Here is a 144,179-nt window from a genome sequence, read left to right as displayed (position 1 = left end):
CATCATGTGGTTAAACGTCACGGTATTCCTGAGGTAATCATATCGGATCGTGATCCACGTTTTCAATCTCGATTTTGGCAAAAATTACAAGAAGCCTTTGGTACTCAGTTGCATATGAGTAATGCATTCCATCCAATGACTGGTCAATCAGAGAGAACTATCCGTATTCAAGAAGATATGCTAAGAGATTATGCAATAGAATTTCAAGGAAGTTGGGAGAACCACTTGGATTTAGTGGAATTCTCATATAATAATAGTTATCAAACAAGGATTGGAATGGCTCCTTTTGAAGCCCTTTGTGGACGAAGATGCATGACTCTTTTAAGTTGGGATGACATGAGTGATCGACTAATATTAGGTCCAGAAATGATCGAAGAATCAAAAAATAAGATTCGAATTATCAGGGAGAAGATGAAGATAGCTCAAGATCGCCAAAAAAGTTATGCCGATAAAGCTCGACGTGAAGGTCAATTTCAAAGTGGAGATTTCGTCCTGGTAAAAGTATGTCCAATGAAAGGTATGCGAAGATTTGGAATTAAAGGAAAATTGAGTCCGCGTTATGTTGGACCTTATGAAATCCTCGATCGAGTTGGAGATGGGGCTTATCGGTTAGCACTTCCTAATTGCATGGAACGAATTCATAATGCGTTCCATATATCACAGCTTCGTAGGTATATCGCAGATCCTTCTCATATTTTATCTCTCGATGAGTTAGAGCCAAATGAGGATCTTTCGTATGAGGAAATGCCTCTTTGGATCATGGATACAAAGGTTCGAACTATGAGGAACCGAGATATTCGTATGGTGAAGGTAATGTGGTCCCGGCATGGAGCGGAAGAGGCCACGTAGGAAGTAGAACAAGAGATGTTCAAAGCATACCCACATTTTTTTAATTAAGTAGTGTTGTTATGCGTTTGAGTTTAGATTTCGGGGAAGAAATCTTTTAAGGGGGAGTGAATTGTAATGCCTTGATTTTGGAGTGTATAAAATACTAATATTATAGCAAATAAAGATTTTAATAATGTTTTGGGATCAAGAAATTAATATTCTAGAATGAATTTTATTCCTATTTTATATATTGATTATGATTGAAAATACTGTTAAACGGATAAATATCGATAAAGATAAATATAAAAAATAATATATAATTTAATAATATAATATAATAAATAAATAAAGAAGATAAAGATGTTTATAATAATAATATAATAGAATATAATATAATAATAATAATAATATAATATATATGTATATATATTTTATATATATATCTATATAATCAAACAAACTTACCCTTAGTTCGAACCGAAGGACGCGAAGGAGAAAGAAGGAAGAAGAAGAAAAAGAAAGAAAGAATAAGATTTAGTCATTCGATTTTGATTTCGACTTGGGTATTGTATTCATTGTTATTCGTAAAATTTAATTATGGATTTTAATATGAATTTAGATATTGAAGATATTAAATTAGAAATTCTTAAAAAATTCATAACCGGCTATTTGGCTATTTAATCTACTTAGTTCTTTAGCTAATAGCCTATTCGTAGTCCTAGCATTATATTCTGAAAATTTTGTATCAATCCGAGTTGAATTGAAAACGGCAGTGTATTGCACCTGCCTGTTTATTCATATCTTTAAGTATTTTTGTTTAATAATCGGACGATATAAATAGTAGGAGGTATAAGAGTTTTATAGCTAGAATATCGTATTCTACAAAATATAAAAGTTTGAAACCCAACGAGCTAATTATAGAAATTATCTTTTGAATAAGCAGGTAGCTTCTATCAATAAGCATATAGCTCAGCTAATTTGAGTAAATAATGGGGCAGGTATACGTTGGAAGAGATTCAGGTGAGATTGCAAAAGTTAAGAAGTGTTGATAAGAGGTAAACAGTAGGGAATTAAATCTAATTTTAAGAAATTAGGTATGCATGTTGCATGCGATTCTGATCAATATGTTAACGTGATATTATGTTAATCATTTTGTCAGTGCATGTATATATTTATATATATATGTGTGCGTATGCATGTGGGAGACTTCACGGTTTATGATATTTGATATACGTATTTGATCGCGTGGGTGAATTTATGAAGAGGAGAATAGGTGAGCTGTCTCACCAGCCCTTTTCAATAAATTCACTTATTTGACATGTTGCACACATATTGCACGGTTTTTGGGATATGTCTTATGGATCTATCATTTAGTCGCCGTGTGCGGTAGTGTTAGGCGAGGGCATCATCTGGAGTTAGGATATTCGACCCCGATGTACCGTAACACTTTGGCGATAGTGGACGATAGTAGTCGGACAACTGGGTGACTTAGTCGCACGGTCATTCAGGGATTAGACTCATTGTAGTTGAGACGTATTTGGTCTAATCATTCGTGTTAGGTGTTGTTCCACTCATTTTACTTATCACTAGTGAGGTCTACCGGTAGTTTAGGATCATATGCCAAACTCCAAACGCGATCCCGTTAGGGCGCGCGAGGAGGAGTAGAGTTTTCGGGTTTCCATTGGGTGATTTCAGGTTGCACGGATTCTACTACATTACACGGGATAGGGCTAGTCAGTAGGGGTCCTATCTTCGCTATCACAAAGACTATGGGGCGTCTTGTGGTTAATGATGACGACATTCGACTATCCATGTATTGATTGTGGGAGTCGTATGGTGGGTATATGGGAGTGACCGGATGATCGTTATATTATTATGGGTTTATCAGGTTCTTTCCTTGAGCCGAGGATTTTCCGACTACTTATTGATGATGGTAGTGAGCTTGTTATTGCGGGGCCGAGGGTATTCCGACTGCTCACTTAGACAGATGCAGTGAGCCTATTATTATGGAGCCGAGGTTATTCCGGCTGCTCACTTCGGCGGATGTATATATATATGTGCATGTGCATTGTTGTCGAGTTTGATATCTTTGTTGCATCATTTCACTATTGGCATAGCATGACACGTATTTTAGGATTGACGGGAATTAAACTTTATTTTAGAAAGGTATGAAATGACATATTTCACGTTAGTTCTTAAAATGTATTTAATTCTAGACTGCTTTTAAGAAAATATTTGTTTCAGGTATGCATGGCACATCCGAGACTGGGGACGTCTCGGGATATAGAAAGACGGGCTGAGTGAGTGAACTTACGTCTATTGTATTATATGTAAATTTTTAACCGAAAAAACCTCTTGTTAAGGGGTGTGTTTTGTAAATATTTATAAATCAGATTCTGTTATATAATAATGTACTTTTATGGTTAATTTTAGCCTTAACACTGTATTGTGGGGTCCGAAGTAGGAGATGACGACCTCATGATGCAGTGTGGCGGTAGCATTTCCAGTATGAGGCAACTGGGGGTGTTACAGCGCGTGCCACCTGTTTGGACCAGATAATTACATGCATATATGATAAATAATTATTTGAAATTCAAATAATATATTTATGACCGGAATTCAATTTGATGTTTATGACCAAAATTAAATTGGTGTTTATGACCGAAATTAAAGTTGGTGTTTATGACTGGCGATTACCGGCCATTAAACATCGACGGTTTCGATTCGAAATTAAACACTCCTAAGGTTGGAGTGCCTATATAAGGCCACTTTCACTATTCCAACAAATCACACTAAGAGGAGTTCTTCCTCTCTAATCCTCTCCACCCCACACTTTTCCGGCGAGTTTTCCGGCAAACTCCAGAATCTATACTTGCCTAACTTCCCGACATAGCTTAAGTCCCCTTATTTTAGTTCGCCGGAGCTCCGAAATATTGGGGTGCCACCTAATTCTGAGACAAACATCGTTTTATCTTTAGGAACGTTACGCCACAAACCGGAGGTACTACTAGGGTGTATTCGTTTTTACGGAAAGAGGTTCTACCTCGACTCGACGTGATTATAGAATTTATTTCGACAAAGTTATTGTGATTATCAAATTTATTTGATAAATTAATTATCGAATTTATTTCGATAAAATTATTGTGATTATCAAATTTATTTGATAAATTGATTATCGAATTTATTTCGATAAAACTATTGAAATTATCAAATTTATTTTAATAAATTGATTATCAAATTTATTTCGATAAAAAATTGTAGAATTTATTTCGATAAAAAATTGTTGTGATTATCAAAATTATTTTGATAAATTGATTTCGATATTTTGATTATCGAATTTATTTCGATAAATTATTATTGATTATTGAATTTATTTCAATAAGATTGTCGTGATTATCGAATTTATTTCGATTGATTATTCAATTAATTTTGATCAATTATTTTGATATCGAATTTTATATTTCGATAATTATTTGATATTCTCGCGGTATAAATTTTTTCCAACAAAGATGACCTAAAATGTGGTGATACATAAGACTAGAACATACAACGTTCAGAATAGAATCGTGATCATGACTCAGAATTTAGCCATTTTCAAAACAAGAGCATGATATGTTCACATGGGCCTTGAACAGGAGCATGACCATAACGGTGTTTAGAAATAGCCGTGAACATAAGCATGATTACAACCATATTTTGAATATGGTTATGGGCACGGCCGTAGTCCGAACATGATTGTGAAGTGGGGCATGAATACGGTCACGTTTAGAACAGAGTCATGAACACAACGGTATCAAATCCAACACGATCGCGTTGTTTGTCTGTTAAATTTACTCAACTTTCTAAGTATTGTATAATACCATAGTATTCAAGCCAATACAACTGTGTTCAATCCGTATCAACTATGATAGAATTAGAATTAATTAGTTTTAGTTTGAAGGAGACAAATAATAACAAAAAAAATTAATTAGACTAAAATAAATTTTTGACTTTCCTTTAATAAATTTTCCACCAACCAAGGACTAATTAAATTTAAAAACTTGCACATTGACACCTTGTAGCTAGCATTAAAACCACCGTCCTATTTGTGTCACAAACATATTAGCCACAGCTTTTTCATTTAGTAAAGAGCACAACCAAAAAAATTAAATAAATAAATAAATTGTAGAACTAGTTAATTACAGAACCAGACGAATATATGCTAGAACATACTCTCTTCGTCCCACTTTTTTTTGCCAACTATTTTTATTTTTCATTTGTGTCATTTTTTTCATCATTATTTCTATTTTCGTTTGTTCCATCTGATTTGTCTTTTCTTTTTTAGCAAATATAAGTATACACTTTAATCACATTTTAAATTTCATAATTTATAATTTTTTAATCTTAATTATATTATTTATTTATCTTAATTTCAATCTTAATTTATAATTAACTTTATAATATAATAATTATTTAGAATAATATATTTCTTAATTATTTACTAATTATTCTTTACTTAAATTTCTATTTGGACGCATAAAGTGGGACGTAGAGAATACTTGAAAACAAAATCTTTCAGCCAATTTTTGGAATGGAAGATATTGATAAACCTCCAAGTGCCTTAAATGATAAATTATACTACTATCTATGTTCCAAAATTTTTTTATTTTTCCGTAATTATTATTTTTTTTAAAATGGTGACTTCCCAAAACTTTTGTAAATTTTTTATTCATTTGCACAAATTTTCATCGTTTACTCTAGTAAATAAAATTTATAAAAGTATTTCAAATAAAAAGTTAGAATAAAATTGTTATATGATAATTATTAAGATTATATTATTTAAAATACAACACCAAAATCGAAAGATGCATGCATAGCAAATTTAAAGGGAGGAATAGTAAATATATACTACATCATTTATTATGAAGATTTTATTCTTATTTATCTCTAAGAACTATTTACTTTTAGGGTCTGTTTACCTACATCATTGATTAGTTATTCGTTAGGGTAACTATTTGTAGTTAGGTAGGCCTAATAATACAAAAGTTTAGCCCTCATTGAGTAGATACAGTAAGCTACAACTATTTCGCAGCAAAGTAAAAAAATTTGTTTGGTAACTTGGAAATACTTTTGTGGCGAAATCTCTAACTATTGTATTTTTTATTGTGGAATTTGATTACACAAATAAAATTGTCGAAAGATCGAATTATATATCGTCTAATTTCGAATAACAAAGATAATACAAACTACAATGCATTGAATATATATGCATATATAGATATAGTAGTGATTATTACATGAATTTATTCTTGGCACCTCACTATAGTCAATCTAAAGGTAGATGAAGCAGTGATGGAAATAGAAGCAAACAATATATGAAGCTACATAATAATTTCTTTGTTGAAAATCCAACTAAACTTCATCTTTGAGCTTTCCTTTTTAGACCGATTGGCGTCTCGCCATATCAACTTTCGCAACTTAGGCACTAGACGGCACACAAAATCTTGCTCGCATCTCCCATCACTTTCTAATCCCTGAATCTTCTCAAGGTTCCATCGCGTTACCAAGAACTCTAAAATGTCCACATAATCTGTAGGTGTATAAACACCGATTCGAGCTGCCACCATTGAGAAATGATTATAAAGGTTTGGGTCTTGCCCATCGTACATTAAATGAGCCGGCATTGTGATTCCCTTCCTCATCATGTTACCGATTGCTACCATGGTTGCATTTGGGTCAATCTCCAATAGCTTATCTACCAATTTTATGTATGCACTTTCATGGCGCTTTTCATCGGCTGCGATTGTACCACATATGTTTGCAAGAATTGGATCTCCATGCTCCTTGGCAAGCCTCGCCGTGTTTCCATGAGATATAAATGTAGCGCGCTCTTGAAATGAAACGTACACATATCCTAAGTAAGGGTTATTTTCGACACCAATATTCTGCGAGTAGATCATTTAAAACACAATGAGAATTATATGAGATAAAAACATCAATTAGATTTTTTTGAACTTGAATTTTATCTTTGATTAATTAACATATAATTTTAAATTTCATTGTAATTTTCAAAAAATAATTATCATACAATAATAATAGAAATGACAAGTAATTTCTTGTTGATCCATAATATCTTATCGAGACATTAAAACTTGTGACATCTATAAACTTAGGAAGTTATTTTTATATTATTAGTTACATTACTAACTTCTTATATTTTTTTTATTGTTATTACATTTATTTTCATATTATCAAAGTTTACCATGCGCTTTAGTTTGAATGTTTGACTAAGTCAAATCACTATGTTGTTGATTTGACTCACGTAGCAATTATCATAAGAATAACTTACTTTCATTGAGTAGAGGAATCAATTATAATTTATTAAGGTATAATTATACTTGATAGATTTTAAGTTCGATATAATATTTGGTTACACAACATTTTGGAGTATTTGGTACTATTTTAATTTTTTTTTAAATTATATCAAATACTAAATTTTTATTAATAAAATAAACATTATGTTTACATCACCTCAAATTTTTATTTGAAATGATTATACTAATATTATCAAGCATAATAATTCAAAACAAACATATATACTCCTACTAACAACACAACAAATGTCATAACATTGTTAAAACTTGATAACCAAATCAAAATATGAGATCAAACATACCATTCCAGCACCAATCAAATACTGCACAGTTTTCTCAATGCTCAGCATATCGACCCGGCCTGAAAGATAGAGATAACTCCGAAGCAAATCGCCGTGCCTATTCTCCTCGGCAGTCCATCCGCGAGTCCAAGTAGCCCACGGGCTTTGGCTAGCGCCGGTGTCATCCTTAATCCCATCACACAAATTTATCATACTTTGATATGTAGGTATGGCTTCCTCAGTAACCATATCTCCAACCAGCACAACAAAGTAATCATTGGGTAGTCCATTGGAAGACTTCCGCAGGGACAAAACTTTGTCCATAAATTCATCATCGGGCAATGATGGATCAGGAAGGAAATCAGAAGGTTGCCAACATTTCTCGACTGGTTTAAGGAGAGGGAGCAAATTTCTAGTTGCCCATGGTTCTAGTGACTTGAACACTTCTACTTTCTCGGGTGCCATTGAGTGGGTAATTTGATAGGATGGCGGCACCTTAGCCGCGATGGCAGCTGAGATAATTCGTCCCTTTGGGGAAGTGGCGGATGCAGCCGGTGGCAACCGTGCGAACAGTGGGGTGGTGGTGAAGGAGCTTAGTGTTAGAGTTTCCATTCCTAAGGAGAAGGTAATTAATATGATGTAAGAAGCTTAAATCTTCCTTGCTACAAATTAATCACTTTGCACCATCACTTTATATTAGGTATTCATGCAACTTGAACATTATTATTCAATCAATATGTATTAGGGTTTAGATTTAGGGTATGGGAATAGGGATTTAATTTCTTCTTTTTTTTCCTCTAACTTTTTGACCAGAATATATAAAATAGGAATTGCTTTACAAGTTTGATGTGTACCTTACCACGATGTTATATAACATAATAATTATGAATGTCTAGAAGAAGAATATATATATATATATATATATGTTTAAAGTATTTTAAATTTCTGTAATTAAATATGTGAGGAATTGTTAGGGTGGGAGCTAAGGTTAATTAGCAAGAAGGGAAAGTAGTGGACTTTAATTTAGGCTCGTAGAAATTAATTATATTGAGATATTTTTTGCTGTCCTCATTTTATTTACATGTTCCTTTTGTTGCTCATTTTAGATTCAAGTTAAAATGGTTTGGTGTGGAAACTGCATTTCTATAGAGTGACCTACATGGGAATCTTTATATAAAACAGCATTACGGTTTCATCAATTAAACATTATGATACATTCATGTCTGAAAATAAATAACTCATATAAATAAGTGTTTAAGTAGACGTTAAATGTTGAGTTTGTTTGAATGATTTTGGTGGATTTTTATTATTCATCCAATTTTCCTCTCATACTCTAAAAATGAAGAAAATTAAATGCTTATTTTTTATATTATATTATTCTTAATATATTTTATCAAACAACTATTTTAATTAGAAAAATTAATAATCAAATCAAATTCCAAAATCTAAACTTCGTCAGATGAAAAAAATATATATTATACAAAATAGGGATACTTTTACCTTGGTTTTAAATCAAAATCCTATCAGAAAAATTAAAAAAAGTAAAAAATCTATAATATTCTCTCTCTCTCTCTTTTTTTTTTTTTTTTTTTTTATGTATTATGATGTTAATCTGTACGTGTAAGTATGTTTGTAAGCATATTCTTATTGTGTTAATGCTTTGAGTAGGCATAGTACTACTAGAAAGATCACTAATTGTGGCAAAACAAGTTATCACAATTGAATATATTGTTACAACAAAATACATTGATTAATTAGGATAGGTAATATATATATATTTATATTGTGTGGATTTCTGCAATAAAATCAAGATTCTACAAGATTTTGATGGACTTCAATTTGAATATTCGAATGTATTTAATCAAAATTTTTAAAAATCATTTAAAGTCTTAGGTATTTAATTCAAATTTTTTAAATTTTTTTAAAATCTTACCGTATTCAACAATATGTAGATTTAATTGAATTTTAATGAAAAATTATGAAAAAAATGAATAGTATAAAATCTCTATCATAAGATATTTAAATAAATTCTTAAAAATATTATTATTATTATTATGATTATTATTATTATTGAGGTATAATTGATAAATATTATAATAATATTAATATTATTATGATATTTTAATAAAAAATAATTATTTTAAATTAAAATATACTAGTGAATTATTATTAAATTTTTCAAAATGTATTTTTTATTATAAATATAATATTTAAAGAAATACTACTATTTTATAATAATAAATAATAAATATGTATTATCCCCTCCTCCATTATTAATTTTAAATACACTATATTCTCATTCTGTCATTCTGGTAAGAACAAATTAGATATTTATATTTTCTTAGTTGCACCGTTAATTTATATTTATTTATTTTTTAATTTTTCAATTTCAATTATTTTTTGTAAAAATTGAAATTCTTGATCTTGATTTTATATACGTTTATTTTTATGTGAAAATATAATAATAATAACAATAACAATAATAATAATTATTATTATAATAATAATAATAATAATTGATATATTGAATGATAATATAATACAAAATACTGATATACAAAAATAATGTTATGTTACAATACTTCTACATTGTTAATAATTATAAAAAATATACATTGTTAATAATTATAAAAAATATATTTATTAGAGAATATTACTTGGATGAATTTCCAATCCAAGATGATTATCAAGATTTCGTACATCTCGATATGTAAGATAAAAATCCAGAATTTCTTTTGTTAAAGTAAACTATAACAAAGAACAGCTCATGAATAAAAATGATGAAAAGATGATGAAAATGAAAATGATGATAATAAAAATGAAAACAACAACAATAATAATATTATTAATCATAATATGTTTTTTCAACTAATATATTTTTTATATTTTTATTTAATAATTTGAATAGTATTTTTTTGTTATCTATAAGTTTATAAAATTATTTAATTAATAAAAAAGTTATTCTACAGGCCTATAAAAAATCATGTAAATTTATCTATAATTTAATTATGAAAATTCATTTAAATCAATTAATAAAATTCACCAAAGTCTGCATGGATAGTGTGAATTTTCTAAATCCATCGAAGTTCATAGTTTTTTTTAAATCCAATATAATCTCAACAACTAACTATATATGATTATATTGTCGCAAATTTTTACAACAAATAATTATACCACATAAGTAAAATCTTTGGTTGCAACAATAAGTTTTTCTTTATAATTGTTTGCAGGCGAAGATTTATTTTAATGAAATAATCAAAGAATTATCATCTAATTTTCCAACAATTTTATTAGTTTTGTTGCAAACTCGTGTGACAAGTAGTTGGATTTAAATAATAAAAGAATTATCATGATTAGCCGTAAATATTTGTGACCATTAAATAAAATTAATCTTCAAATGAATTATTGCAAAAATTTGTGATAATATAACATTCAAACATTTTTTAAAAGAAATAGGTGGAATTATTGCAGAACTGTAACAGTTAACATTATTATTTTTTTAATAGCTGTAGCAAATAGGTGGAATTGTTGCAGAACTATGCGACAATTTTTTAAAACTAAATAATAAAATGATTGTCGCAAAAATGATTAACAACAAAATTAAACCTTGACAAAAAGTTCTGGTAGAAATTCATAGCAATTATACAATTATTTTTTAAAAAAATTGCAAAATAATTATAAATGAATGATCGTACTATTTATTTATTTGTCACAGTAATCCGCTACAAAGTAAAAGAAAAATTTCTTTAAAATTTATAGTAAGTTGTTTTGCCACAATTAAAAATACAACTGCAATATAAAAATGTTGGATAATCGGTTATTTGCAATCGATTATTTTGTGAGTGAAAATACGACGGGCCCGTGTACCAAATTAATATAATTAATTTGGAAAAAATAAATTAATATTATTTATTTATTTTTTGTGTATGAGATTTGGTTAATATTATGGCTAGTTTGCCTATCTCGAGACAAACCAAATTGTGCAACCCCAAATTAAACCCGGATATATGACATAAGTCGCATATTATCCGTTGGATAGATTTATTATAATTTCAAACGGAAGGTTTGAAATTAGAATAAATTACAATCGTTTCAAACGGAAGGATTGAAATTAGAATAAATTACGATCGTAAAAAACGGAAGGTTTGTAATTAAAATCAATTACGACTGCTTCAAACGGAAGATTTGAATTTATAATTAATTACATCGATAATTAAGGTCGTAACTATGATCATAATTAATTCCCTGCCATTTTGGCCGAGTGGAGACGCCTATATAAAGGGCCTCCCCCTTCATTCTAATAACCAACAAGAAATAATCCTCTCGTCCTTCTCTCCTCTCTTCTAGCTTTCCGGCAGCCTCCCTAGCTCAGTTCCTCTCTCGGTTTTGTTCGCCGGAGATCCAACGATTAGAGGTGTCACTCTCATTGGAGACGGAAACCGTTTTATCTTTGGGTTAGAACGCCATCCACCGGAGGCACTACCGAAGCGTATCTAATTTTTGGAAAGATGATCCATCCTTAACTCGGTTTCACACGTGCTTTATACATTGTTAGCGTTACAAAAATCGTTACAACAAGATTTCTCACGTGCTTTATAAGTGCGTTGACCGCCCACTTTTTGTTACGGAAAATGTCGATACAGAGACTTTTTGTAACTCGAGTACATGCACCGGTCAAAATCCAGTACAAAATCGTTACAAATAGCTTTTTATAACGAAAAATGCTCATTTGTAACGGTTTTCTAACCTCTACAAATGAGCATTTTTTTGGTAGTGAAGCTAAGGAACATACATTGCAGCAATAAGAAACACAGAATAAAAGCTAGACAACTGAGTTAACTTAGCAACATACTAACTATGCTATTTGTCTAACATAACTAAGGATTAAAGTAAGACAACTAACAGCAGCAACTAATATACTACACAACTTCTACACCATTAATCTGATAATTATCCTAATCAACTATATTACAATTATACTAATTGCACAATTCTACTTCTACAAGTTAACCAACAATAAATAAATCAGCAAAGGTGATCGAAAAGGGAATCCAAAAGACTTCCCTGATTCATGTATTACAGCCAGATATTTTTTTTTTTTCAAAATTTTTGGTGGTGCCGATGACTTCCCTCCTCACACTTGAATTATTGTTCGCCTCGAACAACTTTGATTAGGCTCCGGAGAGGGACTGCAATCAAACCAAATAACGATTCAAAAATAGCACGGTTCATTTAGATGTAATCAATTAAAACATAATGCTATAGAACTCCCTTTTCGACTTCTTCGCTGCTCGGAAATCTTCAAAAGAGACCGCCTCACACTTATTTCAAAATGAGTGTCGAATCACCATCGAATAAATCTGAAACTTTCAGATTATGGAACCAGCAGCAGCATGTTCGGAGGGTTTTATTGAATACTCATCTAAACAGCAAGACTTCCTTCCTTCGATAAAAAACACGATCAATCAAGCAACCAGCCGAGCCTGATTCATGTCTTGTGCAACCAGATTTTTTTCAAAAAATTTTTTGGTGGTGCCGATGACTTTCCTCCTCACACTTGAATTGTTGTTCGCCCTCGAACAACCTTGAGTAAGCTCCGGAGGTGCTTTCTCCTCAGCGTCGATTCACCATGGAATGAATCTGAAAGTTTCAGATTTTGCAACCACCAACAACAGCTGTTGTATGCAGATTTTTATCGAATGCCCTCAATTATCAATCCTCAAATCGAATCAATTCAACACAGCCTGCAATCAGCCCTTGGAGGCTGTTGTGTCTTGTCTAAATTATCGATTAATCCTAAAATCAACATAAGAATTAAACTCACAACTCATCTTACCCAAATCTCCTAGAAAGTCTGCAATTCACCAATAATATACCTACTATGTATACAAATTTGGCAACTCATCCCAATTTAAACTAAATCAAAATTCGAACATAATTTTAATCCTAATCACAACTACAATAAATATCCGCAGGAGGAAATCCAATTAAGGAATTAAAGTCACAATCGAATCCCAAAACGGACCTGCAAATTTTCAGAGTATTAGCATTATGTTCGAAATTAAGAAATTCGATGAAAATAGGCAAAAGAAGGTGAAATTGAGTAATACAACCTTTCTTCCTTCCGATGTTTACCGGTGGATTTATAGGTGGATTCCTAGGCAGCTAGAATTGGAACAAGTGGTGTGGTTGGCTTCATCCTCGTTGGTGGGAGAAAAAGGTTACGGTAAAGAAATTGGGGGAATTTACGGTAAAATAATTAGGGCTGGACGAAATTGAAAGAAAATCGGCTGTGAAATTCAGATTTTTCTCGGAATTAGGTGATGAAGATGACGGAAGGAAGGAAGAAATTGAAGGCGTAAGTAGGGCTTACTGAAATGGCGAAAATTTTAGGGAAGAAAGTACTGAGTGAACTATAGAAAAAGGAGAGAAATAATATAGAAAAAAAAATCTTCTTACCTGGAATTACCGACTATTGATTCGAAATCTGAAATCTCTCTAGCCCAAGACTATGATTTAGGAATTTTCTTAGTAGGCGCCGTCGAACAAAATGAACTTTTGCCCAAAATAAAGAAGAATAAATTCATCGCTTCGCTTGCAGGAGGGACTGGTCTGCGTCGCTTCGCTGCACTTGCCTGAAATTGGCTTCGCTTTCAAACCCGCTCACATCTCCCCCCGCTTGTTTTCGCCGCTTCGCTTGCACACAGAGACATTAATGCCGCTTCGCTTTGATTCTATTTCAAACTTCAGATAAACTGATCCTCTGAATGGCATTTGGTGAAGAAGAAAACAAAATTAATTAAAATATATATATAATAATAATTGCTAAAAATATATATATGACGCCGCAGGACCCTTTTTTTTTAAAAAAAATAATAATAAATAAATATATATATATATAAAATAAAATAAAATAAAATAATAAATATAATTTTGCCCTAAATTGGGTGAAGAAGACGCCGCTGAGGAGGAGCGCTCAGGAACGACTTCCATTCTATCACTTAAGATTGTCCATCGCTTCGCTTGCCGACTGACTGGTTACAAACAGCGGTGCTAGTTCCCGCTTGAACAATCGCCGCTCATGGCCGCTGCTTAAAAAGGCCGCTGAGACAGGGCTTGATCGGTGCCATCGCTCGCCGAAGTTTTCGCTCACTTGTGTCCAGCTAAAGTCGCCGCTTCGTATGTAGGCATCGCTCGTTGCTGGTTGCTGCATCTGCTTCGGACTCCATAAGTTCACTTGCAGTACTGGCGCTTGGCTTGGGCAGACCGCCGGTTCGGGTGCAGGATTGGCCGCCGCTCAGTTAGGGCTGACCGGCCGATTCGGGTTCAGTGGCGCTTCATTTTGATCAAGGATCAGCGGGCAATGGGTTCATCTCTTGTAAGTGATTCATCCATTAGTTCACAAGGATAGATGTCCGCTTCTTCTACTTCAAAATTCACTATGAACCGATGAGCGGATCATCTTTAATTTCCTGAATAAACAACAAAAATTATTATTAATATTATTATTTATTTATTTATGCAGTTATTATTATTATTACTAATATTATTTATTTATTATTATATATATAGAAAAGAAATAACACAGGCCAGCAGCAAAGGCCTAGGTCCTGCTGCAGATTTTTTTTAAAAAAAAATAAAAATTCTGAATTTTCTTCGGGAAGATAAATGCCGCGGAGGTTTGATCCTCGAAGGATATTGTACTCTCGAAACCTACAAAGCATACCTCCGATGGATTAGAGGTTCAAAATAAAATAAAATTCAATATTAAAATTAAATTAGCATTAAACTCAATATTTTCCAATAAAAACAAAGATACTAGGTTTATTCCCCGGCAACGGCGCCAAAATTTTATCGAAGATTTTTGGAGACTTTTTTTTTAAATATCTTTCAAGATAAAAAAAAAAGATATATGTATAAAATAAAAATAGTGTCGTGCGTGTTCGTGTAGTAACTCCAAAATTCTTCGTCAAAAATAAAAAAATCTCTTTAACCGGTGAGTGTCCGGTTCGAACTAAGGGAATATGCGAATATCCTATATTAAATTACAAAAAGTGCAATGAATTAATGCAATCGAACAAACTGAAAAGGTAAATTGCAGAAATTAAATCTAACTAAAAAACGATAAAATATACGTATCTCGAAAAGAATGAAGCAAGGCATTTGTGTCTGACTTTTGCGTTCCTTAATGGCTAGATTTCCATGGATGAAATGAGCGAATGATGATGGCGTGATAGCGAAAAATATATGTATAATTGCGGGGCGACTCGGAGGAATGAACGTGATCGCATTTGCTCGTTTAAGCTGATTCTCCACTTCGTTGGTACTTGACCTTAGGGGATTTACAACGACGCTTCAGCGACACCCGGCGAAGAACATTATAAGCAAGAAACTCTACTGTCACTAGAGATTTCTGTGACCCAATAGACCACCGCCTATGCCCCATGAATTATTCTTCCAACCGTTCCGCTAGTGGCTCTACCCCTCTGATACCTCTCTTTAATTGGAATCGAATTCAGAACAGCAACTAAGCAGGTCAACAAGGCTCCCGCGTACTTAGCAACGTTGAACTACCCGGAATCTGCTTTTGGCACGAAACAGGCTGAAATAGTCGATTCTTCTATCGCCCTTCCGCAACCTTGTCGAAATCCAACTTGAACAATTCAAATCGAACATGGAATTTTTTGGGTGAAGGTGGGGTGGAGAAATGTGATAGGATTTTACTAGCTAAAATAATATGCAGGAATTTAAAGAAGAAGGGGAGGAGAAAATTAGTTTGCTCGCGACACAAAACCGAAAATCTCCTATTATTAAACTAGATAAAAATATGAGAGAAAAGAAATGGAGAAAATGGAGTGTATCGAATTTTTATTATTGTGTATATGTGGTGTATATATGTATATCTATGTATGGTACAATAAGAGGGGATATTTATAGGGGAAAAAGCTTTTAGAAGCTTCGTGGTTACAACCGCCCATAGATAATTACTTCTAAAAATAACTACTAACTACTTCTAAAAATAACCATAAATAACTAACTCTAAAAATAGCTACTAACTACCTCTAAATATAACCATAAATAACTACCTCTAAAAATAACAACAAATATTACTACTAATAACTTACTAAAAAGTACCTGTTTTTTAGAAGGTTCTATAATAAAAATTACACAAAAATAGCCAAAAATTGGCTAAAAAGTAGTGCATGATTAAATATGGGAGCTAAGAGAGCAGAAATAAATGCAGAGCTGAGGGAGTCCGGGCATTAAATGCAGCCGCTGACCCAGCGGCAATAAATGCAGCGAGAATTAATGCAGCCGCTGCTCATAGAGTCCGCGCCAGCCGCCGCTCAAATTCCGCACCAGCCGCCTCTTCGCTCACTTCCACGCATGGCCTTCTGCTCCGCTCACATTTCCGTATCAGCCACCGCTTGCCTTCCGTGCCAGCCGCATCGCTTCGCTCACTTCAATGCCAAAGTTTTCGTGCAGCCGTCGCTTGTTTCCGTGCAGCCGTCATCGCTTCGCTCACTTCAACGCCAAAGTTTCCGTGCAGCCGTCGCTTGCCTTCTGCGCTCGCCCACTCCTATGCAGCCGCCGCTCACTTTCTGTGCCAACCGTCGCTTGCCTTCCGCGCTCGCGCACTCCTATGTAGCCGCCGCTCACTTTCCGTGCCAGCCGTCGCTTGCCTTCCGCGCTCATAAATATAGCCGCCGCTTGCCTTCCGTGCCAGCCGTCGCTTGTCTTCCGCGCTTTAACTTTCTGGCGTTGTCCGTTGACTTTTGTTGACTTTCACGCAGGTGACTGTTTTTTCGCTTCTGAAGCCATTTTCACTTTTTAAGGCCAGTTTTGGACTCTTATATCAGTTTTCAAGCATTATTTCACCTATATAAATAATAAACCTCTTATAAATATTTTTTAAATAAATAATACTTATTAAATAAAATTAATTTAGTTAAAATTAAATACTTAAATAGCAAATAAATAATGCCAAAAAAATATAATTCAATAAACACATCAATTAATTTAATTTATACACCAAAATAATTATAAATTACACTTAAAAACTAATAAAATTAATACAAACAAGATGAAATGAATATAATTATTAGAATAAATTAACATAAATAATACCAAAATTCGATATCAATAATAAATAATTAAATAAATATAAGCTATAAATTATGACAAAATCATGAGGATTTGGCAACAAAGGCAAATACAACTTTCCACTTTGGCAAAACAAACCAACTTAGGACTTTGTTTAGATATATGAACAACTTTTTCCTCCAACCACATAAAAGCGCCACAAAGCTGACAAACAACATTTCTTTCACTTAAAATTGATGTTGTTGTAGCATGGGTTGACAATATTCGAGTTATAACTGAAAGAATATTAATACTAAAGTTTAACTAAAATTTTATAATAGTTTGACACATAATTAAAAATTAAAAATAAATATCAACCTTATTAAAAATATCAAATGCCAAATGGAATACGGATACGCGATTTTAGACGTGAATATGGGGTTAGATAAATAATTTTAAATGTATATTTGACTATATGTTTAATATTATTTAAAAATAATCAATGTTAAAATGTAAATTATAAACTAATATAATTTTACTGGGGGATTCACGCAAATTTATATATTAATGATAAGTGTTATAGATACTTATTTTTAAATAAAAATATTAATTCATTGTAAATAATAAATAAATTTAATATATTATTACCTTACTCTGTAATATTATACATGATTGCCGAATTTACATTTTTCTGTCGGTGTCGGTGATATTTAGTAGAAGGTGATACAATCACTGTACAAATATTAATTATTTAGTATAATCGGTGCATGATATATATTGTAAAAAATTAATAAAATATGCTATAATAAATGTAAAATATGAGTTATATGTAGTTAAAATGTTTATATTTTTTTCGAATACCTCTATCTTCATGACTATTCATGTGCGCATTATCTGGCTTATCATTACCGATGCCATGAAAATTCATGTCTGTAAATATATCAAATGTACGACAAAATTGCACAATATTTATTGTTATATAAATTATTTATTTTACATATATTAATTGGATATGAATCGACCGAATGACTGCATATTTAAAAGGTTGAATATAAATTAATATAATAATTAAATACCCAAATTAAAATTACTCTTAATAAACTTAATAATTTATCTATTCATGAATGAAAAATTTAATTCAATGTATTTTAATACAAACAGTAAATGAACTTAATATAGTATTAACTTGATTTCTATTTATTATCATGTCATTTACATTTTCTTCTTGACGATACTCTTCAACAGACGACGGGATTACTTCATCTTAAAAAAATAATTATAATTACTAAAATAAAAATTATATATAAATTAAATGTTATATACGTATGAGCTACGTATATATATGTGTGGATGCTATGTGGATGTTTTGTTGATGAACATGATTTCTATTGTTGGCTAAATTTTCTCCACTGTTTGTATGACGGTTGGTGTATATATATCTCTTCGACTGTGAATAATAGTGTGGTGAAATATTCATTCGACATCCCTGCTCATTTCTCACATCTATCAACCTTGCATTTATTACACCTATAAATACATACATCATTCCATACATCTATCAATATATATATACAAGATTTATACACACAACATGTCCACATATACATACATAAATATACATATTAATACTTACCAACTTATATATTATATTTATTATATAATACGTTATCAGCACGAAGGCTCTTGCCTATTTTATTTTTGGTATATTTTATTTTTATACTATCTATATTATCTATTTTCTATACTATGAAAAATCTTGCAAAATTTTCTTTTAAACCTCTATCTGTCACTGGCAATAATTTTCTGACTTGGTCCCTGGATATAGAAATGCATCTGGTTTTTATGGGCCTTGTTCATACAATTTCCAGTGAAAATACGGCTACAAGCCAAGATCGGGCAAAGACTATTATTTTCATTTGTCACCATCTGGACATTCCTTTATAGTCCGAATATTTAAGGGTGAAAGATCCACTAGATTTGTGGAATGAATTAAGGAAGTGATTTAGGCATTTGAAATATATTACTCTCCCCAAAGTCCGACATGATTGGCTTAACTTGCGATTGCAGGATTTTAAAACTGTTACAGAGTACAATTCTGCTATCTATCAAATTACATCTTAGTTGAAACTCTGCGGAGAAAACGTTACTGAGAATGATAAATTGGAAAAACTCTCTCTATCTTCCACGCTTCTAATGTTGTGCTGCAACGGCAGTATCGTGAGAAAAAGTTTCAAAAGTACTCACAGCTCATTGCATGTCTTTTATTAGCTGAGCAAAGTAATGAGTTACTAATGAAAAATAATCAGACTCGGCCCACTGGTTCCAATCCGTTCCCTAAAGCGAACGTGACACTTTCTGAACGAGGCGGAGGACGTGGTAGAGGCCGTGGACGAGGTCGTGGTCATGTGAGTCAACGTGGTTGATATACCCCTTACAATCACCGCGGTTTTGACATTAACAGAAAACAGAGTAAACCCCAATATTGAGATATAGCCGAAAAGGCTAAACAGAGAAATAGGCAAATTGGCATTTGTAATCTGTGTGGCATTGAAGACCATTGGGTCAATACCTACAGAACAACCAAATACCTTGCCAATCTTTATCAAGCCTCACTGCAAAAAAAGGGAAAGGAGCTTGAGACTAATCACGTTGATAATGATGACGACCCCGATGATGATCTTTTGGATTACGACACAACGCATCTTGATATATTGGATTTTTTCGTAGATCTAACAAACTCCCACTCACAGACATATTATGTCATTTTACATTATGCTATTTTACATTTTGTAATATTTAAATTATCACCTATTACCTTTTTGTAATGTATTGTATAATATTTATATTTGCCTTTATTAATACTGCGTTATTTATATTTGAAAGTTAAATGGATGCCAATCAAAATGATGCAAATATGTGTTTCATTGGCAGTGCAACGACACATACTATATTGAAACACGAAAAATATTTCTCTCATTTGAAAAGGAAAAGAATGAATGTCAACATAATAAGTGGCAGTGCAAAATTAATTGAAGGCTCTGGAGAAGCCATTATATTTCTTCACGCGGGGATGAAAATTGTGATACAGTATGCGGCCACTAAAGCTCGAAGAAATTTACTGAGCTTTCATGACATTCGGAAAAATAGTTATCACATTGAAACTATAAGTGATACCGATGGTGAATTTTTATTGATCACCAATATCGTTAATAAAAAGAAATGCATCATTGAGAGATTATCCTCACTCTTTACTAGTTTATATTATACCAGATTAAGTGTTGTTGAAACACACCTCACGGTAGATCAAAAGATTACCGATTTTCAAATATGGCATGATCGCCTTGGGCATCTTGGCAGTATAATGATGATGAGGCGAATAATTGAGAATTCACATGACCATTCATTAAAAGGTCAAAAAGTGTTAAACTCAAATGAGTTAACCTGTGTTGCCTGCACTCAGGGAAAATTGATAACCAGACCATCATCGGCTAAAGTAGGTATTGAATCACTTACATTTTTGGAAAGAATACACGGGGATATATGTGGACCAATAGACCCACCGTGTGGGCCATTTAAATATTTTATGGTGCTTATTGATGCATCAATAAGATGGTCACATGTCTGTTTATTATCTACTCGCAATACGGCATCTGCAAGATTGCTTGCCCAAATTATTAAATTACGGGCATAATTCTCCGATAATCCAATTAAGACTATGCGTCAGGATAATGCTGGTGAATATACATCAAATACATTTGGTGATTATTGCATGTCGATTGGAATTAATGTAGAGCACCCAGTTGCTCATGTGCATACACAAAATGACCTGGAAGAATCACTTACTAAAAGATTGCAATTGATTTATAAACCATTACTGATGAGGTCTATGTTGCCTGTTTTAGCTTGGGGGCATGCAATCTTACATGCAGGAAAACTTATAAGAATGAGGCCGACAAGATCAAAGCCATTCCCCAATGCAGTTAGTATTTGGTCACGAACCAAATATATATCATCTAAGTATTTTTTGGGTGTGCTGTTTATGTTCCTATTCCACCCCCCAAACGTACAAAAATGGGTCCTCAACGTAGATTGTACATTTATGTCGGATATGAATCGCAGTCAATCATAAAATATCTTGAACCTATGACGGGTGAATTATTCAAGATTTTCAGATTGTCATTTTGATGAATCATATTTTCCGATATTAGGGGGAGACAAAAATGAACCGAAAAGGGATATTAATTGGAAAATTCCAATAATGTTTTTTTATCCTCGTACAAAGCTGTGTGAACTAGAATTTCAATGCATTATACATTTGCAAAGTATTGCAAATCAGTTACTGGATGCTTTCAATGACTCGAGCAAAGTCACTCGATCATATATCCAAGTTGCTAATACTCCGGCTAAATTAATTGTCCCTGATGGAGATATTGCAAGTGCTAATGAATCAACGACACACTTCAAGCGTGAGGAATTAATGATGATCATGAAAATATCAGGAATGACATTGATAAACCTTAATCTAATGAGAAAGTCAACTCTGAAATAATTGCTCCAAAAGAGCACGATCTTGAAGAACATGATGAGATTATTGAAAACTCAATTAACTATGTTACTTCAAGAAAATGTTGGGACGGTAAAAAGGCAATTATTGATAATGCCTTCGCATACAGTTTAGCACTTGATATAATGAAAGAAAATGAGGATCCAGAGCCAAAATCGGTTCATAAATGTCGGCAAAGAAATGACTGGCCAAAATGGAAAAATTTGATTCAATCAGAGCTTGACTCATTAAACAAAAGAGAGGTCTTCAGACTAATTGTTCAAACACCAGATGGTATAAAACTAGTTGGATACAAATAGGTGTTTGTACGAAAAAAAATGAGCAAAATGAAATTGTGAAATATAAAGTCCGTCTTGTAGCTCAGGGATTCTCACAAAGACCTGGAATATATTTTGATAAAACACACTCTCCAGTTGTCGATGGAATAACATTTAGATACCTTGTGAGCCTAGCAGTGCAAAAAAAGCTTGATATGTGTCTATTAGATGCAGTTACTGCATATCTTTATGGCTTCTTGGATACTGATATCTATCTATATGAAAGTTCCTAGGGGATTCAATATTCCTGAAGCATACAAATTAAACACAAGGGAATCATATTCCATTAAATTGAAAAAGTCATTGTATGGACTTAAACAATCAGGGCGAATGTGGTATAACCGTCTCAGTTAATGTTTAATAAAAGAAGGTTATACTAATGATATAATATACCCATGCGTTTTTATAAAAACAAAATGGATCAAATTTTGTCACTATTGCAATATATGTTGATGATCTCATTTTAATTGGAACTCCTGAAGAGATCCAAATTGCAGTTGAATATCTAAAGAAAGAATTTGAGATCAAAGATTTTGGAAAGACAAAATATTGTGTGGGATTACAAGTAGATCATGTGAATAACAGAATATTTATCAATCCATCCACATATACCCAAAAGGTATTAAAACAATTTTATATGGATAAATCTCACTCCCTGAGTACACCAATGGTGGCCAGATCCCTTGAGGTACTATATCTCAGCGCTATTGGCGCATTAATGTACCTTGCAAATTGTACTAGGCCTGATATATCTTTTCAGTAAATCTACTAGCCAGGTTTACGCATCCCTCACAAAGCGTCATTGGAATGGTATCAAGCACATTTTTCGTTATCATCAGGGGACTCATGACCTCGGTTTATTTTATTTGAGTGAATCTCGAAATTAATTAATTGGTTATGCTGATGGTGGTTATCTGTCTGATCCACACAAAGCAAAATCTCAAACTGGCTATTTATTTACTTGTGGTGGAACTGCAATCTCTTGGAGATTTGCTAAACAGACAATAACAACTACTTCTTCAAACCATCCTGAGGTCTTAGCAATTTACGAAGCCAGTCGTGAATGCGTTTGGTTGAGGTCTATCACTCACCATATTTAGAAAAATTGTGGTTTGATTACCGATGATATATTACCTCATACAATATTGTTTGAAGATAATGCAGCTTGTATAATAGCTCAGTTAAAAGGAGGATATATTAAGGGTGATCAGACAAAACACATATCTCCAAAATTCTTTTTCACTCATGATATTCAGAAAAATGGTGAAATTAATGTGCAACAAATTTGATCATCTAAAAATTTTGTAGATTTATTCACGAAGGCGCTAACGACTGCAACATTCAACAAATTGGTACAAGGAATTGAAATGCGTCGGATGAAAGACATCAAATAAAACCCAAAAGGGGGTACAAAAATGATGTACTCTTTTTCCTTCACTATGATTTTTTTCCATTGGATTTTTTCATAGTAAGGTTTTAACGAGGCACATTCTTTGTATAAAAACATCTAATGGGGAGTGTTATATACGTATGAGCTACGTATATATATGTGGTGGATGCTACGTGGACGTTTTGTTGATGAACACGATTTCTATTGTTGGCTAAATTTTCTCCACTGTTTGTATGACGGTTGGTGTATATATATCTTCTCGACTGTGAATAATAGTGTGGTGAAAAATTCATTCAACATCCTTGCTCATTTCTCACATCTATCAACCTTGCATTTATTACACCTACAAATACATACATCATTCCATACATCTATCAATATATATATACAATATTTATGCACACAACACGTCCATATATATACATACATAAATATACATATTAATACTTACCAAGTTATATATTATATTTATTATATAACATTAAATATATAATTTAAATGATATACCTTCATCATCATGATTAATCGTATGTACATCGGTGTGGAAAGAAGGCGAGCTCTTGCTGATGTGATATAATGCTAAGGAAGATAGATTGACGTAGTTCGTATCGTCTATTGGCTCCCATATCATTGCCTATACGCTCAAAGCCTTAAAGTAAAGGACTGAGGAAGTCCGTCAATACTGATTGTAGACAATTGACATGAAGTAGGAAGATTAGTGTTTGATGCAGCACCTGCATTTTGGTGTATTCTTCTTTCTTTTCTTGGTCTTTCGTTCCATCATATTCCTAATAACTTATCCAAAGTTCACTATCATTAACTTCACTTCTTTCTTTCCTTGGTCTTTCGTTCCATCGTATTCCTAATAACTTATCCAAACTTTACTATCATTAACTTCACAAAAGCTTGTTGAATCACCTATAAAAGTAATAATATATGTGACTAATTTGAACAATATATTCTTATATCAATTATAATAATTTTTTTAAACAATAATATAAATAAAACTCAAATGTAAAACTTAACCAAAATTTATATAATAAATTTGGAAAAAGTAATTTTGATCTTCTTAAAATAAAATGGACTGTAAATTATACGTTCAATAAATTATATAATTGCATCTAAAATAATAATAAATTATATTATTATCTTGATTTGTATTTGTTGTCCCGTTATTTGCATTTTCTTTTTGACAACGCTCTTCAATAGAAGATTGTATTATCTCTTCATCTTAAAAATAATAATTATAATTATTAGAAAGACCATATCTAAATAAAGCATATAACTTAGATTAAGTACCTTCGTCTTCAAGATTAATCACATGCATATCATTTGATTCACCTTCATTGACGTCACAAAAGTTCATTGAATTACCTATGAATATACATAATATATGTAACTAATTTAAACAATATATTCCTATTATATCAATAAAAATAAATAAATAAACAATGTTAATTACAAATATAGTGTGTACCATTTTGCCTATGATCTGATGGTTGCCAATATGAATCATGGGGCATTCTTTGTGTCCTTATGGTTGTTGGTAGAAAGAAGTTTCTTTCGTAATATTATAAGCAGTACAAATTAACCAAAATTCCAATTCGATATTTTGAATAACTGCTCTCATCTAAGGATTTCTTTTTTTTTTTATTGTATTCCTCCAACATCTTAATCGAGCAAGTTTTTTCAAAACTTGATCATTCACTACAAAAAAAAAAATAGTATATTTGTAACGGAATTTTGTTCCTAAAGTTCACGTAGCTAACGTAATTCCATCTCTAATTCTGTCTCTAATATCATTAGTAATGGAAAAAGTGAATTTAGGAACAAAAAAATCTCGTTACAAAATTAATAATTTCTTGTAGTGATTATTTCATCTATTAAAATAAAAATAAAGTTTGTAAAGATAAATCACTGAATATAAAAATATATATACACATAACATTTTTTTTTTCTAGAAAAAAGGAAAACCTATTGAGAGTAATAATTTAAAACATTTATCCATTCACATTCTCATACATTTTAGTGTGCATTTAATTTAATCAACACAATTTCATTTTAACGAATGTTAATAAATAAATATAAATTTAGATCAAATAATAAGTGTAGAATTATAAAAAAGATTTACTCTAAAATTTTTTTACCAAGTATAATACATTAATTATTTATTTTAAAATCAAATACTGAATTAGACTGAATATTTATAATAGCACGGATATGTTAAAAAATGTACTAGTTACGGGGGAATAATATAATTGTTGGGAAATTTTGACCTAATCCAATGAGTTCTTCGATATAAATAAGTTCGAGAACAATAAGTTGTTCACCCCTTAGCTCGGTCCAAACCCTTATTAGCCCTTTAAACCCAAACTCATTTAGTTTGTCATGTGGTTGATTTTGTGATAACCATGTGAGTTAATTAGATATAGTGTGCGGGGGCGGTTTTCATCCGAGAGAGGAGAGGGAGAGAGAGCGAGGGTGAGATAGTAAGGGTAGAGAAGCCGGCGAGTTTTTCGGATGGCAGATTGATTCCGGTGGATTGTAGAGGTTTAGAGTGTGGAGCGGACCTCCACCTTGCAGTCGTACGTGGTTACCTCGGGCCATTCTCGCGCCATGGACTGAGCCGACAAGCAATGTTCCTTAACCTCCGGGGAAAGATGGATGGAAGGAGGAACTCGATCTGAGGTTTTCGTGGTTGTCGGAAGGAGTTCCAGAGAAAACGATCAGAGCCGCTGTTCTTCGAAGCTGTTCGTTGGTTCTTCACTGCCTAGCCGCTGGTTCACCGGAGGAGGTGCAGTCGCCGGAAATCAGAGGATGCCGATGTTGGTCCGAGAGGCCGTCGTCGTAGGTGGAAGAGAATTGAAGAAACTTCTCTCCCAAACCGAACACGAACAGGAAGTTTCCTGATCTAATCCCTAACTATATATTAATCAATTTTCATAATATGATATTAGCGTTAGTTTAATTGTTGTTTTCAATTTGATTTGGTTCAATAAAAAAACAATCACAAAAATAAATTTTATCATAATTTTGGTAAAAATAAAATAAATATATATATGCTAATTTAATTTTTCTTTTTTTCTTAAAAAAAATATGTAGCTTAAAAGTTCTTTAAATTAAAAAATTGTATAAATATATGAGATAATAAAAGCACCAAAAATAAGTATATTATTTTATTATATATTCGAAATAAAAGTTAATTAAAAAATTCAGTTAATTTTGTAAAATATATTTTCATTTTGGACTAAACAAATTAATATTAGTAATTTTATAAATGATATTATATTAAAATTTATTAAAAAAATTCGGCTAATTTTATAAAATATATTTCCATTTTGGAAAAAATAAATTAATATTAGTAATTTTCTAAATGATATTATATTAAAATTTATTTATTTAAATAATAATCAAAATGATATTAAATAATACCACTAGAAAAGTAATAATAATTTAACAAATAAATTAATAATCATTTTTTAAACGAATTCTCCTCGTGAAATTGTATAAAATTGTTTATATATATTTTTGTACTTCAATTCAATAATTACATTTAAATTAATATTATTCACAAATATTTTGTTGTTTTACATAAGTGGGTACAAAAAAAAATATTCATCTATGTAAGAGATAATACATGCTTTTGTACTTAAAAATTCTATAATTACATTTAAATTAATTATTCATAGATATTCTAACACTATTTTCAAATGTTATTTGCATAAATGGGTACCAAAATAACATATATCTATCTTTGTAAGTGACATAGTGTTCATTTAAAAAAAAGAAAAACACATAATCCTCTTTTAATTTTTCTCATTTTCATAAAATTACATTCATTATAATTTTCAATTACAAATTACAATAAATAAGAGAAAACTCTATTTTTAAATAGTACTACCTCCGTTTCATATTTTGTATTTAGTTTATTGTAGACACGAGAATTTATAAAGTATAATTTTTAAATAATTAATAAATGTATTAGTAAAAATAATTATTGCATAATAAAAATAATTATAGATTAAGATTAAGATAACTAAATAGTATAAATAAGATTTAAAATATTATAGACTATAAAATTTAAAATATGATTAAAATGTATAATTATATTTCCTAAAAAAAAATAATATACATAAAAATAGTGGACAAATAAGATGCGAAGGAAAGGAGTAACTAATGACTAACATACCATAATAATACATAAAAAAAAATTGAGTAATTGGAAAAAAAAAATCGTAAAAAAATAATTCTTTACTTTAGCCACCAATCAAAGCAAACTTATGTTAAAACATAAGAGTAATAAAAAAAAAAAAAAATTATGAAAATTATAGATTGTGAATATTTTTTTAATAGTAAATAATGACTAACATACAATAATAAGACCAAATAGATTAGGTAACCAAAGGAAACTATCAAAGATTCCTATAATCTATCCACCACTTTCAAAACCACAAATATTTCAAACATTAGAAGACAATGATATCAATAACAAATATACAACCAAAAATATTTTATGGAATGAAATAAAATTATTTTCAAATATTGTGTACTTATAATTAACATGGATTGCACATATTTGTCCATTGATCAAAAGGGTATGTAAATATAAATAATTCTTAAGATGTAAAAATATTAAGATAAAAATAATAATAAAAAAATCCTTCAGCACAAAAATAATGTCGGACTTAAACAATACTATTCAAACCTCAAATGCCACTCCAACCTGTAAAAATTAAATAACCATAAATGCACATGAAAATATGAACAAAATTAAGGATTATGATTATTGTCAGAATAATCTAATCATCAAACACTAATATAATCATAAATGTAAATCTTTTGAATATGAAATTATGTTCAAGCTTCTCTTGAAACTCACGTGCAACCAAAGAAAATAAGAATAAAAAAATAAAAATTTTAAATAAAAAAATAAAATATAACAATACAGAAAACATTCAAAAAATTAATCATTGATTGTGAAGGAAGAGTGTGTAGAAGATGTTATAGATAAGAGAAGAAGAGAATGTGTAAGATGCTATTGAAGAAGTGTATGATATTTAGAGTTGTAGTGTCGTTCCAGTATAAAAGAAAAGTTTGTGAAAAATAGAGATTTTTTAGTATTGAGATGTGAATGTGAGAATTTAAAATGAAATGAGATGTTTAAATAATATTGAGTGCAAAGAAAATCTTTACGTCTTCAATATCAAACTTTTATTTTAAAAATCAAAAGAAAATTTTCAACTTTTCAGTAAAGATTACAAAAGATTCTATATCTTCTTTCAAAATTTGTCCTTATTTATATTTATATTTATAATTTTTTGTTTAATTAATACAAATTTAATTTAGATACTTTTTGTATCCATATTAAAATATTTATATCAAAATAGATAATATAATTACTAGAAACAAATTACATAACTTAAAACAAATTTAATTATATAAAAAAATATTGAAGTTAATATTATAATTTACATATTAATTCCTCCCTCCGTTCCACTTTAAAGGGGCCTTTTGAAATTTTGCAATAGATTAAGAATTAATAATATTTTATTATTTAGTGAAAGTATGTAAGAGATTTTGATATTTTGTCATTTAATTATGTATAAAGTAATTGTATGTGTGTTTGTAATATAGATATAAGTTAAGGGTATTTTGATAATAATATCTGATTACATTTAGTAAAATATGAAAGATATACTTTGAAGTGAGTGAAACGAAAATAATAAAAATAATACGATGAATTAGGACATAGGGAATATTATTATTATTTTTTTCTAATCTTGATAGATATTGATACTCAATCTATTTTCATTAGATTGTCATTATAATTTTATATTTCAAAGAAAAAATACGAAGTTGACCCTTTCTTCCTTTCATTTCTACGGTAAGAATGACGTCACTTTCACAATTGGACCATTCATCTGCACAATCAGGCTGGATACCACAGTTTCAGATCATATTGAGATTTTTTAACCTTTATTTGTCTCCTATCAAAGAGGATGACGGCAAAAGAGAACGGCATTATGATGGGCTAAAATCGACAGCTACGGAAATTACCGGAGAAAAGGCTGAAATGAAGGAAAAAATAAAGAAAAATAAAGAATGAAAAGAGCAATAAAAAAAATTGTATAGATTAATTTATTTTATATGTGGAAGTAGATCAAAATTAAAAAGGATAAAAACAAAGAGAATAAAAAAAATAAACTTTACGAGTAATTCGAACGGGCAACAACGGTGGAGCTTTGAAACTGCAAGCAATGGGGCGGCGCAGGTCAAAGATCGAATTAGGTGGAGTGGCGGAGCAAGGTATGGCGGATCTGCGTAGATATGTGAAAATTGATCAAAATTAAAAAGAAAAAGAATTCTTACTTACTTTAGATTATGGTAGGGACCATACTGAGTTCACATATATATGTGTATATATATATATATATAAGATATAAGATGAGTGGAGTAGCATATGAAGGCGTCACTACTAAATCATCATTCACTATGAACATTCAAGGTGTCCCGGACGAAAACATTGGCCGAGGAATGCCGAAAAGCGGCCTGTGGCGTGCTAAAGCGGGGAGGCTAGACACTCTACTTTGCAAGGTACACGGTGTTCTTACTTTCTAGCATGCTTTTGAGTTGCTTGTGGGTGTTGATAAATTGCTAGACTGATGAAAAGGCATTCGAGGAGGAATCATACGACTCATTACACAGGGCTCCTATTACAACAACCCTTGCCCTTTGGGTCTTGTACTAAAGCAAGATCGTACTCTAGTTTGTCGGAAAATACATAACCACAAAGTCGGTTTGTTCTCATTATTAGTTCAAATATTGGAAGGATTTTGCCGTTAGAAAAGTACTTGCAAGATACCAAAGATGAGAATAACATAGGGTGTGATTGTTTTGTGTTTTGATTTGAAGAAAAAATTTTGATACGAGGTATATGGAATTGTATAAATAATATAAAAATAATAAATGTATGTAGTATAATAATTTTTTTAAAAAGTTTGTTGAATTTTTTTTTTAAAAGAAAGATTCCATAGTCTTTGCTTCTTTTGCATGCAAATGCTTGCTGTCAAAGCTTGAAATACTTTTGATACAAATTGTCGACACTCCCAAGAGATGTAAATGGAACATGAGCAAACTAAACAGAAAATCAACAAAATCACTCTCAGATTGAACCTGCAGAAGCTTATGAGTAAACTTCTGCATTCACAATAAATTTCTTTGAATTTGTTTGTGTTGGTGTAGTCTGGAGTCCTTTCTATGTTGAATCTAGGTTGCTCATCTTCTTCTCCTTGTCCTTGAGGAAAAGATCCGTTAATGGAGTTTGGGATAGCAATGCTCTGCTCAGTAAAATCCATTACCTGTAGTAAGCGAATTCACGTAACTATTTTTCCAGATAAGTAAGCTATTAACCTTAAAAAAAACACTACATGAAATCAAAATACTCATGGAATTAAAAGAAAATCTATTTATATTCAATTTACTAAAAAACAAACTCAGCTAGCCTCGTTTCTCCCAATCTGCACAATTTTTTCCCCGGCTCCATCAACGTGCATCAGTAAAGCAACTGAAATTTCAAGGGAAGTTTGGCCCTCCATATTATATATCTCCATGTCATCACTGAGCGTGTATGAATGAACTCTCTTATTGGTAAACCCTCCTAGAGTATGTAATGGAACATATGGATCCTTAACAGCTAGCTATCTCTAATTCAATTTGCCACAATATTCCGATGGAGTAGCATTTTCTTTCCATCCCTTAGTCCATAAACAATGATCATTCAGATTTCCTAAACTTTTGTACAGATTGCTTAAGCTTCCAATGACAGGCGTCTCCTCATCTCCCTAGTGCTCCTTGAGCTGCCCCAAAATCTTTTCCAAAGGCAATGCCAAAAAACTCAACAATATAGGCACCGGACCATCGGTCTAAGATTTAACAGGTCTAACCAGTTTAACCAATCCAGTTGCAACACGTGTAGTTTGTTATTATTATTATTATTATTTATATTAAATATCAAAATCTAAACTTTTTAAATTTGCAAATCAGTTCTTGTTGGATACCCAGATTTTTATTTTTATTTTTTTAATATCTTTGTTTCTCTCGTCTCCAACACAAAGTTTTAAGGCATAATTTTTCAAGCTTCCTGTCCGACAGACCACCAACGCCGGCCGCTGCTTCCGACATCGCTGTCGAATTAAGGGGAAATGGAATAAGATGCAATCTCGAGGACGAAAAACTAAACAACTGGAACTATAATTTTTAAAGCTGAATAAAAATCTGGTAATCTTCTTCTTCCTCTTCCGTCTCTCACTCTACTCTCCCTCTCTTAACAATAGTTAAATACATCATAATTTAACAATATATTATGTAGTGTAGCCGCATTCTACTCAAATACCTCAAGCTTTTGTGATTTTTCTTTGTGTTATATTCTATATATTCTTTGGTCGGTTGGAAAAAAAAAAAAACATATTAATCCCCTTTAGAATCTGAAATTGCTTTCAGATGCATTTGAAAACGGGATCTCATGGAGCTGTGTGGTTTTTCTTTGTATATGCTATGTTTGTGTTTTAATTATGTATATACTTTGATCTGTTGGAAAGAGAGATTATTAATCACCTTTAGAATCTGAAATTGCTTTTAGATCTATTTGGAAACGGAGGTCACCTTGAGATGTATATCAACCTACTTCTTTTCCTCATTTACAGCTTGGACAAGCATTAAGCACAAGACCTGATGTACTATCTGTGTATTTTGCTTAGAACTGTTGGAACATATCAGGAATTAAACCATAAAGCCTAGGATTTAGGGTGTTGAAATAATTGAGATAAGAAAATAAAGCTAATTAAATCTAACATGATTCCATTAACGCTAGTGGATTAGGATCGACAAATCAATTGAGGATTTTGTGTTCTTCAAAGCTATGGCGCAACCTTTCTTGAGAAAACTGTTAGGGATGAGATATGCAAAGTAATGGACGATGCATCTAGACCTGGGATCACAACCCTAATTTATATCTCTTATTATTAATTGGTTTCATCACCCAATCACTACAAAAAAATAATATATTTGTAACAGAATTCCGTCCCTAAAATTCAGGTAGCTAACGTAATTCCATTCCTAATCCGTCTCTAATGTCATTGGTAACGGAAAAAGTAAATTTAGAGACAAAAAAATTTTGTTACAAAAATGATTTTTTCTTGTAGTGAATTAATAAGTTATTGGGTTCTGCACATAAGAGGCCCACACTTACTAAATACATTTAAACTTAATAAATTTTATAGATCACTTAATATAGACTTAACTTGACTGGTAGCCTAAATAGTTACATTTAACCCCACAATTGGTTTTTTAATCCAACAATCTCCCACTTGGGTAAATGTAAACTTAATAATCTTATGAGCTCATGAAAATTTTTCTATCCGATCCTTTAATATATTTTACTAATCTTATCTATAAATTACATTAATGCGGATCAAAGTGGTCATCATTGCATTTATCGCAATGAGACCGATTAGTAGTCACAACATCAATATAATCTAAGATTTGATCAAATGCGGATGCACAACATGAAAAAATGTAATGTGATCTTAACATATGTATTTACAACTGATCCACCTTAACTTTAATTCAAAACAACTGAATACTGAATTAAAATTGAATAACGAACCGTACATACTAAATAATGCAATATAAAATAAATAACTTTAACTGTATTTGAACATTACTAATTAGCTTCCACTACACCGAAATATCAAGATATGGTTTCACTCTCATACAAGCAACATGCTCACTATAGAACTTATGTGGAAATCCTTTAGTAATTAAGCGGATCCTCAATCATGGAAGTTGTACGAATATGTTCAATAACTAATTTATAATATGAAGTCAGACTATTAACAAAATGATGATTATTATCATCAAATAATGTACTAGTTCCAACTAATTTTGAATTTTGGAAGAGACTAAAAAACTTTATTCCGAATGAACAATAATAACTGAATATGTTCAAAGTAAAGATCGAAATTAAATTTGACTAAAGATGGTACCATAATAAATGTCTCGTCCAAATTCAAATAGTAACCAATACTCAATAATAATCTAAAATTGTCAATGACTTCAACTTTAACCTTCTTGCCATCACCTATATCTTTCACCATCAATTGATTTTCGGCAATAAAAATAATCTTGCATAGACTCATTGATGTGAGTTGTTACACCAAAATCCACTCCCCAGGTGTGTCTATGAATTGAAATTTAATTAATTTCAAGAGTAAGGTCAATAGACAAACATGTCCTCCGAACTGTTTAACTTAAGTGCCCTCAATTGAGTTGCAATATTAGACATGTTCAGAATGTATTCTCTTATGTTATATTTGTCGTTATACTTTATGGTAATGAGACTCTTAAGAAAAGTACTCATTTTTGTCTTATCACTTTTGGTGAAGGGTTTCTTAATTTCGACAAGGAATCTCTTGGCAGTAGTGATATCATCAAATATTGTATCCCGAAAAATTTATGGAGTACTTTTCTTAATAATCATTAGACTTAGATGTTGGACCTATACCACTATTCAAATAGCTACCTTTCATCTGCAGTATTTTTCTTCGTATGAGTGGGATGGTCTACTCTTAATGCCAAATCAAGATTCACGCAGCCTAAATTAATCAATATTGATTCTATTCAGTGCTTACATTTGTTCTCATACCATATTGGGACCGACATATATATATAAATATTTATGAAGTACAATGAAGTTCAAGAATAATGCATTCTCATCCCAAGATGCAACATCAATGATCAATCTTTGGATCAAGAACATTTATTGCTAGCAATTATCTTGTTGCAATAATCATGTGCGGACAATAAGTAATGTCAAACAGTAAACCACTCTTTGGACTGATTCAGTATTCACATAAATTAAATCGATATAATCATCTCATACATATTATCGTAGATGTATATTTTATTCTGTCAAATACTAACTGCATTTGAGCCGAAGAATAATCACATGAATTAAAATATACAAATAAACACTTACGTTATCGAGTAAAAAATCTCGTATAAGAAAGGTTACTTTGACAACGTCAAATACTTGATTTTCACCGTCAAAACGCAGCAAGCATTATTAATGAATTTATAATTTTATTAAACCAAATTAGAAGCAAAATTACGTTCAATGTATATGAATTTGATTTCATAAAAAATAAAGAATATGTACTAGCAACTGAATGTTCCTTATGTAAATTTATAAAATAAACTAGCAATCTTATCACAAGTTATCTAACAATATCAGCAATTATTTTTGGATAAATTACTGACTCACCAGTGATAAACTTGTTTTGACAATTAAATGCTGACAATAAAGTAATGTATGAAATAATATTCCTTCTTTGGACAGATCTATTATTCACATACATATAACCAAATTATTACCATCACATTCAATGCTACTAAATATGCATGTAACTACTTGATCGTTGAATTGTCTTAGGGTCAATCATCGATCTTACAAGTCACACACAACTTTCTAATATATAAAATAAATTGATCTACACAACAGAGACGGTTTTGGCAAGATAATTGTTCAACCAATTCATAAAATATATTATATTATTTATTGCTAATTAAATCCACCTTAAAATAAACTATGTATGTCCAATATATATGAAAGCTATAACAACATCGATTAATTTATCAACTTATTAAAATATAGTTCATAAAATACTAAATGCAGCGGAATTACACAGACAAAAATATGTCACCCAAATAGACTATAAATTTGATACAATAAATAATTATAGTCGAATTTAAATAAATGCACACTGCCGAAAAACATGCTGTTGTAATCCAAATTTAATTGGAAATTAAAATAGTTTATAATTAATATGATTATATAAAATCAGCACTAATGAATAAATAAATAAATTTTTGCACATATTAAATCTAATTGCATATACAATAACATATGCACATTATTTAATAAATTATGCAATCATCAAACCGAATACATATATATAAATTGAACGTCAATATCGACCCAAACAATTAATAAATAAATTAATTAATCTAATCATAATACTAAAATTGGTACAGAGATTAAGATATATTTATTGATTCCAAAATAAATAAATAAATAAGCAAACGATTTTGCGGAAATGCAATTATCTTCCAATTGCATATATATATATATATATATACACTCATGATTATATACAAATATTCAATGCATGAAATTATAATTGAACTGCAGCTAACTAATTGAAATAATTAATTAGACGGTTTTAATTAAATAATTAGTAAGTCTAATTATGGTATAAAAAAAGGGTTTCAATATACCCTTTATGATGTGATTTTCAATATTATTTATAAATCCAAAATTAAGTAGATAAATAAATAAAACGGTAAAATAAAAATACTGTAGAAAAGTCAACAATGTTGGCTCATCTCCACTCCCACATCGCTTGCATAAATGAGTTGGGGGTGAATTCTTTCTATAAATTCACCCCTTTTCCACAACATAATCTTTTTTATTCTAATTGGATTGTATTTCTTATCTTCATTGAATTTGGTGTTCTTTACGTTTTAAGTGAATTGAAATTTTTCTTTGGTATTAATTAAGTATGATATTTTACCAATTATGTGGCAACAAATACAAATATATGCAATCAATGCAACATAATCATAATCAAACAATACACAAGATAAACAAATAGAAGCGTACGAATTCACATATAGGAGATCGGATTTTCAATGATTCATATATGTGTTGTATTAAACTTTAATCAATCAATTTTGAGGAAACAAAATTCATTAAATCCAAGAGACCCAAAATTGATATGAATATTTAGATGAATCGATTGATACAAAAATAATAATAAAATAAAATATTGTAGTTCTCCTGCACGGATTGATTGGAAATCAATTAATAAAACAAAATACTCAGTAATTCAACTTGTTGAAATTTATTACGAATTAAACCTTAAGATGACGGATAAAAAAATAATTGTTGGAACTTATCGTGTTGAAATAATTGAGATAAAAAAAAAAGTTAATTAAATCTAATATGATTCCATTAATACTAACGGATTAGGATCTTCAAATCAATTGAGTATTTTACGTTTTTCAAACCTATGACGCAATTGCTCTTGGAAAAACCTCTAAGGTTTATGCGGTTACTCTCACGAGATATAAAAAATAATAGACGATGCTGCGTCAACCCGCACCTACTAAATACATTTAAATTCAATAAATTTAAAATTTGATTATATTTTTTTTCATCACACATACACATACGCACACATACAATTTTCTCTATCTTCTTCTTTCTTCTGCAGCCGCCCGCTTTCTTTTCTTCCTCTTTCTTCTTCTTTTTTCCTTTTTCTTTTTTTTGTTTTACCTCTGTTTCTTCCATTTTCCTTTTATATTCTTCACCCACAAGTGTTATTTTTATCTTCTTCTTTTAGGGCAATTTTTCAATTCATATATGAACATCTAAACAAATTCCATCCAAAATTGAAAGAACCAAATTAATAGGAAGAACATCCACAAAAATTCCAATTTTAAAAATCGCATACCATCGAATCTTAGAAAAAAAAATCCTCAAAAACTAAAAATTAATCTAAACAGTTTATCAAAAGAAAATTAATCTAAACAATTCAGTGGGTGGAGGCCGTACAAGCGACTAAAATGGGACTCAAATTGTGGAAGGATGAAAAAGGGGAAAGCCCTAGCAAATGGGGATAAAGGCGTCGGGAAAAATTGGGAGAAATATTCTACTACTGCTTGGGACTTTTTCCTTTTGCGCTTATCGTTGGGATTTTGCCGATGTCGTGAGTGTAGTTCTCGGAGATTCTGGTGGTCTTCTTTGTGTCTTTTAATCTTTGCTCTAATTTTGCGGCGGCATCATAGTCTTTGTCTAGAACCTTATTTGCATCTTCGACGCAGCCCTGCATCACCAGCCACTGCGGCGACTCTAGCATTTTTAAAATTCCGATGGCCAGAACTAAAGGCAGCACGACAAGTGACACCGGGCATCAGTCTCCACTTGAGACGTAAACTCTAATTCCAGAACATAGAGAGAGAAAATCACTGAAGCCAAGGTGAATGGGAGAGAAAATATTTTTATTAATATTTGAGGGTATTTTTGTAAGTTCACACAGAGTTATGTCAGTCTTTGTGAAAAGAAATTGCAGTCTGAACGCGTGAGATTAAACCACTATAATATTTTGGAAACTGCAAATAAATTTAATTGAATTTTAGGATCAATTGCATAATTCAGAAAATTCAAAAATCATAGGTGTTTTTTTTTTTTTTTTGTTATTTTTCACCGTCTAAATTGATGTTGAAATGCTTCCAATGAAACATTAAAATACACTTTAATATTTTCATATATAATTTATAAAGTTGTAAAATAATTTGTGGAGTAAAATTTATTTAAGGCAAAATTATTCATAAATTCTTTATAGTTTCGAAAGTTAGTGTAAATCTCACATTTATATTAAAAAATATTGCATAAAATCCTCTTATCCTGCAAAAATATAGATATGATATTATCTTCTCATCATACAAGAGAGGTTTCATGGCGGTGGGTTTCATGTATAAAGGGTACCATGTGCAATTTTTAAATTATAGAGAGATTTTGCGCTCAATTTCAAAACCAAATCAATTTCACATTTATTTAAAGTTAATTATATTTTAAATTTGAAAAAATAACATAAAAATTTCTTTTAGTTTTTCGAATTTGCTGAAAATCCCAATAGTTTGAAAACTCCATAAAATCTATTTGTGGTTTAAAAAATATTGCACAAAAAATCATCGACGAGTATAATATATGCGATTACATCGCGAGTTTTAATACAAAATATGTTATAATAAGAGGTGATAAATTTACAAAAATACCCTCATGAGTTATATTAGAGTCGTTTTTTTTTCCTTCACCTCTAGATCACCGTTTGTTTATCTTTCCTTAACGTCCAGACCGCCGTCCACCCTCCAAACACCGAGCGCCTCCTCCCAGCCTGTCGCTGATGAACCACCACCGCTCTTCTCACCGACGAACGCCGCACAAGTTCATTAACCACCCTCTCCCTCATCTTCTGCAGATTTCAGATTTGGAATCTTAGATTTTACGCTCGTTCCTGATTCGACTGGTTTGTAATTGATTGATTCTTTTGATCTCTCGATTGAATTTGCAAGGCCAAGGCGGAGGAAGATAGAAACCATGGGGAATGGTGTGGAGCAGAACAAGATGCTGCAATCAATATTCTACAAGCGCGGTTCGCTTCAGTTGCTTGATCAAGTATGGCTTTTCTCCAGCTCTACCTCTTAGGTCATTGTGTTTTTAATTTGTTTAACAATTAATCGAGTGAATGGAAAGGGGGATGGATTTTGTGTCGGGGTTAATCATGGGAGGTTTACAATTATCATAATCCCCAAATTTTAGGGTTTCTCATCTGGTTTAAGTTTGTTGTTTGATGTGTGTTGCTTGATTGCATTGGAGTTAATCTTGAATTTTTTGTGTTCCCTTGAGTAGAGGAAGCCTTCATATGAAACTCTGTATTTGGATGGGGCATAGTAAAGAAATTGGAGAAGAAGTAGAAAAACAAAAAGATAAATATGACTGTTACGTATGAATTTTATAATTAGGTTAAGAGACCCAAGTTAGAAGGAGATGTGGGCCTGTAATTGGATCCGTTAGATTAATTAAAGAGTGTTTCAAGATACTCAGGTGAAACGGACGTCTTTCTAAAGAAATAGGCAGGTCGGATGGTCCGCAGGACGGATGGTCCACAGGTCGGATGATCCGCAGGACGGATGGTCCGCAGGACGGATAAGTAGGTCGGTTGATTCGCCGTCGGATAAGCAAGTCGGAGGGTCCGCGGTCGGATAAGTAGGTCGGTTGGTTTAAGGTCAGATAAGTAAGTCGGAAGGTTCGCGGTCGGATAAGCAGGTCGGTTGATCCGCAGTTGGATAAGCAAGTCGGAGGGTTTGCGGTCGGATGAGCAAGTCGGCTGCCGTGGAGGTCAGATGCTGCGGAGATCGAGTGAGAACAGTAGCTTGGTCGGTCGGGTTATGCAGTTGGTAAGACGGTTGAGAACACGTGTCAACAGAAAGGGAATTAGTAGACGGTTAAGAGGAGGCGTTGTAACTTTTCGGCCGACGGTTTCAGACACTCAGAGCTGTTTCTGAGGAATATTTAAAGACTAGCGGGAAGACCCGTGCTACGCACGATGCCATTAAGAAAAAAAAAAATTTACTCCATAATATTTATTTCAAAATACATTATTATAGAATTTTTTTTATTAATTTTACATTTATTTTCAAATATTTTAATAAGTTTAAGAATCATAATATTTTATAATAAAATAAATAACAATGAAATAATTTTTTCTTTAAGAAAATAATATTATTTAAAATAAATTTAAAAAATTCAAATAAATATCTAATAATAAAAATTATGATTTGCTTTATGTATTTGGAATAAAATATGTAATATAAATTAAGTTGTGTAAAAACAAAATTATACTTACTAAAATAAGTATAATAAAGCAAATAGATTAAGTTTATATGTATACTAATTGATATTGTTGTATACTTAATAAATATTAAAAACGTATCTATTTTGTTTTATTTATACTTTTTGGATCTTAAATTCTAATTTTTAGCAATATATTAAGCAAAAATATAAATTATTTGTAAATGCATGTTAAATGATAAATATATTTAATATATTATTACCTTGATCTACAATATTATTTTCGATTTCCAAATTTATATGTTTTTGGCGATGTTCTTCAACGAAAGGTAGTACAATATCTCTATCTACAAAAAGAATACTAATATTTATTCATAAGTATATTTATAATTAAAATAGATAATAAGATCGTATTCAAATAAAATTGATTATATTAAATAAATATAAGTTGATATTAACAATAAAAAACAAATAAATATGATAAGTTTATATTAAGTAAATATATAAATTATTTGTAAACGCATATATGATAAATATATTTAATATATTATTACTTTAATCCATAATATTATTTGCGATCCCTTGGCGATGTTCTTCAACGAAGGTGGCACAATATCTTCATCTAATAAGAATACAAATATTTATTTATAAATATCTTTATAATTAAACTTAACAATAAAACATCAACATCAAAATTACTCTAAACAAAATCAATAAATTATATTCATATTCAAATATAAATTGATTTATTAAACAAATGCAAGTATTTAAACAAAAAACTAATATATATATATATCATTATTCAAAATGTTTGTAAAATATACTATTCATACAAATTTTATGAAAATAAGAATTTTTATAAATATCAAACAAAAATCTTAACATCTGCAATATTTGTCTCTTGATGATGCTCCTCTACAGTTGATGGTATTATTTTATTATCTTAAAAATAATAGTTATAATTAGTAAAATAACAACTATATGTAAATGAAGTATATAATTTAAATTTGTACCTTCATCGTCTCGATGAATTGCATGCATATCAGTTGATTTGCTATTATTATCTTCATAAATATTTATTAAATTACCTATAAACATATATATAATATATTATTAATCTACACAATACAAATTTTAACAAATAAATAAATAAATACAATAGTAAATAAAATGAAATATGTATATATACACATTCAACTAAAAATAACAACAAAACTGTAATAATACATAAATATATGCAAGTAAAAAGAACGATAAATCATATTTGAGATGTTTAAAAAATATATTATCTTATAGTATTATTTAAAAAATATATAATCTTATCACATATATATTTATGTACGGTTATAATTTTCAAACTAAAATGTATTTATTATTGTTAATTTTAAATAAATAAATAAAAATAATAAATATTTGATTTAATATTGTTGATAAAAAAAATTAAAATCAAATACGACCTAATTTTTTTTATTTATTTATATAATATATATGTGTATAATTTATTTATACTAATTTAAAATTGAATAAAAAATATATATAACATATTAATTAAAATTATTTTTAACAAAATAAATAAATTATAGTTATTTTCTAATAAATATTTGATTAAATATGTTTGGTTGAAAAAATTGTAAAGATAAATGGGTGGAAATGTGAAAATTTATAATCAAACATAACCTAATTTTTTATTGTTATTTATATAATATATATGTGTATATAATTTCTTTATAGTAATTTTATAATTGATTAAAAATATATATAACATAATATATATAATTATTATAAAATATATACGATTATGATTCATTAAAACTACTTTTAACAAAATCAATAAATTATAATTATATTCGAATAAATATTAATTCTATTAAATAAATATACGTTGATAAAATATTAATTCTATTAAATAAATATACGTTGATAAGTAAAAATATTTAATATAATATTACCTTGATCCACAATATTATTTATGATCTCCAAATTTATATCTTTTTGACCATGCTCTTGAATGGAAGGTGGTACAATATCACTATTTCCATCTAAAAAAATAAAAAAATTTTATTAATAAGTATATTTATAATTAAATTAATAATGAAATACAAAAATTAAATTACTCTTAACAAACTCAATAAATTATTCATATTCAAATAAAAAAAATATATGATAAGTAAAAATATATTCTTTGTAAAATTTAAAATATATATATTGTAGGAAGAAGATAAATATTTGTTACTTTCTACAAATTGATTGTTATCCATCTATTCAAAATAAAATTAAAATTAAAACTAATAAAAATACTATATATTGTAGGAAGAAGATAAATATTTGTTACAAAATTGGATAATTCATTCATGAAAATTTATTAAATATTAAACATAGATAAAATATTTTTTTAAAAAAAAAAAAAAATCAATTATAAAAAATACTGGATTAGAAATTATTATTTCTAAAATTGATTTTATCCATCTTTTCAAAATAAAATTAAAACCAAAATTAATTAAAATAATATATATTGTAGGAAGAAGATAAATATTTGTTACTTGATTGTTATCCATCTATTCAAAATAAAATTAAAATTAAAATTAATAAAAATAATATATATTATAGGAAGAAATAAATATTTGTTACAAAATTGATAATTCATCCGTGAATATTTATTAAATGTTAAATATAGATAAAATATTTTTTTTAAAAAAATTCCTTACGGTGGATTGTGAAAAATACTGGATTAGAAATTATTATTAAATATTAAATATAGAAAAATATTCTTTTAAAAAAGTTCCTATTGGGATTTTTCTTCCTATATATTCATCTATTCAAAATAAAATTAAAATTAATAAAAATAATATGTATTGTAGGAGGAAGATAAATATTCGTTAAAATTCCTACGGTGGATTGTAAAAAAAGTACTGAGTTAGGAATTAAAAAAAAAAAAAACATGTAAATTCAAAAACTTACTTCAAGAAGACAGAATTCTGTTGGTAGTAGAAAATTTTTGTCTTCTACCATAAGAAAAGGCTCAAAAATTGTATAAATAATCTAAAAAATTTAATAAGTTTCGAAGAACAACACCCTTGCCTGAAAAAAATGAAGAATTTTGTAAAACTTGCGTGAAGAAATAAAGGGAGAACACCCTGTAAAATTTGCCTGAAGAAAAAAAAGAAAAATACCCTGTAAAACTTACCTGAAGAAATTTTCTTCTCAGGATGCCAATCTTCTCCAATAAAAGAAATAAAGTTTTGTTGCCCCGAAGAATAACACCCTTGTCTTGCCTGAAGAAAAAAAAGAAAGAACACGCTGTAAAACTTGCCTGAAGAAATAAAAGGAGTTGCCTGAAAAAATAAAAGAGAACACACTGTAAAACTTGTTGGCTGAAGAATAACACCCTTGTCTTGCCTGAAAAAAAAAAAAAAAAAAAAGAAAGAACACGCTGTAAAATTTGCCTGAAAAAATAAAAGGGGTTGCCTGAAAAAATAAAAGAGAACACACTGTAAAACTTGTTGGCTGAAGAACAACACCCTTGCCTTGCTTGAAGGAAAAAAAAAGAACACGCCTGAAGAAATAAAAGGAGTTGCCTGAAGAAATAAAAGGAGAACGTGCTGTAAAACTTGCCTGAAGAAATAAAAGGAGAACATGCCGTAAAACTTGCCTGAAGAAATAAAAGGAGAACACACGGTAAAACTTGCCTGAAGAAAAAAAAAAGAAAAGAAACGTTGTAAAACTTGCCTGAAGAAATAAAATGAGTTGTTTGAAGAAAATAAAATGAGAACACACTGTAAAACTTGTTGCCCGAAGAACAACACATTTGTCTTGCCTGAAGAAAAAAAAGAAAGAATAACACACGGTAAAACTTGCCGGAAGAAATAAAAAGAATTGCTTGAAGAAATAAAAAGAGAACACACTGTAAAACTTGCCTAAAGGAGAACACGCTGTAACACTTGCCTGAAGAAATAAAAGGAGAACACCTGTAAAACTTGGCTGAAGAAAAAAAAAAGAACACCCTGTAAAACTTGGCTGAAAAAAAAAAAGAACACCTGAAGAAATTTTTTCTCCGGATGGCAATCTTCTCCAATAAAAGAAATAAAGTTTATGTTGCCTGAAGAACAACACCCTTGCCTTGCCTGAAGAAAAAAGAAGAACACGCTGTAAAAGTTGCCTGAAGAAAGAAAAGGAGAACATTTGTAAAACTTGCCTGTAAAACTCGCCTGAAGAAATTTCTTCTCCAGATGTCAATATAAAAGAATAAAGTTTCATACTTCACTATAAAAACTTCCGTGAAAAACTAATCCACTTAAAAATTAACTTCCTATGTCCACTACTGTGTAAAAAACTGTAAAAGAAAAAAAGAAATTAAAAAAACCCAAAAACTCTCAAAATTCTAAGATTGCAGGATTAGAGAATTTTACAAAATGTGGGGTCTAGTTTAGAGCTATTTTATATATATATATGATTGGGGTCAGCAACGGGCAGAGGATCTTCAATCGACATCAAATTCAAGAGAATTGCTTTTGGGGATCACCACTTTATTTTCCTGTCTTTAGTTTTATTTTTTCTATTTTATTTATGTATCCTACAATATTTAGAGATTCCTAATCTCAGGCACTAATTATATCAAATTCGAAAATAATTTCCTATTTCGGATTTTACTTTTTATTGTTGAAAAATTGCATCAACAATGACAAACACTGTAATAGAAATATTAAGGAAGAAGAAGAAAGAAGAAGAAAATGGTGGAGGGGGGACCGGTAAAAAATTATAGGAAGGAAGAAGACGATGGGAAAGGAAGAGGAAGTAAAGATGGGTTGGGGGTGGGGGGCGGCAGGTAGAAGAAGAAAGGGAAAAAGGGATTTTGGGGGTGGTATCAGTTTTGAAGGGGCGGAGAATTCTGACAACGGCAACGGAAGCAAGGAGAGGGAGAATGGGTACTGGTGTGGTGTATGTGGGTGTATCGCTATATGTGTTTGTGTGCCTGTGTGTATGTACGATGAAGTCCAATTTTGAGGGGGTATAATGGTCAAAACGAATAAAATATTATCAAGGTTAGTCAAATTTTGAACCAAGGGGTGAATGTGCAATATCCTAACCCAAAAGTAGGTTTTATAGAATTTTAGGATTAAAGAGAGTTTTCAGCAAATTCCGAAAACTACAGGAGGTTTTATGCTATTTTACCTTTAATTTTTTTAATTTAATTAAAATTAAAAAGTATAATTTATGCATAAAATTTAATAAATATATTTTTAATTAGGATAGATTATTTAAAATTTTTTAAATATAATTTATAAAATTTTAAAATAAATTTAAAAATTTTAATAAAAAAATATATTTACATTATTATGTTTTATTCGGTAATTTTAACGATTTAAAAGTACTCTCAACGTACTTTCAACTTTATTATTGCAAGTCTGTCGCACAGCTGCAAAATAAAATATTAGTTCCTACGTCACAGAAAAATGGAAAAATGCAATATAGCATTAGTGAGTTGGGTCGTCTCGGCAGGAAAGCAATAGCGATTTGATCACTTGGCTATTTATAATTATATATATAACGGGAGATTGAGATTTGATATATTTCGCTAAATAAAGAGGAAAATAACTCAAATTAGAAAGAAAATATACTAACCTAAAATATAACCAAATACCAAAATAGACTAAACTCTAGCCTAGGCACAAATTAATTTCCGTTCGGGATATAAAAATTTGTTCATTGACCATAATCAAGTTTATTGGTTTATTGGATAAATTGGTTATAGTTGATCTACACGCGTTCACAACCAACATTTCCTTACTTTATTGATAGCTAAGGTACGACCATTAGCTATTTTCATAATCGAGTGGGAATCCTAGGTATGACCGTAGTATTACTAACTCGACAACATTGAGAACTAGAAAGGCCCAATTCGATTTAACCAAATTCATACGAGGATTGTTTCAAAATTGATTTTAATTCCTCCTTAGAGTATTCTTCCTCTAGGTTGCTACTCTAATTGAAATATTACACAATTACGGGTTGCAATCCTCAATATAGCTATGAAATCTCAAACTAATACGTGGCCACAAATATCAATTTAAGATTTCTAATCCCGCAAGGCAGAGAAATTAAAAATACACAATACCAATAAACATCAAATTAAAATCGAAACCAAGTCTCACAAATTCATATCCCAAACTTCAATTCATACCTAAGCTAGAAAATAGATTACTCACAATCCATGGAAATAAAAAACACAAAAGCGAATTAAGAAATTCATCAAGCCTTCAATTTGGAAATAAAAAAGAAGAACAATACGAGAATGGAAGAGGACTGCCCGAAAGACTTCTACACTGCTTCTCGAAGTTCTCCTTTCTATTTTCTTGCTTGCGTCATTCTCCCCTTCCAGAAATGATATCGTGGTAAAGACTGTGATTGTGCGTTTCTCCCATCCTCTTCAATTGCACATCATGTTTTCTTAATTTTTTCAAGTAAAGATCCTCTTTGCAATTAAATACCAAATAATCATTATATTGCAAATTTACCACGGAGGGCCTTTTTGTAAATTTTCATATTTCCTACATTGTGTTGCGTGATCACGTCTAAGGCCTTCATGCGTTCTGATTTTTCTCTCAAATATGCCCAAAATTTTCTAACTTCACAATGCCTAGTAAACAACCCAAAAACACACCATTAGGAGCATATATACGAATTTCACACCCAAAAATCATCCAGAATATAACAAAATATCATCATATATAGAATATATCAATTCTCCCACACTTATCCCGTGGTTGTCCTCAAGCATATCCAAACCAAGAATTAAGATACTCCCTATCACAAAAGTCACTTAACCGTGTCATCAACTACGCTATATTTTTTTTGAAAAAAAAAAAAACTACGTCAGATTTAAAGCATGCAAAACCAACTAACCTCACCAAATGTGGAATGTATACAAATTAAAGCTCCCACTCTAAAGTGTTTAGGCGATATTCACTCAATGCCACATGAAGTAAAAGACAAATCCCATATGCTTGCAAGCATATCAAATCAACTCCATAATTCATCAAAAAATTAACATTCATAATGAAAGGTCTTAATTAGAGGTTGTAATTGGGACATGGTTGGGTTAGGAAAGAGGATATCAACGGCTAATGGAACCGATGAATTAATCTATCAATTCATCACATCATAATGAGCACAAGTCGTATCATGAATAAACAAGAATGAAGTAATACTACTCAAACGATGATCAATGAAAGACAATAACATACTCACTTTTTCTTTTTTTAGGAGTCATAATATTTTCTTTTCTTTTCTTTTTTTCTCGCAGCTTTTTTTTAGAGGCCGGATAGTGAGATACTTTTTTGGCAAAAATACATATGAATTTATAAATGTGCCACAATATGAATAAGGGTAATTCTAGTGCCTTATCATTTTAATTCCATCAATTCTCAATAAACGCGGAGTCAATAAACATAAGCAAACAAGTTCTAGGTAGTCAAACACTACAAAAAAAATTGCAGTTTACTCACGAAAATTACACACAGAATTAATTCCGTGAGTAATTACGGGTGGATACTCACGGAACAACTCACGAAATCGATTCCGTGAGTAATTACTAACAGAATACGCATAAAGTATTTAAAGAAACAATACAGTGAGTTACTTAAAAAATTAAAATTTATTCACAGAATTATTTACGGAATTAAATTTCGTGAGTAATTTCTCAAAAAATTAAAATTTACTCATGAATTACTCACGAAATTAAATTCCGTGAGTAAGTCGAAAATTAAAACCTTCCGAACTAGAGTTTCAGTTACGGTTTGACGATTTCGATGATGGTATATAAATCATGGATTTCGATTTAAAAACCAACGGTTTATATATATATTTATTTATTTATTTTTAATATTTTTTATTTTCTATTTTTTCTAAATTTAAATTTATTTAAAAATAATTAATTTTAATATTATTTAGATAGATTTATTATTTATTTATTTATTATGTAAAAATCATATATGTAACTATATAAAAAATTAATTAGATTATTACAATATAAAAATAATTAAATTGAATTGTAAATTAAAAAAAAAGAAATTATAAAAATATTTAATTACTGATTAAATATGAATATATAATATGAATATAAAATTTATTTCAACATAAAGTTTATAAATAAGGCGCGCCCATCATTTTAAAATTAAATTTTATAATTTAAATGAGTTGAAATAATACTAATTTCATTGTCGGCAGTCACCATTCCGCTTGGGAAGGGCGCTGGAATCGTCGTCGGAAATAAAACCGCGGGAATCATCTCTCATAGCTGTAGAGTAAGTGTTGATTAAAAGCACGTTTCTTTCTCTCTTCATTCATTTCTCCGAGATTTGATTTTGGTTGAGTTGAAGAAGCTTTTTTACATGAATGGCAACCGAGTTCCCCAAAGTATTGTTACTGAAGTTGGAGTTGCATTTAAGAAAAATCTTAAGGAGGTGGAATTGCATTTCTTGAATATATCATTTCTGTAAATACATGGCTAACTAATGCATTTCCCTTGGAACAAGTCTTCTAATAGTACTCCTTTTTAGATGGATAAAGTGAGGAATGAACAGAGCAATGACATATCTGTCAAGGAAGCAATATCAATTGTGATGGACAGGAACCCAAATTTAAGGTGCTAGAACTTTGTTGTTATCTTGAAGCTCACCTTTTTGTAACAGAAGTCTAATGGTTGGTGTTTTTTTAAGCAAAAAAGTGTTTCGTATGAAGTCTTACAATGGTAATTTTGTAGGATAGAGGCTTTGTTTGTTGCTGATGCAGAAGACATATTGCTGTAAGTATGAGACATGTATGTTTGGCTCCTCTTAGTATTCTCTTATTTATACTATGAGGCTTTGGAATTAAATTTGAAGGGAAACTACAACAGTTAGTTTGAGAGGCTTCAGAGTATTTCCATCCATTGACAGTTCTTACTTAAGAGCCATAGATGTATGGATCAGTAATATATATACACACACACATACATTAAATACTGAAAGAGGAATTAAAGTCTTTAGTGTTTATTTTTTGATGCAGGGTTTTGAAGAGGAAATTCAAAGACAGAATGTCTGAATTTCAAGTACATTAGCTACTATTACATTGGGTGTAGTTCAGTATTCCTCTTATCTTATTTCAAAATTTCACTTGAAAATTACTTCTGTAGACTCTAAGAGAGAACAATAAAACAAGATTATCGGTGCAGTTACTGAGAGGCATGTATTTACTGGTATTAATACTTATCTAGGAAATGGTCGTTTACGAACACTTCAAAATCTATAAACAAATTTGACATTTTTATATTTGACATGGTTTACAGTGACAAGAACTCGACCTGATGAAGAGGTGAAGCTAGTATTTCTTAATATTTCATTTAAGATGTGTTAAAATATTTTCATTTACTGAAATCATTCATCTTCAGACAGTTGAAAGATTGATAGAGACAGGGGACAGTGAGCGAATTTTTTAGAATGCAATATGCCAGAAAAGCCGAGGACAGGTGTATGAAAACTCCCATTTGTTTGTTTGCCCATCCTCTTCCATTTTCTGCTTCTTCTCCATCGTAGTGTTTTATGAATTGTTGTCATTATAGAAGAAACACGACAGAGAATTTTAATTTAGGAGCCATATATTTGTCTCAACTATAAAACTAGACTAAATTTGTGCAAACATTAAATAACACATAGTATTGATGTAAATGATGTCATTTGAAATTCAAGAGCGGCATGAAACAACTAAAGATTTAGAGAAAGGGCTTTTGGATCTGCAATAGGTATATTAGATTTTTCTCATCTTGATTGATGATCATATGCATTAAGGTTTAGAAGTAAAGCTCATGTTTCTCAGAAAGTATAAGATGTTTCCCAAGGTTAAGATGAATTGATCCCCATATTTTTCATGTGTTTTCTTTGATAATAATACCGATCATATGATCAATGTGAGGTTTTGAGCTGATTAACTTGTTAGCAAATTCAGTTTATGATTAGTTTTCTGGTACCCCAAATCCCCAACCATTCCTACTTCAAAATTTTAGATGAAATATACATTGCAAGTCTGACTTTTTCATATGAAGCATAGCTGGGAAAATGAACCGGAGAAACAAATTGAAAATATCCATGAAGCTTTATAAGTTCTTGTCCTTTGTTCTAGTTTGACTGTACTAAATGCTTATAGCCTTTCAATTTATCATATCAATCCAGATTCATAGGTTCTGCACAATGTGAGATAGAAGAATTTGACTCCATTTTCATATTCCGTAAGGAACAATTTCGTCTTCCATGTACAGTGATAGGAAAGATTACAAATAAGAAAGATAATAAAACCAAATGATTTACCTAAATGTACTATTACCCTACTAAATTATCAATTTACTATTTATATCATACTAATAGTTCTATTTCACACTCTTTTATCTATTGTTTCATATTTTCTTCTTTGTTTGCTAACTCTGTATCATTTATTTTGTTCCATTGATAAAGTTGGATCAAAATTTTGAGTGCGTTTATTTGGTGTTCATATTTTAAAGTGTTTTTTTTTTTTGTGAGGTATGTCGAAATATGTGCAAAATTATTAAATGTTAGATTTATCTCAAATATTTTTTATTTATTTATTTTTTTTTATGTTTGAGGATTCTGATAACTCTTTAGATGTATTTCTTAGCAGATTATATTTTTCATTTGTGTCAACAAGATTGTCCATTTTTAAAATTATTCAATTTTGCCCGTGGTTAGGTTTATCTAGCTCATTCTTACTCCAACGTGTCATATGTCTCAATTTGGCGAGACACAGTATAGTCGTGATGATGCCTTACTTTCATCGGTGCATCGGGATAAGAAGAAGAAGATATTTGAACTTAGGTTGCTAGCATCGATAGTGTCACCGGATCGCAACTCATTCACTAGTGATAGTTGTACGCCTAGTGCTCCAACAACTGAGAGTCGGCTAGCGCGCATGGAGGAACGGTTTGACCGTTTTGAGAATTATGCCCTAACGATCATGCAACAGCTCGAGTGGTTGAATGCCCGACAGGACCACCACGACCCCGATGGCGAGTCTAGTGCTCCACATGTTTGTTGATTTTCATACCAAGTATTTGAACTTTAATATTTGACGGATTTTACTATTTCAAATATACTTTTATATTTACTGTTTTTTGTGGTATCCATCGATTATGGAACTATCTTTATAAATATCGTGCGATCCGATCGTATTTTGTCTATTGGATATTTGGTTTGATATGATTTACTTTGTGGTTTGAATTTGTGCTGTTGTAATATATGATTTGAGATTGGTATGGAAAAATTGAAATATAAATTTTTGGGGGTCAGAAAATTGAAATATATATATTGCTCACGAAAATTATTCTGTCTCAAACATAATATGTTAATGTCGTAAGGGAAATTTATGTGAGTAATTCAATGAGTAAATTATTCACGGAATTACTCACGGAACATTCCATCGCAAGTAAGAGAGTTTTGTTGATTTTTACTCACATAATTACTTACAAAATTTGTCATGCGAGTAAATTTATTTACGGACAAAGTCCGTGAGTAATTATGTGAGTAAATTTCTTACAGACATAATTTTCTGAGTAATGTCGTGAGTAATTTACTTACGGAATTACTCATGGATTTTTCACGCGATGAATTATTTACGAGGTATTTAGTAACAGATTACTTACAGACAAAATTCTGTGAGGAATTCCGTGAGTAATCAATTTATTAACGAATTTTTCATGATTGCTCACGGAATTCCGTAAGTAATTTCCATGAGTAATGTGTTTATTTTTTGTAGTGAAATACAACATATGTTCACACAATCCAAGAAAAAATTGAGCATGTATGATATATATGTAATGAATGTGCTCAAATAAGGCTTAAAATAACTCACTAACGGTTCTTTGTCAGAAGGCTAAGCACACTCATCATCTAACTTCATCAACAAACACAACAAGATCCTAATGAACAAAGTAAGCGCAACAACCTTGACTCAAAATACACAGGAAGACATGCGGGGAAGTTATTAAAATACACAGGAAGACATGGAAGCAACCATGATAGAATAGTAATATAAATAAAATAATAAAAAACTCAAATTTAACAAATAGATACTTTCCCCAATTAATAAATAAATGGGCTTGACAATAAACAAAATATTTACTCTCAGAGTGAAAGTAAGCTCTCCCTCAAAGTAGTATTATGAGCATTTAATTTGTTTACTAAATTAAAAACTAATTTCATAAAATTGATGCGAGATAATTACAATAAATCGATGACATAAATCCAGTTACCTAAATTACCTATGGAATTGGAAAGTGATATAAATATATATACTTTCCATATACAATTTCAAATATAAATATTAGTATTTTTTTTAAAAGTAAAATGCATAAAAATACTCTATATTTTATCTATTATAGGAAACTCTCATTTGTTAAATTAAAGTATACGTAAAAACACTTTTTTTTTAATCTAAAATTAGTATTTGATTGTAAATATGAACTTAATTACGTAAATTTACAAATAAAAGAGATAAAACATATTAAATAGTCCTATTTAAATAAAATAAATAAATAATTGATCAATCTTTTGTTTTATTTTTTTGTAAAAACTAGGTAGTAATTCGTCTAAAAAAACTATCTAATAAAAATTTGATTAATTATTTAGTTATTTATTTTATTAAAAAAAAAACTAATTCAGATATTTTATTTTAAAATTTTTATAAAAATTAAATAATTAAGTGTGTATTTACAATTAAACACTAGTTTTGGATGATGAAAATATTGTGCATTTTTACCATAAAAAAACTAAAAAAAAAAAGACAATGAGTATTGATAATTTACCATAAATAATAGTAATAACTTTATATACCATCCTGAAAATAGTAAAATTAAAACGAAAGGTAATCCCTTTAATTAATTACACTTACTAGTCAAATCGGCAAATGAATACACAAGACCAATCTGTATTTTGGGTTAAATTGCATGGATGTTCATTTATAGGACTTCAACTATTTACCTTTTTTATTTTTTCAATTTCTTTACTTGCAATTTTGTTATTTTTTTTAAAAAAAATACATTATTCTTTTTATTCAATGTTTAATGTTCATTAAAACATCATATTCAATTACTATTTTATTTTAGAAATAAAAACTAAAAAAAAATAGCTAAAAAAAAAAAGTAAAGAAAGGATCCCATTTTTCTTAACATTATGTATGTATTTTTATTTCTTACATAGGATATTTTAATTATATAATTAACTAAAAATAAAAATACATGATTGTACTGACAACATAACAAATAACTATTTTTACTTCTTAGCATATAGAATAAAAATATACCATATATATTTCTAAATAGTGCAACATATTATGTGTTAAAAGAAAGAATATACTATGTTAAAAATATATTATATTTATATAGTAATATAGGGTGTATATTTTATTATATGTATTGATTGAGTCAAATAAGTACAATGACAACCTAACAGATGCATATAGTATTTAATTTAAATACAACACATATACAAGCATATAACATTAATTCTCACAGTATATACTATAGGGTGTGTTTGTTTGGGGGTTTGGATTTTGAGTTGGGATTTGAACACTAAAAATTTTGAATTTAATAGTTATATGATGTGATATAAATAGGTGTTGATGTGATGTTTTGAATGTAAAATTGATTTTTAGTATAATATTAAAAATAAAAAATAGTTGTTTGATTTGATTCTTTTGAAAAAAAAAAAAAAAAAAAAACAGGATGAACAGTGGATTGAAAATCCAATTCCCCAAACAACACACCCTATAAGTATTTGATGTAGAGATTAGGCTAACGAATAGTCTTCTTAACCAATCCCAAAATACATACTCTTTAACTTTTTTGTTTTTGCTCTTTTTTTTTTAATTATTATTATTATCATATAACATAATAAACAATATAATAAAACATATATTTTAATTACTTGTTTCTTATTTTGCTACTTTATCTTGTATGGTAAGTGAAATAAGTGAAGTTCTTTGTACCACACTCATGGCCATGTATGGGAACTTCCATGGCCACAACAACATAAATTCATCACATGTTCATCCAAATTTCAAAAATAAAAATATATAAGTATGATAGAGAAAATGTCGATGAGTTTGTTCTCATTCTTCTCGATCATCCTCTCCTTGGTGGTAATAGAATTTAACAACGTAGGCGCACAGCCCGTCGTGTATAACATCGAAACATACGGAGCAAGATATGGCGAAGATATCGCGCCGGTAAACTTAATTAATATTTGGGGTCACACCGACACTATTATATTGATCGTTGTTTCGCGTAACTAATTCTTGTGCGCATACACAGGTTATGCTACGCATTTGGAAGGAGATTCAAGCATCTGCAAGGCCAATGGCGAGTAAAATCGTTATCCCGAGTAGGAAATGGTACCTTAGTGAGTTGCAACTGGAAGGACCTAACAAAGCACGTATTGAACTTGATGTGCGAGGAATAGTGCAAGCCCCCGAGTGGATGCCGATGCCGGCAAACAAAGGGGGTTGGATTACTATCCGTCACATGAATGGCTTCGTCCTAACCGGTGGCGGTGTGTTTGATGGACGAGGCCATCAAGCATGGCAACAAAATCAGTGTCATCAGAATTCAAATTGTCCGCAATTCCCCTTGGTAAGCAACAATATAATCGGTAGATAGATGTATTCTAATTAATATAATGAGTTGTTGGTATGTATTTGTATGTTTGTAGAACTTGAGCTTCAACTTCATGAACAACTCGGTGATACACAACGTGACGACGAGGGATAGCAAGGGGTTTCACATGAACTGCATCGGATGCCACAACGTGACATTTGCGCGGGTTAGTGTTTCGGCCCCGGGGGACAGCCCCAACACAGATGGAATTCACGTCGGAAGATCTTCCAATGTTGTCATAAGAGATTCTGTTATAGAGACCGGAGATGACTGTGTGTCCATTGGCGACGACACTCACCAACTCCATGTAGTGAATGTGAGATGCGGCCCTGGCCATGGGATCAGCATCGGCAGCCTCGGCAGAGATGCCACCGAGAAAGATGTGTCCCAGATACACGTCATCAACTGCACATTCTCTAACACGCTCAATGGGGTTCGAGTCAAGACATGGCCATCTTCTCCAATCCAACTCAAAGTTACAAATCTGGAATTCCGCAACCTAGTCATGAACAACGTCAGTTATCCGGTCAACATCGATCAGCATTATTGCCCGCATAATCTCTGCAACAACCAGGTATCTAGCTACTTATCATCCACTTCAACTTCATTTTTTCTACCTAGCTATTAACATTATGTCCGTGTGATAGAGTCCATCCCAAATCGAGATCAGCAATGTGATGATCGAAAATGTAAGAGGCAGTTCATGGACACCCGATGCAATCGTCCTTAACTGCAGCAGAAGCAAGCCGTGCACGAATGTCTCCATCGGCAACATTGATCTCAACTTTGATGGATCTATCAGTACCCAAGAAGGAGAAACTCGCCATGCCCGCACCAAGTGCGCCAATGTCCAACCCATACTCTTCGGCAAACAAAATCCATCTGTCTGCACTGCCGCCGGAGCAACTCCTCATATAAACACTGCTGCTGCAATTGATGCTGATGAAGATAATGTTGATGATGATGATGATCATGAATTACAAGACTACTTAGATAAGTATTTCCCTTGAATTCATGAATTTGTTTCTTGTATCGATCGAGGTACGTACGTGTTGGACCAAGTTCAATTTGTTAGGCTCGTGCCTAATTTCTCTTTCACAGTTAATGCCAACAATAATATATATTATTACATCATTATATATAATAGCTACACTACTACTGTGCGCAACTCTGATACGCTCATAGTCACAGTCACATTCACAGGAATCAAGTTTACTGTTTATATATCTACTCCGATTTTGAACCAGTTTTCTTTCTAAATAATACCAGTCGACTGGGGGTCAGAGCGGAATTCCAACCTGTATAAATCATGAAAGAACCATATGTAACTGTTGTCATAAACAATCTCGACGGTCTACTCCGGAAGGCCTGTTGGAATTAATTAATTTCTTCGAAAGGTTCTCCAGCATCCTAAAAAAAGGATTCCGGCAATCTTTGTTAATTAAGTGCTTCAAATTATTATTGTTATTAAATAAATAATATGTGCATATTATTAGGAGTTTGCAACTGTTGGTTTAAAATTTGAATTTCTAATATTTAGTAATTATTGTATCATATTTATTGTATCATATTTTCTAGCAGAAATAAAATATTCTCTTTTGTTCTTATTTCTTTTCCTGTTCTACTAACAAATTTGGTATCAGAGTAAATAAATTCCAGGTTTTTTGGTCCATATTCTCCGCAGCGAAGAAGAAAGTGAAGGCTTGTGTCGTACAGAAGTAAAGTTTTTTGAAATTTTTTGTTTGTATGCAAAATGTCAAACGGAGTTCTTCAATTCAACAATTAATTCCAATCTTCAAAGGAGAGAAGTACCATCTTTGGAGTTTGAAAATGAAGACTTTATTCAAGTCTCAAGAATTGTGGGATTTGGTTGAAATTGGATTTGATGACCCAGACCCGGCTCCTGCAGCACCTGATCAACAATTGCGGGAAAATCGTAGAAAAGATTCAAGGGCATTGCTACTCATCCAATCGGCATTAGAGGATGATATTTTTCCCCGTATTGCAGCTGCGAGAACATCCAAGATGGCATGAGATATTCTGAAGCAAGAATATTTGGGTGACGACAAAGTACTTATGATTAAATTGCAAACCCTTCGGCGTGATTTTGAAACACTGAGTATGAAAGAAAAAGAATCTGTCCAAGAATATATGTCACGTGTTTCTGGTATTTTCAACCAGATGAAGTGTTATGGAGAATCTGGATCGGTCAGTGATCAGATTGTTGTCAGTAAGGTTCTCAGAAGTTTGATTCCAAAATTTGATCACGTTGTTGCTGCAATTGAAGAAAGTAAGGACTTGTCAACGTATACACTTGATGAATTGATGAGTTCTCTTATATCACATGAAGCAAGATTGAACAGATTCTCTGAAAAATCAAAAGAAAAAGTGTTTCAAATTAAGGGGGAGAGTTCAAAGGGAAAGCCTGAATTTTCTGTAAATCGTGGGCACGACAGAGGTAGCTTTCGAGGACGAGGTCGTGGTGGAGGCAGGGGCAGGTCTTCTGAACCACGCCAATTAAAAAATCATTATCAATGCAGATATTGTAACAAGTTAGGGCATAAGGAGGCTTATTGTTGGGCAAAGCAGAAGGATGAACAGAAGCAGACAAATTTTACCGAACAAACCGAAGAAACAAGCAAATTATTTATGACACATTCATTAATGTGTGGTGATGAAAATAAAGATATTTGGTTTGTGGACAGTGGTTGCTCAAAAATCACATGTCGGGAAATAAATCTTTATTCAAAGATCTTGATGAAACACAAAAAGGAGAAGTTCGACTTGGTGATGGAAAGAAAATGAATAAGGAAAAGGTACAATTATTGTGAAAACAATTCAAGGTGATTTTTGTCTTCTCCATCATGTGCAATTTGTGCCTACATTAGCTCATAATTTGCTAAGTGTAGGACAATTAATTTCAAGTGGCTATTCGGTTATGTTTGATGGCGAATCATGCATTATTCGTGAAAAAAATTCTTGTCAGACACTAGCGACTATCGGTATGACAAGAAGTCGAATGTTTCCATTGGATGTCTCTCGATCAGTGGGCAAAGCTTTGGTTGTTAGGAGAAATGAAAAATCAAATATTTGGCACTTACGTTATGGCCATCTACATGTAAATGGTTTGAAGTTGTTATGTCAAAAAGAAATGGTGGTTGGATTGCCAAATATTTCAGAGATTGATTTTTGTGAAGCATGTGTGTATGAAAAACAGTCCAGAGGTTCATTTCCTAGTGGGCGATCTTGGAGATCTTCAAAGTTCTTGGAGCTTGTACATGCTGATTTATGTGGGCCAATGCAAACAGAATCTCTTGGTGGAAGTCGATATTTTCTCCTGTTTATTAATGACTATAGTCGTATGACTTGGGTTTATTTCTTGAAACTCAAATCTGAAAGTTTCGATAACTTTAAAAAGTTAAGGTTATGGTGGAAAAGCAATGCGGAAAAAGTATTAAGGTGTTGCGCACTGACAGAGGCGGTGAGTTCTTGTCTAATGATTTTAGCTCTTTATGCGAAAATCATGGCATTCGTAGGGAACTTACAATGCCTTATACACCGGAGCAAAATGGTGTTGCTGAAAGAAAAATAGAACAGTCGTGGAAATGGCGAGGAGTCTTTTAAAAGCTAAAGGACTTCCGAATTCTTTTTGGGGAGAAGCAGTGGCAATAGCCGTGTATTTATTAAATATATCTCCTACGAAGGTTGTTTTGAATAGAACACCATATGAAGTTTGGAATGGTAGAAAACCCCGGGTGAGCCATTTAAAAGTTTTTGGTTGTCCAGCATATGCTTTGATTAATCTGCATTCAAAATTGGATGAAAAATCTGAGAAGTGCATTTTCATCGGTTATTGTCCTCAATCGAAAGCATATCGTCTGTATAATCCTATAAATGGAAAAGTGGTAATAAGTAGGAATGTGATATTCAATGAAGAGGCTGCATTGAAGTGGAGTGTTGACAAGGATGGTGTCATTAAATTGGTTCCTGCATATTTCGATGAAAAAGAAAGTGATGTACAAGGTGTTAGACATTTAGATCCTGCACTTTTGAATGGCAACAGCAGTGTCTCGAATACGCCTGCACAACTCAGTTCGACAAACAGCAGCAGTGCAGAATCCTCACCATCCTCTATCCGACACAGCAGCAGCGAAGAATTGTCACCATCCACTATCTAGAACAGCAGCAGCGCTGAATCGACACCAAGAAAATTCAGATCTGTTACAGAAATTTATGAATCGTGTGAGTTTGCTTTGTTAGCGGCTGATCCTACGTCTTTTGAAGAAGCTGTACAAAAATCAGAATGGAAAGAGCTATGGCAGAGGAGCTAAATGCTATCAAAAAAAATTCAACTTGGGAGTTGGTCGATGCCCCATATGATAAAAATATTGTTGGCTTGAAATGGGTGTTTCGTACCAAATATAATCCGGATGGAAGTATTCAAAAGCATAAAGCTCGACTCGTCGCAAAAGGATATTCACAACAACATGGTATAGACTTTGATGAAACTTTTTCTCCAGTTGCTCGCTTCGAAACTGTGAGAATTATTTTGGCATTAGCTGCTCAATTAAATTTGTCAATTTATCAATTTGATGTGAAGTTGGTTTTTTTAAATGGTGCATTGGAAGAGGAGGTGTATGTTTCTCAACCTCCTGGATTTAATGTTGTTGGCAGTGAAGATAAAGTTTATAGGTTACGAAAAGCTTTTTATGGGTTGAAACAAGCTCCTCGGGCTTGGTACAGTGAGATTGATTCATTCTTTCATAGAAATGGATTCTCAAGAAGTGAGAATGAGCTTACTTTATATATAAAGAAGAAAGGTAATGGCAATTTCTTGTTGGTTTGTTTATATGTTGATGATATGGTATATCATGCATCGTCAAAGGCCTTACTTGATGATTTTAAGCATACCATGATGAGCAAATTTGAGATGACAGACCTTGGGTTGCTAAAATATTTTTTGGGACTCGAGGTTATTCAGAGTGAAGATGGAATTTTTGTGGATCAAAAGAAGTATTTTGCCGATCTTCTAAAGAGATTTAACATGGTGAATTGTGAAGTTGCAGCCACACCAATGAATATTAATGAGAAGTTACAGCATGAAGACGGGATTGAAAAATCAAATGCAACATTATTTCAAAGTTTGGTTGGTAGCTTGAATTATTTAACACACACTAGACCTGATATTTCTTTCTCGGTTAGTGTTGTGTCCAGATTTATGCATCATCCTACGAAAAAACATTTTGGGGCTGCTAAGAGGATTCTTCGTTACATCGCTGGGATGTTGAACTTTGGCATTTGGTACAGTCAGGCAAAAAATTTCAGACTTGTTGGCTTCACCGATAGTGATTGGGCTGCGTACATTGACGATTGGAAAAGTGTGTCTAGTAATATATTTGATCTCGGTTCTGGAGCAGTAACATGGAGCTCTAAGAAATAAGACACGGTAGCTTTATCATCGTGTGAAGCAGAATATTCAGCAGCAACTTCGGCAGCAAAGCAAGCTTTGTGGATTCGAAAACTTCTTACAGATTTGGATCATGAGCAGAATGAGGCAACACAAATTTTTTGTGACAACAAGGCAGCAATTGCAATTGCCAAAAATCCAGCTTTCCATGGGAGGACAAAACATATTGACGTGCAACATTACTTCATTTGACAACTTGTAGCAAATGGAACAATTGCAGTGACGTTTTGTGGAACCAATGAGCAAGTAGCAGATATCTTCACCAGATTACTTCCTCAAGCCAAACATGATTATTTCAGGATGCGTATGGGAGTGACAAGCTTTGAAGCAAGGGGGAGTGTTAATTAAGTGCTTCAAATTATTATTGTTATTAAATAAATATATGTGCATATTATTAGGAGTTGCAACCGTTGGTTTAAAATTCGAATTTCTAATATTTAGCAATTATTGTATCGTATTTATTGTATCATATTTTCTAGTAGAAATAAAATATTCTCCTTTGTTCTTATTTCTTTTCCTGTTCTGCTAACAATCTTGCGATATTCATGTGATTCATGTAACAAGAAGGTAGAAATTCGAATTGAAAACTAAAATAAATGGTGAAAAATTAGAAAACAAGCTGGAATTTCTATTAAATTTGTTAAGATAAAATAAAATTGTAAATCAATATGAAAAGGTTAAGAAAAATTGAAAAAAAATTAATATGGAAAAAAAATGTGTGTAAGGTGAATGGATTTCGTTAAGGACATACGAAGGTCGTTTCTATTTAATTTGAATCCTCTAGATATGGAACCATCATCTCGATAATACCTTCTCTTTTGTGTCATCCCCACAAAAAGCACAATTTCCAATTTTATTTTTGTATAGATTTTTTTCTCTTTGAACCTTCCGTACAAGTATATGACATTCCAACCTTTTTTTTGGAAAAATCTCTCCGCTTTTTCATTTCTCTCCATAAAAATCTCACATTCCACCATTTTTTGGATAGATTTTCCATGTTCCTAGCTCTTCTCCACCAAAAACCTCACTTTCTTCCTAATAAACAGCCTCCCACATCACACCTGGACTTGCTCTTATAGACTGCTGCAAGGCTGGGCCGGCCCGAGAAGGTGAAAAAATCTATTCATTTTGGACCTTTGGTTGTAAGATCTTCGTTGGGCTAGCTGGTGAGCTAGGCTTCTTTTTTGATCGATTACAAATATCTCCCACAAAATTATTTTTGTAGTTCTAATAATTTTGTTAGATACTTGATGTTTCGATAATCCGCCTAACCTTGATTGGTCATTTCCCTGTTGGAGACCACTTATCGAGCCTCGCGTCTTTGGGACCTTCCGGAAGGATGACATTCTACACCATATCGCCTTCCAGGGATGTTTGGGGCTGTACATATTTTTGAAAGGCTGATTCGGGCTTCTCTTTAATGTTTGGCACTACCTTTGGATTAAAACACGTCACGAAATATATATAGGGTCTGATATGACGTCTCTATAGGCAGGCGATGTTATATCATGCTCCTTGATAGCCCCAACATCTCGTGGTAGTTCTACGCAAAAATAATCTTTAAACTCTTGTTGGATCAGGTCACTCGTCATATCAGGTCTTCCCCGCTCCCCACAAATCAACCTTTTCCAATAGGTCTTGCGCCACAACTGTGGGTGGGCACCTCGTTGGATCAGAGAGTAAATTTCATCTTTTCCTCGATCCAAAAGACGCGGCTAGGGAGGACCTCTGTCTGCCCGTTGGGAATGTGAGCGGCATGAGTTCCAGTTATGTGAATGAACAACCAGACCTTTTTGCTCTTGCCTCTAGATCCTACATGATCAGGTCGTCATTCATGAAGAATTGATGAGTTGTTGGGCTGTGTGTCGGCCTAAGTTTTGAGGCAAAATCCCGATCACCTTGACCTTGAACTAGCCCTCGTAATGTAAGGCTCATTCAAGGTCCCGATCAGTGGCTATTATATCCAAACTTGTTTCTGATAGTTTATTGCAATCAAGCTCTCCGATCATCAGCTCATTTTCCAGAACTTGGACCATGTTGGATGCTGCAAGAGGCTGCTGGTCGAGAGGAGATTCGCCCTTCGGCAAGACACGCTTCAGCCTCTATCCCTATCAGGCCTAAACCTGATGGCGCATATCTTTCCAATCCAATTTTGGGCTTCCAGTGGCCAATGTATCTTGATCGTCTGGTTGCCACTTCTTTGTCTTACCTTTCCGGTCTAATTTTGACCTTTCAGTGAGCACTGCATCCTAATCGTTTGGCTTCCATTTCATTGCTTAACATTTTGATTATCTGGAGGCTGCTTCCTTGCCTGACCTTTTTGGTCAATTTCGAATTTCCAGTGGCCACTACATCCCGATCATTTTCCTACTGCCCCATTACCTAAACTTCCTGGCAAAGACAGACAGCCAGGTGTTGTCGCTACATTCTTCCCACTGTCCCCTTACCACTTGATCCATTGAGGTCACTCGTCAAACCTCACCACCCTTCTTGAAGCTTACTTCTGCAATCGTGTTGGTAGGGAAAAGTATATCCCACACCGAACTCCTTCTTAGGGGTTTAATTGACCTCTTGAGTCTTTCAAATATCAGTTTTTGAGGGCCTATTTCATGTCGTCTATTTTAGACCCTGATGTTAGCCTTCTAGGCCTTGCTGCATCCACTTTAACGAAGTTTAATGGCATGCTGCACAGCCTGAATGCAATGCAGTTCCCAATCTAATGTTGATATACTCCATGCCATCCGCAATATGATTTCTGTTCAATTTTGTCATCGTTGGCATTTTATGTTCCTCTTTGAGACGGAGCTGGTTAATTTTTAACAGATGCTTGAAGATATGCTTAGTTTTTAAAATGTCAAAGGAGTAGAACACATTTAGATTTACCTCCTTCCGTCGGGACGGCTTACGAGCTAGGAAGATATATGCCTTCCCTTGGGGGATCTCGGCCAGAAAGATCTCCTCTTGTTCCTCCTCAACTTTAGTAGGTTCTTCCTAGATGTAGACATGATGGTTTTCACTTTGAAATTTCCGATTTTGGGCCATTTGAGCCTCTTTCAAGAGTTGTTCGCCCTTCACAGCTTTTGATGTTAACTGCTGGAACAATTGGTACTCTTGGAGAGCCAACTGTCGTGCAGGTGGTGTGCCATTTTATCTATCTTTATATTTACCACTTGGTTTCCGGTATACGAACTTGACACCTTGTTTCAGTCCTTCTAAATTGTTTAAGGAACTGCATGAATGATTCCTTGCATCGATGATTGTCATAAATTCTACGAATTGCATTATCACTTGAGCATTTATGACAGAATGTGGCAACGGTGCCATGTCTGCCTGGCCCCCAGACTATTAAGGAGTTACCTGAACGGGCGGCGGATTGCATAACACCGACTACATGAAGGCTGATGCGGGAGATAAGCTCAGATGCCTTTTATGGCTTCTCAGAAGACCGGTATCTGCTGTTGTAGTCTGTTTCCAGGGTTTGACATTGCTATTTTGGTAGGAGATCTATAGCCTTGCTATACACCAGAAACAACAGGGAATTGGCCTTCTCTGGCAGTTCCTTACCCCCCAGCGTATTGGGATAGCATTGGGACTGGTCCCCCTGGTTCTCATGTTGTTCCAGGAGGTGTTGGGATAAAAAAAAAATGTTGGAGTTTCCGTTGTCCATGCTCCCTAGGCATTAGAGGTCCCTTGTTCGGCTGTATGATTTCCTTTAAGGCCCGGATGAGGATGGGAGAGCTGAATGTATCTAACAAAAATGAGGTTCACTTGCCATTGCAGAGCTAAGGGGACTGATTCAAAATTTATTCCAAATTTATTTGTCGGAGGCAGCCCTAAGGAGGCCTACCCTTATATGTTTTTGGAGTCTCCCAGCTTCTGGATGTTGAGAGAAGGTCCTCCAGACTTAGTACCCTTATCGAAGAGGGTGACATGTCCATATTTGAGCGTTTGGGAGGTCGGATCTGCTGCAGACTTGGTTGTAAGACTTGTGGGAGGCTAGATCTCTGATTGGCTGGAATTGACCTTCGGAGCACTGCTTTTTCAAGCTTTCTCCTCCCAAAATAGCTCAAACTCGCTCCGAATGGCCAGTTTTAAAACGTAGGTAATGCACTGAGATGGTTCCAGGAAGGATTTGTTAAGGGATAATTGGATTTTCCCATAAATTTTATCCTAAAGTACGATGGTAGGAAGGTGGATAATCTGATTTGGCCTTCCAGAAGCTGCAGATGACTCATCATGTCGAGCAATTTCAGGTACATGGGTTTAGGGTTTAGGTACATGGCGAGATGACGAATCATTGACTCTCTTCATTTTAAGATATCTCTGCAGTTTTCGGTGGTGTCAATTTTCTTTTCTGGGGTTGCATGAAAGATCGCGAGAGGTTTGTGTCCCACTGGGCGTGCTAATTCTATTGTCATAAAAAATCGGCACCAACGGCCTACTCAGGAAGGCCTGCCAAAATTGATTTGTTCAAAGGGTTCTCCGGCCCCCTCAAGAAAGGATCCAGTCTATCTCGTGATATTCATTTAATTCATGTAACAAGGTAGAAATTTGAATTAGAAAAGTAAAATAAAATCTGGAAATTTAGAGAAAAAGGTTGGGATCTCAATTAAAATTGTAGAAAAGATAAAATAAAGTTGTAAATTAATATAAAAAAGCTAAGAAAAATTGAAAGAAGAATTATTATGGAAAGAAAGTGTGTGTGTAAGGTGAATGGATCTCGTTCAAATCAGTGGAAGGTCGTTTTTATGTATCTAAATCCTCTAGATGTGGATCCACCATCTATATAAGACATTCTTTTTTAGATTATCCCCACAATAAGCTCACATTTCAGCCTTATTTTTGGATAGATTCTTCTTTTGTTTTGACCTTCTTCACAATTATTTGACCTTCCAACCTCTTTTTAGATAAATATTTTCCATCTTCATTTCTCTCCATAAAAATCTCACATTTCACCCTTCTTTTGGATAGATTTTCCACCTTCTTAATTCTTCTCTTCTAAAAACCTCACATTCCTCCAACAAAATAGCCTCCCACATCACTTTCCTGATAGAGTCTATACCTAGACCTGCTTTTATGGACTGCTGCAAGGTTGGGCTGGCCCGAAAAGGTGAAAAATTTTGCTCATTTTGGGCCTTTGATTGCAAGATCTTGGTTGGGCCATTTGGTGATCTAGGATTTTTATTTTTGATAGATTATAATAACATGTACAAAAAGACCAACCAAAAGGGTTGGTCCGACGGTGATTCTAGACTAGAAAAATAACATGTACTATATTTATACAAAATAAATAAGAAAAAACTAAATGTCCAGCTTCCTACGCTAGCTCAAATAGGATCTTGGAAATAGTAAAGGACTTTGTCAACCTATAATTGCAAGCCTTATTTGCGAGGAATTTGGCCACCCGATTACCTTCTTGGTAAATGTGGGTGAGCTTCCAAGTAACGTTCCTAAGAGTGATCATGATTTTCGGAAGAATACTTTGAAAACTCCAACGACCAGCTGCTTAAGAAAGCAAGTAGATACTCGGAATCAAATCAGTTTCAATCCAAAGTGAAGTATAAGACTGTGGTCTATTGCCGTGGTAACCCCATGTAGGATGCTTGCAACTCTGCAAGAGTGCAAGTCAAGGAATCAATAGCAACTTGGGAAGTGGAAATGGTGAAGTCCAGAAGATCTTGAATGTGCCACCCACCCCAGCCAGCCCTAAGTTGCCTTTCGAAGTACTATACGTGTTTAGTTTGAACCAACTCAGGTCCGGTTTTCCTAAAGCACAAGTTTCGGAAGGTGTCTAGACAGATCCGAATACATCATTCCATGTTGTTGTGCCACCTAAAAATCGCCACTCCAATGTTCATTTCGAGTATTCCGCAGCTATGTAGAACCTGTAGTGATTTCAGACTTTCAAAATGATCCTATAAACAGATAAGCTAGTGCCTTTGTATTTTGCGTCATTTTTTTCAGTTTAGATAAACCAAAAGATCAAGAAAGGTAAAATCATATGTATGAGCATGTTATATGATTTAGCGCAAGAAAATATCCAAAAAACATATCTGCAAGGAACAAGTATAGGGCATGGTGATGTAAAAGAGATGCAAGAAGTACCTCCAGACCTCTTGCGATTGCTCCCCGGACACAGAGAGATTCTCAATGTTTTTCACTGTCCAGAAATAACTACGTTCCTCCAATCAATCCAATGCTTCTTCTTTTTTACCATTGTATGAAAAATTCTAGCAAATGTTTGTTCAATCATGTGAACAGTAGCTTTTGGGAGTTTCATAATTTGGATCAAATAAAGCGGTTTTGAGGCAAGAGTGCTTTTCATTAATGAGTTGCAGCCTTCCTCAATGAGATAACACATGTTTGTCCTATATTTGAACTTACAATCTAATCATGCCCAAAATGTGATCGTACAACATTCTTCTTTTATTTCCCACATATAGAGGCACCCAATGACAAATAATGGAAGATCAGTGATACTAAAACATGTGTCAGCCCGTAACAAAGCTTTTACCCGTACGTGATGACTTGAAGTTTTTGCTTGCTGATCTATTGACCAAAAATAAGCTGATAGTGCTCAAAAAAGGCTGTGAGCGAGCTGATTCCATTAGGCCTCGAATTACTGAAAAATATCATGTCATATGCATAGGCAAGGTGAGATAATTTGACTTTGCCTTCGGAACGATAGAATATATTTGGGCTGTTTGTAAACTGTTGGTCAATGCATCGCGAGAAATATTTTGCTGCAAGGATGAAAATAGTGAGAGAAATCGGATCTCCTTGCCGAAGGCCTCGAGAGGATTGGGGAAAACCCCCAATAAATTCTCCACTAATGAGGATCGAGAACCAACAATACCCAATGCAGTTCATGATGAGCTTCAAAAAGGTGTAATCAAATAAAAACTTAAACATCATTTTCTCAACTCCATACGGTCATAAGCTTTATTCATGTCAGGCTTGAGAATAATATTCTGATTCTTTCTACTCAAATTAAGATCATGCACCATTTCCATGGCCAAGAGAATGTTGTCACCATTTCGGTAAAAGAGGAGTAGTTTTGGAATGAGCAGCTTTGTAATAATCTTGTTGCTCACTTACAAAGGTTGATAGGTCTACAGTCATTCCAAGAATTCGGACTAGTGACCTTTTCAATAAGAACAATAGCGGTGGTTGTAATATATCTCGGCAAGAGAGAGCCTTGACAAAAACCAATCACTGCTCTAATATCTTGAGGAGGAATGGAAGGCTGAATGAGGTCGAACCAAATGGTGGTGGTGTTGTTGTGAATATGAGCTAAAAATCAACCACCTCAAATCTATTCAGGCTCAACTACTTTGCTTCGATCTCCTTATTCAACTCGCGGATCTCTCTCGAATGCCTCCGTTTCAGATCTAAGAGAAGGTAAACTCACTATTTTGTAATGGAAAATATATATATATATGTCAGGCCTTTGTTTTGGAGTGGAGAGAGAAATGGAATATAAATTATGTGGGTGTGTGTATATATATGTGTTGATGTATTTTTTCAACGATAAAAAGTAAAATTCGAAAATAGAAAATTATCTTCGAATTTGATATAATTAGTGCCTGAGATTAGGAATCTCTAAACACTGTAGAATACATAAATAAAATAGAAAAGTAAAACTACAGACTAGAAAATAAAGCGGTGATCCCCAAAAGCAATTTGGTGTCGATTGAAGATGATTGAAGATAAAAAATCTACATCCTTAAATATTCCTTCAAAAAAATGTTTCAGAACCGTCGCTTGGTTGGTTACAGCAACCGCCCACTAATTCCTCCTTTATTGACACGTGTCTTTAACCGTCTCGCCAAACCCTGCCACCAGTTCCAGAACTCAACAGGCCCGACCGACCATTTCAGAGACTAACTGGTTGCTAGACCAAACGATTTATTGGTCGCCCCATCAAACGACCAGCATCTGATCTCTCCAGACAATTCAATGGTCGCCCCAACAAGCGGCCAACATCTGATCTCTCCAAGACAATTCAATGGTCTCCCCAACCAAGCGACTGAACTACTGTTCACTTAATTAGGCGATTGATTAACAGACATTTGCTTGGTCCAAACTCCGTATTGACCGACTTAACCGATGCCGGACCAACCGACTGCAAACCATCCCATCCGACTGCAGACCTTCCGACCTGCCTATCCGACCGTGGACCTTCCGACCTGCCTATCCGACCGCAGACCAACCGACCGTGGACCAACCGACCTGCTTATCCGACTGCGGACCAACCGACCTGCTTATCCGACTGCGGACCAACCGACCGGACCAACCGACCGTGGACCAACCAACCTAAGTGCATATTTTCTCTTTTTCCTCCCGACTTCGTGTCCTAACTTCCTTTAAGATCCTGCTATCATTATTATTATTAATATTATTATTATTTGTGCGTAACAACTTTCCTCATCCGCAAGACTCCTAAGCGTCATTTATGATTATGTTTAGGAGTTAGCAGGCCGTCACCCGAGGCCACGTCAGCCTCAGATCCGACCTCCATCTTTCGAGGCTACATTGGACCCGACCTCCATTTATCGCGGACTGGTGCTGGCCTCCACGGTTGTCGATCTTGCACTACTATTTCTTCAGCACCTCCCCCTGACAGAAGTCGTGATCGTTTTTTCTGAAAAAAGATTCTAACCTCCCTGCCTTGGATGCTAAACTGGCCAGATCTTGAACGTCGTGGGCCGTTAAAGCCTCCCACAGTTGTGTATGCATATTTCAGACCACCAAATTAGTCATCTCGCTTTCCTCAATGATTGTCGGGAAACGTCCCTTTATTAATCGCATCCGCTCTATGAATTGCTAGGCGGTCTCCTCCGGCATTTGCCTGATCTCTAGAAGGTCTGTGAGTGAGACTCTTGGAAGAGGAATAAAGAACCTTGCATGAAAGGCCGCTTCCAAACCTTCCCAAGTTTGTATTTGTCCAGGTGGTATATCGACAAACCACGAAAAAGCTGTTCTGGTAAGAGACAAACCAAATAGTTGCAGTTTATAAAAAGGGTTATTACCGACCTCTCCTAACTGTGCTGTGAACCGACCCACATGCTCTATGGTGGAGGATCCGTCTTCTTCTAAGAAAACATGAAAGTCTGGCGGTCTATAATTCCTCGGGAGAGGATACTCATTGATGATTATCTTTGGAAATGAGCTTTGATACGCCGGTCGGTTCACCGTTTGCGGGTTCATTCCGAAAAATGCACCCGCAAAATTTGAGCGATATCCTCCGGATCTATCCTGGGTGGAAAATCTTCCCTAGAGAAGGCTGGCTCGGCTGGGATGGAATTATGAATCTGATCTCCCAATCTTTCTTCTCTGGGGACGGTTGGCTCGACTGGGATGGGATTATGAGCCTGTCCCCCCAACCTCTCATTTGGCTGGGTATTATCAACCCTCGGTCCCAAAGGAACATTATCGGGGAAAGTTAGAGGAGTCTTCCCCATATTTGTTCGGTTGAAAGTTGTGACGCTTGGAAATGTACTATCAACGTACGATGGCCCTGCAACCATTGATCCTGGAAAAGCCTGAAAACGAGAATGTGACAAGGCTGGAGGCATGTTTGAATGTAGGGTGAATCTGGAGAACGCTTGATTTAACATGTTCTGCATTAGATTTTGTTGTTCACGCAACATGTTCTGCATAACCAAAGTTTGTTGATTGTTCAATTGTTGAACATAAGACAACCAATCGGTAGGTGGTTGGGGAATCTCCCCTGGATTTGGCATGGCAGGTGGTGAAATATTTTCTCCCACCGGTGCTGATGATGATTGAGGTTGTGAGCCTGCCATATTGATCTTTCTGATGATTCGGCCAGACCTCAGTCGTATGAAATTCTCTGTTGATGTAGGATCAGCAATCTTGCCTTTCTCCCACTGTGGTCGCCAATTTGTTGATGTATTTTTTTCAACAATAAAAAGTAAAATCCGAAAATAGGAAATTATCTTCGAATTTGATATAATTAGTGTCTGAGATTAGGAATCTCTAAACATTGTAGGATACATAAATAAAATAGAAAAACAAAACTACAGACTGGAAAATAAAGTGGTGATCCCCAAAAGCAATTTGATGTCGATTGAAGATAAAAAAATCTACATCCTTAAATATTCCTTCAAGAAAACGTTTCAGAACCGTTGTCTGGTTGGTTACAGCAACCGCCTACTAATTCCTCCTTTATTGACACGTGTCTTTAACCGTCTTGCCAAACGCTGCCACCAGTTCCAGAACTCAACTGGCCCGACCGACCATTTCAGAGACTAACTGGTCGCTAGAGCAAACGATTTATTGGTCGCCCCATCAAGCGACCAGCATCTGATCTCTCCAAACAATTCAATGGTCGCCCCAACAAGCGACCAACATCTAATCTCTCCAGACAATTCAATGGTCGCCCCAACATGCGACCAACATCTAATCTCTCCAGACAATTCAATGGTCTCCCCAACCAAGCGACTGAACTACTGTTCACTTAATTAGGCGACTGATTAACAGACCTTTGCTTGGTCCAAACTCCGTATTGGCCGACTTAATCGATGGCGGACCAACCGACTGCAAACCATCCCATCCGACTGCAGACCTTCTGACTTGCCTATCCGACCGCGGACCTTCCGACCTGCCTATCCGACCGTGGACCAACCGACCGGACCAACCGACCGTGGACCAACCGACCTGCTTATCCGAGTGCGGACCAACCGACTGTGGACCAACCGACTGTGGACCAACCGACCTGCTTATCCGACTGCGGACCAACCTACCGGACCAACCGACCGTGGACCAACTGACCTAAGTGCATATTTTCTCCTTTTCCGCCCGACTTCGTGTCCTAACTTCCTTTAAGATCCTGCTATCATTATTATTATTATTATTATTATTATTATTTGTGCGTAACAGTATGTATATAAGTACTATAGTTATATATATATATGTGTGTGTTTGCTTTTTTTGTGAGAGAAAGGTACAGAGATGAGTAAAAGGAAGGGAAGATGGTACAAGACTTAATTGGATGTGACGTGAAAGAGAAAGTGAATTTGAGAGAAAAAAAGATACACTGCAGGAGCGTTGAAACTTTATTCTCAGCTTCTGAAGAAATTCCTATCGAAATGAAATACAAAAGGGTTTATTTCCCGTTGGCAAGTCGACAAGACTCCATGCAACATTCTTTTCAATTGACTTGATTTCGTCCGCCATCGCCTTCTACCAGGTGGCTTGTCCGGCAACTTCGTGGTAATGAGATGGTTCTTCGATGTTAGTAAGTAGTAGATATTCATCTTCTTCCTGAAGCTCCACTAATCGGGAATCGTGCATTATAGAGTCAATGTTTCTGTAGTGCATGGGTCTATCGTCGGTGCTGGTAGAAATTTCTCCTGACAATGGTGAAATAGGTGCGACTGGAGTAACAGGATCGGTCACTAATGATCCTTGCGTTGGCATGTTCTGTACCGGAGAACTTGCTGCATCTTCCTCCGAGGATTTTTCTGGTACTAGGTCGGCTACCATTGATTTCTAACTCTATATTCCAATTCCATGAAACATTCTCTTCAAACTTGACGTCCCTGCTTATATGAATCTTCTTTTGGTGAGGATTGTAAAGTTGATGCGCCTTGCAGTGAGCACTATAACCAAATACTTTAAGATGTGTGAGGCTTGGATTTCTTCTACACCACATCTCGAATGGTGTGAGATTGTCTAGTGCCTTCGTCAGTAGCCGGTTCAGGATGTCCACTGCATGTCTCACAGGCTCCCCACAAAACTCATATGAGACATGCATAGTTTTGAGGAGTGATCCTGCCATCATCATTATTGTTTGGTTTCTGCAAACTTCTACTCCATTATGCGTGGCATGTAGGGAGCGGTCAAATGTCTTTGAATCCCTTCTGTTACATAGAATGTGGTGAACCCTGTTGATAAGAGTTCACCGCCACGGTAGGTCCTCAATGTTTTGACTCGGTGCCCATTGGTAGTCTCTACTTGTTGCTTGAACTTTTTGAATGTGCTACATGATTGGTCCTTTGATCTGACATAAAACATTACATCCACCGTGAATAATCGTCAACAATAACCATAAAATAGTTGTTACAGGTCGATGTCGAGAGAGTGATTGGTCCACATAGGTCGGCATGTAGTAGCTCAAGTAGTTTCTTTGCTCGGTACTGCGTCTGGGTTGGGAATGGTTGTTGTGGCTGCTTAGTGATAGAAATCTTTGACATAGCTAGTTCGGATGTGTAATCATTGGTACTCCTATTGTAATACGCGATCCATAATTGAGTTGACCCATTAGATGTTTTGTTAACTAAATATCTTAAAGTTGTTATTATCAATATGTAAACGTTAAACGGCTGTAGATTTTATAATTTATGTATGAGTTTTATGAAAATTGTGTCATTGGATAGTTTTTTTAATTTATCTTTCCAACACCACAAACGGTGAGTCAATCCGAGTCCAAATGAAAGAATTATAGCCAAAATAGTATTCAAAGGTCTGTTGTATATTCAAATACGATTTTAGAAAACGTCAATGCAACTTTAACTCCAGTTTTAAACATAAAATATTATTTTATCCCTTATATTTAACCTTTATATCAGCCGCCAAACACTCCTAGAGAAACCTTAGCCGTCACCCCCTTCTCTCCCACTCAAGTTGAGGTGATTTTGAAGTAAGTTTTATATTTTCTTCTTCTTTACTCTTGAAATTCGATTTCAAAACATGTATGTATTGTCTTAAGTTATTTCGTTTATTTAAATCATGTGCTTTTTGTTTTAAAACCATATTGATATTATTCATGTTTGTATATTCATTTTAACATATTATATGAGTTATTTGAAAGACAAATGAATTTTATATGATTTTCTAAAGTTATACGCTCAGTTTCTTAACGGAAAACATTACAGAGTGCTCGACGTATTTTTCTGTAACGTTTTGATGCTATTTTCACACTTTTGATTCATGTTAAATGTAGATATTTGTGTTACCTTTAATTAGAGACTAATTTTGTTCCATTTGGATATATAATTAGTTTTATATAAATTTTTATAATTACATACCCTGTTTCTGGACGATGAATCTGTTCAGTATGATTAACTTCTATTCTATTCTTTCTGGAACTTCCTTTTGTGTTTTTGTTTAATTTAAAATATAGATATATGTGTTATATTTCATTAGAGACCAAGTTTGTCCCATTTTAGTATAAATTGGATTTTTTTTTGTGATTTTTATAATACAACTGCTCTGTTTTTCCAAAGTGAACAGACTATGTGAGTTAAGATGATATTGTGGATGTATTTAGAATTCATAATTGCATTTTTGGTCTTTGAAATATAACTTCGGAACGTTAGCTTTGATTTGACACTAATTTCATAATATTTGAGCCAACGATAAATTTATGGTGAATTTTATAAGATCTGCGTTAAATTTAAGTAAGTTAATTGATGGAATTGGATGATTAGGTGAAGTCCGACCGAACCAAGTCCCACGAGTCGGTAGTAGTAGAGTTGGGTAGCTTCCCCTAAGTTAAGGGGTTAAATTATCCATATTTGAAATGATTGACCATCTAACTACGTGCCTTAGTTAAATAGACTATTATAATTATGGGTAAACTATTTTTTTAGTCCCGTAATTGGACCCCTTTATCATTTTAGTCCTGTAAGTGGAGCCTGTCGCAAACTAGTCCCATAAGTGAAAATTTTTTCGCTATTTTAGTCCTCCGACACCGGAGACGCCCGTGTGGCTCACCGGAGGTGACGTGTACGCCAGGTGTCCCGTCAGGTTAGCGACACCTGGCGGACACGTGGATTTATTTATTTTTTTTCATTTTTTTAAATTTTTTTAATTTTTTTTAAATTGGACCAAATAAAAAAAATACAAATAAAATTTAAAATAAATTAAAAATAAGTTTTAAAAAAATTTAAAAAAATGAAAAAAATAAAAAAATCCACGTGTCCGCCAGGTCAGCGACACCCGGCGGACACGTCATCTCCGGCGAGCCACGCGGGCATCTCCGGCGCCGGAGGACTAAAACAACAAAAAATTTTCACTTATGGGACTAGTTTGCGACATGCTCCACTTACGGGACTAAAATGATAAGGGGGTCCAGTTACGGGACTAAAAAAACAGTTCACCCTATAATTATATCTCATTATGTGACATGCGGTGAACTTGCTATTAAGAATTCATAATTTTTGTAAACCATGGATTTGGTTAGACTTAGCCGTCGATTAGAAAGTCGATTATCATTTTGTGTATGTCATGGATTTGGCTAGACTTAGCCATTGATTGGAAACTCGATTATCAATTTGTGTATGCCGTGGATTTGGCTAGACTTAGCCGTGACAAGTCAATTATCAATTTGTGTATGCCGGGCTTTGGCTAGACTTAGCCGTTGATTGGCAAGTCGAGTATCAATTTGTGTATGCCGTGCATTTGGCTAGACTTAGATGTTGATTGACAAATCGATCATCAATTTGTGTATGTCGTGGATTTGGCTAGACTTAGCCATTGATTGACAAGTCGGTTATTAATTTATGTATGCCGTGGATTTGGTTGCACCTAGCCGTTGATTGGCAAGTCGATTTATTAATTTGTGTATTCCGTGGATTTGATTAGACTTAGCCGTTGATTGGCAAGTCGATTCATTAATTTATGTATGCTGTTGATTTGGCTAGATTTAGTTATTGATTGACAAGTCGATTCATTATTCATTAAGTCATGAATTTGGCTAGACTTAGTTGTTGATTGGCAAGTCGGATGTTGTGTTTTGAGCCATGGATTTTGGAAAATTGTAGTTGTTGTATGACTATCATTTATTGTTGGTAAATTATTTTGTGCATTACATATTTAATTCCTTACTCAGCTTTAGCTGATATTTACTACCCTTTTTCCATGCAGAGTTGATGTCCGGACCTTCATCCACTTGATGCATCATAGGGATGGGAGATTATCAAGCATACATGATATTTTTATCTGATAATGTCCGAACTTATGATTTTTACATACTCCCTATTTTGAGATTCGTACTTTTAGAATGCATTGAGAATTTTAATACATGTAAAGACTTTTCACGATTACATGTTTTTGAAATGCTTAAGGGCGTTGGAAAATATATTTTCAAATTCCCAAAAAGAAAAATATTTACACTCACTATTATGATGTTTTAACCTTAGCATCGGGGCACGTCATGTTATTTATTTATTCATTTTTATATGATGTTGTTCTGGAGTTGGCGTGTACACTTCAAATATATGTATATTTATTTGGGGTGTTACACCTATCGCCATTTTATTTTCTGTCAGCTTTCTTAAGGCTTTGAAGTTGACATGCCAGAGCCGTGCTAAAACCATCCATGATCTGAAATATTCGCCATCAAACATACTAGAGCGCTTGAGGTGATCGTAGCCTTGTTCAGTCGGTTAGAATGGCATCTAACCTCATGATTAGGATCCCGCTCGAGTCGTATATCCATAGGTGCTCCCTTTCCATCACCAGTTTTTTTCTTGTTTCGGCCAGTTGTCCACAACTAATGATATTATTACGCAAATCAAGGATGTAATATACCCTAAACCCTAAACCCTAAACCCGCCCTCGCACTAATTCATCAAAGTCACGAAAATGTTTTTGCTCTCCTATCATGTGATTGCTTGCTCTGTTTTTGACATACCAAATATCACCATTGGGTCCGTCCTTATCTTCTGCTCGAGAATCCCTCTGTTTCTTGTTCAACAAGGCTTGCTTTTCTCATTCGGTTTCTGCGAACAGTAGTAGTGCAGGCTTTTTCTCCTTTGTACATGACAGGTTGGCTTCTGCCTTTCGCTGTCTACTCCAACATTCTGATGCGTAGAGCCTCGCCTTGTTGCAGTTGTAGCACCTCATATGGCTCTTGTCACGACCTTCTCCGCCAAAGCCTTTTGTGTTCTCCCTGCAAATAGTGTTGGTATGCTCACCTCTGCCATGACCTCTCCGGTGTCTGCGTCCACCTGGTCGCGATTGCCATTTCCTTTACTGGGTTCTTTTTTCTTGCCACCTTTGTACTTTTGCCGCCCTTTCAATCTGTCAGGGCAAGAACTAGCTGAATGCCGTTGTTCCCGCTAGGTACTGTCTGGCGTATGCACTCCTCGAATTTTTTTAGATGCCCATGGGTTTCTTCGAAAGGCACGGTGGTAAGAACACAAAATTGTTTGATTTCGGCGATGGTTGGGTAATACTGATTAGGCACATTGTCAAACAAATTTTTCACCATGTATGCGTCATTTTGCCTAGCTCCCAAGCTGGCATACTTTGTCGACATGCCGCTCAACTTTCCGACATACTCCTTCAATGTCTCCCTTCACACATTCGCAACCCATCAAACTCACTTTTCAACGTCTGCGGTCGCGCTACCTTAACACGATCAGCCCCTACAAACCTCATCTTGAGGCTGTCGCAGATCTCTCTGGCCATCTTTTTCTGGGTGACCTGCATTAGTAGATCTTCCGGAAGTACTTGGAGAAGAAGTGCTCTCGCTGCTTTGTCCTTCCTTACCTCCACAGATGCTCCTTCTTGTGGTTCGATGGGATCCCATACTCCCTGGGCTTCTATAATAGCCTCCACCTTAATTGTCCACGTGGTATAATTCGTCGACGTCAATTGTGGATAGACGAACAACACCCCGCCGTAGTCTTTTAATGCAACATCATTTCTAACAATCGATATCGGACCAAAACGGAGATATTTGGCATGCAAACCTTGCTCTAATACCAGGTGTGAGCTAAAAATCAACGACCTCAAATTTTTTCGGACTCAATTGCGTTGCTTCGATCTCCTTATTCCACTCGTGGGTCTCTCTGGAATGCCTCGGCTTCGGATCTAACAAGAGGTAAACTCACTGTTTTGTAATTGAAAGTATATATATATGCGAGGGTTTTGTTTTGGAGTGGAGAGAGAGAATTGGAGAATGAATTACGTGGGTGTATATATATGTGTGTATAAGTACTAAACTTATATATATATATATGTGTGTGTTTGCTTCTGTGGGAGAAAGGTACACGTTATGAGTGAAAGGTAGGGGAGATGGTACAAGACTTAATGGGATGTGACATGAAAGAGAGAATGAATTGGAGAGAAGGAGAGATACACTGCAGGAGTGTAAAAACTTTATTCTCAACTTCTGAAAAAATTCTTATCAAAATGAAATACAGAAGGGGTATTTATAAATGCTGCTGGAATGGATAAAAAGTGATAGCAAAACTAACTAGTCTAAAAATAGCAAACTAAACTTCTAAACTTTTGCAATACGAGATTTATTCAAAAAGGGTTAAGTCAAGATTAACTTCCCAACATTGAAATGCTAGACTGACTGCTGAATTTTTAATTCCATCTTGATCAGACAAAACATGGCTGTTATGTCAATGATAGAGTGGATGCAATCCTTACTTCTTTTTCTCTTAACAATGGAAGAAAAGAATTTAGAGTTTCTTTCACCTTCCACCATCGTCTACAAGCTGTTAATTTGCTTCCAAAACGCCTCTTCCATGCTCAAAACTTTGGTGAGGTTAGCGATGCTATTAGGAAATAAACTTGTTTTGGTATGATTTAATCTAGTGCACTAATTTTGGGAGTAATTTACTTCTTTCTTGTTTAGAAAATAAATTAGATGATAGACTTTCCTTATTTTATATTTTCCGTATTCGAGGCAGGTGGATGAGTCAATAATTGAAAGGATATGAGGTAAATCAAGGTTTGATTTTCATTGCTACAGTGATTTAGAGAATAACGATTATCTTGCCCTGCGTTTCCACTCTATTTCGATTGCAACCGCAAAATCAAATTTCCAACAAAGTGGTATCAGAGCATAGACATCCAAGCCACAAAGATGATGAATGGAATGCTTCCCTTCCAGTTCCCAAAACTTACAAAGGATAATTACGATAATTGGTGCATAGGGATGAATGCACTATTGGGTTCCCAAGATGAGCAGGAGATCGTCTATAATGGGTACGAACAGCCTGCCAAAGATGAGATATTGTCTGCAGAAAAGAAGGAAACACTGCATAAATCAAAGAAGAAAGATCAACAAGCACTTACCCTAATTCATATGTGCTTGGATGAATCGATTTTGAGAAGATCTCGTCTTCGGGAAGTGCAAAGAAAGCCTGGGAAATATTGAGTAATTCATTCAAGGGGAATGAAAAAGTTATCAAGGTACGGCTACAAACATTGCGAGGCGAGTTTGAGAGACTCTTGATGAAAGAAGGTGAGTTGGTTGAAGAATATTTCAATATAGTTCTGGTTGTGGTAAACCAACTTAAGAGGTACGATGAGAAAATTACCAATGGTCAAGTCATTGAAAAGATACTTCGGTCGCTAACCCCGATCAATTGTTGGGTTCGTTGCAAGCCCACGAAAAGAGGATGAGAACTCGAGTTGAACCGCCAACTCAAATGTTGCAGGCCACTTTAAATTTGAGTAAAAGAGAGGATTCGCAAGAGTCCGTTGGAAACCAAAGGAGCCGTGGAAGATTTGGAGGACGAGGTCATGGATGGTCACGTGAAAATTTTGGTAGAGGAAGAGGAGGACGAAATACTCCACATGGGGAAAGAGCTGGTACTCAAAATCAGCGATATAATTTTCGTGGAGGAGCAGGTCGATTTCAAGGTGGTCGAAGAACAAAATCTCATGTCCAGTGTTTTAATTGTCAAAAGTTTGGTCATTTTGCTGCTGAATGTAGAAAAATTTCACGGAGAGAAGAGAGGATCAATTATGCTGAAACAATAGTAGAGAAATTGGAGGATGCTACTCTGTTATTGACTTGTGATGGAGAGGAGAAAAAGGAATACCAGTCCTGGTTTTTTGATTCGGGTGCAAGCAACCACGGGAAATAGAGATTTGTTTTACAATCTTGATGAATCAATGAGAGGAAATATTTCTTTTGGAGAAAAGTCTAAAGTTCCATTCATAGGGAGAGGAGATATCCTTATTAAGTTGAAAATGATAATCATGATTTCATCTCCAATGTTTATTATGTGCCTGCATTGAAAACAAATATTCTGAGCATCGGTCAATTGTTAGAAAAGGGATACTTGGTGACGATGAGCGAGCAGGGGCTGATTATGAAAAATAAGGAAGGAATGTTGATTGCAAAAGTCCCAATGTCGAGAAATAAGATGTTCGTGTTGAAGCTCAATTATGATAATCCCAAATGCTTGAAGGCGTGTGTGGATGATGTATCGTGGCTATGGTATCTTAGATTGGGACACCTAAATTTTGACGGACTGAAGTTGCTGTCCAAGAACTAGTTTATGGTTTGCCATCTATACAACATCCTAATCAAATTTGTGATGGTTGTATGTATGGCAAACAATCCCGAAAGAGCTTTCTCAAGAAGTCCTTTATGAAAACCTCTCGGAAACTTGAATTGGTACATGCTGACATATGTGGTCCAATCAAGCCAATTTCATTTGGAGGTAACAAGCATTTCTTGTTGTTTATCGATGATTTTACACGAAAGACTTGGGTTTATTTTTTGAAGTAGAAATCTGAAGCATTTTCAGCATTTAACAAATTCAAAGCCCTCGTGGAGAATGAAAGTGGTTGTCAACTCAAGGCTATAAGAACTGACCGTGGTGGAGAATTCACTGCGAATCAGTTCAATCAATTTTGTGATCAATAAGGGATTCGACACGACTTAAGTGTTCCAAGATCGCCACAGCAAAATGGAGTTGTGGAGGGAAAGAACAGAACTATCCTTGACATGGTTTGCAGTATGCTGAAAACAAAATTAATGCCAAAGGAATTCTGGGCAGAAACTGTGACTTGTGCAGTGTATGTGATCAATCGATGTCCTTCGAAGAAGCTGTTAAACCAAACACCACAGGAAGCGTGGAGTGGAAGAAAACCAAGCATTGCACATTTGAGAGTTTTTTGGAGTATATGCTACATGCATGTGCCTGATGAAGTTAGAAGCAAACCGGATGACAAAAGCAAGAAACTTGTTTTCGTGGAATATGCTGAAAATTCGAAAGGATATAAATTGTTTGATCCTTTGAGTCATAAAGTGATAATAAGCAGAGATGTGGATTTCGATGAACATGAAAAGTGGGACTGGGACACTTCCTCTGATGAAAGATATAATTTTATTCCATCATTCAATTACGTTTTTGTGAATGATTCGAATTGTGAAGATAAAGATGCAGCAGAGGCAGTTCCGCAAACATCTCAACAATCTTCTCTGCAAAATCAAGGAGTTGTATCACCTGCGTCATCTCAGCAGCTGCAAGGATTTGAATCACCTGCGTCATCTCATCAATTGCAAGGAGTTGCATCACCTGCGTCATCTCAGCAATTGCAAGGAGTTGTGCCCCTTGGATCATCTTCTCAACATATTCGCAGAATGAGAACGTTAGACGATATTTATGCAGAAATAGAGGAAGTTCCAGATTTGTCAATGTATTGTCTCATTGCTGATTCTGAGCCGATAACATTTGAAGAGGCTGCTCATGATGAAAATGGAAGAAGGCGATGGATGAAGAGATGAAGGCAATCCGTAAGAATGATACTTGGAAACTTTCAACACTTCCTCAAGGAAAAAAGTCGGTAGGAGTCAAGTGGATTTACAAAGTAAAAAAGAATGCAAATGGAACTGTGGAGAAATATAAGGCGAGGCTGGTAGCAAAAGGATTCACACAAAAGGCTGAAATTGATTATGAAGAGGTGTTTGCACCAATAGCACGCTTGGAAACAATACACTTGATCATTGCGTTGGCTGCACATTAGAGATGGAAAATTTTTAAAATGGATGTGAAATCGGCATTTCTGAATGGGACATTGGAAGAAGATGTTTGCGTGCAACGACCTGAAGGATATGTGATAAAAGGTCATGAATATAAGGTGTTGAAGCTAAAGAAGGCACTGTATGATCTAAAACAAGCTTCAAGAGCTTGGTACAAAAGAATTGACGAGTATTTTCAGCATAATGGATTTATTCGATGCCCGTATGAATATGCTCTGTATGTGAACGAGCATGAATCTGGAGAAATTGTGTATGTGTGCTTATATGTGGATGATTTAATATTCACATGAAGTAACTAGCTGCTGATTGAAGATTTTAAAAGAAAGATGACTGGAGAATTTGAGATGAAGGACTTGGGTTTGATGGCATATTACTATGAATCCGACCATTTCAATCTATTGACAGCATGTAATAAGATTTTGACAAATTTACACATTCTTTGATATCCAACATAAATATAAACAATATCTATTTCACCAACTCAAGTAGATAATTTCACTAAAAGAATCAAATTCACCTCAGTAGATGATTTGTGGCAGCCATACCTAATTCTAACATAAAATTAAAGCATATAGACACAGGCGCAGGAAAAATGCATTCCAAGCAGATTTTTTCCTTACTCTAACCCACAACTAGCTTACAATAATTTAAAGGAAAACCGAAAAAAAAAACAATTACTCCAAAAAATAAATTCTGAAAAAACGTGGGCAGCCTATGAATGCCATTTTTTTCTCCTTAAACACACAAATAAAAACTGCATGACACACGAACCATTCAACTTAATATTGCAACTCCCATGACATAATTAATTCTAACATGCCTCCCTTAATCTTGGCATGAAGGAAAGTCCCGTGCACCCAGCAGTTGTCGCTCCTCTACAAATTTGACTCCCATATCCTCCTTCAATACATTCTCGAATGGAGTGGAACCTTGTATTAATGTGTTTACTTCAGCCATGAAATTCAGGATTTTTCATCAAAGTGATGGCTGACTTGTTATCAACAAATAATTTCACAGGTCGTAGTTCTTGATTCGTCAACTCCCCAAACATGCTCCTAAGCCATAACGCTTGACAAGCTGCTGCTGAAACTGCCATAGATTCAGCTTCACAAGATTATAAGGCCACTTTTTTTTGTTTGTAAGAATTCCAAGTACTCTAGTACTCTTTCTATCAGTCACGTCTCCAGAATAATCGTTATCTATGTACCCACTTATCACTTCTTTGAGTACATCCTTCTTGTACACGAGCAAAGTGAAGTGTACCTTTTAAGTACCTCAAAATTTGCTTAATTGCCTTGTCATGAATGATCGTGGGTCTTTCCATTAACCGACTCACCATCCCTACTGCAAATAATAAATTTGGACGGGTATGAAACAAATACCTCAAGCAACCAACCATCCGTCGATATTCCGTTGCATCAACCGGCTCTCCTTTGGGATCTTTGTGAAGCTGCACTTTATGTTCCATTGGTATTTTGGTGGCACTGCGTTCCACCATTCCAAATTGAGACAACACCTTCTTAGCATATAAAGTTTGTTTGAGAACAATCTGATTTTTTCCTTGTCGTACCACCTCAATTCCGAGATAAAGTGCGAGTAATCCAAGGTCACTCATCTCAAACTCCGACATCATTTTTTCTTGAACAAATGAATCTCATCGACATTCACTCCTGTCACAATAAGATCATCAACATAAAAACCAACAATTATACCTGCTTTACCTTCTCCTCGGGTGTCCACAACGGCCTCTTATGCACATTTAGTGAAGCCGAGCTCCTTCAAGCTTCTGTCCAATCGAATATTCCAAGCTCATGAAGCTTGTCGAATGCCATTTAGTGCCTTGTTTAACCTGTACACAAGATGCACTTTATTTTTAACAAAAAATCCATCGGGTTGAGCTACATATGCCTCTTCATCGAGCTCACCATTCAAGAAACCTTACTTCACATCGAGATGGTGTACTTGCCATCCACGGTTAGCCAAAATGGCAAGAATCACTCTAATTGTATCCAACCTAGCCACGGGAGCAAAAAATTCTTCATAATCAACACCATGTTGTTGGAAATGCCCCTTTGCAACGAGTCTCGCCTTATTTTTAACTAACTCTCAAATAGAATTCCTTTATATTTTGTAAACCCATTTCACTCCAATAGCTTTGTGCCCAGTGGCAACACGGAGAGTGTCCAAGTTTTTTTTTTTTTTTCAATTGATTCCATTTCCTTTACCATTGCTTCCTTCGAAACAAATATCCCAGCAGCTTCCCGATAATTATACGGATCATCCATTTCAACAAGCAGAAGCTGCTCGCCGGTCTCATCGTCTTCATGAAAATCAATTTGTATGGCATTCCTCATAACTTTTTCAATCGGCTTGAAATTCTGAACAGGTATATGATCAATGTTACTTGCGCTCCCTTCTGAAGGTGGCAAAACAGATGCTGGACCTGCTGAAATAGCTGCTAATGGTGGCGAACTAGTTGCTGGTGGTGTTTAAATAATTGCTGGTGGTATCCTGGCTCGTTCCTTTGTGCGGCTGGCATTGGGTTATCCATTGGCTCTATGATTGGTCCTTGAACTAAAATTTCTTGCACAAAAAAATGAGGGTCTTCACTATTGTCCGAACCTGCATTCCAATTCCACTAAGAATTTTCTTCGAATTTAACATCTCGACTTATAATGATTTTTCCATGTCGAGGATCATAAAGCCGATGTGCTTTGCTACCCTCTTCAATGTTAAAGTAAACTATTGACTCACTTCTATCATCGAGTTTTTTCCGGTGCGGCATTGTCACCTTAGCATGACCGATACACCCAAACACCCTTAAATCGGAGAGGTTTGGCTTCCTACCGAACCAAACTTAATATGGCGTGCACTCCTCTAGCGACTTCGTGGGGGTAGAAGGTTCAAGATGTAAACGGCGTGCCTTACTGCCTGCCCCCAAAACTCTCCGGGTACATTCATTCTTTTTAGAAGGGATCTCGCCATTGCCAACACCATTCGATTCTTGCGTTCTACGACGGTATTTTGTTATGGAGTGTATGGCATGGTCAAATGTCGTTATATGCCTGCATCCTTGCAAAATTTGGTGAATTCATTGGACAAGAATTCACCTCTCCGGTCAATCCTCAACGTCTTTATTCGGTATCCGCTCATATTCTTCACATGTTGCTTGAATTTTTTAAACGTCCCAAATGCTTGATCTTTCAATCTAATAAAAAAAAAAACCCACATCCATCTCGAATAATCATCAACTATAAGCAGAAAATTATTATTGCCAGTTGGTGTTGATGGTGCAATTGGGCCACAAAGATTGGCATGTAATAATTCAAGAGGCTTCTTGGCTCGATAATTCGTTCATTGTGGAAAGGGGTCTCTCGTTTTCTTCGCCACCAAACAACCTTGGCACAACTTGTTGGGATGAGAGATACGTGTCGCTCTAATTGCCATCTCCTTCTGAGATAGCATCTTTAAGGATTGAAAATTAATATATCCGAGTCGGGCATGCGACAACCAGGCTTTATCTTTGATATTTGCAAGCAAACAAACCAGAGCACATGATGTTGTCAAAACCTTATACAACCGATTGGAAAGCCTTTTGATTTTTATGAGCAGGATCCCAATTGAATCATACATCCGCAAAAATTCTCCATCCTTAAAAATTTTGCTCCCCCCTTCAGCTAATTGGCCACAACTTCGGTGAAAAGTTGTTGCTCGCCTCCTTTGAATGGGAAGAGTATGGATCCATTTCCTTTGAATTGCACTGTGGATCCATCACCAAATTTCACAAGCCCTTTGACCGACTCATATAGTTTATGAAAGTGTTTCCGCTCCCTGGTCATATGATTCCTTGCACCATTGTCAAAGTATCACGTGTCTGCCACGGGATTGTCGGCACATTCAACCTTATTTTGGGAAATTGGTTTATGTTGTTTTGTAATTGCCGAAAACAAGAGAATGAGATTTTCTTCCTCGGTATGTATCAAATTCACCTCCACTTCCCGCGGCTTGCTCCAATACTCTGACGCATAATGTCCCATTTTCTCGCAATTAAAGCACTTGATGCAGCTCTTATCATAGCCACGGCCTCTTGCCTCATGATTGCATGATAGGTCGCCATGTTCACCTCTTCCACGACCGCGTCCACCCCGACCACAACCATTATTCCACCCACAAGACACTACCAAAAAAATGGACTTTCGCCACGGCTTGACGGTTCGTTACAATAACATCGTAACAAATAATGGTTTTTGTTACGACAACTTCCGTTACCAAAAAATATTATCTTGGTCAACGTTTCTGGTTCTTTAATTACGCAAAATAATCCGTAACAAAAACGAAGTTGGTAGACTTTGTTCAAAATAACATTAGTTACGATTGTGCTTCGTAACAAATGGTGTATAAATTTATTTTTGAAATTATTCTTTTTAATTATATTAAAATAAATTTAAAGAAAAGGAAAAAAAATGATTTTTATTAATAAAAAAATTATTTATTTTAATTATATTAAAATAAATTAAAAAAAACAAATAACATATGCTTTTTATATCCTCAGTTATACAATATTCACACTTTCAAAAATTATTCCACTCATCTTCATAGACATTGCGACTTCGAAGCCCTACATCCTTCCGGTGAAATCGAAGGTGTTCGTCAGCCGTCACAGCTCACCACTGTTGAGTTGAGGAGCCACCACCAACTTATTTTGGTACTCGATATGTCCTTCGATTTTGTTGACCATCTGTTATGGTTGATTCACTTATAGTTTTGAGAATCAAAAAGGTTCCCTATCCTTCGCCCTATGAGTCGAGCGCCGACAATGGTGTCATGACTTTTAATCGCCATCTCCAATGCCTCTTCAGGGACAATTGGTCACCTATCCCCTTGACGGCGAAGGTGTCCTCACCCTCCTAGCCCTATAAGTGTCATTTGTCCTCTCATTTGTTTCCCCATTTTTATGTACATTATTGTTCATTTTCATCGGTGTTGATGGTGTTGACTAGTTAGTTGAGTATGAAGTTCGGGTTGATTTGGTAGGTATTCTCTCCATCCCCAAACTTACCCTTCCGTAACTGCCTCTTCAGCTTGCACTCCACCTGCTCGATCAATTGCTCATTCGGCTAATTTCTTCCCCCTTGATCCAAAACCAACTCTATATATCTTCCGAGTTGATAAAATTGTAGGCTTCTTATTGGATAACAAAATAAATCAGCTCGCTACGGGCCTTTTTCTTACTTGTGATATGGCATCAAATTAAAGTCTTTTATTGAATTATATTTGTTACTCTCTTTATACATGTATTGTCTTCTAGCATTTTTCCTCTTTTCTTCAGTTCTTACAGGGTAGCTTCCATAGGTTTGAAATATAATATATATATATTTATTTTCTTGGATAGGAGTTTGCTAAATTAAAAAGAAGAAGGTTTAGACCAGCAAAGCAAATTTGGAAAAGTTAAGATAAGAGAACGAGCATAAACATTTTTCTCTAAGTATTTTTACATCAGCCTTGTGAGTCAATTTTCAGCTTTAAATTGATTGTGGTTGATGATTCAATTAATCTATGTTCTGGTTTATTTATGTCTCATTCACCTGGCTTGTTTTATTTTGGTGTCTGCATTTTGTTTTGGTTGTTGGCCTTTGTTGCTCTTCTTGTTGTTTGTGTGTGGCAGTTGAGTCACTCTAGATTGTGAGAATTTTGGTGAGATGGTTGTGATTTGTGTTCGATTTGGTTGTGATCATTCTTGGAAAGTGTTGGTTTCATGCATATATCTTGGGTGGTAGTAACCTCAGTTTTGAGTTGCCAATGACTTCTGTTTATTTTATTTTGGTGCTTCTTGAAGTCATGGAGTTGGAGGCTGATATTGGTGTATGGTAGTTTGTCTTTGATCGAATAGGTTGGTGCATGGGCAAGTTATTCAAATCAGATTTTGATTGACAGTCATCCAGGTAACTGAGTAGTGCGAGGGGTGTGCAGAGTTGGTGTTGGCAGCATGGTTTTTCGGGTGTGCAACATTGAAGGAAGAATCTTGGATTCTTATGCATCCATTTGATATTCCACTTCATTATTTTTTTATCTAGACTGGTATTCTCCTCAACTCTGAGTTGCTGGTGACTTTTGTTTTATTTGATTTTGATGCTTCTTTAAGTCATGGAATTGGAGGCTGGATTGATCCAAGCAGTCCATTATTTGATTTGTTGTTTCCTTTGGCAGGTGCAGTGGAAGTTCATCTCTGGTTTTGATATTGTGAGTTTAGTTCTCATCATGGGATTTCACATATAGTTTTGATTCTTGGAGGTAGATTTTTTTATTGTTGGCTTTGCATTGAGGATTGAACATATCAGGTGTGATCTTTGGTTGATTCTTCCTTTTGGTTGGTGGCTTGTTATATCCTTGCGCTTGAGTTTGCGGTTTGGAGATCATGGATTGGATGATTGGTGCAATATTGGTTATAGGAGATATTTATTCTCAAGGAGTGGGTTTGTTGTTAATCTAGTCTAGTTGTGGGAGGTTGGTATGGCTTGAGTTGCCGAATTGCTTGGGATTTTATGGTTTTTGTAATCATGTTTAGGCTTTGGATGGTTGGATTTGGTAGGTTTCTTTTAGTTTGGGTCTGTGCGTTCCTATGTATATATAAGATATATAGATAATTTTGTGATATATATATTTAGTATATATTAGTTTAATTAAAGAGGTTCTTTAAAAAAAAATTATCTTTTATATTCATTCCATCCAATTTCTTTCATTTTTAAATTTTATTTTCTCCAATTGAATGTTTGATATAGTTGTACGGTAGGGTAATATGTTTAAGTGGGCCGAGGAGTTTTTCTTGTTTTTCTACTTGTCACCTATTGTTGTGTTTTCAATTATATATCTTTTTAATGAAATGTAGTAGCTTGATTGTTTAACCTTCATTCTGTCCTAGTTTTTTTGTTCATATTTTTTATGATTTAGAAGGTAGGAATCTTTCGGATGTATGTTTAGTGTTGGATGAGCTACCATCATGCTTGAATTTATGTTGATTAATATCAGAATATGACAAACGTGTTTTGATTTTCTCCTAATATACGTTTTCATACTGCCAACTAACACTGGTGTCTTGCAGGTTATGGGCAAATCTCAACGTGGTGCCGTTGGAGGGTCACAGGATCCGGCAGTCTCTCCCGCAAGATGTTTTACCCGGGCATCCGCACGTAACAGCCCCCTAGAGGCAACTCATCCCGCAAGCAGGAATCCATCGCCCATCCGCAATCCCACAAAGAAAGTGACAAAACGGAAGGGATCTCGGGTCTCGCCACTGCTCCAGCGACTCCGGTCCATCACATCAGAGTGGGAGAAAGAGCGCGATGCTCGTGGTCAAAGCATGAAGCCAACATCTTCCACTCGAAGGGCAGTGCTTCAGGATTCAGAGGGCCCTTTGGAGGTAATGTGGTTCCTTTGCCGAAAGCATGTCCTTATTTGAACTCTCAGTATAACACTACAATAGGCTGACACTGTTAACCCCAACAGGAACATGATGATAGGGATGTTCCATCACTTTTTGATCCGACGGCACTGACACAGGATGACGATGATACAATCCCCCCCACACAAGCAGATGACGAGACACTTCCGCCGACGCAGGACATGGAGACTGCAGAGAGTGATATGCCACTCTTGGATGAAGGGCCAGGCTCCGACCCCACTCTGCTGACAGGAACAGAGGCGGGCAATATGGCACCATTGGACGAGATGACATCGCACGACGGTTTGGAAATTAGCCTTCAAAGATTACCGATTACATAGTGACTTCATATTTTGCATGTAATATCCTTATTAGAACATGTAATCTCCTGTTTGTGTCAGCTGGTTCGTCAAAGAAAAAGCAGGGAAGAGGGGCGGCACGAATGCCGCGTGGATGGGGAAAAGATCACAGGATGCTTGTATTCACATCGCCGGATGGTAAAAGCATCGTCGGACCCGACGTAAACGAGTACAAGACAGCCATTGGGGTCATTGCACGCAACGGAGCTCGACTTCCTCTACATTACCCCACGTTCGCTGAGATACCGGAGACGAAGAGACAGGGTGCATGGATGGAGGTTCAGGTGATGCAAACTTCATTAAATTGAAAGTTCTTTTATTTCATATAGATTCTTATATATGGCCCTACCATCTTCTCCGGACCTGGTGGAAACCGTGTGAAACGGCATTCCAGAGTAACAGCGGATTACCAGACTCAGCGGAGAAAGTGGTCTTGGCTGACCTAAGGGAAGTTTGGAGGCACTGGAAATACAGCATCAAATCAACTTACTTCAATCCGATCGAGGACGATGAAGAAGCACTGAAGAAGGTTCCCTCAAGCAGGATTGTGCCCGATCAGTGGCCGAAGTTGGTTGAGTATTGGCGCGACGAGAAGGTGAAGGTACGCATAGGGACATGCCAAATTAATATACGTTAAATCTGCACGGGCATGGACTGAGAACTAAATAACTTTGACTGACGTAGCTTCAATCCAAGAAAAATGCGTCGAACGTAGCGAAAAGAAGCTTTCCACATCGTACTGGGCGGAAGTCATTCACGACTCTGGCAGAGGAGGTACCTTTTATTACAATTAAGTAATTAGTCATGTCATGCTCCATCCCCATATTTTCCTCTCCTGTATTTCATTATGTTTTCGATGACAGAAGGCCTTGTATTGCTGCAGATCAAGGCAAAGGGGAAGGACCCCGACAATCTGGAGATTTGGATTTCCAGTCGCACACAAGGCAAGGGAAAGGATGACCAAGAAACCGAGGAGATATTGGTAGAATAAATTCGTTCCCACCTTAGTTACAATTCAGTCAGTATTTACATCTCTAACAACAAGAGCAAGTTCGGCCTCACTTAAATCTTTCATGCAGACTTATTTACAGAATGAGCTAAACAAGGTTCCCCCTGAAGGGCGGACTCCCTCTGTTCGGGAGACTCTGTACCGACGGGCCCTTGGGGGAAAGATTAAGAAGCGGTCAAAGGTCGACAGTGCGGCAAGTTCAGCTCATCCCCGCAGCGAGTCAACTGGTTTAACAGACAGTGTAGCATTCCAGCATGGGTGGGAACAACTACAGAATGGAATGGAGGAGCTGAAGGCAATGATGGATGAGTTCAAAACCATCAAGGCTGATGTGTATGCATTTATGCACAGAAACTCCGGAGCGGTTACTGGCCAGGCAGTAAGTATTCATAATCCCTGACCTGTTTGGTATGAGTATCCCATGAGATTTGGATGGCGAAGGAATTTACCATGATCGGCATGTTATATGATAGGGCACATCTCGTATTGATTCAGTCCCTGAGATTCCCAGGCCTGTGTCCGAGCCAAGCATGACGGTATGATTCCGTGACGCCCTGGAGTTTCTTAGAAATCAGTGCAGTGTCTAATTTAGGCTACTCTTGACTGCGTACTACCTTATCCAACTCATATGCCCTGTCTGTTGTAGGTCGGCACACATGTGCTTCTATTTTCCCGCACCGGTGAGAAAAAAGTTGTTGCAGAGGGACTTCTGCTCTGCCCCCCTGGGCCAGGTTGGTCCGGTATCTTTGAGGATGTTTAATTAAACTTTTAATATGCCTCAGCGAGATATCGTAGGTTTTCGTGACTGTTCAGGCCTCATATTGCGTATTAGCATGGATTCACTAAGTGTAGAAGTATACAATGATACGATCCGTGGATTTCCAAAGCGATGTAGACTGTTAATGTAGGGGTGGTAAAATAACTGCTATTATGACGACCCATGTTTATTGAAGGATGTTTGGTTTAAAGATCAAGCTGCAATTACATAGGAAATTAGGGTATAATGTGCTTCGCTACCTAACTCGTGAATGTAATACCATGTACTGTACGACATGTCTGAATGTACGTACTCCTCTTGTTCTAGTTCCAAAGTATTACACTTATAATGTCTGTGTTATGACATGTTATATATACAGTTCGAACGTCTGTTGATATATATGCTTGAATGTAATCAAAAATTGCTCTTGTGAATGCTGTAGGTGACACACTTTCCTTGGTCAAGGTCTTCGTGACATCCGCGTCAGTCCCGGACACACCCCTTATTTTGCCGACCATTTCTGGGGCGACTACCCTTCGCGATGTCGTCGGCGAAGATCCTATTGAGTGGAGCTACAAGGACGTAAGGATCTACTTTAATACCTTTCTTGTATTGCCTTCCGAAATTTATAAGAATTATGACTTAAAGTAATCTCTGTGTTGGCAATTGCAGCTCATGCGCCGGGCTTGAAATGTTGGTACCGATACACCCATGTTAATTGCCCCGTTTGTCATATGGATTGAATGTCGAACCTGTCTTTGGATGGATTGTGTTGAGTTTTTGTTGAACTATGTCTGGAATTGATGCGTAGACCTTTGTGGTTTGAATTCGTATGGTGAAAAATGTGCCTAATGGGATTGATGGATAACCGTATTTGCTTATTGCGTTGTTTACTTGTGTTTGAACTGTTAAGCACGTTTTGCGGAACAGGTTGTTGATGTGTAGATACTAGTAGGCTTGTTCTATGGGTTGCTTTACTTTGTTGGTAGGTATGGAATTCAGATTTTAATATGAATTAATGTTTGCGCGGGGCGTAATGATGATGATGTTTATAGCAATCTTTGTATTCGTAATTTATTTTCGTATCATACGCATCACAGCAGGTCCATTTGTTACGAACAATTTCAATTGCAGCGTACCCCCTGTTTTTCACAATACGCTATTTTTCCGTAACAAAAGGCCAGAAAATCGTAACAAAAAGTGGTCTTTAGATATTTGTTGTTACAGACGGTTTCGTGACTATAAGTAGGTAATATTTTTTTTACGGGGTTCAATGCCGTTACAAATAGTCGTAACAAAAACCAAGTTCTGACAACCGGTCAATGGAAAACACTTGTAACGCGAGGAACTTCCATAACAAATACCGTAACTAAAAGTCCTGCCACACGCGCGGAAGGATCTACCTTTCGTTACGAGAGAAAATTCGTAACAAACATCGTAACAAATACCATACTTCAGGGAGCGTTGACCGATCGTAATAGTTACGAAAAGTGGCGTGGCAAAAAACATTCGTTACGCGAGTACACATTACGGAAAAAAGTCGTAACAAAGGCGTAGCAAATGCGCAAATTGCACGAAATATGGCTTTTTGTTACGATTTTCCGGCCGTAATAGAAAACAATTTTTTTGGTAGTGAGAGTTCTTTCCTTTATAATTGGGTGGTGCGCCATCTTCTTTATTTGTTTGATGTAACTTCCCTTCAGTTTGTGTGAGTAGGAGTTGTCCATTTCCATTACTACTAGGTGGTGCACGTAGAAGAGTGCGCTCCTTGAACGCTTTAAGTCGGCCAACTGCCTCCTCAAATGGCATAGTGATGAGACCGCAAAACTGCTCAATGTTGGCAATAATTGGATAATAATGATCAGGCACAGTGTCAAATTTTTTTTCACCATATCCGGATCGCCAAGCGTTGCTCCTAAATCGGAATATTTTGTGGACATTCCCTTTAGACGCCCAGCGTACTCGTCCATCATCTCACCTTCCTTCCTTCGCATTGCATGAAACTTGCTCTTGATGAGTGTTTGTAAACGCGCAGCTTGGACACAGTCCGCCCCTACGAATCTGGTCTTCAAGTTGTTCTAGGCCCCCTTCGCTGTTTTTTCTTTTGCGACATGCAAAAGAAAATCTTCTGGGAGCGCTTGAAGAAGGACTATCCTCGCCGATTTGTCCTTTCTTATATCAACCTATTCTTCTTTTGCTGGTGCTATAGCCTCCAAAACACCTTGAGCCTCCATAATTGCTTCTATCTTTATCGCCCACGTTGTGTAACTCGTTGTCATTAATTGCGGGTAGGCAAAGGACACTCCACCGACTTTCTTCACAGTTGGACCTTAAGTAACGATCGACATTAGCTTAAACTGAAGGTATTTGGGCATACGTGGCTTTGATACCAAACGTAGTAAACAGAATATTAAAGTATATAGACACAGGCGCAGGAAAAATGGCAATCAAAGTAGAAATTAGACACATTTTTTCCATACTCTAACCCAACAACTAGCTTACAATAATTTAAAAGAAAACAATTACTCCAAAAACCAATTCTGAAAAATGTGGGCAGCCTATGAGTGCCCATTTATTCTCCATTCAGCTTAATACTGTTGATGCAGATCTTCAACAATAAAAAGTAAAATCTGAAAATAGAAATTATCTTCGAATTTGATAAAATAAATACTTGAGATTAAGAATACCGTACGATACATAAGAAAAATTGAAAAGAAATACTACAGACTGTAAAAGTAAAAGGATGATCCCCAAAAGAAATTCACTGAATTTGATGTCGATTGAAGATGCCGCTTTTAGGTCGTGAAAAGACCTATTTAAAAAAACATGTCAACTGCCCAAATGTCATTATCAGATCATGCTTTCATATCCGATTGCCAGTTGTAACTTCTTCCAACCGCCTTGGAACTGCTTTTCATCCGACCTGCACGTCCACTGTTTCATCTCCCTTTGCCCGTCTTCCATTTGTCCGACCTCCGCATCGGTCGCCTCATCTTTCTTCGCCCGACTTCCCTTTGTCCGACCTCCATGTCAACCGACCTAAATGCCTATTGTCTCTCTTTCCTTCGTCCGACTTCTCCTTGTCCGACCTCTATATCCACCGATCACCTAGTCATAGGTTCTCCCGAAAAAGCCCATTTTCTTAATAACGCCTCGACCATTGGGCCTATACCCAAACCCATAGTCTAATTTATAAGCCTATTCTCGAAAAACCCTACACATTGGTTTTCCTTACTCAACAACTTGCCTCCTCCCGCCCAACTCCTAAGCGTCACTTCTCGGACTGTGTGAGATGTGACGTTTAGGGGTTTGTAGCACAGTGCTATCATTACACTGTTTTATGTCACATCGTGGGGTTTATGTAAAAACCTTTCTCTCACCCTTCCATATTCACGCATTCAGAATTCTGAAATCCTTCATTTTCTCTCCATCGAATATCCTCCAAAACCTCTTCTTTTTCGTTTTCTGCATATCCTCCGCAAATGACCAATCAATATGTCCCTGCTCTTTCTTTCGACGGAACTGACCCATCAGTCCCCTTTGTAGCTTCAAGGGTTCTCACCCCCACTGTTCGCCCCTATTGTACCACCAACGAAGATGCCGATCGTATGAAATCTGTCATCTCTCAAGTTTCTCCGATGTCCATAAATGATGCTGCTTTCAAGCCGGAACGACTTCTGGACAACATTAGGACGCACCTCACTGATCCTAAAGATGCCTACCGTAAGTGGCATGCGAGACTGCGCCCCCACTATCAAGAACAATGGAGGAGGCAGGGCATTGACAAGGCCATCTGCTGTCAACCCAGCCTCTTCACCTCCATGATAAGGCCCTGTTGGAGATGGCAGCCTTCTGGCACGCACAGATGGGAGTTTTCTTTCTCCCTTCTGGTTCCACTGGCCTGACCCTTATGGACGTGGCCCTCATCGCCTACTAACCTATAGTGGGCGACGATCCTGTCCTGGTCTCTTTCGAGGGTCGGGAGCCCTCGCCCGACCACGCTGTTTGGGCCCTCGCCAAACTTGCCGAGAAGAGAGAGGCTGGACTAGTTTTGTCACCAAATTTTTGGGCGAGGAAGGCACCCCTGTGTCCGAGTTGGAACACATAGCATTCCTCCTTTTTTGGCTATGCAGGTACACTTTCTTTCCCTTATACTTTTCTATGTAAATTCAAAGTCAGATATTTAGTTGAGTTTTTTCTTTCTTCACAGATATATAATTCTTTCTCCCTCAAAGCTTGTTCTTTCTTCCCAGGTCGATCTGGCCATTCATCTGGCCAGTGCCCAATTTTTCTCTTTAGGAATCTTATTTTTAGCTAACCTTTTTTAGGATTTATCCCGAGTGAGCGCCTGCCTAACCGATACAAAAAAGGCGGACATAGCTGCTTCGGGACCATTTTGGTTCCTAGAGCTGTGGCTTCGCCTATACTTCCTGAACGCATTTTTTGGCCGACTTCCTATTAGCCCGAACCCTTAGAGGTCAATAGGTTTTGCTTTAGCCTAATTAACTCCTAGTTCCTCTAATGTCCATCCATCCGATCCTGTCATCACCCAAATTTTGACCGAAGACCGAAGTAACTCCCATTATTATGTTTATGAAACTCTCACCCAATATGCCACCGACCTTTTTTGGCTCTATCCCGACACTCCATATCCCCGCTCTTATCCCGATCCTCTTCCCCATCCGACCTATCCCTTCTCATGGGATTCTGCTTTGAAACCCCGATCTCTATTTTCAAGTAAGAGGTCGGACATGAAAAATTATAGATCCTTTTATACTTTTAACTATCAACCCCAGTTTCTAGCCAGACAGTTCGGTTGCTGTCAGGGCCTACCGGGACCACTGGCCTGACCTCACCTTATACCTTAAAGCCTAGAAGGACTGGTGATCCCCGAGCTCATACCACCTTACCTTTCCCAACTCACAAGCTACATTACCTTCAATTCTTACTTACCTTTCCGCCTTAAACCTTTGGCGGCTGAGGCCTTCCCGACCTGGTGGTCAGCCACTTAGTTTCTTATTGCTCCCTCAACCGACCAGTTGGTTGGAAAACTCATTCCGCCCCCAACATTGGCGCTGGGTTCTCCCCGATTAGCCTCTGCCCCTAGAAGGAAGAGGCCGGAACCTGCCGAAGGCGGATCTTGAGCCAAAAAGAAGAAACCGAAGACCGCCCCGACCATCGACAGGCAGGCAATCGAGGAGTACCTGGCGACTCTGCCAGTGGACACAAGCGGACTACCAAAATACTTGAGGGAGCAATTCGGTAAGTTCTCTTCCTTCAAGTTCATTTTCCTTTAATGTGTGTTTTTTCATTTTAACATTTTTAATTTCAGAGACCCCTTCGCTGCCACCAACCACGGCCCCGACTGTCTCTCAGCCGACCGCAACCCAGCCGACCATTACCCCGATCGATCCTCAACCGACCATTACTCCAGATTCTCCTCAACCAGCCGCCGTCCCGACTGCCAATCAACCGACCGCTGCATCATCCGACACACCCATCGAACAACTGCCCACTCAGCCGGTTGGTCCACCAGAAAACCTTCCGACCACTGGGCGACCGACTACCATACAACTGACCTCTCTGCAGGTTGAGGTAAAGGATTTCCTAATACCTCTAACAAAAACTTATTCAACTTCATCACTAATTTCAATTCTCCTTTGTGTAGGTCCACTCAAGTCCTTCGTCGGTTGCTCCTTAACCGACCCCCTTGCTGCAGAGGGGGAACTGCCGATGATCCGCCGGCCGGAGGAACCGGTGGGGAGGCAAACTTCTTCTCTAGTTTCATCTTCACCTGTTCCCCCACCACCACAGGTAACTGCCAAAGTATTTCCACGTAATTCCTTTTATAAATTTCTAACTCATGTATCATTACTTTCAACTAGGAACCTGAAATGGTCGCGGCGGTGCCCGACCAAATTGCCGCATTGCCCGACCCAGTGGCGGCACCGCCTGACCAATTAGTTGCACTGCCTTTGCAGCCAGCCACCCAACTAGTGGGTGAGGGGCCTCCAGCAGCACCCCAACCAGTCCAACCGATCCCACCGCCTCATGACATCGAGGAGATCTCTTCCTCGAAGTCGGATGAAGTTTCAGTAAACTTTATCCCAAGGGGCTCGGTTGGTATTCTTTCACCTTTACCCTCTGATTCTTTCATTTTTTTTCCTTAACTAACATTTCCTTTCAGGGTATGGAGCTGGTCGTTGCCCATCGTCTGCAACCAACAGACGAGTCGGCCATCGGCCCGACGACCCGCCAAGGTACTCCTATGGTGTTCCAGGTCATGGCTCATTCTGAGGCAACAACTATTTTCAACCAGGTATATTTCAACCCTGTATCTATTTTTGGTGAGTTCATTTCTGTTCCTTTATACTTTAACACTTTTTCATTTCAGGCTGCCTAAGAGATGAGTATAATGGCCCAAGTTACTCTCTAGACTCCCGCCCGACCAATCGTAGCATGTTGTGCTGACTTGCCTTTCGCCGACCTGAGTCCGGCCGACCTTGAGGCTTTGGTTCAGGTCGCGATAGACTTGTTAGTGCAGCACTCACTGGAGTCGGGAGCTACTCCCATTCTCGATCGGATGATGGAGAGGATCACAGAACTTCAGGCCAAACTACCTCTGATCCGACCTCCGTCATCGAGGCCACGTCATCTCAACCGGCCGCTGATGCGGCTAGCCTTGAAGTATCCTTGAAAAAGGTCAACGAAGACCTTGATCTTGCCAAGGCTACGCTGGATGAACTCCAACAAGCACGACAAATGCTGGCGGCTGAGATCTCCCGAAAGACGGAAGAGCTCAGACGCCTTCAACAACAATTGGATTCCCTGGATGACAACATCCAGGAAGGAGGTCGCCTGGTGGAAAAACATCGCCAAACACAAACGGGTCTCTACGATCAACTCGAATCAAGCATACGAATGAGACTCGTTAGAGGACACCAGAAGGCCTACCAGCGTCGTCGGGCAACCCGGTTGGAGCTAAAGTGGGCCGACCTCCGAGCTGCTCTTCGGGCCGTTCTTTCTCCCTAGCTTAGTTGTAACATGTATATAACTTCCAGACTTGGTCTCTATACATATCCTACTTTTAAGAACATCGATCCATATTTTTTGCTTCTTCAGCTAAGTTAGAAACTGAACACTGCAATATATATAACTTATACTTTCCCACCACGAATGTCACCAATACACTTACATCCAAAATGGTTTCTCCCCGCATTCGTGTCCCTGCCAACAATTGGGAGAGTTCCTTACAACCATTCCTTCTGGGCAAACACCCCAGAGGTCATCATGCTGAGGACCTGATACAGGTGCTAAAACAACTTGATTTTAAATTCAAGTTCTCTGGCAGAGGTAGGAAGATTATACATCGTACGATTCGCCTGATGGAACGTGTGTCTACCAACTACGAGCCCCTCACTGACATTCTTACCCATATATCTGACATGGATCATCATATGGATATGATAAACCATCATGTTATGGCCACTCTTCCTGACCTTAGCTGGACAGCATCTTCTGTCAGCAAAGATCAACACTTTCCAGGCTAAGTGTGCTTGCTGAACGAGAATGTCATTCTTTACAAGATATGAAAGTTCGCACCGAACAAGACCTTCAAGAAATGCAAGATCGATGGGATTGCTATCATCCGGATTTAGAAGATCTTCTGGATGAAGAACCTGATATGGTTTCTGCGAATTGGGATGAAGTTTCTGAACCAGAGGATGATCATGTTTGTGTCACCCTTTCAGATGATGAATAAAAGCCCCTCCCTATGAGTTCGAACCCTTAAAGGGTTCTTAGGTCTCTTGCAATAAGAATTAATGACAATGTTCTGAAAAGGCAGGAAAATACCTTTTCAGATACATAGCATTAATATTCTCATGTACCAATTTCCCTTCCTGATTCACAATAATAAAAGCTCCATTTCCAATTACTCTGTGAATGATGAAAGGACCTTTCCAATTGGGAGACCACTTCTCTAACTGATCCATTTTCTTATATGTAGGCAGAATCGTTTTCCACACCAAATCTCATTCTGTAAAACTCTTAGGAGATATTCTTTTTCCATAATATTTAGCTCTTAACTCATTTTGTTTGACCACTCAATCGAGAGCATTCAATCGATCAGTATCTACTTCCTCCAATTTTCGCCACATCCTTTGTACATAAGCTTCATCATTATTCACCGTTGTACTAATTACTCTAGGTGAATATACAACAAATTAGGCAGGAAGTACAACATCTTGCCCGAACGTTATTTGGTAGCGGGAAAATCCACTAGAAGTGTTCCTACTATTTCGGTGGGCCCATAATGCTTGAGGCAGAAAGGTATGCCATTTCCTTGGATTTCCCTCCACAATTTTTTGGATAATGCCGATGACAATTTTATTTGCCGCTTCAGCCAATCTATTAGCCTGTGGGTAATAAGGCGACGAATGATGCAGTTTGATGTTGAATTCAGCCAAAAACTCGATAAATGTTTCCCCGGTAAACATCAAACCCTGATCGGTTGTAAGAGTGTGAGGGATTCCAAACCGATAAATAATGTGATTCAGCACAAAATCGATCACTTCTTTTTGTGTCACATTCTTCAAAGGAACTGCCTCTACCCATTTGGTGAAGTAATCAGTTGCTACCAAAATGAACGAATGTTGCTTCGAGGAAGCCGGATGAATTTTCCCTATTACATCCAATGCCCAGGCTTTGAATGGCCATGGTTTGATCATTGCCTGGAGTTCCACTGCTGGTATTTGATTTAACGGGCCATGCCTCTGACACTCTTGACATCTTTTAGCAAATTTGATATATTTTTGGCCAATAGAACCCCAATCTATGAATAGCCCATCGCATCTTCAATCCTGCTCGGTGTGCTCCAAAAATTCCACCATGAACTTCTTCCATCACTTTGATGGATTCTTCCGGTCCCAAGCACCTTAATAACACTCCCTCAAAGGTTCTCTTATACAGAACCCCTTCAATAAGTTGAAAGCATAATGCTTTCAATCGAATACCCATAGGGGTCGCAAAATTTAGTGATTCCAGATAGACCATAATTTTTGTTCTCCAATCGGTACTCGTATCAATATTGCCAACACTTATTTGTTGACACACATTCTGAGCTAAATTATTTGCTTGTCGATTCTCTATTCTCGGTACATGTTCAATAACCACCTCTGCAATTCTATATAACAGGCGATATACCAAATCTCGATATTGACGTAAATGAGGATAATTACAAGCGTACCGTCTTAGCACTTGATTGATGACCAATTGAGAATCTCCGCAAATCATGACCGCTTGTGCCCCTTTAGCCACAAGTGCCTCCAAACCTAAAATCAATGCTCCATATTCTGTCGAGTTATGAGTCATCTCCTCCATTTGAAGTTGCAGACTGATCTTCCGGGCTCCTGGTCCTTCTAATATAACTCCTGCTCTTGACCTCCCTTTAGAACGAGAACCATCAAAAAATTTTTTCAAGGGACTAGTACCTATATAGGGTACCATTTTGTTTTCTGCTAGTTCGCTATTCGTAAATTCAGCCAATAAGTCGGCCACTACCTGCCCTTTCACTGCCTTGATGGGTCGATGTCGCAACGCAAAGGGAGCCAGTCTGATTGCCCATTTCATTAACCTTCCCTGCATTGTTGGTCTGTGCAGAATTAATCTGATCAAATCCACTTTGGTAACCACCTCGGTTTCTCTTGGCAGAATATAGTGCTCCAATTGAGTACATGCGAAGACTAAAGAATAACACATTTTTTCGGGCATGGTATAATTCAGCTCCGTCCCTGCCAGAGTTTTGCTTAAGTAGTAAATAGCCCTTTCCTTACCATCTTTCCATTCTTGTGCTAGCAGAATGCTCACAACATCGAAATTGTTTGCCACATACAGTCTAAGAGGTCGGTCTCCTCTTGGGGGAACCAACACTTGTGGTTTTGTTAATGCTTTCTTAATTTCTTCTAATGCCTCTTGCTGCTCCGGACCCCAAGAAAAATCAGTTGCTTTATTCTTTAGCAACTTTGTGATAGGTCTTAACTTTTCTGCGGCATTTGATATGAACCTCCTCATGTAATTTACTTTACCCAAAAAACTTTGAACCTCTTTGACCGTCTGAGGGGTCGCATCGTAAAAAAGCTTTAGTTTTGTTTGCATCAACTTCTATTCCCTTTTCATGCACTAAAAAACCCAAGAAATTTCTTGCCGAAAATCCAAATGCGCATTTCGTTGGGTTCATTTTCAGGTTGTATTGCTTCATCCGTAGGAAATCATTTTTCAAGTCAACCAGATGTGTATCAAAGTCAGTAGACTTAATGATCACATCGTCAATATATACCTCCATTGACCGTCCAATCAAATTGTGAAAGATAGTATTCATTGTCCGTTGATAGGGTGCTCCAGCATTCTTTAAACCGAACGGCATAACCGTCCATTCGTATATCCCCAAGGCTCCTGGGCACCTGAACGCGGTTTTTGGTATATCTTCTTCTGCCAGTGAGATCTGATTATACCCTGCATAACCGTCCATCAGGCTTAAAATTTGGTGTCCTGCTGCCGAATCGATCAACATATCAGCTATGAGCATTACATACTCATCTTTAGGAGTAGCTAGATTGAAATCTCTGAAGTCAATGCAGATCCGAATCTTTCCATTCTTCTTGGTTACCGGGACAATGTTGGCTAATCATTCTGCATATCGACAGGGTCGAATGAACCCTACTTTCAACAATTTCTCAATTTCTTCTTTGATCTGTGGAAGCAATTATGGACTAACCCTTCTTGGTGGTTGCTTATACGGCTTGAACCCCTTCTTAATAGGCAACCTATGTTCTATTAAATCCCATGCCAATCCAGGCATTTCAGAATAATCCCATGCCAAACACTCCATATGGTCCCGAATTACCGTTACCATTTGCTCCTGCTGGTTTTTAGACAACAAACCACTAACCCTGACCATCTTGGGTATCTGTTCGGTTCCCACATTGTATTCAATGAGCAGATCCTGAGTTGACAAGAAAGGTTCTATTTTCTCCAGCAGGTCAGGCCAACGAAAGCCTTCTCCCTCATCAACATTATTGTTGGAACCTTCCTCACTATGTAGTCTAACCATTAATTGGTTTAAATAAAACTGCCTAATCAATAAGCCACATTCACCCATCTCTTCCATAATTAAACTTTAATAAATTTAACGCTTTTGGCTAACAACAGAGCCACAAAAGAAAAGGATGTTTCTAATGAAACACATACCGCTGCGCAGTGAGCTTACAGCTCTTCCAGGGAAACTCATCTATCACAGCTATTTGTGAGATCGGAGGTACACACTCAGAGTAAAGTATGGATTCTTCCACAATTTCTGTAGAGCAGAATGGATTAGTGTTGGCACCCATTCTGAACACTTAATCTCGTTCCCAGAACATGATCTGCTAATGGAGAGAAGAGGGCACGCACTTGGAAGCGTGAATCCAATCTCGCCCCAACAGGACCGAGTAAGTGGTGTTGGCATCCACCACAAAGAACACAGTTGAAATCACCTTTGGTCCCACCTCACTAGGGGCCACCATCATCCCCTCTGGATCCTTCCGATGATTTGGCCCGACCTTAGTCGTATAAAGTTATCTCTTGATGTAGGATCAGCAATCTTGTCTTTCTCCCACTGTGGTCGCCAAATTGTTGATGCAGATTTTCAACAATAAAAAGTAAAATCTGAAATAGAAATTATCTTCGAATTTGATAAAATAAATGACTGAGATTAAGAATCTCTAGACACTGTACGATACATAAAAGAAATACTATAGACTGTAAAAATAAAAGGATGATCCCAAAAGAAATTCACTAAATTTGATGTCGATTGAAGATGCCGCTTTTAGGTCGTGAAAAGACCTATTTAAAAGAACATGTCAACCGCCCAAATGTTGTTATCAGATCGTGCCTTCATATCCGATTGCCAGTTGTAACTTCTTCCAACCGCCTTGGAACTGCTTTTCATCCGACCTACACGTCCACTGCTTCGTCTCCCTTTGCCCGTCTTTCATTTGTCCGACCTCCGCATCGGCCGCCTCATCTTTCTTCGCCCGACTTTCCTTTGTCCGACCTCCATGCCAACCAACCTAAATGCCTATTGTCTCCCTTTCCTTCTTCTGACCTCTCCTTGTCCGACCTCTATATCCACCGATTACCTAGTCACAGGTTCTCCCGAAAAAGCCCATTTTCTTAATAACGCCTTGACCATTGGGACTATACCCAAATCCATAGTCTAATTTACAAGTCTATTCTCGAAAAACCCTACACATTGGTTTTCCTTACTCAACAACTGTAACTCCCATGACATGATTAATTTCTACAAAACCAACCTATAGACCAGCAAAAACAACATACAATTCACCACTTACATGACCTGCTAATAAAGACCATACCGATACAAAAACCTGCAAACAAGCAAAAAAAATTTAAGCCAAACCTACTTGATCGATATTAAACTGAAACAATAGACAATTCACCACTTACATTATCGGCTAACATTCTAGGCAGCCCTTGTCCAAGCAGATGTGGCGACGACGCCCGTGTTCTTTATAATTCGAGCATTCAAAGGGAACACAACCATGATTTTCCGAATGTATTGAAGGATGATGAGAGAGGTAACTGTATGGTTAACATTGGTGGTTGTTCTTGACATCACAGATGGCATAAATCCCCAAATTGCAAAAACATCAGCTAATTTTTCTTTACAATCAAGATAATATTTTTAGAAACGATAGAATCGAATGAATTCTAAGCAACAAAATTATAAACAATGAAATAATAGCATGTAATAGCAATTACTCATTCAATGATACTCACAAATCATTCTTCCTGAAAATAATGGACTTGGTTGCGAAGAAACTTTCACCGACGTACGCCATTAACGTACTTGGTTGCAAAGAAACCTTCAAACTCTGTTTGGTTCAAATGAGGGGAGAGGAAGGAACGGGAGACGAGTCTAGGAGAAGGGAGATAAGATAATATTAAAATTGTAATAGGCGTGTTTAGTTGATATGAAAGGAAAGAAAGGAGAAGAGGCAAAATAATATTTATGTGTCGGGTAAAATGAAAATAGAATAATTTTATTAAGTATATAAATAAGAAAAATAAAAATATTTAATAAAATTTTATAAATATATTAATAAAATATTAATTTTGATATAAAAATGATAGATAGTGTGACCTAATTTATTTTTAAATAAGTATATATATACTTTTATTATGTAAATAAAATACAATATAAATAAAATTAAATAACATGTAAGAAAATTAAATTATTTAATGACAAAATAACTATTCTAACGTAAAATTTATTTATCTAGAATAAATTATATGATAAATATTGTTTGTAGTGTTAAATAAATAAAATATATAAAAATTTATTTTATTAATTTAAATCGCACTCTTATCCGTTTAATTAGATGATTAGATTAAAAATAATTTATTATGATTTAGATAAAAAATTTGTTTTATAATTTTAATTACATTATATAATTAAAAATAATAACTAATATTTTTTATTATAAAATATGTATAATACAATTTATGTATATAATTGAATACAAATATAATATAAATTAAGAGATCAAGCATCTTTATCTCCCCTTCAAATTTTCCCAATTTGGAGGGAAAGCAGAATTCTTTGCAAATTATGTTCGTTAATTACGAATGCCCTCACAAATTCCTTTGTAAAAAAAAATAAATAGCGGTATTTGCACGAGAAATAAAATTCCGACAAAATTGTCCATAACTCTCTTGTGGTTTCAAAACTCAGCGTATATCACTTTTTACTTTAAAAATTGCATGGCGCCCCCTTATACTATCAAAATGCTGCATGAAACCCCTCTGTGGTTTCGAAATTAGGGTAAATCCCCACTTTACTTTAAAAATTACATGGCACCCTCTTATACTTTCAAAAATATTGCATGAAACCCCCCATGCAAAAAATATAGATAGGAAATTATCTTCTCTTCACACAAGGGAGGTTTCATGGCGGTGGAATTTAATGCAATATTTTTTAAAGTATAAGGGGGTGTCATGCAATTTTTAAAGTATACAAGGACATTTTATGCTAAATTTCAAAACCACGTGAGAGTTATGTACAATTTTACCTAAAATCCCTAACAAAAATCCTTAGCTAGTTCAGAATTTTATGTTACACTACTTTATTACACTATATATTTATAAAATATTAATTTACCTTAATCTACGTGCAAAAGTAAAAATGGAAGCTTACCGGTGGACGGAGGGAGTATCATTCATATGGGACTGAGGGAGTATTATATTTGAAGGTAAAATCCAAAAATAAACGAGAAAGCAAACAAGAAGACAAAACTAGAAAAAAACTCAAAGGACTTTGTATTGCTAAACTTCTTCAAGTGATGACACATACAATGAACTAGCATCTATTTATACACAACCAAATGAGCTAAGAGAGGGAAAAAAAATAAGAATTAATCCTAAACTAATGCTAGCCCAAGTCAAGCCATGAAATGTGCCCAAAGATTATGCCTAGCATAGTTTTTGGCTTTAATTGAATGAATTGTGCTTTGATTTTTATTTATTTATTATATATTTACAATAGATTAAACTATCAAACTCCCCCCTAATCCGTTGTCTTCACTTGATCCCGCTAATACCAATTCTTTTTCAAAGCTCCATAAATCGAATACGTCCAAGTGGCTTTGTCAATATATCTGCAAGTTGATCATTGGTCTCGTTGTATTCAAGGATAATTTCTCCTTTTTCGACACAATCACGGATGAAGTAATACCGTGTTTCAATATGTTTACTTCGATCATGAAGGACAGAGTTCTTAGTGAGTGTTATAGCAGACTTGTTGTCCACCCTTAGTTTTGGTGCATGTACCTTCCATTCCAGTAATTCTTGCAGTAGTCGATGGAGTCGTACGCTGGCAGGTGGTTGTTGTAGCAGCAATATACTCGGCTTCGCATGATGAGAGAGCTACAATCTGTTGTTTTTTAGATTGCCAAGAGATCGGACTACTGTCAAGGAAGAATATGGTACTTGCGGTGCTCTTCCGACCGTCTAGGTCGCAAGCCATATCACTGTCACTAAAGCCTAACAAATTATCCTTTCTTCTTTTTCTCTTGGATAGATGACACCGAAAGATCGAATTCCAGCTATGTATTAGAGGATTCTCTTGACTGCAATAAGGTGATCTTCTCGTGGATCCTCCATGATATGACTTACATATTTAATGGCAAAGGTGATGTCTGGTCTGGTGTGAGTTAGGTAGCGTAGAGTCCCCACTATACTTCCATAGTATGTGACATTCACCGGTGGAGCAGTCGAAGCCTTGGATAACTTGAGCTTTTCCTCCATCGATGTAAGGTAGGAATTGCAGTCAGTCATGTCATTATGCTTAAGAAGCTTCATGGCGTAGGCACTTTGATAGACTATGATCCCTTCTGTAGCTGGGTTAACATTGATTCCAAGATAGTAGATGAGGAAACCAAGGTTAGTCATGCGAGACAAAGATATCATCTCACCTTTGAATTTGTCGATCCCGGCCTGACTTGTCCCATTGATAATCAAGTCATCAACATAGATACCAATGATCAGCGCTTCAACATGTCCTTTTCGAGTATATAAAGCATGCTTATCTATGCATCGGAGGAAGCCCAGGTCCTGAAGACACTCGTCCAGCTTGGCGTTCCAAGCGCGCGGGGCTTGTCGTAGTCCATACAACGTTTTGTGCAACTTAAGTACTTTGTGCTCCTATTTTTCGAGGACGAATCCAGGAGGTTGTTTCACATAGACTTCCTCCACCAAGACTCCATTCAAAAAGACAGAATTCATATCCATGTGGTGTATGGGCCAACCTTCGTGTGCTGCTAAAGCGAACACAAGTCATATTGATTACATTCGTGCAACGGGGGCAAAGACTTCTTCAAAGTTGATCTCCTTGCGTTGTGCATATTCTTTTGCCAAAATCTGTGCCTTGTATTTTAATATCTCCGTGCTCATCTCTCTTTACCTTGAAGACCCACTTTAATCCGATTGTGTGATGTCCAACAAGAAATTCAGTCCTCTCAGGTATTATTTTCCTCAATGGAGTTCATTTCTTCTAACATCCCTTGGTGTTAGGCTGGGTCACATTTGACAGTATCAAATGTGGTTGGCTCCTCTGCACTTACCATGTGTAGCTCACTGGGTCCCTGCACAATATCAGTCAATAACCTTAACCGCCGTCGTGGTCCGCCAGAGTCATCACTATCGAGATTAGCCAAGGCTTCGGCAGTTGGCAGCACAAAACATACATCCGGGGATGAATTTGAGCTATGTTGTATTGTATCTTAGTGAGTTGGCAGTGACTCATCGTATGTGGAGCTGGGGTCTGCTTAGGAGGTGTGAGTTGCTCCCCTTTAGCGATAGCCTTTTGCTCGATAATAAATGTTCCTGTGCTAGCTATTCCTATTTCATCGTCATAATTCTTCCAGTCCCATCCTGCATTCTCATCGAATGCCACATCCCATAAGACCTGGACATGTTGTGCAACTAGATCGTAAATTCGGTAGGCCTTCGATCCTGGCTCATACTCAAGTAACACCATTTTCTTACTCCGGTCATCCAACTTTTTCAAATTAGGGTGGGTTACCTTCACATGGACAATGCATCCAAATGTGCATAGAAATGAAATATTTGGCTTCCTCATGTGCCATGCTTCAAATAGAGTTATCCCATCTAGGTTATTGGTCTGTGCTTGGTTCAGGAGGAATACTGCAGTGGTGACCGTTTCTTCCCAAAATTCGGTCGGCATCCCCTTGGTTTGAGCAAACTTCGTGTCATGCCCATGATGGTTTGGTTATGTCTTTTGACAACATCATTTTTTGGCGTGAGTATGATGTTATGAGTTGTCGAGCAATCACTTCAGTTTAATAGTATTGCCTAAATTCAATCAAATTGAATTCTTCTCCTCGATCTATTCGTAAGGCTCGTAGACATCACCCTATTTCCACCTCGACACTGGCCTTGAACTTCTTGATAGAAGCCAAGGCTTGATCTTTCATTTATAGGAGGTACAGCCACGTGTAGCGACTGGCGTCATCCACTAAAAGCACGAAGTAGCTCTGTCCTCCGTTTGTTCTCTGTGTGATTGGTCCACACAAATCCCCATCACCAAATTGAGTAGATCGTCTGCCCTATCACGTGCAGCTTCTGAGAAAGGAATACGCCCTTGCTTGCCAATGAGACAACAATCACAAATTTCCTCAGGATGATTGGTCACCGAAAGCCCATGTACCATGCCATCTTTAGCTAACTTCTTTAAAGCTTCAAAGTTTAGATTTCTGTACCGAGCATGTCATAGCCACACTTTGTCGTCTTTATGCGCCATTAGACACACCGGCCTTGCAATATTAAAATTTAATGTATACAAGCGGTTTTCGAACAATCTCGGTTGCAGATCCTTAGCACTCCTTCTTGAATCAACACCTCACACCCGTGCTCATCAAGTTTCTTAATACTTATGATACAATTTTTAGCCTCAAAATGTAGTAGACATCTATGATCGCACGATTTTCTCCATTTTGTCTTGTGAACACCACCGAGTTGCATCCACAAATCTCGACATTGAACCATTGCCAAATTTTACTGACCCGGTGACACTTGTGTCCAACTCTACCAAATGATTTTTTTTCCTAGTCATGTGGTTGCTAGCACCTGTATCCAGATACCATAAATCACTACAACACTTTCCTTCACTCCCGAGATTAACTTGGGCACGTGATTCATTGAGCTCCACAGAACTAAGTTGTGGTGTTTCATTGTGTCCTCAATGATAGAGCATACCTACGCTTATATGAGCAACGTTGGTTCCTCATCATCTTCCTTGACAAGGTGCGCCTGCTCTCGCCGTGGAAATTGCGGCAATGGCCTAATTTTCCACAATTGCGGCACTTGTCCCTACTAATGTCGCGTTGTAGCCACCATTGGTCTTGGGTGGTCGTCGACCACCTCTCCCGCCGCTTCTAAAATGGCCACCATTGTTTCCTGATGTATGCTCAGTGATCTATTTTTCCTTATGGGGACCGAACCATTCCTCCACGGTTAGTAAATGTTTACCTTATGTGGTTGTGGTTGGTGAGAATGGATGTGAGAGACATCGATCTTCGGCACCTTTGAGGCAACTAGTGACTTTCACGATGGACAGGGTGGAGAGGTCAAGCATGGTCCCCATGGTGGAGATGACATGACCGAAATTAGGTGGGGCGATGCAGAGGTACTTCTCAATAGCCCTTTGTTTGTTGATTGGTTTGCCATACTTTTCAAGTTGTCCAACCAAATCGCTTAAGCAAAGTGTGAAATCTTCCGGATCTTCGCCTTCCTTTAATACGATCATCTCAAACTTGGCACGCAGTTTCTTCAACTTCGCATGATATACGTGATTGCATCCAACTCTCACAGACTTGATATAGTCCCATGCCTCATTGGTTCTCTCGTTGGGGCAATTGCGTGCAACATCTCCTACGGTGCTTCCAATGCCGAACAATTTTCCTGTAGATCAGCATCCCCGTACACGATGGCATCCCGTAGCCCCCTTGCTTGGAGCATCACCTTTATAACAAGCGAGCAATCGGTGAAGTTGTTGCGTTCAAGCATTGGGTAGGACGCCTCTCCAACTTCCCATACCATGTACATGAACATCACGATCAATAGCACGACCATGGCGAGGGATTTCTAGCGAGATGGATGATACACAAATTTTGATTTGGAAGTTAAAACAAGGGATTTCTTATGAGTTTCTTGAGTGAAATATGTACTATTGGACACGTTCAAATATAGATAATGAAAGTGAAGTTGTAGACTCTGAATCGTATTATCACAAATATTTATACTCTTTTTACTGGGTAAGTTTCTAGGTCGAATACAGGGATTATAAGTCGCAACATTTAAATCAAGAATTTAGTGCAAGTGACGTGCAACAAAAAGTAGTAATATGGGCTCATTCGCAAGCGAGCCGAAAAGTTAAGTACAACATAATTTAAAGAAAAACAAGTAAAGATGAGCGGTTTATGAGGCATTCAGCGGAAGCAGTGGGCGAGCGATGAATGCAACGAAAGCGGTGGTGAGTGGAAGCGAGCGGATGACGGTGAGCAGATTATATATATTTATATGTAAATGATAATAGGCGAGCGGTGAGAAGATTTAGATAATGTTGTGTCTGCGTTGTAGGTTATTAGATGGTTAGGTTCTCATGGATGTAATGAACGAATGACGAAAGTAAGTAAGCGAAAAACATATATAATGCATGATGACAAAAGAAGTGGATGCAATTGTGTAAAAATTATTCACACAGAAAACAACTTCACTTGTACTCGACCTTAAGAGATTTACATCAAGACTTCAATGAGGCCCAGAATCAGGATATTATAAGCAAGAAATTCTACTGTCACTAGAAATTTATGTGGCCCAATAGATCAATGCCTATGCCCCATTAATTATCCTAATCTTTGTCTCATTAGTGGCTTTACCCTTCTGTTACCTCTCTTTAATAAGAATCGAATTCAGAACAGCAACTAAGCAGGTTGACAAGGCTCCCGCGTACTTAGCTACATTGAAGTACCTAGAATATGTTAATGAATACGACGCAAAACTAGGCTAAAATAGCCGATTCTTCTCTGTTCTTCCACAACAAAATGGAATTCTAATCCTAACATTTAGACACAAATATGACTCTTAGATAGGAGTGATAATGGAGAAATCTTGATATTCCATTACTTACTAAAGAAAATAGTAAAGTTCTACACTACGAAAGCAGTAAATCAAAGCAAGAAAATAAAACAGTAAATTATTCTAGAAAGCAGTAAGGTGAGCGGCCAGAGGAGGAGAAAATCTCAACTCCCCTGGCTATTCCAATCTAGAGAACTCCCTTTCATGGTTGGAGCTCTTGGAAAGTATTAAAAATCTGTAGAAAATGAACACTTGAATGTATGTATCCATGAATGAATTTGGCCCTATTAATAGATCTAAGGAATGGGTAGTTGTAGAGCAGTTGAGCGGCAGTTGGAACTGATTGGGTAATTAGGCGGTTGACAGCAGTTAATTTGTTGAAGCAGTTGCACTGGCCGTAACTCCTTGGGTGCCGCTTCAGAGTGTCAGGGCGTAGACCTTCCTCCCTTGCCTGGATGGCTGGAGGGCATGACCGCAACTCAAGTGATGTTGTCGTCGCTAGCTGGTATAGAAATAGCTGGACCGCTAAGAGATGAACACTTAGTGAATTTCTGGAGCGGTTCACTCTCGCTTCACTGTAGTGAATATTTGGTGGCTGGAGCTGGCACAAGCAGAAAAAGCGTCGCTTGCCAAGCCAAGATGCCGTCGCTTGACTTTCAAAACTTAGCTTTTCTGGACCAGAAATATTGCTTAAAAAGGCCAAAAACGCTAATAATATCAACAGACACGCTTTGAATCAAACCAAGCGAAACAATTTAATAAAGTATGCCATAAATCAGATATTGTGATAGTTTTCACATAAAAATTCAAGTAATACACAGTTTTGTCAAGCGAAAAAATGCTAATATTTGGGGTTATCAATGGACCATCATCAGCCACGACCTTGCTCCTCACGGTTTCAGTCACCAGCTTCCGCAGATGTCGACATCTTTCAACCAAGCTTTGATATCAAATTAAAGGCAAAATCCAAAAATAAGCAAGAAAGTAAACAAGAAAACACGGTTAGAGAATAACTCAATAGACATTGTATCGTTAAACTTCTTCAAGTGATAATACAAACAATGAACTAGCATATAATTCTACAAAACCAAATGAGCTAAGAAATAAGAAAACAAGAATTAATCCTAAACTAGTACTAGCCCAAGTGAAGCCACGAAATGTGTCCAAGGATTATGCCTAGAATAGTTTTGTACTTTAATTGAATGAATTATGCTTTGATTTTTTAATTTTTTTTACGATAGATTAACTTATCAATATTTTCTCATTTATTCATTCTTCTTCTTTTTTGTAAATTTTAAATTTTATGGAGGGTGCACTCTTAATCTTCCAACAAAAAAAAAGTTTTTTAAGACTTTGATTTTTTATTTTCTCTTGACCTAACGTCAATTCAATTTTATACATTTTTTAATGATATTCCTATTTATCATTTGATATAAGATTACGTAAAAGTTTAGACTTGATTTGTGTGAGGGATTCTATTTTTAAAAAGTGAATCAGTATGTTAAACCGATCTAAGACCCAATAGACAAAATAGTCATTCAGATTTAATTTATTTATTTGACAAAAAGAAAATAGGCATACATAACTTGCTGACAAGAATATAGGCTATGTTTTTTTAACAAAGATTTTCAACATATTTTTCAAAAAAAAAAATTAATATATTACTACACACACTCTTTATATATTTTCTAAACTTTAATTGATTAGTTTGTTTGGCTACTTTATTTTGTTTTTCAGAAAGATGTGAATAGGGATGTCTAGTGATTCTTGCAAGAAATTCCTCTAATCAGAATATAATGTAAATTAAACTAAACTGATGATCATACAATCCTTGTTCTGATTCCATTAATTAGCTTTTGAGGATCTCCTTTTGTGCAGCTTTTTTAAACAATCATGGCTCCTAGCTATTAGCTTCCTTATTCACATACATTTTAGAGTTTAATGTTCTGTTTGGTTGTGAAGAATTAAAGAAGGATACTGTATTTCTTAACTCTGGTTACAACAAAGATGAGTATTATAAAGAAAGCCTTAAATGATTTGTAATAATATCTGAGAGACAATGGAGCCAGGCCAGCAACGGATAGCATCGGTTCAGGTTCTGATCCAAACCCTACCGATGCGAGAAATGACGGAGAATTGCTGCGAAGTTTGAAAGGGCTTCAAATGGAAAAGGAGAGATGATGGCTTTGATAGGGATAAGAACCAGTTTGAAAGATCTAGGGTTGCTGTTGCAACTCCCAGTGATGAATTTTAATAGACAAAAAAGGGAATATAGATATTACTGCCTCTTATTCCATACCTTTGCATTACAATTTATAGTGTCATATAGAAATATACTGCCTCTTATTCCATACCTTTGCATTACAATTTATAGTGTCATATAGAAATATTTAGAACACTTAATTATATTTGGGACAATGGAAAAGTCACACTCATAAATTAGTAATTTAAATGACTCTTTAAAATGCATTAATCCTAACACTCCCCCTTAATGCATTTTATGACTCCAATGTGATCACGCAAATGATAAAATTTTTCCCTAAGCAGTGCTTTCGTAAAGAGATCTGTGAGTTGCTCTTGACTCTTGCAATGCTGTAGCTTAATCACTTTATCTTCCACGGCTTCTCTCACAAAGTGATATTTGATGGCAATGTGCGTAGTTTGCTCATGTTGCACTAGATTCTTTGCTATTGAGATTGCCGACTTATTATCACAAAAGAGAGGGGTCCCTTCTTCTTGATTTAACCCAACATCTTCAAGAACTCTCCCAACCACATTATTTGTGTGATAGCTTTATAGGCTTTGATGTATTCCTCCTGTGCCGTCGATGTGGCCACAACCTTTTGCTTCTTGGATATCCATGAGCATGTGTTGGCACCAAGTTGAAAAACACAACCGGACGTACTTTTCCTATCATCAAGGCTCCCGGCCCAATCGCTGTCACAATAACTAACCAAGTCGGAGTGCAGTGAGGACTTGTACATGAGACCATAATCAAGTGTGCCTTTCAAGTATCTTAAAATTCTTGACGCGGCGGCAAAATGAATTTGACTTGGTTCCTGCAAAAACCTGGACAAAAAACTTGTTGCAAAGAGGATATCGGGTCTTGTGGCAGTTAGGTAAAGAAGACTACCAATTAAGCTCCTATAAGTCGAGCTTAAAACTTTTTCTGTGCCATCATCTTTCCTCAACTTTTTGTTTTGAGCCATTAGAGTGTCAATACTTTTGCAATTTTCCATGTGAAATTTTTCTAGAATTCCCTTGGTGTATTTCTTTTGAGAGAGAAAATTTTCATCCTTCATTTACTTTACTTCTATGCCCAAGAAGTAACTCATCATGCCAAGACCACTCATCTCATAGGTCTTCATCATGTCGTGTTAGAATCTTTCCAACAAAGAAGAATTATTCCCTGTAAATATAAGATCATCGACATAAAGACACACAATCAGGATCTTAGAGCCTTCATTTTTCACATATAGAGTAGGTTCATTTTTGCTTCTCTTGAATCTGGACTTAAGGAAATACGAGTCGATCTCATTGTACCATGCCCTCATAGCATGCTTTAGTCCATAAAGCGCCTTCTTCAACTTGTAGACTTTCTCTTCTCCCCCTTCAACGAAAAAACCTTGAGGCTGCTCAACATAAATATCTTCATCAAGCTTTCCATTTAGGAAATTAGATTTCACATCAAGTTGTGAAATTTTCCACTTCTTTTGCGCTGCAAGAATGACTACAATCCGAATAGTCTCCATTCGTGCCACCGGAGAAAACGTTTCAGAGAAATCAATACCTGGCTGTTGTGTAAAGCCTCTCGCCACGAGTTGAGTTTTGCATTTTTGCACTTTCCCTTCTTGATCCAACTTGATTTTGTAGATCCACTTCAAGCTAACCACATCTCTATCTCTCGGCTTCTCCACCAGTTGCTAAGTATTGTTCTTTTCAATCATATATATTTCTTCTTTTATGGTATTTCTCCAAACTTCAATCTTTACAGCTTCCTCAAAGCTTTCGGGTTCCGTCATCACAAAATCGCAACTTTCGTAGATGCCGTTCAACCTTTTCATTTTTAGAAGAGGGGATTCAGGTGAGGATATTGCCGACCCTTCAATTGACGGTGTTGCAATAGGAGATAATGGTGCTGAATTATCTCTTTCACTTCCTTCGAAAGTATTTGTTGGAATTTGACCATAGATGATTCCCTGCACTTTCTTTTCTTTCCAATCCCAAGCTGCATTTTCATGAAATATAATGTCTCTACTAACAATCAGCTTGTTAGTGTTTACATTCAAGAGATGATAACCTTTCGTGTTGGACGAGTAACTAATAAAGATGCATTTTTCACTATTCTCGTCAAATTTGGTTCTCTTTTCTACTAGAATGTGAACATAACAAATGCAACCAAAACTCTTAAAATGACTCACCGATGGCTTGATTCCTGTCCAAGCTTCATAGGGTGTTTTATTACACACAGATTTTGTTGGACATTGGTTGAGTATATACTCTGCAATATCAATTGCGACAATCCAAAAACTTTTTGGAAGTCCCTTCTCATTTAGTATGATTCTTGCCATTTCACAAATGGCTCTATTCTTCCTTTCGGCTACTCTATTTTGCTTTGGTGAGTAACCGGATGTGAGTTGTTTCCAAATTTCTGCATCTTTGCAATAAGATTCAAACTCTTGAGAGGTATATTCACCTGCTCGGTCACTTCGAATGGTTTTGATCCGGCACCCTCCTTGATTTTCAACCAATGCTTTGAATCTTTTAACGATTGTAAATGTCTCGGATTTCTCCTTCAATAAATATACCCATGTCATTTACGAATAATCATCAATGAAGGTTAGAAAATACCTATGATGACCCAACGACGTTGTCTTCATCGGCCCGCAAATATCTGAGTGAATAAGCTCCAATGGTGCATATGCTCTCCACGCCTTCCCATTTGGAAATGGAGCACATTGTTGCTTCCCCGTGACACAATTCTCACATAGTTCTTTTCCAATCTGAATATTCGGAAATCCTTTCACCATCTCATTATCCTTGAGAAGTTTCAAGCCATGGTAATTTAAATGACAATATCTTTTATGCCAAATCCGTGTGTCCTCAGCAACATCAGTCTTCAATGCGTTATGTTGCAGCTGCATTGGAAAGTTTCTGCCGCGCTCCATACTAACTTCGGCAACAATCTTTGTCCGATCTTTGTTGTCAAAAATCCTGCAACAATTGTCTTTGAATACAAGACAACAGCCATTTTCCACGAGCTGTCCGACACTCAACAAATTTTGTGTCAAGTCTGGAACATATAGAACATTGTTGATGTACATGACACCTTGTCCCGAATCAATAATGACACTCCCTTTTCCACCAGCTTGTACAAATGCTCCATCTCCAAGTTTTACTTTGGATGTTATGGAAGTATCAATCTTGTGGAAGATATTTTGATCTCCATACATATGATTACTGCATCCGCTATCCAAGTACCAAATATAATTTTCTTCATTATAAGTGATTTGTGAGGCATAAAACACGCAGTCATATTCTTCTTGTTGTTAAGAAAAATTAGTTTTCTCTTTAACTTTAAATCTATTGAGATACTAAACTTGTAATTAAATAATATATCAAAAATAATTATAATAACTGCCATATTAAGATTAGGTAGAGTTAAGGCTAGAATTATGGTGCCAATTATATGCAATCACTCAATGGCTGATTTTGTGGCTTATGTTTAGGGTTGATTAATGAGTCTTATATCTATATATTTGTGCAACTCTATGTAATAATCACCAGAGAGTGATGTAAGAAAATAATGTGGAGCTTTGGGCATCCAACCATATTTTCTAAATCAAACCGTTTATATTCTTCCTTACTATTTTTATTTCTTTGATCAAGCTTCCTTATAATAAAGTGGTATCAGAGCCTTTCCAGCATCTACCTATTGTTTTATTCTGTTTTTTATGATTTCAAGTTGATTGCCTATAGTGACAGTGATTGGGGAGGAAACATTGATGATCGGAAAAGTACATTTGGTTATGTGTTTTACATAGGTAATACTGCTTTCACTTGGAGTTCCAAGAAACAACCCATTGTGGCGTTATCTACATGTGAAGCTAAATATGTTTCAGCAGCTTCATGTATATGTCATGCAACTTGGCTGAGAAAATTACTGGAAGATCTGGGATATTCTCAAATTGAAGCTACAGTTGTTCATGTTGATAACAAATCTGCAATTTCCTTAAGCAAGAACCCTGTTATTCATTAATGGAGCAAGCATCTAGATACAAAGTTCCATTTCATCTGGGAGAGAGTGAACAAAAGAGAAACACAGTTGAAGTATGTCAAGTCCGAAGAACAGATAGCTGAAATGTTATGAGAAAACAAGAAAGAAAACAAATAAAGAACACAAAGGTTTTACGTGGTTCGGTGATGGTGTGTCATCCTACGTCCACGGGTAGGAACCAAAGATATTTTATTATACTGATTCAGAGAAATTTTATTATACTGATTTAGAAAGTTACAATTATGTCATACGACTAGGAACCATAGTTATCTATTGATAAGCACTCAAAAACACCCTAAACCCTAAACCCATTTTTTATTAATTAGGATAAGTCCAAAAGGAACCCTGCCAATTGAAATAGCATTTTCGCTTTAGTTTCGGGTCGGGTAGACCGCTAAATCCAAGTCATGTTTCAACAATCTCTGCCTTGACTTGCAGTTTCTCCAACCGCCAAAGGTTTGTCAGTATCTGTCAGTCGTCTCTTTCCTGTCAGATGCCCCGAGAGGACTTTACCTCTTGCGAATATTCACCAAGTTCAACTAGTGCTCGAACTTCTCCGTCGGTAGCGTCTTTGTCAAGATATCAGCTGGATTGTGTTATGTAATTATTTTCTGAATAGAAAACATGTCTTCATCCAGAACATCACGGATAAAATTCAACCTTACATCAATATACTTGGTTCTTTCATGATACACTGGATTTTTAGCCAAACTTAAAGCACTCTGACTATCACAGAATAACACCGGTTTCTCCACCTTCAGACCCAAACTCTGCACCAGACCATGTAACCAGATACCCTCCTTAATACCTTCATTCATTGACATGTATTCTGCCTCAGTCGTCGACAATGCAACCGTAGGTTGTAAAGTAGACTTCCAACTGACTACACATCCAAATAGAGTGAAGATAAAGCAAGTTAGTGATCTTTGTTTCACCAAGTCACTCCCATAATCAAAGTCTGTATAGCCAACCAGACCATCACCATGGCTTTTATCATCATATACCAGACAAATATCACACGCTCCTTTCAGATATCGCAAGATCCACTTTACAGCTCCCTAGTGAGCTTTACCCGGATTAGCCATAAACCTGCTCACCACACTAACTGCATAAGCGAGATCCGGTCTCGTACATACCATCCATACATAAGACTTCCAACTGCACTTGAATATGGAATCGTCTTCATGTAGCTAACCTCTTTATCTGTAGCCGGTATAGTGCTTCGATCAAGTTTAAAGTGTGCCGCCAAAGGGGTACTCACCGGTTTGGATTGATCAACAGAGAATGCCTACAAAACTTTCTCAATATACTTTTCTTGAGAAACCCATAGCCGTCCTTCTTCTCTATCACGCCAGATCTCCAAAGCTAATATTTTCTTTGTCGCACCCAAATCCTTCATCTCAAACTCACCCTATACTAGAGCCTTCAAGTCATTAATTATAGTCATATTTTCAGCTGCAATTAACATATCATCCACATACAATAGCAGATACACAAAGGAATCACTAGAAACTTTCTTTGAGTAAACACAGTTATCAAAATGATTACGAGTATAGCCATTAGACACCATGAAAGAATCAAATCTCTTATACCACTGGCTCGGAGACTGCTTCAAGCCATATAGAGATTTCTTTAACAAGCATACATGGTCCCCTTTAGAACTTTCAAACCCCTTCGGTTGAGACATGTAAATCCGTTCTTCTAGATTACCATGAAGGAATGTTGTTTTTACATCAAGCTGCTCCAGCTCCAGATCAAAAGCACCCACCATTGCCAAAAGAAATCAGATGGTTTTGTGTTTCACCACAGGAGAAAAGACTTCATGGTAATCGATTCCTTCCTTCTGTGAGAACCCTTTTGCCACAAGTCTCGCCTTGATCCTAGCAGGTTCAACACCAGGAATTCTCTTCTTTCTTTTAAAGACCCACTTGCATCCCACTGGCTTCACCCCTTTTGATAGTGCAACAAGATCCCAAGTCTTGTTCTTTTCAAGAGACTGCATCTCTTTATTCATTGCTATAATCCAAGTTTCTGCATCTTTACTCACCACAACTTCTTTATATGTCTTTGGCTCATCAGAGCCAAGATCATCACCAACCGCCAATGCATAAGTCACAGAATTCATGTCACATGTATTGACACATCCTGCAAACCTAGTTGATTTATTAATATTTCTCTTTCCCTTTCTTACTGCTATGGAATCTTCAACCCCACTACCAGCGTCATCAGCTTCCCCCTCAACTGGTTTCCCTTGAGCTTTTGACTGATCTGGTTGATCGGATTGATCAATAGTATTATCATGCTGCTCTTCCTCTAACACAACTCTGTCAGGAGTCTCAAACTCCACCCTTTGGTCAGCACTACAATCTTTTGTACCTGCAATACTTTCACAACCTCTACTCTGATCAAGCATAGCAGATTCATCAAAGGTTACATCTTTGCTAATAAGAAATGTACCATGACTTTTACCTTTTGTACACCACAGTCGATAACCTTTCACTCTTGTTGCATACCCTAAAAATATGCATTTTACCACCCTCGGCTCTAGCTTACCATCATTCACATGAGCGTATGCAGGGCATCCAAATATTCTTAGATTAGAGTAATCAGAGGGTTTACCGGACCATACCTCTTGAAGAATCTTTAAGGGGGTTTTCGGCAAACAGCTTTTTGAAGAACTTTTAGCTTATTTAACAGCTTTTAGCTATTTGACCAGTCAAAAAGTTAATTTAGGTGTTTAGTAAATTAGCTTTTATTGACCTAATTTCTAAAACGCTATATAACCCTTTGAAAAAGCTTTTTCAATTAAATTTTCTTTGTTCCTTATTTGCCCTTAAAATATTATTATTTATTTCACATACATATAAATATATTTTCTAATGCAGTAATTATAAATTATTTTAATATATTATTTATTAGATTATAATTTATTTTTATAAAATTAAATTAATTAATTTTTATATATAAAATAAGTTATTTGTAAAATATATATTTATTAAAATAAAATAAAAATAAAAACATAAATACTATTAATTTATTTTTATATAAATAGTAAATAAAATAAAATAAATTTATTAAAAATTATAAATATAATAAATTAATCAATAATTAATATAATATATATTTACAAAAATTTTATTATTCTATATTTTACATCATTCATAATAAAAAAATATTCATATTTCTTAATAAAAAAATATATTATTTTTTTCACATCTAAAACTAATAAAAAAAATTATAACAATTCGTATTTTCAAATAATTAATAACAAAACTTTAAAAAATTTTAAAACTAAAAAAAACACAATTAAATAATTTTAAAAGTTAAAACATAAATGTCCTTAATTGTCATTTTACTTATAAACTGCTAATATCAAACATTTATTTTACCAAACACTTTAATACAAACAGCTAATTGAATCAGCTAGTCAAACCAACTAATTGAATGAGCTAAACGCTAACAACTAATTGAATCAGCTAACAGCTAAAAGTTATCAGTTGATTGCCAAACACACCCTAAGTCAATTGCAGTTGATGGAGATCTTTTAACTAGATAGCTAGCAGTGTTAACTGCTTCAGCCCAGAATTGCTTAGATAAGCCAGCAAATATGCGCATACACTTAGCACGCGCCATGAGGGTTTGATTCATTCTCTCTGCAACCCCATTTTCCTGTGGTGTGTGATGTACAATGCGGTGTCTCACTATACCTTATTTCTTGCAGAAATCATTAAATGGAGCGTTGCAGAACTCCAACCCATTATCAATTCTTAAAGTCTTTACCTGTTTACCCGTCCGTTTTTCAACCATGGTCTTCCACTCCTTGAACTTCCCAAACACCTCATCTTTAGTCTTCATAAAGTACAATCTGACTTTCCTTGAATAATTATCTATGAAAGTGACAAAGTAAGAACAACCGCCCTGCGATTTCACCGGAGAGGGACCCTATAAATCTGAATGAACATACTCCAAAATTTCTTTTGAAGTGTGATGACAGGTACTAAACCTCACCCTGTGTTGCTTCCCTTTTACACAAGCCTCACATAATTGAATTTAACTGTCACATCCCCACCAAATAAACCCTGCTTGCTCAGCACAGACAATCCCTGCTCACTCATGTAACCCAATCGACGGTGCCAAAAATTTGTCCTGTCATCATATTTATCCAATGACTGGGATACTGCCGTTGTTCCCATCACTGAACTGCCCTGTAGAAAATAAATTCCATGTTGCAGTTTTCCCTTCATCATCACCAGAGCACCTTTCAGAACTTTCACCCACTCACCTTCACCATGATATTTTAAACCATTCTTGGCTAAGGTGCCAAGAGAAATCAAATTATTTCTGAGTTCAGGAACATAACAACAGTCAAATTTCCTGATAGTACTGTCATGCAATTTTATCTGCACTATCCCGCTCCCCTTTATGGCTAGAACTTCATCATCACCTAACTTCACCGTTCCATTCCACTCCTTAAAAGAAGTGAGTAGATCACGAGAGAACGTCATATGGTGAGAAGCACCGGTATCTATAATCCAGGAATCAGCAGTTCTAGCACTACACGCTGTCAGAACTTCACCAAAGTCCCTATCATCATAACTGTCTTGTACCACAGCAGCACTGCTGCCACTGTTACTATAATCAACTTTTGTATTTCTTTCTTCTATGGACAATCCCTTTTAATGTGCCCCTTCTCCTTGAAAAGATAACACTTAACTTTGCTAGAGGATTTTGATTTTGAACGCGACCTCCCATTCCTATTACCTCTCTCCTGTGGTCTTCCCCTACCTGCAAATAGACCTGAACCAGAAGCCTCTTCCAAAGAAACATTTCTTTTCAATTCTTTGGACATAAGGGCATCTTTCACATCATTAACAAAAATTTTAGTTCTACCATATAGCATAGTATGTACAAAATTCTCATATGAACCAGGTAGTGAACACAGTAAAATTAGAGCTTGATCTTCATCATCTATTTTAACCTCGACCCCTTGAAGATCAAGAATAATACGGTTAAAGGTATCAAGGTGATCCTTTACGTGAGTACTTTCGAACATCCGGAGGGTGTAAAGACGTCGCTTTTGGATATAGCTTGTTCGTGAGAGAGTTTTTTTGATACTACAACCTCTCGTAACACCTCATTAGTAACTGACATCAAGATCGCAGAATGAGCCCTTGCCAAAATCTTCTTATTCATCTCCTATTTCGTGTCTTTAGGAAACTTGTCTTCTCCCTCCAAAGCAGCCGCACATCCTTGTTGAACCAGAAATGCCCTCATCTTGACCTTTCAGAGCATGAAGTCATTCGACCCATTAAACTTCTCCAGATCAAACTTATACGAGGACATCTTCAATCAATCAGATATGACTCTGATACCACTTGTTATGAGAAAATGAGAAAAAAATAAAGAACACAGAGGTTTTACGTGGTTCGGTGACGGTGTGTCAACCTACGTCCACGGGCAGGAACCGGAGAGATTTTATTATATACTGATTCAGAGAGTTACAATTATGTCATACGACTAGGAACCATAGCTATCTATTTATAAGCACCGAAAAACACCCTAAACCCTAAACTCATTTGTTATTAATTAGGATAAATCCAAAATGAATCCTGCCAATTGAAACAGCCTTTTCGTTTTGGTTTCGGGTCGGGTAGACCGCTAAATCAAAGTCACGTTTCAACATGAAATCTTCACAAAGGCACTAAAGGCACAAGATTTTTGTCGACTGAGAGAATACCTGGGTTTGCGAAAGTTACAAGTTTAAAGAGGGGTGTTGAGATACTAAACTTGTAATAATTAAATAATATATCAAAAATAATTATAATGACTGCCATATTAAGATTAGGCAGAGTTATAGCTAGAATCATGGTGCCAATTATATGCAATCACTCAATGGTTGATTTTTTGGCTTATGTTTAGGGTTGATTAATGAGTTTTATATCTATATATTTGTGCAACTCTATGTAATAATCACCAGAGAGTGATGTAAGGAAAATAATGTGGAGCTTTGGGCATTCAACCATATTTTCTAAATTAAATCATTTATATTCTTCCTTACTGTTTTTATTTCTTTGATCAAGCTTCATTCTAATAAAATCGAAAATATTTTTCTATGTGATTGAACTTATGGCAAAAGGAACATTTAGGCTTACCTTTATGCCAGCACTTATCCATAGAATGATGTCTTTTTACAAATCCTGCATGCCACCATTGAATTTCTGAATTTTGCTTCTTGATCATTTTCTTTGCCTCGTATTCTTTTTTTTTTTCTTGAAATTTTCTCTCTTTTGAAAATTTCGGGTAGACTTCTTCTGATGTAACTTGGATTGGAATGCAGTTTCATTTATTTGTTCTGCTCGTAAAAAACGTCTTTTTTCATGAGCTTGAAGCGAGCCCACGAGTTCGCGTATTGAAATTGCAGTGAAATCTTTAGACTGCTCGATGGCTATTACCATGTATTCATACTTCTCAGTAAGGCTGATCAAGATTTTCTCTACGACATGTTGATCGGTGATCAGCTCACCTTACATCCTCGTTTGATTCACAATCTCCATCACTCGGGTTTGATAGCCTTGAATATTTTCAGAATCATGCATTTCTAGATTCTGAAAATCTCACTCCTCAGGGATTGAAAATTGATTGTTCTCACCTTCTCATCACCATGAAACTCTTGCTCCAAGGTGTCTCATGCCTCTTTCAATGTTTCTGCAGCAGCAATTTTAAGAAAAATATGTTTTGCTACACTTATTTGGATTTTGGTGAGTGCATTTGCATCGGAACGCCGTTCGGCTTCAACTTTCTTCTTGTTAGCTTCGGTCATTCCAACTTTATTTTCCGGTTCGGTGAATCCGTTTACTACTGCAGTCCATAACCCTTCAGCTTTTAGGTATGTCCTCATCTTGATCTTCCAATACTCGTATTCCTCGCCACCGAAGAATGAAATCATTGAACATCCGGAGGGTACTTGTTGTAGCAGTGGAACCGTAGACCTGCTCTGATACCGGTTTGAAAAAAATAGGGTTGCTGCTGCAACTCTCAATGATGAATTTTAGTAGACAAAAAACTGAATATAAATATTATTGCCTCTTATTTCATCCCTTCGTATTACAATTTATAGTGTCATATAAAAAGATTTAGAACACTTAATTATACTTGGACAATGAAAAAGTCACACTCATAAATTAGTAATTTAAATGACCCTTTAAAATGCATTAATTCTAACAAAGATGCCTGAGCGCTCATTGATTAAATGGATGCAGTCAGGTTAATTCATTCTTGAGCCTTCCAAAAGAACATCTATATATCTATATATATAGTTTTTAATTCTGCTGGTGCCGTGCATTAATGGCAGTAAGAGAAGGGTGTGCGGAAGCCAAGCTCATCATCGGCTGCAATGCAACGCATGGGTTAATCCTCCTGTATGCATTTCAACTGCACAAAAGTCGATTAGCCATGGCACATCCTTAATTTCTAGCCAAAGATATCACGACGATTAATTAGCTATCAATTATTGCATATATATATATATATATTGATGATGCTGTCCACACGTTGTAATTTTCATCCGCTGTCGAATATATATAAATCTTTGTAGTGCAGTGCGACACCACCACCACCACCACCTACACAGCCCTTCTATCTGCAGCATCAATGTCCTTGTGCATCCCACGAGTTCTTCACCAGCCACTACTTGCTCGATCTTCCGATCCCATACCACACTCCGATCCACTCGAATACAACTGCAAGTCTGATCCACTGGCTGTTTCCCCGCTCTTTCCGGGGACATCCTCCTACCCTGTAATCTTATTCCTTCCTTCTTGCTGTTGCAAGTGCCGTCCCTTCCTTGGTACGGGTCATTCGATTTGGTTGTTTTTTATGACGAACGTCCATTAGGCTGCCGTTGCAGCCCTGATCTGATCCTCCACGAGTTCTTGCTCCGATAAGGAAACCAGCTTTGTCGTTTTCAGCTGGTGGATTCCTTCCGTGGGTGCCACCGCCTGGCAACATCCTGCATTATCGTTCAACATATATATTAAGAACAGATCATCAGTCGAAACAAAATTCAGACAGGTAGTTTTACTAAGTACCGCATTGGCCTTGATCCTTGATGTTAGAAATTTTGGGGGAAATAATAAATTTGTCTTCTTGATCATCAAAATAAAGGGCCTATATATAGGCAATACAAAACAGACTCGATAGACTCAAGTCTAAGTAATTTAATATATGGATAAGAGCAAATCTAAATATAAATCTACTAAATCTAAAATTGAATATCTAAAATATCTCAACATTCCCCCTCAAACTCAAATGGTATAACAGAAACCAACTTGAGTTTGATAAGAAAGTTGAATATAAATGCAAGAAAAAAATAATAATAATAACAGTTGACGCTCCACCAGAACCGAAAATGAGATGACGCAAAAAACGAGATGACTCTCCACCGGAGCAGAAAATGAGATGACTATCTACCGGAATGGAAAACGAGATGACTCTCCACCGGAGTCGAAAATGAAATGACTCCACTGGAGCTGAAAACGACATGACTCCACCGGAGCTGAAAACGAGATAACTTTCCACCGGAGTCGAAAAGGAGATAACTCTCCACCAGAGTCGGAAACGAGATGACTCTTCACCGGAGCCGAAAATGACATGATTCCACCGGAGCTGAAAATAAGATAACTCTCCACTGGAATCGAAAACGGGATGACTCTCCATTGGAACCGAAAACAATATGACTTCACCGAAGCCGAAAACGACAGTACTTCCACAAAGATGGAAATAAGGGGACTCTCATTGTAATCAGAAACATAGCTCTAGAAAAACACAGTAGACAGATCACAGAATCGCAAACACATGTGCAGACATGACTTTGGGTACATCCACAAGACCTTTGGGTACAATTCAGGTTGAATGTACCCGGAGAAACACGGGTTGGTAGACTATATCTACGTCATGATAAAAATAATCTCTGATACCATGTTAGAAATTTTAGGAGAAAATAATGAGATTGTCTTACTGATCATCAAAATAAGAGGCCTATATATAGGCAATACAAAACAAACTTGATAGACTCAAGTCTAAGTAATCTAATTTATGGATAAGACGAAATCTAAATATAAATCTACTAAATCTAAAACTGAATATCTAAAATATCTCAACACTTGACACCCGTCCATGCTCGATGGAGCAGTCACATTAGCATACCTGAACGACGACGAGTCTCCAGACGGATGAGTTTTTTGCACAGGACATAATGTATCCGTTGCACGGTTTTTGAAACTTCTTGTTTGTCAAATCGGCAAACTGATTAACGAAGAGCTTGTAAGTCCGGGACTCAACAGCCTCGTTGAATGATTCGATCCACGTTGTTCTTGAACATCTGAAATTCTTTCGCCAATTCTCTGTGTCTATACTGCACCATCCATGCTTCGACCATTGATGCATCGGATAGTAGCCAGGCCACTGCTTGGGATGGCGATGGCGACATCCCCAAAACTAGCACCGCAACAGCCAATATAATTAAGCATCCAAGAGCTCGTCGTCATTCTGCTGCCATTATGCTGCTACAGCTATATATTCAGAATATATATAGATAAATTTGGGGAGTATTGATGAAGTGATAATATAATATGAATCAATTGAGGTAAGGTATTTATACAAGTGAAAGTGTGTGTGTGTCTGTGTGTAGGAATTTAGTTAATAAGTTCGATCCCTGGACAGCCCAGCCTGGCCCTGCCAAGCTATTTCCTAATATAGATAGTGTTAGTGACAACACATTTCCTTGGACACTACGCTGCTCTATCTAATTTATTTAGCATAAATTAAGGTTATTCATGACTACAACTTTGTCTAATTGGTTAATCCCAAATTTAAACACAGGCATTGTGTTGTGAGGGATTAGGGTTAATGATTGAATAACAAACAAAAAATGTAAATAAGACAGATTTACGTGGCTCACCAACAACATGTTGGCTACCTCAATTAGCAGACACAAATAACATATTTTATTGAAGAAGGCTAGGTCACAGATTACAGATTTGAGCCGTTTGGCCGCTGTTATAGAATGGGAATACATATCTATTTATAGCGTAAGCCTATGTCAATAATATCCAAATCATATATCTAAATCTAGGATATAATATCTACTATCCAAATGATATCTCTAGGATATAATATCTAATATACAAATCATATCCCTAGATTTAAGACATATCAACAAATCTCCACCTTTGACTTGAATCTCACTTCTAGATGCATCATTACAATATTGAAGTTGAGATGTGATTCATAGAAAAAGCGCACGAATGTGGAAATAATTTCTGAAAATGATTGTAGTTGACTTAGTCTTATATTAGTGGAGTTATTTGTGGGGTTAGTTGTGAGACGTGCAAGTCTCGTGTTTAGTTTATCTTTTAAATAAGTTTATCCAGTAGTTATTTGTAATCTTTATCAGTCATTTCGGTTAATTAATTGAGCATTCATTCCACTGCTTATTGTTCTTTCTCTCTTATATTACCAAATTCCAACATTGTGGTATCAGAGCGCAGGAACGATTAGTTCTGACTTTAGCCGTATGGCGAGTTCTTCAAATGCTTCCATTGTTAATGTAAGTCAACCCCAAATTCCTATCTTCAAAGGAGACGCATATGAATTTTGGAGTTTCAAGATGAAGACGTTTAGATCTTAAGAATTGTGGGATTATGTAGAAAATGGTTTTCCCGAAGGAACTTCTAATGATGCTCGATATAGAGATGATGTCAAAAAGGATGCCAAGTCCTTATTTTCATTCAACAAACAGTAGATGACTCGATGTTATCAAGAATTAGTGGTGCTACAACATCCCAGCAAGCATAGAATCTTCTGAAAATCAAGTTTCAAAGATCTGCAAAGGTTATTACTTTCAAGTTGTAGACACTAAGAAGGGAATTTGAAACTACTGTTATGAAAGAACAAGAACATGTGCAAGTTTATATGGTGAGAATCTCCAATATCGTCAGTCAAATGTGTGCCTATGGTGATAATATTAGCAATACTATTGTAGTGGCCAAAGTTCTAAGAAACCTTCCATCAAAGTTTGATCATGTGGTTGTAACCATTGAGGAATCAAAAGATCTCTCAACTCTTTCGTTTGATGAGTTAATGGGTTCTCTTCAAGCTCATGAGGTTCGAATCAATCGGAAATCTGTGCAAGATGAAGACCAAGCCTTTCAAGTTCAGGAGGAGTATGGGAGATCCACTCAGAATCGTGGAAGTGGTCGACGAGGAGGATTTCATGGCCGAGGCAGAAGAGGAGGACGTGGCTACATGATTCAGTGTGATTACTGTAAAAAACTGGGTCACAAAGAAGAGAATTGTTGGACTAAACAAAGTCAAGCCAAGTTTGCACAAAAAGAATCAGATCATGAGGAATTTATTTTCATGACACGGAAATAATTCTAGTTCAAGAAAGGATGTGTGGTATCTCGACAGTGCTTGCTCAAACCAATTAATAGGTGAAAAATATCATCTTCAGACACTTGATGAGACTCAAAAGTCACAAGTTCGACTAGGGGATGGAAAGCAGATTCAAGTAGAAGGAAATGGTGATGTAAGCACCCTAGTCAATGGAAGGAAGAATATCATAAGAAATGTAAGATATGCACCTGGATTAGCACATAACCTTATTAGTGTAGGTCAACTTGTTGATGATGGCTACACAGTGATATTTGAAAAATGAGAGTGCAAAATAAATAGAGGTACAAATGATCCATTCATTACAGTGAAGATGACTGAAAATAAGATGTTTCCTATGGAGTTGTCATGCTTAGACAAAAGTTGCTTCAACAGAAATTTTTTTGAAGAATCATCAATTTGGCACCAAAGATTTGGCCACTTGAATTTTTTTGAATTATAGTTGCTAGTTAGTAAAGAAATGGTGCATGGGTTACCCTCCACTCGAAAGCTGCATTATGTGTGTGAAGGATGTGCATTGGGAAAGTAGCCAAGGAAGTTATTTCCAGAAAGACAAGCCAAAAGAGCTACTAGAAAATTGGAGCTTATTCATGCATATGTATGTGGTCCGATGAAAACCGAATCGCATGCTGGAAGTACTTTCTTCTATTCATTGATAATTTTTCAAGAATGAATTGGGTTTATTTCCTGAAAAACAAATCATAAGTGTTTAGCCATTTCAAATCTTTCAAGGCATTGGTGGGAAAACAATCTAGAGAAAAACTAAAGGTTTTGAGGACTGATCCAGGTGGTGAGTTTATCTCTAACGAGTTCAATAAATTTTTCCAAGAACAGGGAATTTATCGTGAACTCACTGCTCCTTACACTCCTGAGCAAAACGGCATGGTTGAAAGAAAAAATAGAACTATAATTGAGATGGGGTGCTCAATGTTGAAGGCAAAAGGTTTATCGAATGATTTCTGGAGTGAAGCCGTGGCTACGGCTGTATATCTCTTGAATTTTTCACCTACCAAGTTTGTCTCGAACAGAACTCCGTATGAAGCATGGTATGAATCTAAGCCTTCTGTTAATCATCTGCGCATATTTGGATGTATATGTTATGTTCTTATAAACACCGGTAGACATAAGTTTGATGAAAAGACGAAGAAGTGCATATTTGTTGGATATTTCACTAACAAGAAGGCATATAGATTGTTTGATGTGCAAAATCAGAAAATAATTGTGAGCAGAAATGTCAGATTTGATGAAGGAAAGTGCTGGAATGATATTCGACAAAACAATGATCGAACAATCATTGCTGAACTAGAAGATGGACAACAAACAATGAGAGATTTGGATAGTCCATCAACTCCTCAGCAACGTACATCTAGTAGTACATCAATTTTTCAACAACAAGGTTCATCAAATAGTGCTCCTTCAACTCCACATCAAGGCTCATCAAGTAGTTCACACTCATTATCAGAACGTTCCACACCTGGGAAAATATAAGGATCATTGGATGACTTATACGCAGACTCCATGGCACTTGTTGCTGGTGATCCTAAGTCAACCAAAACTGCATTATAGAGTGAAATTTGTAGAATGGCCATGGAAGAAGAAATTAAAGCAATTGAAAGAAACAATACTTGGATGCTCACAAATTTTCCGGAGGGTAAGAATTTTATAAGCCTTAAATGGATCTTCAAAACAAAATTTCTCCCCAATGGCAGTATCGAAAAACATAAGGCGAGGCTTGTTGCGTGTTGATTCACTCAAGAGCAAGGAGTCGATTTTAATGAAACTTTCTCGCCGGTAGCCAGGTTTCAAACTATTAGAGTATTATTGGCATTTGTTGCACATAAAAAATGGAATGTGTTTTAATTTGATGTTAAATCCTCATTTCTAAATGAAGATTTTAAAGAAGAGGTCTATGTCGAACAACCAGAAGGGTTTGTAATTGAAAGAGAGGAAAAAAAAGTGTACAGATTGCAGAAAGCTCTATATGGTCTAAAACAAGCCCCGACGGCTTGGTACAGTAAGTTGGATAATTTTTTTCACTGCAGTAAATTTCAGACAGTCCAAATGAGCCTACTATGTATGTTAAAGTTGATGGTGATGATCTGATGTTGGTGAGTGTGTATGTCGATGATATAATTTATTTGGGGTCATCATTGAAGTTAATTCAAGAGTTCAAAGATGCAATGCAACAGAACTTTGAAATAACGGACTTAGGAGAGCTACGATACTTTCTTGGGTTAGAGGTTAAACAATGTGAGGAATGTATCTTTATCTCTCAAGAAAGATATGCCTCAGAGCTGGTGAAAAGCTTTCACTTGGAACATAGTAAAAGTGCAGCCACGCCTATGAACACAAGTGAAAAGCTTCAAGCAGACTATAGAACTGATTTGGCAGATGGAAAAGAGTTCAGAAGTCTTGTTGGTCATTTAATATATTTAACTCATACTCGTCCTGACTTGTCTTTTTTTGTAGGTCTGATTTCTCGATTCATGCATTCTCCAACTATACATTACTACGGTGCTGCCAAACGAATTCTTAAATATGTGGCAGGAACACAAACCTATGGACTCTGGTATGTAGGGTCTGAAGATTTTGTTTTAAGTTGCTACACTGATAGCAATTGGGGAAGCTTTCTTGTGGACAGAAAAAGCACATCTGGCTATTGCCTTAAGTTGGGACCGAATATAATTTATTGTTCTTCAAAGAAGCAAACGACAGTTGCACTGTCGTCAGCTGAGGCAGAGTACATTGCAACTGCTACTGCTGCATGCCAAGTGGTTTGGCTCCGGAGGTTACTATATGATTTAAAGCAAGAGCAGAAATATCCTACCTCAATGTATTGTGACAGCCAGTCTGCTGTGGCAATGACAAAGAATGCAGTAATGCATAGAAGGACAAAGCATATCGAACTCAAACATCATTTCATTCGAGAGTTGGTGGCAAATGAAGAAGTGCAACTTGTACTTTGTAAATCAAGAGAGAATCTTGCAGATATGTTCACAAAAGCATTGCCCTTAGCTCAGTTTGAAGAAATTCGATCTTTGTTAAGCATTACCAACTATGAATCAAGGGGGAGTATTGAAGTTGAGATGTGATTCATAGAAAAAGCGCACGACTGTGGGAATAATTTATGGAATGGATTGTAGTTGACTTAGTCTTATATTAGTGGAGTTATTTGTGGGGTTAGTTGTGAGACGTGCAAGTCTCACATTTAGTGTATCTTTTAAATAAGTTTATCCAACTAGTTAATTTTATTTTAATTTGTAATCTTTATCAGTCATCTCGGTTAATCAATTGAGCATTCATTCCACTGCTTATTGTTCTTTCTCTCTTATATTACCAAATTCCAACATACAATTCCAGATGAATAGATTTTTCCATTATGCCTCTGATTTGCCCCCCCTCGGGCAACTACCAGATTGTGACATTTAGCAAGTCCAAACAATGTCGAAACTTTCTATGAGGGACCGATTTGGTGAACATATCAGTAGTCTGAACAGACATTGCTTCAAAAGCAACTTATTGGTTAGAGATTCTGTCATGTACAAACTCTCCAACTTCTTTCAGATGCCAATAACAGTTTCCTGATTGGAAACTTCGATGATTACATCATCGGACATACACAACATGGTGAATTTGTGGGCCTTCTCCTCTGCGGTATCCCACTCTTCATCATCTACTTTTGCATCTCTCGGTCTTCCAGATAGCGGCGCCCACAAACCCTGTTGCTTCAGCAAAGATCGCATCTTGATATGCCATAAGCCAAAACAATTCCTCCTGGTGAATTTGTCAACGTTTAGGTTGAAAGCAGACATTGTTAATCAACTCACAAAACCCTAGCAGTGCGGAAATAAACAAAACCCTGATCGAAACAACTTGCCTCTGATACCAGTTTATTGCGAAAATTCCAGGAAATCGAGATGAGACAACAAGGACAAAAGAATTTGGTAACCCAGTTCGATCAGAATGATCTACGTCTAGAGGCGCTTCCAAGCCAGGAATTTTACTATAAAAGTATGCAGGAACACGTTAAAGTGAGAATATATAGATATTTATAGTCAATGCCTATGCCAATAATATCCAAATTATATCTCTAAATATAAGATATAATATCCAAATTGTCCATAACTCCCTTGTGGTTTCTAAACTCAGCGTAAATTTTCCTTCTACTTTAAAAATTGCATGTCGCCACCTTATACTTTCAAAAATATTGCATGAAACCACTATGTGGTTTCGAAACTTAGCATAAATCCCCACCTTACTTTAAAAAATTGCATGACGTTCCCTTATACTTTCAAAAATATTGCATGAAACCCCCTTGCCATGCAAAACATATAGATAGGAAATCATCTTTTTATCACATGAGGAAAGTTTCATGGTGGTGGGGTTTCATGCAACGTTTTTAAAGTATGAGGGGGTACCATGCAATTTTTAAAGTATAGAGAGATTTTACGCTGAATTTCGAAACCACAGGGGAGTTATAAGCAAGTTTACCCTGGATTTAAGGCATATCAACACATTGGATTCATTTATGAAAGAAACCTAATTTTCTTTAATCGTATCAAACCAAATTGCTAACACCAGAATTGTGTTTACATTCATAGAAACACAACGAGCCATAATAACGACAATCAGTTGTAAAAATATCCGAATGCTAATAAATAATCTGATTGCACATAGTCATTATTGAAATTATAGTACATATTGACCATATGATCAATAAAATTGTTAGTATATAAGTTATATATATATTATTGCATAATTATGCTCATATTGGTATTGTCAATATTGCCGCTTGTAGGTCATGTATTATTTTTTGAATGAATACACAATGAATTATTCCCCCAAAATACATAACATATATCAGAGCATCGTCCCACTTCCGATTTTGTTCGCCGCCCTCCTATCACCGCCGGTAGACACCACCCTTGCCATCGTCGCCACCTAGTCGAGATCGACTGGTTTCAGATTTTTCAAGTCCATCGCCGGCACATCGCCTACTCTCCAGCCGGAAATCAAAATCTCCACTTGCAGTTGCTGTGTGTTGTTTGCCGTTATCCAGCCATGTATGTTCATCACCACCGCCGCCATCGGGTGTGCCTCGTTGAGACGAGCCGGAGTGCAGAATTTCTCGGCCGTCGGCGGCGCATCCGATGTTCTCTCGCCGGAAAAGGATTTTGCTCGCCCATCGCCGCGCCTGCAATTTTGCCGCAGTTCGGCCACTACCAGACTTCACCGCCCCGACCACTGGAATCGCGTTATCGGGACGATTCGGCACCCTGAAGTTCACGGCCACCGCCGGTGCGTGAGCACCCCTCCCACCAGAGCTCCGGTAACCTGCGTTCGTGTCCCTACGGCCGCCGCCGTCCGGCCTTCTCTGGAAGCCATTTTTAATGTCTGACATCCTGTTCCAATTTCCGAAATCATTCTGTGGTCAAATTTTAATTTCGGCAATATTTTTTTTCTAATGTGTGTGCGGACAAGGTGTCTGTTTCAAAATTTTGAATTTATCGCAATTTTCTTATGGAGGATAGTGGTTCATCTGTTGTAGCTTCCTCCACATATGTCCCACAGTCCATTGTGGCTTCGCCTCCCACTGTTCAGGATATCTATAAGCTACTTAATTAGGTTCTTTCTGCCAATCTTAATTCTAATACATTGACACTAGTCCTTGGTATATTGATTCTGCCTGATGTAATCACATGACTTCTAATTTCAAACTTCTGCATTCACCTACTCCTGCTACTACCTTACCTCCTATACATACTGCCAATGGTTCACGTATGCATATAACTCACACCGGTGATATTTCCACCCCATCCTTATCTCTTACTGATATTTATTGCATCTCTCAATTAGCCTTAAACCTTGTTTCGATTGGTCAGTTTGCTGGGTATGGATTTACGGTTACCTTTTCATATTCTGGTGTGCAAGTCCATGATTCTCATACGGGTCAGCTTGTTAGAACGGGCGCAAAACTGGTCGATTATTTGAGCTCAGCCACCTTCAGATTCCCCCTCCTCCACCCCTTTCAGCTACAATTTCCTCGTTTCTTTCTAGTTATCAATGGCACCTTCGGTTAGGACATGTGTCTACCAACAAACTCCGGTCTCTCGTTAGAAAAGGCGTCTTAGGTCCTATGCACCTCGAGTCGTTTAATTGTATGCACTGTAAGCTTGGAAAGCAGTTTGCTCTTCCTTTTTCTCAAAATTTCTCTGTTGCTAACAAACCTTTTTCTTTAGTCCATTCGGATATTTGGGGCCTTCACTAGTAGGATATATCAATGGATATAAATATTTTATAATTTTTTTTATGATTTTTCTCGCTTTACCTGAATATACGTTATGAAACAACATTCTGAACTTGTGTCCATCTATATCACATTTGCCAAAATGATACATACTCAGTTTTCTTGTATTATCAAAATATTATGTACCGATAATGCCCTAGAGTACAATGACTTTGTGTTTCTTAGTTTTCTTCCTGATCAGGGTACTTCCATTCAACGGTCATGTTCGTACACATCCCGGAAAAATGGACAGGTGGAGCATAAGCATCATCACATATTCGATATAGTTCGTGCGCTCCTCTCATCTGCCTCATGTCCCGATCGCTTATGGGGAGAAGCCGCTCTTGCTTCTGTCTTTACCATCAATAGGTTACCTTTTTCTGCACCTCATGGTGTCACTCATTTTGAAAAATTTTCGGTCAGTTCCCCGATTACTCTTTTCTTCATCCGTTTGGCTGTGTCTATTTTGTTCTTCTTCCACCTCACGAACGCAACAAGCTTGAACCACAGTCTCGTTTGTGTTTCTTCTTGGGTTATAGGGTAGAGCATAAAGGTTATCAACGTTGGGATCCCGTGTCTTAGTGCCTTTGTATCTCTCGGCATGTCACATTCTGGGAGCATCAGATGTTCTCGTCAGTGTCCAAATACAATGTCTCATCCCACTCTCCCTCTCAGTTACTCACCAATGATCTCTCTTTACTTTTTTCGTCTTCTACAGGTCCTGAGCACACATCTACGGCTCCCAACACTATTTTGTCATCCTCGTCTCCTCTGAAGGATCTGCCTGTGCCTCTTGGACTGGTGCCAGAGCCTTTTCCCGATGTTCTTGTTGCCACTATCCGCCGCTCTACCCGTATAAGTCTGTCCCTCACCCACCTCCTTGATTATCATTGCTACTATGCCATATTGTCTCACCATGAACCTAGGTCTTTTCGGGAGGCAAATATTGACCTTTTGTGGCGGCAAGCTATGGCAGAGGAACTACACGCTCTTGAGAAGACAGACACTTGGCATCTTGTGACTCTTCCGACAGGCAAGCGCCCTATTAGGTGCAAGTGGGTCTACAAGATTAAGACTCACTCTGACAGTTCGATTGAGCGCTACAAAGCTCATGTTGTAGTGAAGGACCACTCTCAGGAGTATGGCATTGACTATGAGGAAACCTTTTCTCAAGTTGCTCGACTTACCACTATTAGATGTTTACTTGCGATTGTTGTTGTTTGTCGATGGTCATTTTTTCAATGGGATGTAAAAAATGCCTTCTTGCACGGTGATTTGACCGAGGATGTCTACATGAGTCTTCTTCCAGGTATTGAGACTTCCGGAAAGGTATATAAATTATGTTGGGCTCTCTATGGATTGAAACAGGCACCTCGCGCTTGGTTTGCCAAATTCAGCTATGCTCTTACTCAGTATGGTTTTTCTCCTATTGCTCATGACTCAACTCTCTTTATCATCGGAGCTCTTCTGGGACTATCATTCTATTGTTGTAGGTTGATGACATGATTGTCATTGGGGACAACATCTCTAGTATTTCTGATTTGCAGGTCTACCTTCGTCAGCACTTTGAGATGAAGTGTATTGGTTCTCTTCGCTATTTTTTGGGGCTTGAGATATCTGACACTTTGGATGGATTTTTCTTGTCTCAGGCCAAGTATGATTCTGATCTTATTTCCCATGCTAGTCTAACTGATAGCAAGATCACATCCACACCTCTTGAGGTGAACAGTCGTCTCACCCCTCGCGATGGCTCTCTGCTTGACGATCCGACTCTTTATCGTCAGCTGGTTGGATCTTTGATTTATTTCACAGTCTCTCGTCCTGACATAGCCCATGCCATTCATATTGTTAGTCAATTTATGGTTTGCTTCACAGACTGTTAATTATTCTGCAGTGCTTCATATTCATCATTATGTTAAGGGTACACTTCTTCATGGTCTACATTTCTCAGCTCACTCGTACCTTGTTCTTGCGGGTTACTCTGATGCATATTGTGCGGGTGATCCTACCGATTGTTGATCTGCTACTGGTTTTTGTTTCTTCCTTGGTGATTCTCTGGTTTCTTGGCACAGTAAAATGCAGACAGACGTCTCTAAGTCTAGTGCTGAGTCTAAGTATCGCGCTCTTGCTGATTCTACATCCGAACTTTTGTGGCTTCCTTGGTTACTGTCTGATATTGGTGTCCCCCAATCCTCGTCTACGATTCTCCATTGTAATAGTCGGAGTGCCATACAAATTGCACACGATGATGTCTTTCATGAGCGCACGAAGCACATTGAGATTGATTGTCATTTTGTGAGACAACATTTAGTTTCCAAGACCTGCGTCCGATCTCCATTGAAGCTCAACTGGCCGATCTCTTCACCAAATCTCTTGTTCCTGGTCGTTTCCATATTCTATTACGCAAACTCAAGTTGATGTCTACGGCACCCCCTTGAGTTTGAGGAGGGATGTTAGTATATATGCTATATAATTATGTATATATTGGTATTGTCAATATTGCCCCTTGTAGGTCATATATGTATTATTTTTTGAATGAATACACAATGAATTTTTCCCCCAAAATACACAACGAAAATCAACACAATTTGACTGTAAATAGATGTTGGTACCGAATTGCCATAAGAATAATATTGTCGATTAGTTGCAGGAGCAACCAAATCACTATATTTAGGTGTTAGCTTTAGGAATTAGAATACATAATGTATTCTAGGAATATACGACACTCTGGGTAAAACTATTGCAAAGATTGTGTCCAATTGTTAAGTAGTTACAACTTACAAGTGAAGTAATTTGTGGTCGAGACAAGTATGGCAAAGATTAGTAAAACAACAACAAATTACAAAATGGCTAACATCATATATCAGGTGAAGAAAGGATCCTCAGTGATGACAATGCTACTGGATACTCTCTAATGTGATCGAATGAGGAAAATTTTCACAGTTTGTATTACCTTTTAAGGGAACATTGTATGAATTACTTCCTCATCATGTGTGGATTCGTCTATACAAATTAACTATAAATATATATGTATATCTATACACAGCAACAGAACTAACTCCCGCACTCCCAATGTAACACCCCCAGTTGGCTCAGACTGGAAATGCTACCGCCACACTGCATCATGAGGTCGTCACCTCCTACTTCGGGCCCCACAATACAATGTTAAGGCTAAAATTATCATAAAAGCGCATTATTATACAACAGAATCTGATTTATAAATATTTACAAAACACACCCCTTAACAAGAGGTTTTTCCGGTTAAAAATTTACATATAATACAATAGACGTAAGTTCACTCACTCAGCCCATCTTTCTATATCTCGAGACGTCCCCTGTCTCGGATGTGCCATGCATACTTGAAACAAATATTTTTTTAGAAGCAGTCCAGAATTAAATCTATTTTAAGAACTAACGTGAAATATGTCATTTCACACCTTTTTAAAATAAAGTCTAATTCCCGTTAATCATAAAATACGTGTCATGTCATGCCAATAGTGAAATGATGCAATACAGATATCAAACTCGACAACAATGCACACTCACATATATATCCGCCAAAGTGAGCAGCCGGAATAACCTTGGCTCCATAATCATAGACTCACTACATCTGTCTAAGTGAGCAGCCGGAATACCCTCGGCCCCGTAATAACAAGCTCACTAGACCATCATCAATAAATAGCCGGAAAATCCTCGGGTCAAGGAAGGACCTGTAAACCCATAATAATATAACGATCATCTGGTCACTTCCATATACCCACCATACCACTCCCACAATCAATACATGGATAGCCGAACGTTGTCGCCATTAACCACAAGACGTCCCATAGTCTGTGATAGCGAAGATAGGACCCCCCGCTGACTAGCCCTATCCCGTGTAATGTAGTAGAATCCGTGCAACCTGGAATCACCCAAGGGAAACCCGGAAACTCTACTCCTCCTCGCGCGCCCTAACGGGATCACGTTTGGAGTTTGGCATATGATCCTAAACTACCGGTAGACCTCACTAGTAGCTACTCCAATGAGTGGAACAACACCGAACACGAATGATTAGACCAAATACGTCTCAACTACCATGGGTCTAATCCCTGAATGACCGTGCGACTAAGTCACCCAGTTGTCCGACTACTATCGTCCACTATCGCCAAAGTGTTACGGTACATCGGGGTCGAATATCCTAACCCCAGATGATGCCCTCGCCTAGCACTACCGCACACAGCGACTAGACAATAGATCCATAAAACACATCCGATAAATCGTGCAATATGTGTGCAACATGCCAAATAAGTGAATTTACCGAAAAGGGCTGGTGAGACAGCTCACCTATCCTCCTTTTCATAAATTTACCAATGCGATCAAATACGTATATCAAATATCATAAACCGTGAAGTCTCCCACATGCATAAACACACATATATATAAATATATACATGCACTGACAAAATGATTCACATAATATCACACTAACATATTATTCAGAATTGCATGCAACATGCATACTAATTTCTTAAAATTAGATTTAATTCCCTACTGCTTACCTCTTGTCGACACTCCCTAGCTTTCGCAATTTCACCCAAATCTCTTCCAACGTACACCTGTTCCATTATTTACTCAATTCAGCTGAGCTATATGCTTATTTATAGGAGCTACCTGCTTATTCAAAAGCTAATTTCTATAGTTAGCTCGTTGGGTTTCTAACTTTTATATTTAGTAGACTACGATATTCTAGCTATAAAATTCTTATACCTCATAATATTTATATCGCCCGATTATTAAATAAAATTACTTAAAGATATGAATAAACAGGCAGGTGCAGTACAATGCCGTTTTCGATTCGACTCGGATCGATACGAAATTCTCAGAATATAATGCTAGGACTACGAATAGGCTATTAGCTAAAGAAATTCGTCGATTAAATAGACAAATAGCCAGTTATGAATTTTTTTAAGAATTTCTAATTTAATATCTTCAATATCTAAATTCATATTAAAATTCATAATTAAATTCTACGTATAACAAGAAATACAATACCGAAGTCGGAATAGATATCGAACAGCTAAATCTTTTTCTTTCTTCTTTTCTTTTTTCTCTTCTTTCTCCATCGCGTTCTTCTTCTGCTTTGGTCGTCCTTCGCAGGTAAGGTTTGAGTTTGTATAAATATATATAATTATATTATTATTATATATATTATATATATTATATTATATTATTATTATTAACGTTATTATTATTATTATTATTATTATTATTATTATTATTATTATTATTATCTTCATCATCATTATCTTTATTATTATTATTATATTATTATATATATTATATTTTATATTTATCTTTATCGATATTTATCCGTTTAACAGTCTTTTTAATCATAATCAATATATAAAATAGGAATAAAATTTATTCCAGAGTATCAATTTATTGATTCCAAAATATTATAAAAATATTTATTTGCTATAATAATATTATTTTATAGACTCCAAAAATCGGAATATTACACCCAGGGACAAAATTTTTCTTTCGGTTTATTTTTTCTTTTACTATTCTATTTCAATTTCAACATATTTCAAACCGTTAATTTTTAAGTTATTTTTATTTAATCGGGTAGTTTGGATTTTTTGTATGTGAAAAAAAAAAAAAAAAATTGCGCCCTAGCCAGTATTGTTAGTTAAATTAATTAATCATATATTTAATCCAGATATATATCAATTTGATTATTTCGGATTATCTTATTTAATTAAACTAACCCTAAATTGTGGCCCACATTTTTCTCACAATCCATCATGTTGAGAATTTACGTGAGAAGTGGCAGAAAAATTATGATTTACGGTTTTTCTTTTTAATTATAAATATTATCACATACGGGTTACTAGATCTACTCTCAGAAATTAGAATACATCATCGCTACTTGAGAGCAAGGATCTGGCAACACCTTCCTAATGCCTTCTTAACGCCTTCCTAGGGTTCCAACGTACTAGCTTTTTGAAGAAAAATACCTAAAGCGCATAATTTGATTGTAGCAATAGTTGGAGGTTTGTTTAATTATCGTATTTGCTTCCGCTAATTTATTTGATTTAAGAATGATTAGTTATAATATGAATTTAATGTTTAAATTATTTTGTAGAAATTTAATTATTTCTAACATTTGGTATTAGAGTCAAGTTCTACCTTTTTCCTTGCTTTGAATTTTCTTTTTACGGGATTCTTGATCAAATATTTGCTTTAATTTTTATTCGAAAAATTTCTTGGTCGAGATCTGACCCTGCGTTTAATGAAGTCTCATCCCTTTGTAAGAAGAATTTGATTTTGGGGAAAGTAACACTACCAAAAAAAATGGCTATTTGTAGCGGTTACAAAACCGCTACAAATGGCCATTTTTTGTTATAGAAAGCTATTTTTAACGATTTTGTACCGGATTTTCCGGTGCATATACTCGAGCTACAAAAAGTCTCTGTACCAACTTTTTTCGTTACAAAAAGTGGACGGTCAACGCACTTCTTAATCACTTATTGTAACTGTTTTTGTAACGCGAACTTTGAATTTCCGATGAATTTGTAACAGATATTTCTCGTAATAAAAGAACCGTTACATTAAATGATCATCTATTTGTAACGGCACTTGTTACGGTATAATTTTTGTTACAATAGCTTATTGTCAGAAAACTATTTAAAACAACATTAAAACTTTTTGTAACGGTAGTTGTAACGACCACAACTTCGTAACAAAAAAATATTCTTATTCTTTCAATAAAAACCTGTACGATATGAAAAACACTCCCAAACGACATTATAAAATATAAGAATATTACATAAAATATCAATTGCACTAAGTACGTACTGTCTAGGAACATAACTACTTCGCAATTCGGCGTAACATATACGACAAAGCATAAAAACAAACATACAAAAGAAAATAGAAAATGCAAGTTCAAACAACGGAAAGGAGGTCAGCATCAATCCACAAACAAATTTTAATCATCATAGAATCACGTCAAATTGAACGTACACGGCAGTTGCGGACGACGAACAAGCTGGAAACATAGTGCAAAAGTATATAAGAATTTAGTCGAGATGGAGCCTATCTTGATGACACAAATGTAAAAACAACAAAATATAGAAAAAAAAATAAATAGAATTATAGCATGGACCCTATCTTGATGACACCCTGAGCAACATCCATACAACGACACAATTATAGAACAATCAACATGCATGACAGTTACGGGCAATAAGTGAGCTGCCAAATTACATAAGAATTTACTTGCAAGATGGTTAAATTATAATCTAATAGAAAGTCTTATAAATATGATTACATACATCTTTGAATATCCAGTCGATTGGCTCAATGCGGACAACCTCACCGAGTATTTGTACTCTAGGTATCGTCTGTAAAATGAGCGCGGCCACCGGAACGGTAGCAGCCATGACAAAAACCTTCACTATGTCAATGGTATCACCTACGGACATATAAAGAAAACATGCGCATATCATCGAAAATAAAAAGCAACTCACAAAATATTTAATCGTTATAAAATATTAAAGAAATTAACTCAAACATTTTAGCATACGTAAAATTGTAAAATATAGAATAACATAAATATAATTATGGCATATACCCTATCTTGATGACACCCGGACCAACATCCGTACAACATCACAATTATAAAACAACAAGCAGTATAATCAATTTATTTTATACATATGAAAGTTGTTTGTTTAAACAACCAACTTAAACATGTATCGATTCAACAACCAAATTTTCATCTTCAAGTTCTTTCGGAATAAAATAGAATAAAAAGAAATATCTACAGGTTTTAGGAAAAGGTGGCAGGATGCAATGCACAGATAAGTCTATTATTTTACCCATGAATTCCCACCCTCACATGAATAAATTATTTTTACTAATTCCATCTTATGCAAGCAAAGCTCATAATAAAGAATAATTATTTATATTAAATGAAAGCTATACATATACAGTTTTCTCTCTGATAGATCAATAAAAAATTATTCATAATGCATTTATTGTTATCAGAGAGGGAAAAAAAACTATTAGAGAATATAAAACCAATTCATGGAAAATACCTCCGAAGAGTGCGGTTGCGAGATATTGTTCATGGTGCCTACAATAAACTCAATGAACCAATTGCTCCACCTATATCCAATATTCCTTTTGCTGTAAAATTAAATTGGATGTTGCAATCTCTAATTAAGGTTTCACTATCAAATAATGATTCCACAAACTTGAGTACAAAGGAAAGGGACCATTTTGCATCTGCAGTCTCACAATCACGCAGACTATATTACATCATCTACAATTGGTGTAGGTAGCAATATTATTATTACTTGTTTCAGCACTTGTTATTTTTGTCATGTTTGTTCACACATTTTGAAAAACTTTCAACTTCTTAGTTCACTGAATGAAATCAAATGAACAGATACACAAATCTTACTACGTGCAATTAAGATAATGCTAAAACAGCCCTGTAAGTTTTTCTGAAATGAAAATTATCATGTTCTGAGACAAATTTTGAAGTAGGGATAAATTGGTTAACGAACCAAACTAAAACAAGCATCAATTCATGTGTAAGCTCAATAATTTCAACAGAAAAATAATTAGCATACTAGTTGGCCTAGAAATTACACACAAAAGACAAGTTTCAATCTCAATACTTTCAATGCAATGTTGATCAATATGTGAAAAACTAACACTTGTAAGCTATAAATAACCTTTTTAGTGTAAGATGTTAAACTTGAGTATTCACAGGCATAGAACTACAGATCCACCAATTCAAATAGATTTCATAGCAAACAGTGCAGTTTCAAGCAACCAAAGCAGTTTCAGAGCTCTAGTTTATGAAACTTTCGGAGTGTTGATCATAACATAAAAAATAAAAATAAATAAAAAACAGGGAGTAGCAGCAAATTGATTTAAATTATGATCTTAAAAAGTCAGACATATGATCAACTTCAAGGATCTCCAAGTTCAGCTGTCGAGGAGAATCGTAGTATCAAACCATGGGATTTGTTTCATTATTTGTAACTTTTAAGTTTCTTTTTTATTCATAATATAGTTGAAATCAATTTGGATTCAACACAAGATTCAATTATCTATTCCAAAAAACCAAAAAAGAAAAAAAATTCGGAATTGGCTAGATAATTATTTCAAGAACATCAAGAAATTCTTAAGCTCTAGTAAAAACACTTTCTGATTTTCAAAGAGTTCGATTAAGCTACTAAATTTTAGGCAATATCGATTTAGACTAGAAATTAACTAGAAATAGTGGAGGTTAATCACAACAACAACAAAATCGATTTACTCAGCTCCATAAATAACTCGAATAAAACAGAACTCAGCCCGGACACACAGAAGCAGAACAATTAGACCAATAAGCATGTTGATTTTCACTAAAGCAACACCGGAAGAACTAAAATTTTCCAAAAATTACCCGGACAACTGATTTTTAGAAATAACAACTACAGGAGTAGATTTTCACTGACCAGAAAATATTATAAAAGAACTTACCAGAATCCAGACTGTGGTTGAGCACCAGCCGTCGCCGGTTGCTAGAGAGGAGAGAATCACAAACGAGCTGGTTTGAATTGGGGGATGAGTCGCCGTCACCCAAAAAGAGAGAATCGCAGACAGCTGTTGGAATTGAAGGATTAAAAATGGG

The 144,179-nt window shown here is 35.7% G+C and overlaps 6 protein-coding genes and 1 long non-coding RNA gene across 7 annotated transcripts in view; 2 read left to right on the top strand and 5 right to left on the bottom strand.

Annotated features, from left to right (window-relative positions):
• Positions 1-6,188: 6,188 nt before the first annotated feature.
• LOC127257667 (stearoyl-[acyl-carrier-protein] 9-desaturase 6, chloroplastic-like) lies at positions 6,189-8,102 on the bottom strand. Its single transcript, XM_051284128.1, has 2 exons — positions 7,484-8,102; positions 6,189-6,752 (listed from the first exon to the last, which is right to left on the bottom strand). Exons 1-2 carry the CDS (start codon positions 8,072-8,074, stop codon positions 6,189-6,191), a joined length of 1,155 nt encoding a protein of 384 aa, XP_051140085.1. The 5' UTR covers positions 8,075-8,102.
• Positions 8,103-54,417: 46,315 nt separating this feature from the next.
• LOC127257698 (polygalacturonase-like) lies at positions 54,418-55,989 on the top strand. The gene is made up of 4 exons (XM_051284168.1): positions 54,418-54,552; positions 54,638-54,955; positions 55,035-55,553; positions 55,627-55,989. The coding sequence occupies exons 1-4, from the start codon at positions 54,418-54,420 to the stop codon at positions 55,987-55,989; spliced, it is 1,335 nt and encodes a 444-aa protein (XP_051140125.1).
• Positions 55,990-87,631: 31,642 nt separating this feature from the next.
• On the top strand, positions 87,632-91,790 carry LOC127257697 (uncharacterized). The gene is made up of 13 exons (XM_051284167.1): positions 87,632-87,689; positions 87,782-87,801; positions 88,316-88,633; positions 88,720-88,957; positions 89,056-89,297; positions 89,408-89,614; positions 89,698-89,787; positions 89,897-89,995; positions 90,105-90,401; positions 90,496-90,558; positions 90,669-90,753; positions 91,222-91,361; positions 91,452-91,790. Exons 1-13 carry the CDS (start codon positions 87,632-87,634, stop codon positions 91,467-91,469), a joined length of 1,875 nt encoding a protein of 624 aa, XP_051140124.1. The 3' UTR covers positions 91,470-91,790.
• A 7,214-nt stretch (positions 91,791-99,004) lies between these two features.
• Positions 99,005-99,508, bottom strand: LOC127257695 (uncharacterized). The gene has a single exon (XM_051284166.1). The coding sequence runs from the start codon at positions 99,506-99,508 to the stop codon at positions 99,005-99,007; it is 504 nt and encodes a 167-aa protein (XP_051140123.1).
• A 64-nt stretch (positions 99,509-99,572) lies between these two features.
• On the bottom strand, positions 99,573-100,850 carry LOC127257694 (uncharacterized). The gene has a single exon (XM_051284165.1). The coding sequence runs from the start codon at positions 100,848-100,850 to the stop codon at positions 99,573-99,575; it is 1,278 nt and encodes a 425-aa protein (XP_051140122.1).
• A 12,383-nt stretch (positions 100,851-113,233) lies between these two features.
• Positions 113,234-113,701, bottom strand: LOC127257693 (secreted RxLR effector protein 161-like). The gene has a single exon (XM_051284164.1). The coding sequence runs from the start codon at positions 113,699-113,701 to the stop codon at positions 113,234-113,236; it is 468 nt and encodes a 155-aa protein (XP_051140121.1).
• A 28,133-nt stretch (positions 113,702-141,834) lies between these two features.
• LOC127257592 (uncharacterized) overlaps positions 141,835-144,179 on the bottom strand; it is a 2,481-nt gene continuing 136 nt past the window's right edge. The window contains exons 2-3 of the long non-coding RNA XR_007840026.1: positions 144,029-144,151; positions 141,835-141,962 (exon numbers count right to left, since the gene is read on the bottom strand). This is a non-coding gene — a long non-coding RNA (uncharacterized LOC127257592). The remainder of the gene's footprint in view (positions 141,963-144,028; positions 144,152-144,179) is intronic.

Source organism: Andrographis paniculata, unplaced genomic scaffold (assembly GCF_009805555.1).
Source record: "Andrographis paniculata isolate CXL003 unplaced genomic scaffold, ASM980555v1 Contig58END, whole genome shotgun sequence".
NCBI classification, from domain to species: Eukaryota; Viridiplantae; Streptophyta; class Magnoliopsida; order Lamiales; family Acanthaceae; genus Andrographis; species Andrographis paniculata.
This window is presented reverse-complemented; position numbering and strand designations above follow the sequence as displayed.

Bases quoted from the DNA above. Each gene is read 5' to 3' on its own strand.
- LOC127257693 (XM_051284164.1), bottom strand. From the start codon at position 113,701: ATGGCTCAAAACAAAAAGTTGAGGAAAGATGATGGCACAGAAAAAGTT.
- LOC127257698 (XM_051284168.1), top strand. From the start codon at position 54,418: ATGTCGATGAGTTTGTTCTCATTCTTCTCGATCATCCTCTCCTTGGTG. The intron at 54,553-54,637 runs GTAAACTTAATT...GCGCATACACAG, and splicing joins ATGGCGAAGATATCGCGCCG to GTTATGCTACGCATTTGGAA. The intron at 55,554-55,626 runs GTATCTAGCTAC...TCCGTGTGATAG, and splicing joins ATAATCTCTGCAACAACCAG to AGTCCATCCCAAATCGAGAT.
- LOC127257697 (XM_051284167.1), top strand. From the start codon at position 87,632: ATGGATTGGATGATTGGTGCAATATTGGTTATAGGAGATATTTATTCT. The intron at 89,788-89,896 runs GTACCTTTTATT...GTATTGCTGCAG, and splicing joins TCACGACTCTGGCAGAGGAG to ATCAAGGCAAAGGGGAAGGA. The intron at 89,996-90,104 runs GTAGAATAAATT...ACTTATTTACAG, and splicing joins AAGAAACCGAGGAGATATTG to AATGAGCTAAACAAGGTTCC.
- LOC127257694 (XM_051284165.1), bottom strand. From the start codon at position 100,850: ATGAGGAGGTTCATATCAAATGCCGCAGAAAAGTTAAGACCTATCACA.
- LOC127257667 (XM_051284128.1), bottom strand. From the start codon at position 8,074: ATGGAAACTCTAACACTAAGCTCCTTCACCACCACCCCACTGTTCGCA. The intron at 6,753-7,483 runs GTATGTTTGATC...ATCTACTCGCAG, and splicing joins ATTTGATTGGTGCTGGAATG to AATATTGGTGTCGAAAATAA.
- LOC127257695 (XM_051284166.1), bottom strand. From the start codon at position 99,508: ATGATCAAACCATGGCCATTCAAAGCCTGGGCATTGGATGTAATAGGG.